This window comes from Genypterus blacodes, unplaced genomic scaffold (assembly GCF_046128005.1).
Source record: "Genypterus blacodes isolate CSIRO-AG114 ecotype Tasmania unplaced genomic scaffold, CSIRO-AGI_Gbla_v1 ptg000072l_1, whole genome shotgun sequence".
Lineage (NCBI taxonomy): Eukaryota > Metazoa > Chordata > Actinopteri > Ophidiiformes > Ophidiidae > Genypterus > Genypterus blacodes.
In genome coordinates, this window is record NW_027466882.1 from 3,845,824 (window position 1) to 3,983,509 (window position 137,686).

The 137,686-nt window shown below is 42.8% G+C and overlaps 64 non-coding genes and 19 pseudogenes across 64 annotated transcripts; all 83 read right to left on the reverse strand.

Annotated features, from left to right (window-relative positions):
- Positions 1-13,123: 13,123 nt before the first annotated feature.
- On the reverse strand, positions 13,124-13,242 carry LOC143005957 (5S ribosomal RNA). The gene has a single exon (XR_012964162.1). It is a non-coding gene; the product is annotated as a 5S ribosomal RNA (ribosomal RNA).
- Positions 13,243-13,687: 445 nt separating this feature from the next.
- Positions 13,688-13,806, reverse strand: LOC143005938 (5S ribosomal RNA). The gene has a single exon (XR_012964144.1). It is a non-coding gene; the product is annotated as a 5S ribosomal RNA (ribosomal RNA).
- Positions 13,807-14,051: 245 nt separating this feature from the next.
- LOC143005863 (5S ribosomal RNA) lies at positions 14,052-14,170 on the reverse strand. Its single transcript, XR_012964100.1, has one exon. It is a non-coding gene; the product is annotated as a 5S ribosomal RNA (ribosomal RNA).
- A 466-nt stretch (positions 14,171-14,636) lies between these two features.
- LOC143005891 (5S ribosomal RNA) lies at positions 14,637-14,755 on the reverse strand (annotated as a pseudogene).
- Positions 14,756-21,148: 6,393 nt separating this feature from the next.
- On the reverse strand, positions 21,149-21,257 carry LOC143005912 (5S ribosomal RNA; annotated as a pseudogene).
- Positions 21,258-21,720: 463 nt separating this feature from the next.
- Positions 21,721-21,839, reverse strand: LOC143005952 (5S ribosomal RNA). Its single transcript, XR_012964157.1, has one exon. It is a non-coding gene; the product is annotated as a 5S ribosomal RNA (ribosomal RNA).
- A 460-nt stretch (positions 21,840-22,299) lies between these two features.
- LOC143005924 (5S ribosomal RNA) lies at positions 22,300-22,418 on the reverse strand. The gene has a single exon (XR_012964131.1). It is a non-coding gene; the product is annotated as a 5S ribosomal RNA (ribosomal RNA).
- Positions 22,419-22,881: 463 nt separating this feature from the next.
- Positions 22,882-23,000, reverse strand: LOC143005871 (5S ribosomal RNA). The gene has a single exon (XR_012964108.1). It is a non-coding gene; the product is annotated as a 5S ribosomal RNA (ribosomal RNA).
- A 245-nt stretch (positions 23,001-23,245) lies between these two features.
- LOC143005896 (5S ribosomal RNA) lies at positions 23,246-23,364 on the reverse strand. The gene has a single exon (XR_012964120.1). It is a non-coding gene; the product is annotated as a 5S ribosomal RNA (ribosomal RNA).
- Positions 23,365-23,827: 463 nt separating this feature from the next.
- On the reverse strand, positions 23,828-23,946 carry LOC143005870 (5S ribosomal RNA). The gene has a single exon (XR_012964107.1). It is a non-coding gene; the product is annotated as a 5S ribosomal RNA (ribosomal RNA).
- A 245-nt stretch (positions 23,947-24,191) lies between these two features.
- On the reverse strand, positions 24,192-24,300 carry LOC143005913 (5S ribosomal RNA; annotated as a pseudogene).
- A 471-nt stretch (positions 24,301-24,771) lies between these two features.
- LOC143005966 (5S ribosomal RNA) lies at positions 24,772-24,890 on the reverse strand. Its single transcript, XR_012964170.1, has one exon. It is a non-coding gene; the product is annotated as a 5S ribosomal RNA (ribosomal RNA).
- A 448-nt stretch (positions 24,891-25,338) lies between these two features.
- On the reverse strand, positions 25,339-25,457 carry LOC143005878 (5S ribosomal RNA). Its single transcript, XR_012964114.1, has one exon. It is a non-coding gene; the product is annotated as a 5S ribosomal RNA (ribosomal RNA).
- A 245-nt stretch (positions 25,458-25,702) lies between these two features.
- LOC143005854 (5S ribosomal RNA) lies at positions 25,703-25,821 on the reverse strand. The gene has a single exon (XR_012964092.1). It is a non-coding gene; the product is annotated as a 5S ribosomal RNA (ribosomal RNA).
- Positions 25,822-26,066: 245 nt separating this feature from the next.
- On the reverse strand, positions 26,067-26,185 carry LOC143005950 (5S ribosomal RNA). The gene has a single exon (XR_012964155.1). It is a non-coding gene; the product is annotated as a 5S ribosomal RNA (ribosomal RNA).
- A 7,541-nt stretch (positions 26,186-33,726) lies between these two features.
- LOC143005941 (5S ribosomal RNA) lies at positions 33,727-33,845 on the reverse strand. The gene has a single exon (XR_012964147.1). It is a non-coding gene; the product is annotated as a 5S ribosomal RNA (ribosomal RNA).
- Positions 33,846-34,308: 463 nt separating this feature from the next.
- Positions 34,309-34,427, reverse strand: LOC143005866 (5S ribosomal RNA). The gene has a single exon (XR_012964103.1). It is a non-coding gene; the product is annotated as a 5S ribosomal RNA (ribosomal RNA).
- Positions 34,428-34,672: 245 nt separating this feature from the next.
- LOC143005953 (5S ribosomal RNA) lies at positions 34,673-34,791 on the reverse strand. Its single transcript, XR_012964158.1, has one exon. It is a non-coding gene; the product is annotated as a 5S ribosomal RNA (ribosomal RNA).
- Positions 34,792-35,236: 445 nt separating this feature from the next.
- On the reverse strand, positions 35,237-35,355 carry LOC143005895 (5S ribosomal RNA; annotated as a pseudogene).
- Positions 35,356-50,536: 15,181 nt separating this feature from the next.
- LOC143005959 (5S ribosomal RNA) lies at positions 50,537-50,655 on the reverse strand. The gene has a single exon (XR_012964164.1). It is a non-coding gene; the product is annotated as a 5S ribosomal RNA (ribosomal RNA).
- A 445-nt stretch (positions 50,656-51,100) lies between these two features.
- On the reverse strand, positions 51,101-51,219 carry LOC143005939 (5S ribosomal RNA). The gene has a single exon (XR_012964145.1). It is a non-coding gene; the product is annotated as a 5S ribosomal RNA (ribosomal RNA).
- A 245-nt stretch (positions 51,220-51,464) lies between these two features.
- On the reverse strand, positions 51,465-51,583 carry LOC143005864 (5S ribosomal RNA). Its single transcript, XR_012964101.1, has one exon. It is a non-coding gene; the product is annotated as a 5S ribosomal RNA (ribosomal RNA).
- Positions 51,584-52,049: 466 nt separating this feature from the next.
- Positions 52,050-52,168, reverse strand: LOC143005892 (5S ribosomal RNA; annotated as a pseudogene).
- A 7,188-nt stretch (positions 52,169-59,356) lies between these two features.
- On the reverse strand, positions 59,357-59,475 carry LOC143005955 (5S ribosomal RNA). The gene has a single exon (XR_012964160.1). It is a non-coding gene; the product is annotated as a 5S ribosomal RNA (ribosomal RNA).
- Positions 59,476-59,720: 245 nt separating this feature from the next.
- LOC143005968 (5S ribosomal RNA) lies at positions 59,721-59,839 on the reverse strand. Its single transcript, XR_012964172.1, has one exon. It is a non-coding gene; the product is annotated as a 5S ribosomal RNA (ribosomal RNA).
- A 239-nt stretch (positions 59,840-60,078) lies between these two features.
- LOC143005901 (5S ribosomal RNA) lies at positions 60,079-60,197 on the reverse strand (annotated as a pseudogene).
- A 462-nt stretch (positions 60,198-60,659) lies between these two features.
- Positions 60,660-60,778, reverse strand: LOC143005858 (5S ribosomal RNA). The gene has a single exon (XR_012964095.1). It is a non-coding gene; the product is annotated as a 5S ribosomal RNA (ribosomal RNA).
- A 245-nt stretch (positions 60,779-61,023) lies between these two features.
- LOC143005856 (5S ribosomal RNA) lies at positions 61,024-61,142 on the reverse strand. Its single transcript, XR_012964094.1, has one exon. It is a non-coding gene; the product is annotated as a 5S ribosomal RNA (ribosomal RNA).
- A 245-nt stretch (positions 61,143-61,387) lies between these two features.
- LOC143005865 (5S ribosomal RNA) lies at positions 61,388-61,506 on the reverse strand. The gene has a single exon (XR_012964102.1). It is a non-coding gene; the product is annotated as a 5S ribosomal RNA (ribosomal RNA).
- An 814-nt stretch (positions 61,507-62,320) lies between these two features.
- On the reverse strand, positions 62,321-62,439 carry LOC143005963 (5S ribosomal RNA). Its single transcript, XR_012964168.1, has one exon. It is a non-coding gene; the product is annotated as a 5S ribosomal RNA (ribosomal RNA).
- Positions 62,440-62,684: 245 nt separating this feature from the next.
- Positions 62,685-62,803, reverse strand: LOC143005946 (5S ribosomal RNA). Its single transcript, XR_012964152.1, has one exon. It is a non-coding gene; the product is annotated as a 5S ribosomal RNA (ribosomal RNA).
- Positions 62,804-63,260: 457 nt separating this feature from the next.
- On the reverse strand, positions 63,261-63,379 carry LOC143005884 (5S ribosomal RNA; annotated as a pseudogene).
- A 245-nt stretch (positions 63,380-63,624) lies between these two features.
- Positions 63,625-63,743, reverse strand: LOC143005933 (5S ribosomal RNA). The gene has a single exon (XR_012964139.1). It is a non-coding gene; the product is annotated as a 5S ribosomal RNA (ribosomal RNA).
- A 463-nt stretch (positions 63,744-64,206) lies between these two features.
- Positions 64,207-64,325, reverse strand: LOC143005931 (5S ribosomal RNA). The gene has a single exon (XR_012964138.1). It is a non-coding gene; the product is annotated as a 5S ribosomal RNA (ribosomal RNA).
- A 245-nt stretch (positions 64,326-64,570) lies between these two features.
- LOC143005862 (5S ribosomal RNA) lies at positions 64,571-64,689 on the reverse strand. Its single transcript, XR_012964099.1, has one exon. It is a non-coding gene; the product is annotated as a 5S ribosomal RNA (ribosomal RNA).
- A 5,763-nt stretch (positions 64,690-70,452) lies between these two features.
- LOC143005956 (5S ribosomal RNA) lies at positions 70,453-70,571 on the reverse strand. The gene has a single exon (XR_012964161.1). It is a non-coding gene; the product is annotated as a 5S ribosomal RNA (ribosomal RNA).
- A 245-nt stretch (positions 70,572-70,816) lies between these two features.
- On the reverse strand, positions 70,817-70,935 carry LOC143005925 (5S ribosomal RNA). The gene has a single exon (XR_012964132.1). It is a non-coding gene; the product is annotated as a 5S ribosomal RNA (ribosomal RNA).
- Positions 70,936-71,180: 245 nt separating this feature from the next.
- On the reverse strand, positions 71,181-71,299 carry LOC143005926 (5S ribosomal RNA). Its single transcript, XR_012964133.1, has one exon. It is a non-coding gene; the product is annotated as a 5S ribosomal RNA (ribosomal RNA).
- A 593-nt stretch (positions 71,300-71,892) lies between these two features.
- On the reverse strand, positions 71,893-72,011 carry LOC143005947 (5S ribosomal RNA). The gene has a single exon (XR_012964153.1). It is a non-coding gene; the product is annotated as a 5S ribosomal RNA (ribosomal RNA).
- Positions 72,012-72,471: 460 nt separating this feature from the next.
- Positions 72,472-72,590, reverse strand: LOC143005954 (5S ribosomal RNA). Its single transcript, XR_012964159.1, has one exon. It is a non-coding gene; the product is annotated as a 5S ribosomal RNA (ribosomal RNA).
- A 463-nt stretch (positions 72,591-73,053) lies between these two features.
- LOC143005886 (5S ribosomal RNA) lies at positions 73,054-73,172 on the reverse strand (annotated as a pseudogene).
- Positions 73,173-73,417: 245 nt separating this feature from the next.
- LOC143005934 (5S ribosomal RNA) lies at positions 73,418-73,536 on the reverse strand. The gene has a single exon (XR_012964140.1). It is a non-coding gene; the product is annotated as a 5S ribosomal RNA (ribosomal RNA).
- A 460-nt stretch (positions 73,537-73,996) lies between these two features.
- On the reverse strand, positions 73,997-74,115 carry LOC143005875 (5S ribosomal RNA). The gene has a single exon (XR_012964111.1). It is a non-coding gene; the product is annotated as a 5S ribosomal RNA (ribosomal RNA).
- Positions 74,116-74,360: 245 nt separating this feature from the next.
- Positions 74,361-74,479, reverse strand: LOC143005876 (5S ribosomal RNA). The gene has a single exon (XR_012964112.1). It is a non-coding gene; the product is annotated as a 5S ribosomal RNA (ribosomal RNA).
- Positions 74,480-74,724: 245 nt separating this feature from the next.
- On the reverse strand, positions 74,725-74,843 carry LOC143005902 (5S ribosomal RNA; annotated as a pseudogene).
- A 245-nt stretch (positions 74,844-75,088) lies between these two features.
- LOC143005949 (5S ribosomal RNA) lies at positions 75,089-75,207 on the reverse strand. Its single transcript, XR_012964154.1, has one exon. It is a non-coding gene; the product is annotated as a 5S ribosomal RNA (ribosomal RNA).
- A 463-nt stretch (positions 75,208-75,670) lies between these two features.
- LOC143005927 (5S ribosomal RNA) lies at positions 75,671-75,789 on the reverse strand. The gene has a single exon (XR_012964134.1). It is a non-coding gene; the product is annotated as a 5S ribosomal RNA (ribosomal RNA).
- A 245-nt stretch (positions 75,790-76,034) lies between these two features.
- Positions 76,035-76,153, reverse strand: LOC143005910 (5S ribosomal RNA; annotated as a pseudogene).
- Positions 76,154-76,398: 245 nt separating this feature from the next.
- Positions 76,399-76,517, reverse strand: LOC143005893 (5S ribosomal RNA; annotated as a pseudogene).
- Positions 76,518-76,762: 245 nt separating this feature from the next.
- LOC143005874 (5S ribosomal RNA) lies at positions 76,763-76,881 on the reverse strand. The gene has a single exon (XR_012964110.1). It is a non-coding gene; the product is annotated as a 5S ribosomal RNA (ribosomal RNA).
- A 460-nt stretch (positions 76,882-77,341) lies between these two features.
- LOC143005881 (5S ribosomal RNA) lies at positions 77,342-77,460 on the reverse strand. Its single transcript, XR_012964116.1, has one exon. It is a non-coding gene; the product is annotated as a 5S ribosomal RNA (ribosomal RNA).
- Positions 77,461-77,705: 245 nt separating this feature from the next.
- On the reverse strand, positions 77,706-77,824 carry LOC143005944 (5S ribosomal RNA). Its single transcript, XR_012964150.1, has one exon. It is a non-coding gene; the product is annotated as a 5S ribosomal RNA (ribosomal RNA).
- A 463-nt stretch (positions 77,825-78,287) lies between these two features.
- On the reverse strand, positions 78,288-78,406 carry LOC143005859 (5S ribosomal RNA). Its single transcript, XR_012964096.1, has one exon. It is a non-coding gene; the product is annotated as a 5S ribosomal RNA (ribosomal RNA).
- Positions 78,407-78,651: 245 nt separating this feature from the next.
- On the reverse strand, positions 78,652-78,770 carry LOC143005882 (5S ribosomal RNA). Its single transcript, XR_012964117.1, has one exon. It is a non-coding gene; the product is annotated as a 5S ribosomal RNA (ribosomal RNA).
- Positions 78,771-79,233: 463 nt separating this feature from the next.
- Positions 79,234-79,352, reverse strand: LOC143005860 (5S ribosomal RNA). Its single transcript, XR_012964097.1, has one exon. It is a non-coding gene; the product is annotated as a 5S ribosomal RNA (ribosomal RNA).
- Positions 79,353-79,597: 245 nt separating this feature from the next.
- Positions 79,598-79,716, reverse strand: LOC143005868 (5S ribosomal RNA). The gene has a single exon (XR_012964105.1). It is a non-coding gene; the product is annotated as a 5S ribosomal RNA (ribosomal RNA).
- A 245-nt stretch (positions 79,717-79,961) lies between these two features.
- Positions 79,962-80,080, reverse strand: LOC143005897 (5S ribosomal RNA; annotated as a pseudogene).
- A 463-nt stretch (positions 80,081-80,543) lies between these two features.
- On the reverse strand, positions 80,544-80,662 carry LOC143005929 (5S ribosomal RNA). Its single transcript, XR_012964136.1, has one exon. It is a non-coding gene; the product is annotated as a 5S ribosomal RNA (ribosomal RNA).
- Positions 80,663-80,907: 245 nt separating this feature from the next.
- Positions 80,908-81,026, reverse strand: LOC143005883 (5S ribosomal RNA). Its single transcript, XR_012964118.1, has one exon. It is a non-coding gene; the product is annotated as a 5S ribosomal RNA (ribosomal RNA).
- A 245-nt stretch (positions 81,027-81,271) lies between these two features.
- LOC143005935 (5S ribosomal RNA) lies at positions 81,272-81,390 on the reverse strand. The gene has a single exon (XR_012964141.1). It is a non-coding gene; the product is annotated as a 5S ribosomal RNA (ribosomal RNA).
- Positions 81,391-81,856: 466 nt separating this feature from the next.
- On the reverse strand, positions 81,857-81,975 carry LOC143005937 (5S ribosomal RNA). The gene has a single exon (XR_012964143.1). It is a non-coding gene; the product is annotated as a 5S ribosomal RNA (ribosomal RNA).
- Positions 81,976-82,220: 245 nt separating this feature from the next.
- On the reverse strand, positions 82,221-82,339 carry LOC143005936 (5S ribosomal RNA). Its single transcript, XR_012964142.1, has one exon. It is a non-coding gene; the product is annotated as a 5S ribosomal RNA (ribosomal RNA).
- A 463-nt stretch (positions 82,340-82,802) lies between these two features.
- On the reverse strand, positions 82,803-82,921 carry LOC143005880 (5S ribosomal RNA). Its single transcript, XR_012964115.1, has one exon. It is a non-coding gene; the product is annotated as a 5S ribosomal RNA (ribosomal RNA).
- A 245-nt stretch (positions 82,922-83,166) lies between these two features.
- On the reverse strand, positions 83,167-83,285 carry LOC143005961 (5S ribosomal RNA). Its single transcript, XR_012964166.1, has one exon. It is a non-coding gene; the product is annotated as a 5S ribosomal RNA (ribosomal RNA).
- A 457-nt stretch (positions 83,286-83,742) lies between these two features.
- On the reverse strand, positions 83,743-83,861 carry LOC143005861 (5S ribosomal RNA). Its single transcript, XR_012964098.1, has one exon. It is a non-coding gene; the product is annotated as a 5S ribosomal RNA (ribosomal RNA).
- A 3,056-nt stretch (positions 83,862-86,917) lies between these two features.
- Positions 86,918-87,036, reverse strand: LOC143005969 (5S ribosomal RNA). Its single transcript, XR_012964173.1, has one exon. It is a non-coding gene; the product is annotated as a 5S ribosomal RNA (ribosomal RNA).
- A 439-nt stretch (positions 87,037-87,475) lies between these two features.
- On the reverse strand, positions 87,476-87,594 carry LOC143005855 (5S ribosomal RNA). The gene has a single exon (XR_012964093.1). It is a non-coding gene; the product is annotated as a 5S ribosomal RNA (ribosomal RNA).
- A 457-nt stretch (positions 87,595-88,051) lies between these two features.
- On the reverse strand, positions 88,052-88,170 carry LOC143005928 (5S ribosomal RNA). Its single transcript, XR_012964135.1, has one exon. It is a non-coding gene; the product is annotated as a 5S ribosomal RNA (ribosomal RNA).
- Positions 88,171-88,414: 244 nt separating this feature from the next.
- Positions 88,415-88,533, reverse strand: LOC143005940 (5S ribosomal RNA). The gene has a single exon (XR_012964146.1). It is a non-coding gene; the product is annotated as a 5S ribosomal RNA (ribosomal RNA).
- A 445-nt stretch (positions 88,534-88,978) lies between these two features.
- Positions 88,979-89,097, reverse strand: LOC143005890 (5S ribosomal RNA; annotated as a pseudogene).
- Positions 89,098-89,342: 245 nt separating this feature from the next.
- LOC143005958 (5S ribosomal RNA) lies at positions 89,343-89,461 on the reverse strand. The gene has a single exon (XR_012964163.1). It is a non-coding gene; the product is annotated as a 5S ribosomal RNA (ribosomal RNA).
- A 463-nt stretch (positions 89,462-89,924) lies between these two features.
- LOC143005965 (5S ribosomal RNA) lies at positions 89,925-90,043 on the reverse strand. Its single transcript, XR_012964169.1, has one exon. It is a non-coding gene; the product is annotated as a 5S ribosomal RNA (ribosomal RNA).
- Positions 90,044-90,288: 245 nt separating this feature from the next.
- Positions 90,289-90,407, reverse strand: LOC143005869 (5S ribosomal RNA). The gene has a single exon (XR_012964106.1). It is a non-coding gene; the product is annotated as a 5S ribosomal RNA (ribosomal RNA).
- Positions 90,408-90,852: 445 nt separating this feature from the next.
- On the reverse strand, positions 90,853-90,971 carry LOC143005904 (5S ribosomal RNA; annotated as a pseudogene).
- Positions 90,972-98,404: 7,433 nt separating this feature from the next.
- LOC143005888 (5S ribosomal RNA) lies at positions 98,405-98,523 on the reverse strand (annotated as a pseudogene).
- Positions 98,524-98,986: 463 nt separating this feature from the next.
- LOC143005930 (5S ribosomal RNA) lies at positions 98,987-99,105 on the reverse strand. Its single transcript, XR_012964137.1, has one exon. It is a non-coding gene; the product is annotated as a 5S ribosomal RNA (ribosomal RNA).
- Positions 99,106-99,544: 439 nt separating this feature from the next.
- Positions 99,545-99,663, reverse strand: LOC143005898 (5S ribosomal RNA; annotated as a pseudogene).
- Positions 99,664-100,147: 484 nt separating this feature from the next.
- Positions 100,148-100,266, reverse strand: LOC143005951 (5S ribosomal RNA). Its single transcript, XR_012964156.1, has one exon. It is a non-coding gene; the product is annotated as a 5S ribosomal RNA (ribosomal RNA).
- A 245-nt stretch (positions 100,267-100,511) lies between these two features.
- Positions 100,512-100,620, reverse strand: LOC143005907 (5S ribosomal RNA; annotated as a pseudogene).
- A 445-nt stretch (positions 100,621-101,065) lies between these two features.
- On the reverse strand, positions 101,066-101,174 carry LOC143005905 (5S ribosomal RNA; annotated as a pseudogene).
- A 466-nt stretch (positions 101,175-101,640) lies between these two features.
- Positions 101,641-101,759, reverse strand: LOC143005885 (5S ribosomal RNA). Its single transcript, XR_012964119.1, has one exon. It is a non-coding gene; the product is annotated as a 5S ribosomal RNA (ribosomal RNA).
- Positions 101,760-102,004: 245 nt separating this feature from the next.
- Positions 102,005-102,123, reverse strand: LOC143005945 (5S ribosomal RNA). Its single transcript, XR_012964151.1, has one exon. It is a non-coding gene; the product is annotated as a 5S ribosomal RNA (ribosomal RNA).
- A 457-nt stretch (positions 102,124-102,580) lies between these two features.
- Positions 102,581-102,699, reverse strand: LOC143005906 (5S ribosomal RNA; annotated as a pseudogene).
- Positions 102,700-137,686: the final 34,987 nt, after the last annotated feature.

Below are 137,686 nucleotides of genomic sequence, written 5' to 3' on the forward strand. Positions count from 1 at the left end.
AGTTTCAAAAATCGATGACCCGGGGGTCAACTTTTTTCCAAAATTCTCAATATTCCCCAATTTGCCCCCAATTTACACACATTGATGGCATTTCTGCCTGGATGCTGCGTCTGAAATTTTAGCTCTCTGTCTCCTTCCTTGTCACAGATATGGGCTTTTATAGTTTTCTCCAGTTTCAAAAATTGATGACCCGGGGGTTGACTTTTTTCCAAAATTTTCAATATTCCCCAATTTGCCCCAAATTTACCCACATTGTTGGCATTTCTGCCTGGATGCTGCGTCTGAAATTGTAGCTCTCTATCTCCTTCCTTGTCACAGACATGGGCTTTTCAAGTTTTCTCTAGTTACAAGAATCGATGACCCGCGGGTCAACATTTTTTAGAAAATTTCCAACATTCCCCAATTTGCCCCAAATTTACACAAATTGATGGCATCTCTGTCTGGATGCTGCGTCTGAAATTTTAGCTCTCTATCTCCTTCCTTGTCACAGATATGGGCTTTTCAAGTTTTCTCCACTTTCAAAAATTGATGACCCGGGTCAACATTTTTCGAAAATTTTCAATATTCCCCAATTTGCCCCAAATTTACCCACATTGTTGGCATTTCTGCCTGGATGCTGCGTCTGAAATTGTAGCTCTCTATCTCCTTCCTTGTCACAGACATGGGCTTTTCAAGTTTTCTCTAGTTACAAGAATCGATGACCCGCGGGTCAACATTTTTAGAAAATGTTCAATATTCCCCAATTTGCCCCAAATTTACACACATTGATGGCATTTCTGCCTGGATGCTGCGTCTGAAATTTTAGCTCTCTATCTCCGTCCTTGTCACAGACATGGGCTTTTCAAGTTTTCTCTAGTTACAAGAATCGATGACCCGCGGGTCAACATTTTTAGAAAATTTTCAATATTCCCCAATTTGCCCCAAATTTACATACATTGATGGCATTTCTGCCTGGATGATTCGTCTGAAATTGTAGCTCTCTATCTCCTTCCTTGTCACAGATATGGGCTTTTAAAGTTTTCTCCAGTTTTAAAAATCGATGACCCGGGGGTCAACTTTTTTCCAAAATTTTCAATAGTCCCCAATTTGCCCCAAATTTACACACATTGATGGCATCTCTGTCTGGATGCTGCGTCTGAAATTGTAGCTCTCTATCTCCTTCCTTGTCACAGACATGGGCTTTTCAAGTTTTCTCTAGTTACAAGAATCGATGACCCGCGGGTCAACATTTTTAGAAAATTTCCAACATTCCCCAATTTGCCCCAAATTTACACAAATTGATGGCATCTCTGTCTGGATGCTGCGTCCGAAATTTTAGCTCTCTATCTCCTTCCTTGTCACAGATATGGGCTTTTCAAGTTTTCTCCAGTTACAAAAATTGATGACCCGGGTCAACATTTTTAGAAAATTTCCAACATTCCCCAATTTGCCCCAAATTTACACAAATTGATGGCATCTCTGTCTGGATGCTGCGTCTGAAATTTTAGCTCTCTATCTCCTTCCTTGTCACAGATATGGGCTTTTCAAGTCTTCTCCAGTTTCAAAAATTGATGACCCGGGTCAACATTTTTAGAAAATTTTCAATATTCCCCAATTTGCCCCAAATTTACACAAATTGATGGCATTTCTGTCTGGATGCTGCGTCTGAATTTTTAGCTCTCTATCTCCTTCCTTGTCACAGATATGGGCTTTTAAAGTTTTCTCCAGTTTCAAAAATCGATGACCCGGGGGTCAACTTTTTTCCAAAATTTTCAATATTCCCCAATTTGCCCCAAATTTACACACATTGATGGCATTTCTGCCTGGATGCTGCGTCTGAAATTGTAGCTCTCTATCTCCTTCCTTGTCACAGACATGGGCTTTTCAAGTTTTCTCTAGTTACAAGAATCGATGACCCGCGGGTTAACATTTTTAGAAAATTTTCAATATTCCCCAATTTGCCCCAAATTTACACACATTGATGGCATCTCTGTCTGGATGCTGCGTCTGAAATTTTAGCTCTCTATCTCCTTCCTTGTCACAGACATGGGCTTTTCAAGTTTTCTCTAGTTACAAGAATCGATGACCCGCGGGTCAACATTTTTAGAAAATTTCCAGCATTCCCCAATTTGCCCCAAATTTACACAAATTGATGGCATCTCTGTCTGGATGCTGCGTCTGAAATTTTAGCTCTCTATCTCCTTCCTTGTCACAGATATGGGCTTTTCAAGTTTTCTCCAGTTTCAAAAATTGATGACCCGGGTCAACATTTTTAGAAAATTTTCAATATTCCCCAATTTGCCCCAAATTTACACAAATTGATGGCATCTCTGTCTGCATGCTGCGTCTGAAATTTTAGCTCTCTATCTCCTTCCTTGTCACAGATATGGGCTTTTCAAGTCTTCTCCAGTTTCAAAAATTGATGACCCGGGTCAACATTTTTAGAAAATTTTCAATATTCCCCAATTTGCCCCAAATTTACACACATTGATGGCATTTCTGCCTGGATGCTGCGTCTGAAATTGTAGCTCTCTATCTCCTTCCTTGTCACAGACATGGGCTTTTCAAGTTTTCTCTAGTTACAAGAATCGATGACCCGCGGGTCAACATTTTTAGAAAATTTTCAATATTCCCCAATTTGTCCCAAATTTACACAAATTGATGGCATTTCTGTCTGGATGCTGCGTCTGAATTTTTAGCTCTCTATCTCCTTCCTTGTCACAGATATGGGCTTTTAAAGTTTTCTCCAGTTTCAAAAATCGATGACCCGGGGGTCAACTTTTTTCCAAAATTTTCAATATTCCCCAATTTGCCCCAAATTTACACACATTGATGGCATTTCTGCCTGGATGCTGCGTCTGAAATTGTAGCTCTCTATCTCCTTCCTTGTCACAGACATGGGCTTTTCAAGTTTTCTCTAGTTACAAAAATTGATGACCCGGGTCAACATTTTTAGAAAATTTTCAATATTCCCCAATTTGCCCCAAATTTACACACATTGATGGCATTTCTGTCTGGATGCTGCGTCTGAAATTTTAGCTCTCTATCTCCTTCCTTGTCACAGATATGGGCTTTTCAAGTTTTCTCCAGTTTCAAAAATTGATGACCCGGGTCAACATTTTTAGAAAATTTTCAATATTCCCCAATTTGCCCCAAATTTACACACATTGATGGCATTTCTGCCTGGATGCTGCGTCTGAAATTGTAGCTCTCTATCTCCTTCTTTGTCACAGACATGGGCTTTTCAAGTTTTCTCTAGTTAAAAGAATCGATGACCCGCGGGTCAACATTTTTAGAAAATTTTCAATATTCCCCAATTTGTCCCAAATTTACACAAATTGATGGCATTTCTGTCTGGATGCTGCGTCTGAATTTTTAGCTCTCTATCTCCTTCCTTGTCACAGATATGGGCTTTTAAAGTTTTCTCCAGTTTCAAAAATCGATGACCCGAGGGTCAACTTTTTTCCAACATTTTCAATATTCCCCAATTTGCCCCAAATTTACACACATTGATCGCATTTCTGCCTGGATGCTGCGCCTGAAATTTTAGCTCTCTATCTCCTTCCTTGTCACAGATATGGGCTTTTCAAGTTTTCTCCAGTTTCAAAAATTGATGACCCAGGGGTCAATATTTTTAGAAAATTTTCAATATTCCCCAATTTGCTCCAAATTTACACACATTGATGGCATTTCTGCCTGGATGCTGCGTCTGAAATTTTAGCTCTTTATCTCCTTCCTTGTCACAGATATTGGCTTTTAAAGTTTTCTCCAGTTTCAAAAATTGATTACCCGGGTCAACCTTTTTAGAAAATTTTCAATATTCCCCAATTTGTCCCAAATTTACAAACATTGATGGCATTTCTGCCTGGATGCTGCGTCTGAAATTGTAGCTCTCTATCTCCTTCCTTGTCACAGATATGGGCTTTTAAAGTTTTCTCCAGTTCCAAAAATAAATGACCCGCGGGTCAACATTTTTAGAAAATTTTCAATATTCCCCAATTTGCCACAAATTTACACACATTGATGGCATTTCTGCCTGAATGCTGCGTCTGAAATTTTAGCTCTCTATCTCCTTCCTTGTCACAGATATGGGCTTTTCAAGTTTTCTCCAGTTTCAAAAATTTATGACCCGGGTCAACATTTTTAGAAAATTTTCAATATTCCCCAATTTGTCCCAAATTTACACACATTGATGGCATTTCTGTCTGGATGCTGCGTCTGAAATTGTAGCTCTCTATCTCCATCCTTGTCACAGACATGGGCTTTTCAAGTTTTCTCTAGTTACAAGAATCGATGACCCGCGGGTCAACATTTTTAGAAAATTTTCAATATTCCCCAATTTGTCCTAAATTTACACAAATTGATGGCATTTCTGCCTGGATGATGCGCCTGAAATTTCAGCTCTTTATCTCCTTCCTTGTCACAGATATGGGCTTTTCAAGTTTTCTCCAGTTTCAAAAATTGATGACCCTGGTCAACATTTTTAGAAAATTTTCAATATTCCCCAATTTGCCCCAAATTTACACACATTGATGGCATTTCTGCCTGGATGCGGTGCCTGAAATTTAAGCTCTCTATCTCCTTCCTTGTCACAGATATGGGCTTTTAAAGTTCTCTCCAGTTTCAAAAATCGATGACCCGGGGGTCAACTTTTTTACAAAATTTTCAATATTCCCCAATTTGTCCCAAATTTACACACATTGATGGCATTTCTGCCTGGATGCGGTGCCTGAAATTTTAGCTCTCTATCTCCTTCCTTGTCACAGACATGGGCTTTTCAAGTTTTCTCTAGTTAAAAGAATCGATGACCCGGGGGTCAACTTTTTTAGAAAATTTTCAATATTCCCCAATTTGCCCCAAATTTACACACATTGATGGCATTTCTGCCTGGATGCTGCGTCTGAAATTGTAGCTTTCTATCTCCTTCCTTGTCACAGACATGGGCTTTTCAAGTTTTCTCTAGTTACAAGAATCGATGACCCGGGGGTCAACTTTTTTAGAAAATTTTCAATATTCCCCAATTTGCCCCAAATTTACACAAATTGATGGCATCTCTGTCTGGATGCTGCGTCTGAAATTTTAGCTCTCTATCTCCTTCCTTGTCACAGATATGGGCTTTTCAATTCTTCTCCAGTTTCAAAAATTGATGACCCGGGTCAACATTTTTAGAAAATTTTCAATATTCCCCAATTTGCCCCAAATTTACACACATTGATGGCATTTCTGCCTGGATGCTGCGTCTGAAATTGTAGCTCTCTATCTCCTTCTTTGTCACAGACATGGGCTTTTCAAGTTTTCTCTAGTTACAAGAATCGATGACCCGCGGGTCAACATTTTTAGAAAATTTTCAATATTCCCCAATTTGTCCCAAATTTACACAAATTGATGGCATTTCTGTCTGGATGCTGCGTCTGAAATTGTAGCTCTCTATCTCCTTCTTTGTCACAGACATGGGCTTTTCAAGTTTTCTCTAGTTAAAAGAATCGATGACCCGCGGGTCAACATTTTTAGAAAATTTTCAATATTCCCCAATTTGTCCCAAATTTACACAAATTGATGGCATTTCTGTCTGGATGCTGCGTCTGAATTTTTAGCTCTCTATCTCCTTCCTTGTCACAGATATGGGCTTTTAAAGTTTTCTCCAGTTTCAAAAATCGATGACCCGGGGGTCAACTTTTTTCCAACATTTTCAATATTCCCCAATTTGCCCCAAATTTACACACATTGATCGCATTTCTGCCTGGATGCTGCGCCTGAAATTTTAGCTCTCTATCTCCTTCCTTGTCACAGATATGGGCTTTTCAAGTTTTCTCCAGTTTCAAAAATTGATGACCCAGGGGTCAATATTTTTAGAAAATTTTCAATATTCCCCAATTTGCTCCAAATTTACACACATTGATGGCATTTCTGCCTGGATGCTGCGTCTGAAATTGTAGCTCTTTATCTCCTTCCTTGTCACAGATATTGGCTTTTAAAGTTTTCTCCAGTTTCAAAAATTGATGACCCGGGTCAACCTTTTTAGAAAATTTTCAATATTCCCCAATTTGTCCCAAATTTACAAACATTGATGGCATTTCTGCCTGGATGCTGCGTCTGAAATTGTAGCTCTCTATCTCCTTCCTTGTCACAGATATGGGCTTTTAAAGTTTTCTCCAGTTCCAAAAATAAATGACCCGCGGGTCAACATTTTTAGAAAATTTTCAATATTCCCCAATTTGCCACAAATTTACACACATTGATGGCATTTCTGCCTGAATGCTGCGTCTGAAATTTTAGCTCTCTATCTCCTTCCTTGTCACAGATATGGGCTTTTCAAGTTTTCTCCAGTTTCAAAAATTGATTACCCGGGTCAACATTTTTAGAAAATTTTCAATATTCCCCAATTTGTCCCAAATTTACACAAATTGATGGCATTTCTGTCTGGATGCTGCGTCTGAAATTGAAGCTCTCTATCTCCATCCTTGTCACAGACATGGGCTTTTCAAGTTTTCTCTAGTTACAAGAATCGATGACCCGGGGGTCAACTTTTTTAGAAAATTTGCAATATTCCCCAATTTGCCCCAAATTTACACACATTGATGGCATTTCTGCCTGGATGCTGCGTCTGAAATTGTAGATCTCTATCTCCTTCCTTGTCACAGATATGGGCTTTTAAAGTTTTCTCCAGTTTCAAAAATCGATGACCCGGGTCAACATTTTTAGAAAATTTTCAATATTCCCCAATTTGTCCCAAATTTACACAAATTGATGGCATTTCTGTCTGGATGCTGCGTCTGAAATTGTAGCTCTCTATCTCCATCCTTGTCACAGACATGGGCTTTTCAAGTTTTCTCTAGTTACAACAATCGATGACCCGGGGGTCAACATTTTTAGAAAATTTGCAATATTCCCCAATTTGCCCCAAATTTACACACATTGATGGCATTTCTGCCTGGATGCTGCGTCTGAAATTGTAGCTCTCTATCTCCATCCTTGTCACAGACATGGGCTTTTCAAGTTTTCTCTAGTTACAAGAATCGATGACCCGGGGGTCAACTTTTTTAGAAAATTTGCAATATTCCCCAATTTGCCCCAAATTTACACACATTGATGGCATTTCTGCCTGGATGCTGCGTCTGAAATTGTAGCTCTCTATCTCCTTCCTTGTCACAGATATGGGCTTTTCAAGTTTTCTCCAGTTTCAAAAATTGATGACCCGGGTCAACATTTTTAGAAAATTTTCAATATTCCCCAATTTGTCCCAAATTTACACAAATTGATGGCATTTCTGTCTGGATGCTGCGTCTGAAATTGTAGCTCTCTATCTCCATCCTTGTCACAGACATGGGCTTTTCAAGTTTTCTCTAGTTACAAGAATCGATGACCCGGGGGTCAACTTTTTTAGAAAATTTTCAATATTCCCCAATTTGCCCCAAATTTACACACATTGATGGCATTTCTGTCTGGATGCTGCGTCTGAAATTTTAGCTCTCTATCTCCTTCCTTGTCACTGATATGGGCTTTTAAAGTTTTCTCCAGTTTCAAAAATCGATGACCCGGGGGTCAACTTTTTTCCAAAATTTTCAATATTCCCCAATTTGCCCCAAATTTACACACATTGATGGCATTTCTGCCTGGATGCTGCGTCTGAAATTGTAGCTCTCTATCTCCTTCCTTGTCACAGATATGGGCTTTTCAAGTTTTCTCCAGTTTCAAAAATTTATGACCCGGGTCAACATTTTTAGAAAATTTTCAATATTCCCCAATTTGTCCCAAATTTACACACATTGATGGCATTTCTGTCTGGATGCTGCGTCTGAAATTGTAGCTCTCTATCTCCATCCTTGTCACAGACATGGGCTTTTCAAGTTTTCTCTAGTTACAAGAATCGATGACCCGCGGGTCAACATTTTTAGAAAATTTTCAATATTCCCCAATTTGTCCTAAATTTACACAAATTGATGGCATTTCTGCCTGGATGATGCGCCTGAAATTTCAGCTCTTTATCTCCTTCCTTGTCACAGATATGGGCTTTTCAAGTTTTCTCCAGTTTCAAAAATTGATGACCCTGGTCAACATTTTTAGAAAATTTTCAATATTCCCCAATTTGCCCCAAATTTACACACATTGATGGCATTTCTGCCTGGATGCGGTGCCTGAAATTTAAGCTCTCTATCTCCTTCCTTGTCACAGATATGGGCTTTTAAAGTTCTCTCCAGTTTCAAAAATCGATGACCCGGGGGTCAACTTTTTTACAAAATTTTCAATATTCCCCAATTTGTCCCAAATTTACACACATTGATGGCATTTCTGCCTGGATGCGGTGCCTGAAATTTTAGCTCTCTATCTCCTTCCTTGTCACAGACATGGGCTTTTCAAGTTTTCTCTAGTTAAAAGAATCGATGACCCGGGGGTCAACTTTTTTAGAAAATTTTCAATATTCCCCAATTTGCCCCAAATTTACACACATTGATGGCATTTCTGCCTGGATGCTGCGTCTGAAATTGTAGCTTTCTATCTCCTTCCTTGTCACAGACATGGGCTTTTCAAGTTTTCTCTAGTTACAAGAATCGATGACCCGGGGGTCAACTTTTTTAGAAAATTTTCAATATTCCCCAATTTGCCACAAATTTACACACATTGATGGCATTTCTGCCTGAATGCTGCGTCTGAAATTTTAGCTCTCTATCTCCTTCCTTGTCACAGATATGGGCTTTTCAAGTTTTCTCCAGTTTCAAAAATTGATGACCCGGGTCAACATTTTTAGAAAATTTTCAATATTCCCCAATTTGTCCCAAATTTACACACATTGATGGCATTTCTGCCTGGATGCTGCGCCTGAAATTTTAGCTCTCTATCTCCTTCCTTGTCACAGATATGGGCTTTTCAAGTTTTCTCCAGTTTCAAAAATTGATGACCCGGGTCAACATTTTTAGAAAATTTGCAATATTCCCCAATTTGTCCCAAATTTACACAAATTTTGGCATTTCTGCCTGGATACTGCGCCTGAAATTTCAGCTCTCTATCTCCTTCCTTGTCACAGATATGGGCTTTTCAAGTTTTCTCCAGTTTCAAAAATCGATGACCCGGGGGTCAACTTTTTTCCCAAATTTTCAATATTCCCCAATTTGCCCCAAATTTACACACATTGATGGCATTTCTGCCTGGATGCTGCGTCTGAAATTGTAGCTCTCTATCTCCTTCCTTGTCACAGATATGGGCTTTTCAAGTTTTCTCCAGGTTCAAAAATTGATGACCCGGGTCAACATTTTTAGAAAATTTTCAATATTCCCCAATTTGTCCCAAATTTACACAAATTGATGGCATTTCTGTCTGGATGCTGCGTCTGAAATTGTAGCTCTCTATCTCCTTCCTTGTCACTGATATGGGCTTTTAAAGTTTTCTCCAGTTTCAAAAATCGATGACCCGGGGGTCAACTTTTTTCCAAAATTTTCAATATTCCCCAATTTGCCCCAAATTTACACACATTGATGGCATTTCTGCCTGGATGCTGCGTCTGAAATTGTAGCTCTCTATCTCCTTCCTTGTCACAGACATGGGCTTTTCAAGTTTTCTCTAGTTACAAGAATCGATGACCCGCGGGTCAACATTTTTAGAAAATTTTCAATATTCCCCAATTTGCCCTAAATTTACACAAATTGATGGCATTTCTGCCTGGAAACTGCGCCTGAAATTTCAGCTCTCTATCTCCTTCCTTGTCACAGATATGGGCTTTTCAAGTTTTCTCCAGTTTCAAAAATCGATGACCCGGGGGTCAACTTTTTTCCAAAATTTTCAATATTCCCCAATTTGCCCAAAATTTACACACATTGATGGCATTTCTGCCTGGATGCTGCGTCTGAAATTGTAGCTCTCTATCTCCTTCCTTGTCACAGATATGGGCTTTTCAAGTTTTCTCCAGGTTCAAAAATTGATGACCCGGGTCAACATTTTTAGAAAATTTTCAATATTCCCCAATTTGTCCCAAATTTACACAAATTGATGGCATTTCTGTCTGGATGCTGCGTCTGAAATTGTAGCTCTCTATCTCCTTCCTTGTCACTGATATGGGCTTTTAAAGTTTTCTCCAGTTTCAAAAATTGATGACCCGGGGGTCAACTTTTTTCCAAAATTTTCAATATTCCCCAATTTGCCCCAAATTTACACACATTGATGGCATTTCTGCCTGGATGCTGCGTCTGAAATTGTAGCTCTCTATCTCCTTCCTTGTCACAGATATGGGCTTTTCAAGTTTTCTCCAGTTTCAAAAATTAATGACCCGGGTCAACATTTTTAGAAAATTTTCAATATTCCCCAATTTGTCCCAAATTTACACACATTGATGGCATTTCTGTCTGGATGCTGCGTCTGAAATTGTAGCTCTCTATCTCCATCCTTGTCACAGACATGGGCTTTTCAAGTTTTCTCTAGTTACAAGAATCGATGACCCGCGGGTCAACATTTTTAGAAAATTTTCAATATTCCCCAATTTGTCCTAAATTTACACAAATTGATGGCATTTCTGCCTGGATGCTGCGCCTGAAATTTCAGCTCTTTATCTCCTTCCTTGTCACAGATATGGGCTTTTAAAGTTTTCTCCAGTTTCAAAAATTGATGACCCTGGTCAACATTTTTAGAAAATTTTCAATATTCCCCAATTTGCCCCAAATTTACACACATTGATGGCATTTCTGCCTGGATGCGGTGCCTGAAATTTTAGCTCTCTATCTCCTTCCTTGTCACAGATATGGGCTTTTCAAGTTTTTTCCAGTTTCAAAAATTGATGACCCGCGGGTCAACATTTTTAGAAAATTTTCAATATTCCCCAATTTGCCCCAAATTTACACACATTGATGGCATTTCTGCCTGGATGCTGCGTCTAAAATTGTAGCTCTCTATCTCCTTCCTTGTCACAGATATTGGCTTTTAAAGTTTTCTCCAGTTTCAAAAATTGATGACCCGGGTCAACATTTTTAGAAAATTTTCAATATTCCCCAATTTGCCCCAAATTTACACACATTGATGGCATTTCTGCCTGGATGCTGCATCTGAAATTTTAGCTCTCTATCTCCTTCCTTGTCACAGATATGGGCTTTTCAAGTTTTCTCCAGTTTCAAAAATTGATGACCCGGGTCAACATTTTTAGAAAATTTCCAATATTCCCCAATTTGTCCCAAATTTACACAAATTGATGGCATTTCTGTCTGGATGCTGCGTCTGAAATTGTAGCTCTCTATCTCCTTCCTTGTCACAGATATGGGCTTTTCGAGTTTTCTCCAGTTTCAAAAATTGATGACCCGGGTCAACATTTTTAGAAAATTTTCAATATTCCCCAATTTGCCCCAAATTTACACACATTGATGGCATTTCTGCCTGGATGCTGCGTCTGAAATTGTAGCTCTCTATCTCCTTCCTTGTCACAGACATGGGCTTTTCAAGTTTTCTTTGGTTACAAGAATCGATGACCCGCGGGTCAACATTTTTAGAAAATTTTCAATATTCCCCAATTTGCCCCAAAGTTACAAACACTGATGGCATTTCTGCCTGGATGCTGCGCCTGAAATTTCAGCTCTCTATCTCCTTCCTTGTCACAGATATGGGCTTTTCAAGTTTTCTCCAGTTTCAAAAATTGATGACCCGGGGGTCAACATTTTTAGAAAATTTTCAATAATCCCCAATTTGTCCCAAATTTACACAAATTGATGGCATCTCTGTCTGGATGCTGCGTCTGAAATTTTAGCTCTCTATCTCCTTCCTTGTCACAGATATGGGCTTTTCAAGTTTTCTCTAGTTTCAAGAATCGATGACCCGCGGGTCAACATTTTTAGAAAATTTTCAATATTCCCCAATTCGCCCCAAATTTACACACATTGATGGCATTTCTGCCTGGATGCTGCGCCTGAAATTTCAGCTCTCTATCTCCTTCCTTGTCACAGATATGGGCTTTTCAAGTTTTCTCCAGTTTCAAAAATTGATGACCCGGGTCAACATTTTTAGAAAATTTTCAATATTCCCCAATCTGCCCCAAATTTACACACATTGATGGCATTTGTGCCTGGATGCTGCGTCTGAAATTGTAGCTCTCTATCTCCTTCCTTGTTACAGACATGGGCTTTTCAAGTTTTCTCTAGTTACAAGAATCGATGACCCGCGGGTCAACATTTTTAGAAAATTTTCAATATTCCCCAATCTGCCCCAAATTTACACACATTGATGGCATTTGTGCCTGGATGCTGCGTCTGAAATTGTAGCTCTCTATCTCCTTCCTTGTTACAGACATGGGCTTTTCAAGTTTTCTCTAGTTACAAGAATCGATGACCCGCGGGTCAACATTTTTAGAAAATTTTCAATATTCCCCAATTTGTCCCAAATTTACACACATTGATGGCATTTCTGTCTGGATGCTGCGTCTGAAATTTTAGCTCTCTATCTCCTTCCTTGTCACAGATATGGGCTTTTCAAGTTTTTTCCAGTTCCAGAAATCGATGACCCGCGGGTCAACATTTTTAGAAAATTTTCAATATTCCCCAATTTGCCCCAAATTTACACACATTGATGGCATTTCTGCCTGGATGCTGCGTCTGAAATTTTAGCTCTCTATCTCCTTCCTTGTCACAGATATGGGCTTTTCAAGTTTTCTCCAGTTTCAAAAATTGATGACCCGGGTCAACATTTTTAGAAAATTTTCAATATTCCCCAATTTGCCCCAAAGTTACAAACATTGATGGCATTTCTGCCTGGATGCTGCGCCTGAAATTTCAGCTCTCTATCTCCTTCCTTGTCACAGATATGGGCTTTTCAAGTTTTCTCCAGTTTCAAAAATTGATGACCCGGGTCAACATTTTTAGAAAATTTGCAATATTCCCCAATTTGCCCCAAGTTTACACACATTGATGGCATTTCTGCCTGGATGCTGCGCACTTTCATCATCATCATCATCATCATCATCATCATCGTCACACAGTGGCTCGTGTACTTCACTCCTCATGTGCATTCAATCATCTCATATTATGCCCATGTGCAATACTCATTTTCTGAATGTATGCTTTCATATAAGATAAGATAAGATACAACTTTATTCTCCCGAGGGACATTGGGTGTTGACACAGGGAGTGAAACATGAGGGAGGAGGACCAGGTGAGGCCTGCTGCTCAGAGGGCCAAAATGCTTACTGCACCGGGTATTCCAAGGCGGTCTCCCATCCAAGTACTAACCTGGCCCGACACTGCTTAGCTTCCGAGATCAGACGAGATCGGGCGTGTTCAGAGTGGTATGGCCGTAAACGAGGAGAGCAGCCACACAGAGGCTCTTTATAGGTGAGACAGACCCAGTTCAAGTCACCGTGTACACATGACTACACTCAAGTTCATATATATCACAATTTACATGATGCCTTCATCAGAAACACACATTTCTGGATAATGAAGTCTTACCTAAAGAAACTGGTAATCATCACATAGAACATACAGAGGGACCACTTACATCACTGACGCTCACTTTCATCCTCATCATCATCATTGTCACACAGTGGCTCGTGTACTTCACTCCTCATGTGCATTCAATCTTCTCATATTATGCCCATGTGCAATACTCATTTTCTGAATGTATGCTTTCATATAAGATAAGATAAGATACAACTTTATTCTCCCGAGGGAACTTGCGTGTTCACAGAGGGAGTTAAACATGAGGGAGGAGGACCAGGTGAGGCCTGCTGCTCAGAGGGCCAAAATGCTTACGGCACCGGGTATTCCTAGGCGGTCTCCCATCCAAGTACTAACCTGGCCCGACGCTGCTTAGCTTCCGAGATCAGACGAGATCAGGCGTGTTCAGAGTGGTATGGCCGTAAACGAGGAGAGCAGCCACACAGAGGCTCTTTATAGGTGAGACAGACCCAGTTCAAGTCACCGTGTACGCATGACTACACTCAAGTTCATGTATATCACAGTTTACATGATGCCTTCATCAGAAGAACACTAACATTTCAGATAAGATAAGATACAACTTTATTCTCCTCAGGGAAATTGCGTGTTGACAGAGGGAGTGAAACATGAGGGAGGAAGACCAGGTGAGGCCTGCTGCTCAGAGGGCCAAAATGCTTACGGCACCGGGTATTCCAAGGCGGTCTCCCATCCAAGCACAAACCTGGCCCGACGCTGCTTAGCTTCCGAGATCAGACGAGATCGGGCGTGTTCAGAGTGGTATGGCCGTAAACGAGGACAGCAGCCACACAGAGGCTCTTCATAGGTGAGACAGACCCAGTTCAAGTCACCGTGTACACATGACTACACTCAAGTTCATGTATATCACAATTTACATGATGCCTTCATCAGAAACACACATTTCTGGATAATGAAGTCTTACCTAATGAAACTGATAATCATCACATAGAACATAAAGAGGGACCACTAACATCTCTGACGCTCACTTTCATCATCATCATCATCATCATCATCATCATCATCATCATCGTCACACAGTGGCTCGTGTACTTCACTTCTCATGTGCATTCAATCTTCTCATATTATGCCCATGTGCAATACTCATTTTCTGAATGTATGCTTTCATATACGATAAGATAAGATACAACTTTATTCTCCCGAGGGGCATTGGGTGTTGACAGAGGGAGTGAAACATGAGGGAGGAGGACCAGGTGAGGCCTGCTGCTCAGAGGGCCAAAATGCTTACGGCACCGGGTTTTCCCAGGCGGTCTCCCATGCAAGTACTAACCTGGCCAGACTCTGCTTAGCTTCCGAGATCAGACGAGATCGGGCGTGTTCAGAGTGGTATGGCCGTACCGAGGAGAGCAGCCACACAGAGGCTCTTTATAGGTGAGACAGACCCAGTTCAAGTCACCGTGTACACATGACTACACTCAAGTTCATGTATATCACAATTTACATGATGCCTTCATCAGAAGAACACATTTCTGGATAATGAGGTCTAACCAAATGAAACTGATAATCATCACATAGAACATAACGAGGGACCACTAACATCTCTGACACTCACTTTCATCATCATCATCATCATCGTCACACAGTGTCTCTTGTACTTCACTTCTCATGTGCATTCAATCTTCTCATATTATGACCATGTGCAATACTCATTTTCTGAATGTATGCTTTCATATAAGATTGGATAAGATGCAACTTTATTCTCCCGAGGGAAACTGTGTGTTCACAGAGGGAGTGAAACATGAGGGAGGAGGACCAAGTGAGGCCTGCTGCTCAGAGGGCCAAAATGCTTACGGCACCGGGTATTCCTAGGCGGTCTCCCATCCAAGTACTAACCTGGCCGGACGCTGCTTAGCTTCTGAGATCAGATGAGATCGGGCGTGTTTTTTTTTTTCTCTTTTATTATCAAAAAATAAATATTTTTACAAATACATTTTACACAAGTAAATACAAGTCATTTCAAATCAAATCAAATTATTTCCAACAATCCATAACACCATTCATCACATCTTTTTTTTTTCTTTTTTTTTTTTTTTCCTTCACCCATCACCCCTCACCCTTGACCTATTGACATTTGCACCCCACCCTGATTTCCACACACAAATAGACAGTTATCTTCCAGCACCTTTTGTTTGAAATTCTTGTCCCCACCATCCCACAGCAGACTCACATTCCTTTTCATAAAGTTACAGAAAAATCTCCAGATGTTCACTTTTTTGTCCTCGAAATGTGAATAGTTTCTCCGAAGTCTGATGACATGTTTGGCATAACTCAGAATGTAATTGATAAGCCATTTGTTCACCCCTGCTTTCCTTTCCTTATACCCAAATAGAAAAAACCTCTCCCATTTTTCCTTTTCCGTGATTGTGACTCTACATTTTTGAAAGCATTGGTCCAGTTTCTCAAAAAACACTTTTAACTCCTTACATTCAAAAATAAAGTGCCTAAATGTCTCCACTTCCACCTCACATATATCACAAACCTTGCTGTTGAGTCTATTTATCTGGTTTAGCACCAAATTGACAAATATTCTATTGTGTCTGAGCCTGAAATTTGTATCAAAGCACTCTGATGAAATGAACTTCACATTTAGATCTGACCAAATGTGCTCCCTCTTAAGCCCATGGAACTGCCTTAGCCATACTTCCTCAGCTGCCGCTTTCTTCTTTTCCTTTCCCAAAAACACTCTATATAGTATCTTGGAGTTAACTGATCGTATGTCATGCTCTTTCCCTCCTTGGATGAGGGAGAAACTGACCAACTCCAGAGCCTTCTCTGCCCTCCTCCCCTTCACCAGCGCCACCCAGCTACGAGGTAACCCCTCTAAAATTCTCTGGCATAGTCTTTTGATCTCTATTGGTCTCACTTTCCCTAATCTTCCCCTGACCTCCTGGATTACTTCCTCCTGCAGAAATCCACCACCTCTTTGGATAAAGTGCTTCACCTGATTTAAACCTAGTTCCTCCAAGTACCTCCCTGAAAATACCTTCCCCTGACACCTTATTGCCGGCTTTCTGAAAACTGGTTGGTGTAACACCTGCTCCGCAGTCTCACATCTAAACTTTAAATCCCCCAGTAAAATATTCCACGCTTCAAGTATTTCCCCTGTAAATGCATTAACCTGTGCTCTTTCCCTTTGCTCCGTTTCCCTACATAGATTAAACACTCCTCTATTATCCCACCCCTGTAGGCAAGAGTCGAGGCACTTCTGCCACGCGTAAATCTTTGCGTTTCCCCTAAATTTCCCTAACAGTCGAATCCGTGCACTAAGCTTTTTACTTTTCAGGTCCACCAATTTCAAACCGCCCTCCTTCTGCCCATTGATGAGCACCTTCCTGGCTATCAAATGCTGTTTTTTATTCCAGATGAAAGCACTCATCATGTCATTCAGCTTTCCTATTACCCTGTCCGGCTTTTCACAGACTCTTAGCGCATACTGACACTTGGACAGGAGGAGGGCGTTAGTTACTATCACTTTACCCCTTAGATTCAATTTCCTCCCGGACCAGAAATCCAATCGCATTTTGATTTTTCCCTCTATTTCACCCCACGTTTGTTTTGTTGCTGCATCTCGATTCTTACCTACGTATACACCCAAAACCTTCACCATTTAATTTCTCTTTACAAAATTCCATTTATTTACACAATCGAAACCATCACCAAAGCCAATTAGCTCGGTTTTTTCCCCATTGATTTTGGCCCCAGATGCCCTCTCATAGCACTCTACATGCTGCAGCACCCTGTCTACACTCCTCTCATCCCTAACCGTAATACTTATGTCATCTGCGTACTGGTAGATTTTCGTGTCCGTTTTATCTTCCATTTCAATCCCCAAAATCCCTGGGTCCCTCCTAATGAGGGCAGACAAGGGTTCTGCCGCTATGGAGTATAACATAGCTGAAAGCGGGCATCCTTGCCTGATTGACCTCTCCAGAGCGAAGCTCTCAGTTAACCTCCCGTTTATTTTCACCCTACTGATGGCATTCCTATATATTAACCTAATCCATTTAGTGAAACCTTCCCCGAAACCCATCTTTTCCAGTGTTTTAAACAAAAAATCATGATCCACCCTATCAAACGCCTTCTCTAAATCAACCCCTATGTACAGCCCTCCCTTCTGATTCATTTTGTCAAAGATGTCCTGGATCGATAAGATGATGTCACTAATGACTCTCCCTACCACACCATAACACTGACAGGGATTCACCACTGTGCCTATCACCTCCTTCAATCTGTTTGCCAGGATTTTAGCCAGTATTTTATAATCTGTATTTAGCAGACTAATTGGCCGATAATTCCCCAAATCACCTTTGTCACCCTTATTCTTATACACCACTCGGATTAGCCCCGTGAAGAAGTCCCCAGATGCTTTCCCCTCCCGCTCCATGCATTGAAAGATTCTCAGGAGAATTGGCTTCATCACCTGTTTAAAGGTGATGTAAAATTCCCCCGATAACCCATCCAGCCCTGGACTTTTGTTCTTATTCAAACCATTTATTGCTCTTTCCAATTCTTCCTCTGTTATGTTTTTATCACAGTCTGCTCTGTCATCTTCCCCTAATTTTTTTTCTATCCCTTCAAAAACACTGTGGTCTGTAGAGTTTACCTCCATCTTTGAAAAAAGTGTTTTAAAATGTTTATGAGCCACCTCCAGCATTTCCTCTGTCTTCTCCATTGTCTTACCCTCTTCATTTTTCAGGTTTTGCAGATGAGCTTTCTTTTGCTGTCTTTTTTCAAGCCCTAAAAAGAAACTTGTATTCTTTTCCCCTTCTAAAATATCCTTCATCCTCGATCTGATAGCTGCCCCTCTGCTCCGTTTCTTCTCAAGCTCATCTAATTGTTTTCTCAGCATGAGATATTTTAGATTGTTGAAGTTTTCCTCTGCAATCGACCTTTCCAGCTCTTTATTAATCTGGTCTCTTAAACTATACTCAGTTCTTCTTTCCTTCTCCATTTTATTTTTACAATAGTTTATTGTCACTTTTTTGATGTGCAATTTCACCTCCTCCCACCACTCCCCCATATTTATACAACCCTCACCCTGCAGTTCTCTTTTTCTTTCTTTCAGTAGATTTTCAACTTTCTCCCTATATTTTCCATCCAGCAAAACACTGTTATTTAAACACCATAACCCTCCACCTTTGTGCTCTTTCTCCCCCAGCTCCACCCATAACCTTGCATGATCGCTAAACCCTGTGAACTCATACCAGCATTTTGAAATCTTTTTTTCCAGCCCAGATGCTAATAGACATAAGTCAATCCTGGACTGTTTAAGTTTCCCCAGAACCGTCTGTCGTCTGGAAAAGCCCCTTTCTCCCATATTGCGCACCCTCCACAGATCTACCAGGTTGAAATAGTCAAAAAGCTCATTTAGCGATTTCCTACTTATATCACTTTTGTATGTATTGTTGCTTGATATATCCAATCTCGTAAGTGCACAGTTAAAATCCCCCACTACACAAATGTTCCCTCCCAAATGCGGTTTTAGTTGATCAAAGAAAATTCCACGCTTGTTGTCCTCATTCGGTGCATAAATATTCAAAAGTTTGTAAAGCACATTCCTGTAAATAAATTCAATACCGATCACCCTTCCCTCATCATCCTTCACTATTTCCTTAACATTTTTGATCTTATCTCCTTTAGCAAAAATAGCGACTCCGGCTCGTCCATTTACACCGTTGTTTGCCCACACTTTTCCAGCCCATGTATCCCTCAGATAGCTTCTCCACTCCCTTGTCCACTTAGTCTCTTGTACACAGAGGATGTCAAAAGTATCCACCCTTAAAACATCTCGCATCTTGTTAATACATCTTAAGCCGTTTGTGTTTTGCGATAGTATTTTTAACATTGTAAATACATAGAGATAAATCAGGCCCATCATCTTTATGCTACAGTTCACGTCTTACTTTTTCCTCTTTTTGATCCCCTTGTCTTCAGCATCCATTGCAGTCTTCTCTTCCCCAGCTCCTGGCTGTTTCCGAGGTCCATATCAGACTCCGAGTTCCCCGACTCTTGAGACCCCGTCAAGCATATCTCTGAGTCTGATTCTGGGGGCCGCTGAAGTTGAACAATTTTCACCTTCCTCTCCTTTCTCTCCGATGTATTCACACTCTGCCCCTCTGCTGCGTCTCCATGTCCCGGCACCTCAGCTGTCGATCCTCTCACCTCCATTCCTTGCTCTCCGTCCGACTCCAATATGTCTCTTCCTTTCTCCGCTTCCCCCTCCGCACGATCCTTCTCGGTCTCCTCCCTCTCAGAGATATTCTCTCTCGATTCTTCCTGCTCCTCACGTTGCTTTCCTCCCGTCCCTGGAGCATGATCAACGTCCTCACAAACACATCTGCTGCTCTCCTTTTTGCAGCTCTGGCATTTGTTCCCTCTGCCCATGCACTCCCTTGCATAGTGCCCCTGCTCTCCACATTTTCTACAAAGGAAATCTGGACAGTCCCTCAGGATATGACCAGTCTGTATGCACTGTCTGCACACTTTCACCTGTTTGTCGTGCAAAACTCTGAAGAACTCTGCTCCAAAAGCCGTCTCAAACTTGGTCGAATATGGAAGTGATTGGACCGTCTCCGTGAATTTAACTTTCACGTATCTTGTTCCGTCAGCAATTCTAGTTCCCGGCCACATTCTCCTGATGATCGGGGATACTGCACTCACTCCCCAGCTGTTCAGCTTGCCCAGAATGACGCTGTCCGTGATATACGCCGGCAGCCCCAGAAACGAGACCACCAGCTCATCATTACATAACTCCTTGGACATGATCGCGGTCTGTCCAATTTTTATGCCGTCCAATAGTCTTTCTTTCCCCTTCGGGTGATTCATTGTGATCTCATATTTATTTCTGCCCGTGTACCGGCAGGCGATGATTTTCCCACAAGTGTCTTGTATTGCCTGGATCAGCTCCATTGCGGTCACTTTATCTTCTCCAATCAGCTCCAGGGCGAGCGTTAAATTTTGCTGAAACTCTTCAGCTTTATCCTTAATAATCCGTATCTCTTCCTCTCTGATGATTTCTCTCTCCTGCCCTCTTCCTCCTTCCGCATTTTCAGCTACGTCAGGAGCTGTCACCGCACGTGTGTCCTCCATTTCTCCCGTCATATTCTGACCGTCCACGGTCCTGTACGCCCGATCGTCTTTCACCATCGGCTCGCTTGCCTCGGCCGTCCGGTCCGGGCCCGGTGCAGCAACTCTGGCTCCCTTTCCTCTGGTTCTCACCATACTTGGAGCACAGTATAAACTATTTTCCATCAGGAAAACACAAACCAAACAAACAAATAACTTAAAGTGTCCCCCAGACAGTCAAAACTGCTGGGGGTGGCTCCAAAAACCGAGCTATCAAAGAAACGAAAAATCTGGGCTTAAAGAAACGCCACAGTTCAAACTCAAAATCAAAATTGCCGCACAGGATCAGTCAAAATACACGCACGCCTGGAGCTCACACACACCTCCTCTGACTTCCGTGTTCAGAGTGGTATGGCCGTAAACAAGAAGAGCAGCCACACAGAGGCTCTTTATAGGTCAGACAGACCCAGTTCAAGTCACCGTGTACACATGACTACACTCAAGTTCATGTATATCACAATTTACATGATGCCTTCATCAGAAGAACACTAACATTTCAAATAAGATAAGACAAAACTTTATTCTCCCGAGGGAAATTGCGTGTTGACAGAGGGAGTGAAACATGAGGGAGGAGGACCAGGTGAGGCCTGCTGCTCAGAGGGCCAAAATGCTTACGGCACCGGGTATTCCCAGGCGGTCTCCCATCCAAGTACTAACCTGGCCCGACGCTGCTTAGCTTCCGAGATTGTGCGTGTTCAGAGTGGTACGGCCTTAAACTAGGAGAGCAGCCACACAGAGGCTCTTTATAGGTGAGACAGACGCAGTTCAAGTCACCGTGTACACATGACTACACTCAAGTTCATGTATATCACAATTTACATGATGCCTTCATCAGAAACACACATTTCTGGATAATGAAGTCTTACCTAATGAAACTGATAATCATCACATAGAACATTAAGAGGGACCACTAACATCTCTGACGCTCACTTTCATCATCATCATCATCATCATCATCATCATCATCATCGTCACACAGTGGCTCGTGTACTTCACTTCTCATGTGCATTCAATCTTCTCATATTATGCCCATGTGCAATACTCATGTTCTGAATGTATGCTTTCATATAAGATAAGATAAGATACAACTTTATTCTCCCGAGGGAACTTGCGTGTTCACAGAGGGAGTGAAACATGAGGGAGGAGGACCAGGTGAGGCCTGCTGCTCAGAGGGCCAAAATGCTTACGGCACCGGGTATTCCCAGGCGGTCTCCCATCCAAGTACTAACCTGGCCCGACGCTGCTTAGCTTCCGAGATCAGACGAGATCAGGCGTGTTCAGAGTGGTATGGCCGTAAACGAGGAGAGCAGCCACACAGAGGCTCTTTATAGGTGAGACAGACCCAGTTCAAGTCACCGTGTACACATGACTACACTCAAGTTCATGTATATCACAATTTTAATGATGCCTTCATCAGAAACACACATTTCTGGATAATGAAGTCTTACCTAATGAAACTGATAATCATCACATAGAACATAAAGAGGGACCACTAACATCTCTGACGCTCACTTTCATCATCATCATCATCATCATCATCATCATCATCGTCACACAGTGGCTGGTGTACTTCACTTCTCATGTGCATTCAATCTTCTCATATTATGCCCATGTGCAATACTCATTTTCTGAATGTATGCTTTCATATAAGATAAGATAAGATACAACTTTATTCTCCCGAGGGACATTGGGTGTTGACAGAGGGAGTGAAACATGAGGGGGGAGGACCAGGTGAGGCCTGCTGCTCAGAGGGCCAAAATGCTTACGGCACCGGGTATTCCCAGGCGGTCTCCCATCCAAGTACTAACCTGGCCCGACGCTGATTAGCTTCCGAGATCAGACGAGATCGGGCGTGTTCAGAGTGGTATGGCCGTAAACGAGGAGAGCAGCCACACAGAGGCTCTTTATAGGTGAGACAGACCCAGTTCAAGTCACCGTGTACACATGACTACACTCAAGTTCATGTATATCACAATTTACATGATGCCTTCATCAGAAACACACATTTCTGGATAATGAAGTCTTACCTAATGAAACTGATAATCATCACATAGAACATACAGAGGGACCACTTACATCTCTGACGCTCACTTTCATCATCATCATCATCATCATCATCATCATCATCATTGTCACACAGTGGCTCGTGTACTTCACTTCTCATGTGCATTCAATCTTCTCATATTATGCCCATGTGCAATACTCATTTTCTGAATGTATGCTTTGATATAAGATAAGATAAGATACAACTTTATTCCTCCAAGGGAACTTGCGTGTTCACAGAGTGAGTGAAACATGAGGGAGGAGGACCAGGTGAGGCCTGCTGCTCAGAGGGCCAAAATGCTTACGGCACCGGGTATTCCCATGCGGTCTCCCATCCAAGTGCTAACCTGGCCCGACGCTGCTTAGCTTCTGAGATCAGACGAGATCGGGCGTGTTCAGAGTGGTATGGCCGTAAACTAGGAGAGCAGCCACACAGAGGCTCTTTATAGGTGAGACAGACCCAGTTCAAGTCACCGTGTACGCATGACTACACTCAAGTTCATGTATATCACAATTTACATGATGCCTTCATCAGAAGAACACTAACATTTCAGATAAGGTAAGATAAAACTTTATTCTCCCGAGGGAAATTGCGTGTTGACAGAGGGAGTGAAACATGAGGGAGGAGGACCAGGTGAGGCCTGCTACTCAGAGGGCCAAAATGCTAACGGCACCGGGTATTCCCAGGCGGTCTCCCATCCAAGTACTAACCTGGCCCGACGCTGCTTAGCTTCCGAGATCAGACGAGATCGGGCGTGTTCAGAGTGGTATGGCCGTAAACAAGGAGAGCAGCCACACAGAGGCTCTTTATAGGTGAGACAGACCCAGTTCAAGTCCCCTTGTACGCATGACTACACTCAAGTTCATGTATACCACAATTTACATGATGCCTTCATCAGAAACACACATTTCTGGATAATGAAGTCTTACCTAATGAAACTGATAATCATCACATAGAACATACAGAGGGACCACTTACATCTCTGACGCTCACTTTTATCCTCATCATCATCATCATTATCATCATCATCATCGTCACACAGTGGCTCCTGTACTTCACTCCTCATGTGCATTCAATCATCTCATATTATGCCCATGTGCAATACTCATTTTCTGAATGTATGCTTTCATATAAGATAAGATAAGATACAACTTTATTCTCCCGAGGGACATTGGTTGTTGACAAAGGGAGTGAAACATGAGGGAGGAGGACCAGGTGAGGCCTGCTGCTCAGACGGCCAAAATGCTTACTGCACCGGGTATTCCCAGGCGGTCTCCCATCCAAGTGCTAACCTGGCCCGACGCTGCTTAGCTTCCGAGATCAGACGAGATCGGGCGTGTTCAGAGTGGTATGGCCGTAAACGAGGAGAGCAGCCACACAGAGGCTCTTTATAGGTGAGACGGACCCAGTTCAAGTCACCGTGTACACATGACTACACTCAAGTTCATGTATATCACGATTTACATGATGCCTTCATCAGAAGAACACTAACATTTCAGAAAAGATAAGATACAACTTTATTCTTCCGAGGGAAATTGCGTGTTGACAGAGGGAGTGAAACATGAGGGAGGAGGACCAGGTGAGGCCTGCTGCTCAGAGGGCCAAAATGCTTACGGCACCGGGTATTCCCAGGCGGTCTCCCATCCAAGTACTAACCTGGCCCGACGCTGCTTAGCTTCCGAGATTGTGCGTGTTCAGAGTGGTACGGCCTTAAACTAGGAGAGCAGCCACACAGAGGCTCTTTATAGGTGAGACAGACGCAGTTCAAGTCACCGTGTACACATGACTACACTCAAGTTCATGTATATCACAATTTACATGATGCCTTCATCAGAAACACACATTTCTGGATAATGAAGTCTTACCTAATGAAACTGATAATCATCACATAGAACATAAAGAGGGACCACTAACATCTCTGACGCTCACTTTCATCATCATTATCATCATCATCATCATCATCATCATCATCATCATCTCACACAGTGGCTCGTGTACTTCACTTCTCATGTGCATTCAATCTTCTCATATTATGATCATGTGCAATACTCATTTTCTGAATGTATGCTTTCATATAAGATAAGATAAGATACAACTTTATTCTCCCGAGGGGAATTGCGTGTTCACAGAGGGAGTGAAACATGAGGAAGGAGGACCAGGTGAGGCCTGCTGCTCAGAGGGCCAAAATGCTTACGGCACCGGGTATTCCCAGGCGGTCTCCCATCCAAGTACTAACCTGGCCAGACGCTGCTTAGCTTCCGAGATCAGACGAGATCAGGCGTGTTCAGAGTGGTATGGCCGTAAACGAGGAGAGCAGCCACACAGAGGCTCTTTATAGGTGAGACAGACCCAGTTCAAGTCACCGTGTACACATGACTACACTCAAGTTCATGTATATCACAATTTACATGATGCCTTCATCAGAAACACACATTTCTGGATAATGAAGTCTTACCTAATGAAACTGATAATCATCATATAGAACATAAAGAGGGACCACTAACATCTCTGACGCTCACTTTCATCATCATCATCATCATCATTGTCACACGGTGGCTCGTGTACTTCACTTCTCATGTGCATTCAATCTTCTCATATTATGCCCATGTGCAATACTCATTTTCTGAATGTATGCTTTGATATAAGATAAGATAAGATACAACTTTATTCTCCCGAGGGACATTGGGTGTTGACAGAGGGAGTGAAACATGAGGGAGGAGGACCAGGTGAGGCCTGCTGCTCAGAGGGCCAAAATGCTAACGGCACCGGGTATTCCCAGGCGGTCTCCCATCCAAGTACTTACCTGGCCCGACGCTGCTTAGCTTCTGAGATCAGAAGAGATCGGGCGTGTTCAGAGAGGTATGGCCGTGAACGAGGAGAGCAGCCACACAGAGGCTCTTTATAGGTGAGACACACCCAGTTCAAGTCACCGTGTACACATGACTACACTCAAGTTCATGTATATCACAATTTACATGATGCCTTCATCAGAAGAACACTAACATTTCAGATAAGATAAGATACAACTTTATTCTCCCGAGGGAAATTGCGTGTTGACAGAGGGAGTGAAACATGAGGGAGGAGGATTAGGTGAGGCCTGCTGCTCAGAGGGCCAAAATGCTTACGGCACCGGGTATTCCCAGGCGGTCTCCCATCCAAGTACTAACCTGGCCCGACGCTGCTTAGCTTCCGAGATCAGACGAGATCGGGCGTGTTCAGAGTGGTATGGCCGTAAACGAGGAGAGCAGCCACACAGAGGCTCTTTATAGGTGAGACAGACCCAGTTCAAGTCACCGTGTACACATGACTACACTCAAGTTCATGTTTATCACAATTTACATGATGCCTTCATCAGAAGAACACTAACATTTCAGATAAGATAAGATACAACTTTATACTCCCGAGGGAAATTGCGTGTTCACAGAGGGAGTGAAATATGAGGGAGGAGGACCAGGTGAGGCCTGCTGCTCAGAGGGCCAAAATGCTTACTGCACCGGGTATTCCCAGGCAGTCTCCCATCCAAGTACTAACCTGGCCCGACGCTGCTTAGCTTCCGAGATCAGACGAGATCGGGTGTGTTCAGAGTGGTATGGCCGTAAACGAGGAGAGCAGCCACCAAGAGGCTCTTTATCGGTGAGACAGACCCAGTTCAAGTCACCGTGTACACATGACTACACTCAAGTTCATGTATATCACAATTTACATGATGCCTTTGTGACATACCCCCCATTTAGTCTTTTCTTTGGTCCCTTTTCCATTAAGTTGTGGCCTTTTATTTTCTTTTGTTACGATGTTGTTGCATGTTTTGGCCAGAAGTGGCGCTGTAGTACTGGGATATAATGCAGTTGCATAACGGTGAGAGAGAGAAGAAGTAGCCACTGAGAACGGAAGGCGGGAGATGTAAATGGTGAAGTGAGCTGTATTGTGGAAACTTTGGATTAAACGAAAAACTTTTTCCCAGCACGCCGTTGAGAGTATTACTTTCTTCAAGTGTGCAACAAAATTGGCGCCCGAACAGGGACTCAACGTGATACAAAAAAGAAGTCTGAAGAAAAAAAAAAAGAACGAACGTTGGAACACGCAAAATGGAGCTGGAGCAGTTACAGGATCAGCTAACGGAGCTACTGTGTCGGCTAAACGTGGAACAGCTAAAAGAAGTGTGTATCCGAGCTAAAGTTTCATCAGACAAGGAGAAGAAACACACGTTGATCCGAGCAATTAATGAGTCAGTAGAGAATGCTTTTGAAGAGGAGGAACAAGATGTAGCAGAGACATTTGGGCAAGAGTTGTTAGCTACAGCTAAGCGATTGAGAGAAAACGCGCCCAAACCAGAGAGGTATGATAAAAATGAAGAGGAGCTACAAAAGCTACAAAAACAGTATGCTGAAATGCAGTTGACATTCCAGACGTCGACCAAAATGCTCGAGGAGGAAATGAGTCGGCTTCGGGAAAAAATGAACAGGACGGCTAGCCCGCCAGAACTCCCATTCTCCAGAGCCCCTGAAGTGGTTATCAGACGCGAGTTTCGGATTAATGGCCAGATAGGTGAATTGGGGCAGAAAGACAAGTTATCATACACTAACCTCATGTACCAAATAGACTCTGAAAAACGTAAAGGCCACAGCGATGTAGAAATTGTTGAAGCCGTAGTAAAAGCTGCTACACCAGGGCTCAGTTTACGTGATATGCTGGAAGCCAAAAATAATTTGACACTCGTGCAGTTGAAGACGATTCTTAAAGCCCATTTCAAAGAAAACAACACTACAGATATGTTCCACAGACTCATTAACATAACTCAAGATGCAAAAGAATCCCCTCAGAATTTTCTTTTTCGTGCAATTGAACTCAAAGAGAAGCTACTGGCGGCTGCAGAAGATGCCAGCTCAGATGTACAGTATAGCCAGACCTCATTCAGAAAAAGTTTCTTAGGTCAGTCAGTACAGGACTACTGAGTGATAATGTTAAAATGCAGCTGAAACCTCACCTAGATGATCTAGGAGTGACTGACGAGATATTGATAGAGAAAATGAATGATGCTGCTGCTGTTGATTGGGAGACACAGCAGAAATTGAAGAAAAGTATCCCAAATAAGCCAGCCAGAATAAATGAGCTAAAAACAGAAACAACTACTTACCAGCTGTATAGTGACAGGGAAACAGACAATGACCAGCCATCTGAACACAGCACTTCAGTCAAGGCCAGTGTTAAAAGTCAGAAGATAAAAACTCCAAAAAGCTCTTCAGAAACTGAACTGATGGATGCAGTGAAACAGCTGAGAGAGGAAGTGGCTGAGCTGAGGAAGAATGTTCAGTACTCAGCACGACCATCTCACCAGTTCCAAAACAGAGGGAAGAGGGCATGCAGAGGATGTCAAGACCGGGGTGAAGAGGAACAGTGTGACCACTGCTTCAAATGTGGCCTGAGTGGACACCTCTCAAGAGGATGCAGAGGCCAAAGGAACTCAAGAGGCAACACTGATTCAGCTAATATCAAAGGACAGACTGTAGAATGTACCTCCCCTGACACTCAAGAACAGCATAGCAGGTCACTCAACACCCCTACTATTCTTAGAGAAAGCATTGTACAATTAGAAGAGAGACTGCGAGCAGAAAGGTGTTCCCCAGGTGGAAGATTGGCAGGTTCTGCTTATATTAGCCACATCTCCCCTCGTCACCATTCACAGCTGCTGAGACTTATTGGAAAGAAGTGCATGGTGAGTTGCTACCTAGATGGGGTGAAGACTCAAGCCTTATGGGACACTGGATCGCAAGTCTGCCTTATCAATGAGACCTGGAGGAAGAACTGCATCCCAGAGGTGAAGGTACGGAGCACTGAAGAACTCCTCGGCCCTGGTCCTTTTGTGGGGAAAGCTGTCAACCAGACCGACATCCCTTTCCTAGGCTGGGTGGAGGTCACGTTCCACCTAGACCCATCACATGCTCCAGAGTTCACGCTTCAGGTGCCCATGCTCGTGACGGGTGAGAAAGGAGCAGCAGAAGAGCCAATCATTGGTTACAATGTAATTGAACTGTTGTTAAAGAATGGTGTGGAGGGTCCACATGAAGTAATAACACAGGCTGTGAGCACAGCTTTCTCTTTTAGCTGTAAAAAGACTGAAATGTTAGTGAAAATTATTCAAAACAGTGACCCTGAGTGCAGTGACGGCCTAGTGAGAGTGGGCAGGCAGAAGGAAGTGATCCCAGCAGGTCAGGTGAGAACTATAAAATGTGCTGTGAGAACAGGTCCTCTACTGTCCAGTCAAGAAGCCCTTTTTCTGCCTGATGAACATGCCCCCTGGCCAGATGGCCTGAGTATGTCAGAGAGCATGATGACTCTTAGCGAAGGGACATATTCTCGCATAGCATTGCCCATCACCAATTACACCTGTCATGATGTCACCCTGAGCCCACGCACAGTGTTGGGGCAGGTTCAACTGGTCAAAGCTGTCTATCCAGTGGACGCCAAGCCAGTCACTCCCCGACCAGCTTCTCCAGTCGAACGTCCAGAGGTCAGCAGGGAGGATGAGCCTGAGCCTGATGGAAGGACAGCGGTGGACGAGGAAAGGTGGGACCCACCAATCACACTGATTCACCTCCCCCTTGCTCAGCAGCGACAAGTGAAGCAGATGTTGAGGGAGGAATGCAGAGCGTTCGCCAGAGACGATGATGATGTGGGATACATCCCTTCCCTACAACTGAAAATCAGACTCACAGATACAACACCGGTAAGACGTACCTATGTGTCTGTGCCTAAGCCACTTCACAAAGAAGTAAAACAGTACTTAGAAGACTTGTTAAATAGGGGCTGGATCCAAAAATCTAGGTCACATTACTCATCTCCCATTGTCTGTGTGCGGAAAAAAGATGGGAACCTCCGTCTGTGCTGTGACTACAGAGAACTCAACCGTAAGTCTCTGCCAGATCGCCACCCTATTCCCTGCATTCAAGATATGCTAGATAGTTTACATGGGAGTGCATGGTTTTCAGTGTTAGATCAAGGCAAGGCCTACCATCAGGGGTTCGTGGAAGAAAGTAGTAGACCACTCACAGCTTTTATAACACCCTGGGGCCTATATGAGTGGATCTGAATCCCTTTTGGCTTGTCTACAGCACCCTCCGAATTCCAGCGCAGCATGGAGGAGTGTCTATCTGGACTCAGAGATGAAATTTGCGAGCCATATCTAGACGATAATCTGGTTCATAGCCAAACATTTGATAATCACCTGAAAGATGTGAGAAAAGTGCTTCAGCGCTACCAACAGCACGGGATGAAATTGACTGCAAAGAAATGTGAGCTCTTTAAGAACCAGGTCAGATTTCTGGGAAAGATCGTATCGAAGGAAGGCTACACAATGGATCCTGCAGAAGTAGCCCCAGTGCAAGAGATGAAGCAGAGGAAGCCAGCGACAGTGGGTGAGGTGCGGAAAGTGCTAGGATTCATCTCATACTACCGAGCCTATATCCCAAACTTCTCTCGCATAGCTAAGCCTCTCTATGCACTGCTGTGCGCTGAGATACCAGGCAGTGAGACCCCTAAAGGCACAAAGAAGCAGAAGGCTGGGGTGAGAAAGACAAAGCAAAGCCAGGTACCCTCACATCAACGTATCAGGTGGACAGAAGAACACAGTACAGTTCTCAGTCAGCTGATAGATTACCTCTCCAGTCCTCCTGTGCTGGGCTACCCAAACTTTGAAGAACCGTTCATTATGCATTGTGATGCGTCCCAGGATGGACTTGGAGCGGTGCTCTATCAAAAACAGGAGGGAAGGTTAAAGGTCATTGCGTATGGCTCCCGCACACTCTCTGCTCCAGAGAAGAATTACCATCTACATTCTGGTAAGCTAGAGTTTTTAGCAATGAAATGGGCTATATGCGAGAGGTTTAGGGATTATTTGTATTACACTCCATCGTTTGTAGTATATACAGATAATAACCCTCTGACATATGTGCTGACAACAGCTAAATTGAATGCCACGTTGCTGAGATGGGTGGCTGAATTGGCAGACTTCCGATTTTCAATTAAGTACAGGCCAGGGAAGTCTAACTCTGACGCAGACGGGCTATCGAGAATGCCCCTTGACATAGAGAAGTATATGCTAACCTGTTCACAAAAGATACAGTCTGAGATCTTGGCCAGTGTCTCCAAAGGGTTGTCAGTTCACCAGGTGGAGAGAGAGCAGTTGCTGTGTCCAGTGACCATCACCACAGCCATCGCAGAGCTGAGCAGTGAGCCGCGGATGAACGCAGCAAAGCAGATCGCCCCTCAAGCACTGAGAGCCGCTCAAGACGAGGATCTACTGCTGAAGCAGGTGAAACAGCAGGTCGCACAACAGCAGTGGCCGAGGGTGAAAGACACTCACAGTGAGTTGGCAGTGTTTGCAAGGGAGAAAGCGAAGTTGGTGATTGATGCTGAGGATGTTCTCCGGCGACAGACAGCAACACGCACACAACTGGTTGTGCCTCCAAAGTTCCGTCCCCTCATCCTGAGAGAGCTGCATGTAGAGATGGGACACTTGGGCGTTGAACGGACACTCCATCTGATCCGTGAGCGTTTCTTTTGGCCTCATATGCAGAGAGACGTTGAGCATCACATCAACAAGGTCTGTAGCTGTGTGAAACGGAAAAGACCACAGAAAGCAGTAAGAGCACCACTTACCAGTATTGTGACAACATACCCCTTTGAGCTGGTCTCAATTGACTTCATGCACCTAGAGAAGTGTAAAGGAGGATATGAGTACATTCTGGTGGTGATGGACCATTTTACACGATTCGCTCAGGCGTATGCATGTACTAACAACAGTGCTCGAACTGCAGCTGAGAAGATATTCGGTGACTTTGTCCTCAAATTCGGCTTCCCCACGAAATTACACCATGATCAGGGTAGAGAATTTGAGAATAAGTTGTTTGCAGAGCTCCAAAAATACTCTGGCATCCAAGGTTCTCGCACCACCCCGTACCACCCCCAGGGGAACGGTCAAGTGGAACGCTTCAACCGCACCCTGCTGGCCATGTTGCGTAACCTAGATGACCAAGCTAAAGCAGATTGGAAGAATTCTCTTGCCAAAGTAATACACGCCTACAATTGCACGCGCAATGAGTCCACTGGATACGCACCATATTACCTGCTCTTTGGTCGTAACCCCAGATTGCCTATTGACATCATGTTCAGTATCCCCCACAGTGATGGCAGTGCATCTCATGATGACTATGCCAAGAAATGGAAACAGAGGATGGAGGAGGCGTACCAGTTAGCCTCCAAGGCTGCGAAGGCAAGCGGAGAGAGGGGGAAAAACCTGTATGACCGGAAGGTTCAAGGTGCAGAGCTGTATCCTGGCTGCAGAGTTCTCATTAGGAACTTGACTGAAAGAGGTGGACCCGGAAAACTCAGGTCATTCTGGGAAGACAAAGTCCATGTAGTGGTCAAGAGAAAACACCCAGAAAGTCCAGTTTATGAAGTACAACCAGAGGATGGCCAGGGCCGCACCAGAGTGCTTCATCGAAATCTGCTGCTCCCCTGTGACTTCCTGCCAGTTGAGTCACACAAGCCTGAAAAGAAAAGAGGTGAGAGACCACACAAAGAGAAAAAGACACCGACAAAACAGAATGCAGAACCCGAGTGTTCATCTGACTCTGAAGAGGATGACTGGCGATGCATGTCCAGATGGCCCCAAGGAGACTCCGCAGCACAAACCAGAAGGAACCTCAGACCAGAGGCTACAGAGTTTCAGCCACGGGCTGCAACACCAGCACCTGAGGGAGACGATGTGATGGGAGAACAGACCCTGTGGACATCAGACACGGACAGAGAGCAAGAAGAACAGATCGAGACTGGACTGGAAAATGAAGTGACTGTGACAGCAGGCCTGAGTGAGGATATAGAAGAGGCTGAGCTGGAGACCGCAAGCAATGAGGGAGAAGAGTATCCATCATCTTCACCACCTGCGAGACGATATCCTTTCAGAAATAGACCTGCACCCAAAACACTCGCATATGATAGGTTGGGGCAGCCCACAGTTAATTGAATTAAAGTTATGAGATTATATGATGCACTTTAAAGTTGTAAGTTCAAGCCATCCAGTTTTAAGATGAATACAATTTGTTAGTTCATGTCAAAGTCATATGATGGATGGAAAATGTTAATGTGTTGTTTAAAAGAAAAAAAATACTTTTAGTTTATATAGGCCCACACAAAGTCAGTTCTCACATTTAGAATCGCACAAATATAACTGAAGAGGAAATGGTGGTTGTAAGATATTGTATTTACAGGAGTATGGTTGAAAAGACTAAATGTAAAGAGACTCTTATAACGAAATGATATGAAGAAAAGAGTTATTAGAATATATGAAGTGTGAGATTCTATGTGATTTCGCTACAGGTCAAAGGTCACGCCTATTCCAGTCAAGACAAGCTGCCCGTGAACACAGCGGAGTAAATAGATAGTTGTCATAGTGCACAATGACTTCCTCTGTTTAACACATGACATTAAGGAGAGATAAGTGTGATGTGAAATCTGTCATTAGATATGTGTCTTGAATAATGGACTCTAACCTGGAAGTGATCAAATTGTCTTAAACAGGATGAACTGAGACGGGAAATGTCGGGACGACATTTAGTTAAGCAGGGGAGAGTGTGACAGCTGATTAGCTTCCGAGATCAGACGAGATCGGGCGTGTTCAGAGTGGTATGGCCGTAAACGAGGAGAGCAGCCACACAGAGGCTCTTTATAGGTGAGACAGACCCAGTTCAAGTCACCGTGTACACATGACTACACTCACGTTCATGTATATCACAATTTACATGATGCCTTCATCAGAAACACACATTTCTGGATAATGAAGTCTTACCTAATGAAACTGATAATCATCACATAGAACATTAAGAGGGACCACTAACATCTCTGACGCTCACTTTCATCATCATCATCATCATCATCGTCACACAGTGGCTCGTGTACTTCACTTCTCATGTGCATGCAATCTTCTCATATTATGCCCATGTGCAATACTCATTTTCTGAATGTATGCTTTCATATAAGATAAGATAAGATACAACTTTATTCTCCCGAGGGACATTGGGTGTTGACAGAGGGAGTGAAACATGAGGGAGGAGGACCAGGTGAGGCCTGCTACTCAGAAGGCCAAAATGCTTACGGTACCGGGTATTCCCAGGCGGTCTCCCATCCAAGTACTAACCTGGCCCGACGCTGATTAGCTTCCGAGATCAGACGAGATCGGGCGCGTTCAGAGTGGTATGGCCGTAAACGAGGAGAGCAGCCACACAGAGGCTCTTTATAGGTGAGACAGACCCAGTTCAAGTCACCGTGTACACATGACTACACTCAAGTTCATGTATATCACAATTTACATGATGCCTTCATCAGAAACACACGTTTCTGGATAATGAAGTCTTACCTAATGAAACTGATAATCATCACATAGAACATAAAGAGGGACCACTAACATCTCTGACGCTCACTTTCATCATCATCATCATCATCATCATCATCATCATCATCGTCACACAGTGGCTCGTGTACTTCACTTCTCATGTGCATTCAATCTTCTCATATTATGCCCATGTGCAATACTCATTTTCTGACTGTACGCTTTCATATAAGATAAGATAAGATACAACTTTATTCCTCCAAGGGAACTTGCGTGTTCACAGAGTGAGTGAAACATGAGGGAGGAGGACCAGGTGAGGCCTGCTGCTCAGAGGGCCAAAATGCTTACGGCACCGGGTATTCCCATGCGGTCTCCCATCCAAGTACTAACCTGGCCCGACGCTGCTTAGCTTCTGAGATCAGACGAGATTGGGCGTGTTCAGAGTGGTATGGCCGTAAACTAGGAGAGCAGCCACACAGAGGCTCTTTATAGGTGAGACAGACCCAGTTCAAGTCACCGTGTATGCATGACTACACTCAAGTTCATGTATATCAAAATTTACATGATGCCTTCATCAGAAGAACACTAACATTTCAGATAAGGTAGGATACAACTTTATTCTCCTGAGGGAAATTGCGTGTTGACAGAGGGAGTGAAACATGAGGGAGGAGGACCATGAGAGGCCTGCTGCTCAGAGGGCCAAAATGCTTACGGCACCGGGTATTCCCAGGCGGTCTCCCATCGAAGTACTAACCTGGCCCGACGCTGATTAGCTTCCGAGATCAGAGGAGATCGGGCGTGTTCAGAGTGGTATGGCCGTAAACGAGGAGAGCAGCCACACAGAGGCTCTTTATAGGTGAGACAGACCCAGTTCAAGTCACCGTGTACACATGACTACACTCAAGTTCATGTATATCACAATTTACATGATGCCTTCATCAGAAACACACATTTCTGGATAATGAAGTCTTACCTAATGAAACTGATAATCATCACATAGAACATACAGAGGGACCACTTACATCTCTGACGCTCACTTTCATCCTCATCATCATCATTGTCACACAGTGGCTCGTGTTCTTCACTTCTCATGTGCATTCAATCTTCTCATATTATGACCATGTGCAATACTCATTTTCTGAATGTATGCTTTCATATAAGATAAGATAAGATACAACTTTATTCTCCCGAGGGAACTTGCGTATTAGCAGAGGGAGTGAAAAATGAGGGAGGAGGACCAGGTGAGGCCTGCTGCTCAGAGGGCCAAAATGCTAACGGCACCGGGTATTCCCAGGCGGTCTCCCATCCAAGTACAAACCTGGCCCAACGCTGCTTAGCTTCTGAGATCAGACGAGATCGGCCGTGTTCAGAGTGGTATGGCCGTAAAATAGGAGAGCAGCCACACAGAGGGTCTTTATAGGTGAGACAGACCCAGTTCAAGACACCGTGTACACATGACGACACTCAAGTTCATGTTTATCACAATTTACATGATGCCTTCATCAGAAGAACACAGAAGCCTCTATCTCCTTCCTTGTCACAGATATGGGCTTTTAAAGTTTTCTCCAGTTTCAAAAATCGATGACCCGCGGGTCAACATTTTTAGAAAATTTTCAATATTCCCCAATTTGCCCCAAATTTACACAAATTGATGGCATTTCTGTCTGGATGCTGCGTCTGAAATTTTAGCTCTCTATCTCTTTCCTTGTCACAGATATGGGCTTTTCAAGTTTTCTCCAGTTTCAAAAATCGATGACCCGGGTCAACATTTTTAGAAAATTTTCAATATTCCCCAATTTGCCCCAAATTTACACACATTGATGGCATTTCTGCCTGGATGCTGCGTCTGAAATTTTAGCTCTCTATCTCCTTCCTTGTCACAGATATTGGCTTTTAAAGTTTTCTCTAGTTTCAAGAATCGATGACCCGCGGGTCAACATTTTTAGAAAATTTTCAATATTCACCAATTTGTCTCAAATTTACACAAATTGATGGCATTTCTGTCTGGATGCTGCGTCTGAAATTTTAGCTCTCTATCTCCTTCCTTGTCACAGATATGGGCTTTTTAAGTTTTCTCCAGTTTCAAAAATCGATGACCCGGGGGTCAACTTTTTTCCAAAATTTTCAATATTCCCCAATTTGTCCCAAATTTACACAATTTGATGGCATTTCTGTCTGGATGCTGCATCTGAAATTTTAGCTCTCTATCTCCTTCCTTGTCACAGATATGGGCTTTTAAATTTTTCTCCAGTTTCAAAAATCGATGACCCGGGGGTCAACTTTTTTCCAAAATTTTCAATATTCCCCAATTTGTCCCAAATTTACACAAATTGATGTCATCTCTGTCTGGATGCTGCGTCTGAAATTTTAGCTCTCTATCTCCTTCCTTGTCACAGACATGGGCTTTTCAAGTTTTCTCCAGTTTCAAAAATCGATGACCCAGGTCAACATTTTTAGAAAATTTTCAATATTCCCCAATTTGCCCCAAATTTACACACATTGATGGCATTTCTGCCTGGATGCTGCGTCTGAAATTTGAGCTCTCTATCTCCTTCCTTGTCACAGATATGGGCTTTTCAAGTTTTCTCTAGTTTCAAGAGTCGATGACCCGCGTCAACATTTTTAGAAAATGTTCAATATTCCCCAATTTGCCCCAAATTTACACACATTGATGGCATTTCTGTCTGGATGCTGCGTCTGAAATTTTAGCTCTCTATCTCCTTCCTTCTCACAGATATGGGCTTTTTAAGTTTTCTCCAGTTTCAAAAATCGATGACCCGGGGGTCAACTTTTTTCCAAAATTTTCAATATTCCCCAATTTGTCCCAAATTTACACAAATTGATGGCATTTCTGTCTGGATGCTGCGTCTGAAATGTTAGCTCTCTATCTCCTTCCTTGTAACAGATATGGGCTTTTTAAGTTTTCTCCAGGTTCAAAAATCGATGACCCGGGTCAACATTTTTACAAAATTTTCAATATTCCCCAATTTGCCCCAAATTTACACAAATTGATGGCATTTCTGTCTGGATGCTGCGTCTGAAATTTTAGCTCTTTATCTCCTTCCTTGTCACAGATATGGGCTTTTAAAGTTTTCTCCAGTTTCAAAAATCGATGACCCGGGGGTCAACATTTTTCCAAAATTTTCAATATCCCCCAATTTGCCCCAAATTTACACACATTGATGGCATTTCTGCCTGGATGCTGCGTCTGAAATTCTAGCTCTCTATCTCCTTCCTTGTCACAGATATGGGCTTTTCAAGTTTTCTCTAGTTTCAAGAATCGATGACCCTGGGGTCAACATTTTTCCAAAATTTTCAATATTCCCCAATTTGCCCCAAATTTACACACATTGATGGCATTTCTGCCTGGATGCTGCGTCTGAAATTGTAGCTCTCTATCTCCTTCCTTGTCACAGATATGGGCTTTTCAAGTTCTCTCCAGTTTCAAAAATTGATGACCCGGGTCAACATTTTTCGAAAATTTCCAATATTCCCCAATTTGCCCCATATTTACACAAATTGATGGCATCTCTGTCTGGATGCTGCGTCTGAAATTTTAGCTCTCTATCTCCTTCCTTGTCACAGATATGGGCTTTTCAAGTTTTATTAAAATTCAAGAATCGATGACCCGCGGGTCAACATTTTTAGAAAATTTTCAATATTCCCAAATAAGTCCCAAATTTACACAAATTGATGGCATTTCTGTCTGGATGCTGCGTCTGAAATTTTAGCTCTCTATCTCCTTCCTTGTCACAGATATGGGCTTTTCAAGTTTTCTCTAGTTTCAAGAATCGATGACCCGTGGGTCAACATTTTTAGAAAATTTTCAATATTCCCCAATTCGTCTCAAATTTACACAAATTGATGGCATTTCTGTCTGGATGCTGCGTCTGAAATTTTAGCTCTCTATCTCCTTCCTTGTCACAGATATGGGCTTTTAAAGTTTTCTCCAGTTTCAAAAATCGATGACCCGGGGGTCAACATTTTTCCAAAATTTTCAATATTCCCCAATTTGCCCCAAATTTACACACATTGATGGCATTTCTGCCTGGATGCTGCGTCTGAAATTGTAGCTCTCTATCTCCTTCCTTGTCACAGATATGGGCTTTTCAAGTTCTCTCCAGTTTCAAAAATTGATGACCCGGGTCAACATTTTTCGAAAATTTCCAATATTCCCCAATTTGCCCCAAATTTACACAAATTGATGGCATCTCTGTCTGGATGCTGCGTCTGAAATTTTAGCTCTCTATCTCCTTCCTTGTCACAGATATGGGCTTTTCAAGTTTTATTAAAATTCAAGAATCGATAACCCGCGGGTCAACATTTTTGGAAAATTTTCAATATTCCCCAATTTGCCCCAAATTTACACACATTGATGGCATTTCTGCCTGGATGCTGCGTCTGAAATTTTAGCTCTCTATCTCCTTCCTTGTCACAGATATGGGCTTTTCAAGTTTTCTCCAGTTTCAAAAATTGATGACCCATGGGTCAACATTTTTAGAAGATTTTCAATATTCCCCAATTTGCCCCAAATTTACACACATTGATGGCATTTCTGCCTGGATGCTGCGTCTGAAATTGTAGCTCTCTATCTCCTTCCTTGTCACAGATATGGGCTTTTCAAGTTTTCTCTAGTTTCAAGAATCGATGACCCGCGGGTCAACATTTTTAGAAAATTTTCAATATTCCCCAATTTGCCCCAAATTTACACACATTGATGGCATTTCTGCCTGGATGCTGCGTCTGAAATTGTAGATCTCTATCTCCTTCCTTGTCACAGATATGGGCTTTTCAAGTTCTCTCCAGTTTCAAAAATTGATGACCCGGGTCAACATTTTTAGAAAATTTTCAATATTCCCCAATTTGCCCCAAATTTACACAAATTGATGGCATCTCTGTCTGGATGCTGCGTCTGAAATTGTAGCTCTCTATCTCCTTCCTTGTAACAGATATGGGCTTTTTAAGTTTTCTCCAGGTTCAAAAATCGATGACCCGGGTCAACATTTTTACAAAATTTTCAATATTCCCCAATTTGCCCCAAATTTACACAAATTGATGGCATTTCTGTCTGGATGCTGCGTCTGAAATTTTAGCTCTTTATCTCCTTCCTTGTCACAGATATGGGCTTTTAAAGTTTTCTCCAGTTTCAAAAATCGATGACCCGGGGGTCAACATTTTTCCAAAATTTTCAATATCCCCCAATTTGCCCCAAATTTACACACATTGATGGCATTTCTGCCTGGATGCTGCGTCTGAAATTTTAGCTCTCTATCTCCTTCCTTGTCACAGATATGGGCTTTTAAAGTTTTCTCCAGTTTCAAAAATCAATGACCCGCGGGTCAACGTTTTTAGAAAATTTTCAATATTCCCCAATTTGTCCCAAATTTACACAAATTGATGGCATTTCTGTCTTGATGCTGCGTCTGAAATTTTAGCTCTCTATCTCCTTCCTTGTCACAGACATGGGCTTTTCAAGTTTTCTCTAGTTACAAGAATCGATGACCCGCGGGTCAACATTTTTAGAAAATTTTCAATATTCCCAAATAAGTCCCAAATTTACACAAATTGATGGCATTTCTGTCTGGATGCTGCGTCTGAAATTTTAGCTCTCTATCTCCTGCCTTGTCACAGATATGGGCTTTTCAAGTGTTCTCCAGTTTCAAATATCGATGACCCGGGTCAACATTTGTAGAAAATTTTCAATATTCCCCAATTTGCCCCAAATTTACACACATTGATGGCATTTCTGCCTGGATGCTGCGTCTGAAATTTTAGCTCTCTATCTCCTTCCTTGTCACAGATATGGGCTTTTCAAGTTTTCTCTAGTTTCAAGAATCGATGACCCGCGGGTCAACATTTTTAGAAAATGTTCAAAATTCCCCAATTTGTCTAAAATTTACACAAATTGATGGCATTTCTGTCTGGATGCTGTGTCTGAAATTTTAGCTCTCTATCTCCTTCCTTGTCACAGACATGGGCTTTTCAAGTTTTCTCTAGTTACAAGAATCGATGACCCGCGGGTCAACATTTTTAGAAAATTTTCAATATTCCCAAATAAGTCCCAAATTTACACAAATTGATGGCATTTCTGTCTGGATGCTGCGTCTGAAATTTTAGCTCTCTATCTCCTTCCTTGTCACAGATATGGGCTTTTCAAGTTTTCTCTAGTTTCAAGAATCGATGACCCGTGGGTCAACATTTTTAGAAAATTTTCAATATTCCCCAATTTGTCTCAAATTTACACAAATTGATGGCATTTCTGTCTGGATGCTGCGTCTGAAATTTGAGCTCTCTATCTCCTTCCTTGTCACAGATATGGGCTTTTAAAGTTTTCTCCAGTTTCAAAAATCGATGACCCGGGGGTCAACATTTTTCCAAAATTTTCAATATTCCCCAATTTGCCCCAAATTTACACACATTGATGGCATTTCTGCCTGGATGCTGCGTCTGAAATTGTAGCTCTCTATCTCCTTCCTTGTCACAGATATGGGCTTTTCAAGTTCTCTCCAGTTTCAAAAATTGATGACCCGGGTCAACATTTTTCGAAAATTTCCAATATTCCCCAATTTGCCCCATATTTACACAAATTGATGGCATCTCTGTCTGGATGCTGCGTCTGAAATTTTAGCTCTCTATCTCCTTCCTTGTCACAGATATGGGCTTTTCAAGTTTTATTAAAATTCAAGAATCGATGACCCGCGGGTCAACATTTTTAGAAAATTTTCAATATTCCCAAATAAGTCCCAAATTTACACAAATTGATGGCATTTCTGTCTGGATGCTGCGTCTGAAATTTTAGCTCTCTATCTCCTTCCTTGTCACAGATATGGGCTTTTCAAGTTTTCTCTAGTTTCAAGAATCGATGACCCGTGGGTCAACATTTTTAGAAAATTTTCAATATTCCCCAATTCGTCTCAAATTTACACAAATTGATGGCATTTCTGTCTGGATGCTGCGTCTGAAATTTTAGCTCTCTATCTCCTTCCTTGTCACAGATATGGGCTTTTAAAGTTTTCTCCAGTTTCAAAAATCGATTACCCGGGGGTCAACATTTTTCCAAAATTTTCAATATTCCCCAATTTGCCCCAAATTTACACACATTGATGGCATTTCTGCCTGGATGCTGCGTCTGAAATTTTAGCTCTCTATCTCCTTCCTTGTCACAGATATGGGCTTTTCAAGTTCTCTCCAGTTTCAAAAATTGATGACCCGGGTCAACATTTTTCGAAAATTTCCAATATTCCCCAATTTGCCCCAAATTTACACAAATTGATGGCATCTCTGTCTGGATGCTGCGTCTGAAATTTTAGCTCTCTATCTCCTTCCTTGTCACAGATATGGGCTTTTCAAGTTTTATTAAAATTCAAGAATCGATGACCCGCGGGTCAACATCTTTGGAAAATTTTCAATATTCCCCAATTTGCCCCAAATTTACACACATTGATGGCATTTCTGCCTGGATGCTGCGTCTGAAATTTTAGCTCTCTATCTCCTTCCTTGTCACAGATATGGGCTTTTCAAGTTTTCTCCAGTTTCAAAAATTGATGACCCGGGTCAACATTTTTAGAAAATTTTCAATATTCCCCAATTTGCCCCAAATTTACACACATTGATGGCATTTCTGCCTGGATGCTGCGTCTGAAATTGTAGCTCTCTATCTCCTTCCTTGTCACAGATATGGGCTTTTCAAGTTTTCTCTAGTTTCAAGAATCGATGACCCGCGGGTCAACATTTTTAGAAAATTTTCAATATTCCCCAATTTGCCCCAAATTTACACACATTGATGGCATTTCTGCCTGGATGCTGCGTCTGAAATTGTAGATCTCTATCTCCTTCCTTGTCACAGATATGGGCTTTTAAAGTTTTCTCCAGTTTCAAAAATCGATGACCCGGGGGTCAACATTTTTCCAAAATTTTCAATATTCCCCAATTTGCCCCAAATTTACACACATTGATGGCATTTCTGCCTGGATGCTGCGTCTGAAATTGTAGCTCTCTATCTCCTTCCTTGTCACAGATATGGGCTTTTCAAGTTCTCTCCAGTTTCAAAAATTGATGACCCGGGTCAACATTTTTCGAAAATTTCCAATATTCCCCAATTTGCCCCATATTTACACAAATTGATGGCATCTCTGTCTGGATGCTGCGTCTGAAATTTTAGCTCTCTATCTCCTTCCTTGTCACAGATATGGGCTTTTCAAGTTTTATTAAAATTCAAGAATCGATGACCCGCGGGTCAACATTTTTAGAAAATTTTCAATATTCCCAAATAAGTCCCAAATTTACACAAATTGATGGCATTTCTGTCTGGATGCTGCGTCTGAAATTTTAGCTCTCTATCTCCTTCCTTGTCACAGATATGGGCTTTTCAAGTTTTCTCTAGTTTCAAGAATCGATGACCCGTGGGTCAACTTTTTTAGAAAATTTTCAATATTCCCCAATTTGTCTCAAATTTACACAAATTGATGGCATTTCTGTCTGGATGCTGCGTCTGAAATTTTAGCTCTCTATCTCCTTCCTTGTCACAGATATGGGCTTTTAAAGTTTTCTCCAGTTTCAAAAATCGATGACCCGGGGGTCAACATTTTTCCAAAATTTTCAATATTCCCCAATTTGCCCCAAATTTACACACATTGATGGCATTTCTGCCTGGATGCTGCGTCTGAAATTGTAGCTCTCTATCTCCTTCCTTGTCACAGATATGGGCTTTTCAAGTTTTCTCTAGTTTCAAGAATCGATGACCCGCGGGTCAACATTTTTAGAAAATTTTCAATATTCCCCAATTTGCCCCAAATTTACACACATTGATGGCATTTCTGCCTGGATGCTGCGTCTGAAATTGTAGATCTCTATCTCCTTCCTTGTCACAGATATGGGCTTTTCAAGTTCTCTCCAGTTTCAAAAATTGATGACCCGGGTCAACATTTTTAGAAAATTTTCAATATTCCCCAATTTGCCCCAAATTTACACAAATTGATGGCATCTCTGTCTGGATGCTGCGTCTGAAATTGTAGCTCTCTATCTCCTTCCTTGTCACAGACATGGGCTTTTCAAGTTTTCTCTAGTTACAAGAATCGATGACCCGCGGGTCAACATTTTTAGAAAATTTTCAATATTCCCCAAATTTGCCCCAAATTTACACACATTGATGGCATTTCTGTCTGGATGCTGCGTCTGAAATTTTAGCTCTCTATCTCCTTCCTTGTCACAGACATGGGCTTTTCAAGTTTTCTCTAGTTACAAGAATCGATGACCCGCGGGTCAACATTTTTAGAAAATTTTCAATATTCCCCAATTTGTCCCAAATTCACTAAAATTGATGGCATTTCTGTCTGGATGCTGCGTCTGAAATTTTAGCTCTCTATCTCCTTCCTTGTCACAGATATGGGCTTTTATATTTTTCTCCAGTTTCAAAAATTGATGACCCGGGTCAACATTTTTAGAAAATTTTCAATATTCCCCAATTTGCCCCAAATTTACACACATTGATGGCATCTCTGTCTGGATGCTGCGTCTGAAATTTTAGCTCTCTATCTCCTTCCTTGTCACAGATATGGGCTTTTAAAGTTTTCTCCAGTTTCAAAATTCGATGACCCGGGGGTCAACTTTTTTCCAAAATTTTCAATATTCCCCAATTTGCCCCAAATTTACACACATTGATGGCATTTCTGTCTGGATGCTGCGTCTGAAATTTTAGCTCTCTATCTCCTTCCTTGTCACAGATATTGGCTTTTAAAGTTTTCTCCAGTTTCAAAATTCGATGACCCGTGGGTCAACATTTTTAGAAAATTTTCAATATTCCCCAATTTGCCCCAAATTTACACACATTGATGGCATTTCTGCCTGGATGCTGCGTCTGAAATTTTAGCTCTCTATCTCCTTCCTTGTTACAGATATGGGCTTTTCAAGTTTTCTCCAGTTTCAAAAATTGATGACCTGGGTTAACATTTTTAGAAAATTTTCAATATTCCCCAATTCGTCCCAAATTTACACAAATTGATGGCATTTCTGTCTGGATGCTGCGTCTGAAATTGTAGCTCTCTATCTCCTTCCTTGTCACAGACATGGGCTTTTCAAGTTTTCTCCAGTTTGAAAAATTGATGACCCGGGTCAACATTTTTAGAAAATTTTCAATATTCCCCAATTTGCCCCAAATTTACACACATTGATGGCATTTCTGCCTGGATGCTGCGTCTGAAATTTTAGCTCTCTATCTCCTTCCTTGTCACAGATATGGGCTTTTCAAGTTTTCTCTAGTTTCAAGAATCGATGACCCGTGGGTCAACATTTTTAGAAAATTTTCAATATTCCCCAATTTGTCCCAAATTTACACAAATTGATGGCATTTCTGTCTGGATGCTGCGTCTGAAATTTTAGCTCTCTATCTCCTTCCTTGTCACAGACATGGGCTTTTCAAGTTTTCTCCAGTTTCAAAAATCGATGACCCGGGGGTCAACTTTTTCCCAAATTTTCAATATTCCCCAATTTGTCCCAAATTTACACACATTGATGGCATTTCTGCCTGGATGCTGCGTCTGAAATTGTATTTCTCTATCTCCTTCCTTGTCACAGTTAATGGCTTTTAAAGTTTTCTCCAGTTTCAAAAATCGATGACCCGGGGGTCAACTTTTTTCCAAAATTTTCAATATTCCCCAATTTGTCCCAAATTTACACACATTGATGGCATTTCTGTCTGGATGCTGCGTCTGAAATTTTAGCACTCTATCTCCTTCCTTGTCACAGATATGGGCTTTTTAAGTTTTCTCCAGTTTCAAAAATTGATGACCCGGGTCAACATTTTTAGAAAATTTCCAATATTCCCCAATTTGCCCCAAATTTACAAACATTGATGGCATTTCTGCCTGGATGCTGCGTCTGAAATTGTATTTCTCTATCTCCTTCCTTGTCAGAGATATGGGCTTTTTAATTTTTCTCCAGTTTCAAAATTCGATGACCCGGGGGTCAAGTTTTTTCCAAAATTTTCAATATTCCCCAATTTGTCCCAAATTTACACACATTGATGGCATTTCTGTCTGGATGCTGCGTCTGAAATTTTAGCTCTCTATCTCCTTCCTTGTCACAGATATGGGCTTTTAAAGTTTTCTCCAGTTCCAAAAATTGATGACCCGGGTCAACATTTTTAGAACATTTTCAATATTCCCCAATTTGCCCCAAATTTAGACACATTGATGGTATTTCTGCCTGGATGCTGCGTCTGAAATTTTAGCACTCTATCTCCTTCCTTGTCACAGATATGGGCTTTTAAAGTTTTCTCCAGTTTCAAAAAATTGATGACCCGGGTCAACATTTTTTGAAAATTTCCAATATTCCCAAATTTGCCCCAAATTTACACACATTGATTGCATTTCTGCCTGGATGCTGCGTCTGAAATTGTAGCTCTCTATCTCCTTCCTTGTCACAGATATGGGCTTTTAAAGTTTTCTCCAGTTTCAAAAAATTGATGACCCGGGTCAACATTTTTTGAAAATTTCCAATATTCCCAAATTTGCCCCAAATTTACACACATTGATTGCATTTCTGCCTGGATGCTGCGTCTGAAAATGTAGCTCTCTATCTCCTTCCTTGTCACAGATATGGGCTTTTCAAGTTTTCTCTAGTTTCAAGAATCGATGACCCGTGGGTCAACATTTTTAGAAAATTTTCAATATTCCCAAATGTGTCCCAAATTTACACAAATTGATGGCATTTCTGCCTGGATGCTGCGTCTGAAATTGTAGCTCTCTATCTCCTTCCTTGTCACAGATATGGGCTTTTCAAGTTTTCTCCAGTTTCAAAAATTGATGCCCCGGGTCAACATTTTTAGAAAATTTTCAATATTCCCCAATTCGTCCCAAATTTACACAAATTGATGGCATTTCTGTCTGGATGCTGCGTCTGAAATTTTAGCTCTCTATCTCCTTCCTTGTCACAGATATGGGCTTTTCAAGTTTTCTCCAGTTTCAAAAATCGATGACCCGCGGGTCAACATTTTTAGAAAATGTTCAATATTCCCCAATTTGCCCCAAATTTACACACATTGATAGCATTTCTGCCTGGATGCTGCGTCTGAAATTGTAGCTCTCTATCTCCTTCCTTGTCACAGATATGGGCTTTTCAAGTTTTCTCCAGTTTCAAAAATTGATGCCCCGGGTCAACATTTTTAGAAAATTTTCAATATTCCCCAATTCGTCCCAAATTTACACAAATTGATGGCATTTCTGTCTGGATGCTGCGTCTGAAATTTTAGCTCTCTATCTCCTTCCTTGTCACAGATATGGGCTTTTCAAGTTTTCTCTAGTTTCAAGAATCGATGACCCGTGGGTCAACATTTTTAGAAAATTTTCAATATTCCCCAATTCGTCTCAAATTTACACAAATTGATGGCATTTCTGTCTGGATGCTGCGTCTGAAATTTTAGCTCTCTATCTCCTTCCTTGTCACAGATATGGGCTTTTAAAGTTTTCTCCAGTTTCAAAAATCGATGACCCGGGGGTCAACATTTTTCCAAAAATTTTCAATATTCCCCAATTTGCCCCAAATTTACACACATTGATGGCATTTCTGCCTGGATGCTGCGTCTGAAATTGTAGCTCTCTATCTCCTTCCTTGTCACAGATATGGGCTTTTCAAGTTTTCTCTAGTTTCAAGAATCGATGACCCGCGGGTCAACATTTTTAGAAAATTTTCAATATTCCCAAATTTGTCCCAAATTTACACAAATTGATGGCATTTCTGCCTGGATGCTGCGTCTGAAATTGTAGCTCTCTATCTCCTTCCTTGTCACAGATATGGGCTTTTCAAGTTTTCTCCAGTTTCAAAAATTGATGCCCCGGGTCAACATTTTTAGAAAATTTTCAATATTCCCCAATTCGTCCCAAATTTACACAAATTGATGGCATTTCTGTCTGGATGCTGCGTCTGAAATTTTAGCTCTCTATCTCCTTCCTTGTCACAGATATGGGCTTTTCAAGTTTTCTCCAGTTTCAAAAATCGATGACCCGCGGGTCAACATTTTTAGAAAATGTTCAATATTCCCCAATTTGCCCCAAATTTACACACATTGATAGCATTTCTGCCTGGATGCTGCGTCTGAAATTGTAGCTCTCTATCTCCTTCCTTGTCACAGATATGGGCTTTTCAAGTTTTCTCCAGTTTCAAAAATTGATGCCCCGGGTCAACATTTTTAGAAAATTTTCAATATTCCCCAATTCGTCCCAAATTTACACAAATTGATGGCATTTCTGTCTGGATGCTGCGTCTGAAATTTTAGCTCTCTATCTCCTTCCTTGTCACAGATATGGGCTTTTCAAGTTTTCTCTAGTTTCAAGAATCGATGACCCGTGGGTCAACATTTTTAGAAAATTTTCAATATTCCCCAATTCGTCTCAAATTTACACAAATTGATGGCATTTCTGTCTGGATGCTGCGTCTGAAATTTTAGCTCTCTATCTCCTTCCTTGTCACAGATATGGGCTTTTAAAGTTTTCTCCAGTTTCAAAAATCGATGACCCGGGGGTCAACATTTTTCCAAAATTTTCAATATTCCCCAATTTGCCCCAAATTTACACACATTGATGGCATTTCTGCCTGGATGCTGCGTCTGAAATTGTAGCTCTCTATCTCCTTCCTTGTCACAGATATGGGCTTTTCAAGTTTTCTCTAGTTTCAAGAATCGATGACCCGCGGGTCAACATTTTTAGAAAATTTTCAATATTCCCCAATTTGCCCCAAATTTACACACATTGATGGCATTTCTGCCTGGATGCTGCGTCTGAAATTGTAGATCTCTATCTCCTTCCTTGTCACAGATATGGGCTTTTCAAGCTCTCTCCAGTTTCAAAAATTGATGACCCGGGTCAACATTTTTAGAAAATTTTCAATATTCCCCAATTTGCCCCAAATTTACACAAATTGATGGCATCTCTGTCTGGATGCTGCGTCTGAAATTGTAGCTCTCTATCTCCTTCCTTGTCACAGACATGGGCTTTTCAAGTTTTCTCTAGTTACAAGAATCGATGACCCGCGGGTCAACATTTTTAGAAAATTTTCAATATTCCCCAAATTTGCCCCAAATTTACACACATTGATGGCATTTCTGTCTGGATGCTGCGTCAGAAATTTTAGCTCTCTATCTCCTTCCTTGTCACAGACATGGGCTTTTCAAGTTTTCTCTAGTTACAAGAATCGATGACCCGCGGGTCAACATTTTTAGAAAATTTTCAATATTCCCCAATTTGTCCCAAATTCACTAAAATTGATGGCATTTCTGTCTGGATGCTGCGTCTGAAATTTTAGCTCTCTATCTCCTTCCTTGTCACAGATATGGGCTTTTAAAGTTTTCTCCAGTTTCAAAAATTGATGACCCGGGTCAACATTTTTAGAAAATTTTCAATATTCCCCAATTTGCCCCAAATTTACACACATTGATGGCATCTCTGTCTGGATGCTGCGTCTGAAATTTTAGCTCTCTATCTCCTTCCTTGTCACAGATATGGGCTTTTAAAGTTTTCTCCAGTTTCAAAATTCGATGACCCGGGGGTCAACTTTTTTCCAAAATTTTCAATATTCCCCAATTTGCCCCAAATTTACACACATTGATGGCATTTCTGTCTGGATGCTGCGTCTGAAATTGTAGCTCTCTATCTCCTTCCTTGTCACAGATATTGGCTTTTAAAGTTTTCTCCAGTTTCAAAATTCGATGACCCGTGGGTCAACATTTTTAGAAAATTTTCAATATTCCCCAATTTGCCCCAAATTTACACACATTGATGGCATTTCTGCCTGGATGCTGCGTCTGAAATTTTAGCTCTCTATCTCCTTCCTTGTTACAGATATGGGCTTTTCAAGTTTTCTCCAGTTTCAAAAATTGATGACCTGGGTTAACATTTTTAGAAAATTTTCAATATTCCCCAATTCGTCCCAAATTTACACAAATTGATGGCATTTCTGTCTGGATGCTGCGTCTGAAATTGTAGCTCTCTATCTCCTTCCTTGTCACAGACATGGGCTTTTCAAGTTTTCTCCAGTTTGAAAAATTGATGACCCGGGTCAACATTTTTAGAAAATTTTCAATATTCCCCAATTTGCCCCAAATTTACACACATTGATGGCATTTCTGCCTGGATGCTGCGTCCGAAATTTTAGCTCTCTATCTCCTTCCTTGTTACAGATATGGGCTTTTCAAGTTTTCTCTAGTTTCAAGAATCGATGACCCGTGGGTCAACATTTTTAGAAAATTTTCAATATTCCCCAATTTGTCCCAAATTTACACAAATTGATGGCATTTCTGTCTGGATGCTGCGTCTGAAATTTTAGCTCTCTATCTCCTTCCTTGTCACAGACATGGGCTTTTCAAGTTTTCTCCAGTTTCAAAAATTGATGACCCGGGTCAACATTTTTAGGAAATTTTCAATATTCCCCAATTTGCCCCAAATTTACACACATTGATGGCATTTGTGCCTGGATGCTGCGTCTGAAATTGTAGCTCTCTATCTCCTTCCTTGTTACAGACATGGGCTTTTCAAGTTTTCTCTAGTTACAAGAATCGATGACCCGCGGGTCAACATTTTTAGAAAATTTTCAATATTCCCCAATCTGCCCCAAATTTACACACATTGATGGCATTTGTGCCTGGATGCTGCGTCTGAAATTGTAGCTCTCTATCTCCTTCCTTGTTACAGACATGGGCTTTTCAAGTTTTCTCTAGTTACAAGAATCGATGACCCCCGGGTCAACATTTTTAGAAAATTTTCAATATTCCCCAATTTGTCCCAAATTTACACACATTGATGGCATTTCTGTCTGGATGCTGCGTCTGAAATTTTAGCTCTCTATCTCCTTCCTTGTCACAGATATGGGCTTTTCAAGTTTTTTCCAGTTCCAGAAATCGATGACCCGCGGGTCAACATTTTTAGAAAATTTTCAATATTCCCCAATTTGCCCCAAATTTACACATATTGATGGCATTTCTGCCTGGATGCTGCGTCTGAAATTTTAGCTCTCTATCTCCTTCCTTGTCACAGATATGGGCTTTTCAAGTTTTCTCCAGTTTCAAAAATTGATGACCCGGGTCAACATTTTTAGAAAATTTTCAATATTCCCCAATTTGCCCCAAAGTTACAAACATTGATGGCATTTCTGCCTGGATGCTGCGCCTGAAATTTCAGCTCTCTATCTCCTTCCTTGTCACAGATATGGGCTTTTCAAGTTTTCTCCAGTTTCAAAAATTGATGACCCGGGTCAACATTTTTAGAAAATTTGCAATATTCCCCAATTTGCCCCAAGTTTACACACATTGATGGCATTTCTGCCTGGATGCTGCGCACTTTCATCATCATCATCATCATCATCATCATCATCGTCACACAGTGGCTCGTGTACTTCACTCCTCATGTGCATTCAATCATCTCATATTATGCCCATGTGCAATACTCATTTTCTGAATGTATGCTTTCATATAAGATAAGATAAGATACAACTTTATTCTCCCGAGGGACATTGGGTGTTGACACAGGGAGTGAAACATGAGGGAGGAGGACCAGGTGAGGCCTGCTGCTCAGAGGGCCAAAATGCTTACTGCACCGGGTATTCCAAGGCGGTCTCCCATCCAAGTACTAACCTGGCCCGACACTGCTTAGCTTCCGAGATCAGACGAGATCGGGCGTGTTCAGAGTGGTATGGCTGTAAACGAGGAGAGCAGCCACACAGAGGCTCTTTATAGGTGAGACAGACCCAGTTCAAGTCACCGTGTACACATGACTACACTCAAGTTCATATATATCACAATTTACATGATGCCTTCATCAGAAACACACATTTCTGGATAATGAAGTCTTACCTAAAGAAACTGGTAATCATCACATAGAACATACAGAGGGACCACTTACATCACTGACGCTCACTTTCATCCTCATCATCATCATTGTCACACAGTGGCTCGTGTACTTCACTCCTCATGTGCATTCAATCTTCTCATATTATGCCCATGTGCAATACTCATTTTCTGAATGTATGCTTTCATATAAGATAAGATAAGATACAACTTTATTCTCCCGAGGGAACTTGCGTGTTCACAGAGGGAGTTAAACATGAGGGAGGAGGACCAGGTGAGGCCTGCTGCTCAGAGGGCCAAAATGCTTACGGCACCGGGTATTCCTAGGCGGTCTCCCATCCAAGTACTAACCTGGCCCGACGCTGCTTAGCTTCCGAGATCAGACGAGATCAGGCGTGTTCAGAGTGGTATGGCCGTAAACGAGGAGAGCAGCCACACAGAGGCTCTTTATAGGTGAGACAGACCCAGTTCAAGTCACCGTGTACGCATGACTACACTCAAGTTCATGTATATCACAGTTTACATGATGCCTTCATCAGAAGAACACTAACATTTCAGATAAGATAAGATACAACTTTATTCTCCCTAGGGAAATTGCGTGTTGACAGAGGGAGTGAAACATGAGGGAGGAAGACCAGGTGAGGCCTGCTGCTCAGAGGGCCAAAATGCTTACGGCACCGGGTATTCCAAGGCGGTCTCCCATCCAAGCACAAACCTGGCCCGACGCTGCTTAGCTTCCGAGATCAGACGAGATCGGGCGTGTTCAGAGTGGTATGGCCGTAAACGAGGACAGCAGCCACACAGAGGCTCTTCATAGGTGAGACAGACCCAGTTCAAGTCACCGTGTACACATGACTACACTCAAGTTCATGTATATCACAATTTACATGATGCCTTCATCAGAAACACACATTTCTGGATAATGAAGTCTTACCTAATGAAACTGATAATCATCACATAGAACATAAAGAGGGACCACTAACATCTCTGACGCTCACTTTCATCATCATCATCATCATCATCATCATCATCATCATCATCGTCACACAGTGGCTCGTGTACTTCACTTCTCATGTGCATTCAATCTTCTCATATTATGCCCATGTGCAATACTCATTTTCTGAATGTATGCTTTCATATACGATAAGATAAGATACAACTTTATTCTCCCGAGGGGCATTGGGTGTTGACAGAGGGAGTGAAACATGAGGGAGGAGGACCAGGTGAGGCCTGCTGCTCAGAGGGCCAAAATGCTTACGGCACCGGGTTTTCCCAGGCGGTCTCCCATGCAAGTACTAACCTGGCCAGACTCTGCTTAGCTTCCGAGATCAGACGAGATCGGGCGTGTTCAGAGTGGTATGGCCGTACCGAGGAGAGCAGCCACACAGAGGCTCTTTATAGGTGAGACAGACCCAGTTCAAGTCACCGTGTACACATGACTACACTCAAGTTCATGTATATCACAATTTACATGATGCCTTCATCAGAAGAACACATTTCTGGATAATGAGGTCTAACCAAATGAAACTGATAATCATCACATAGAACATAACGAGGGACCACTAACATCTCTGACACTCACTTTCATCATCATCATCATCATCGTCACACAGTGTCTCTTGTACTTCACTTCTCATGTGCATTCAATCTTCTCATATTATGACCATGTGCAATACTCATTTTCTGAATGTATGCTTTCATATAAGATTGGATAAGATGCAACTTTATTCTCCCGAGGGAAACTGTGTGTTCACAGAGGGAGTGAAACATGAGGGAGGAGGACCAAGTGAGGCCTGCTGCTCAGAGGGCCAAAATGCTTACGGCACCGGGTATTCCTAGGCGGTCTCCCATCCAAGTACTAACCTGGCCGGACGCTGCTTAGCTTCTGAGATCAGATGAGATCGGGCGTGTTTTTTTTTTTCTCTTTTATTATCAAAAAATAAATATTTTTACAAATACATTTTACACAAGTAAATACAAGTCATTTCAAATCAAATCAAATTATTTCCAACAATCCATAACACCATTCATCACATCTTTTTTTTTTCTTTTTTTTTTTTTTTCCTTCACCCATCACTCCTCACCCTTGACCTATTGACATTTGCACCCCACCCTGATTTCCACACACAAATAGACAGTTATCTTCCAGCACCTTTTGTTTGAAATTCTTGTCCCCACCATCCCACAGCAGACTCACATTCCTTTTCATAAAGTTACAGAAAAATCTCCAGATGTTCACTTTTTTGTCCTCGAAATGTGAATAGTTTCTCCGAAGTCTGATGACATGTTTGGCATAACTCAGAATGTAATTGATAAGCCATTTGTTCACCCCTGCTTTCCTTTCCTTATACCCAAATAGAAAAAACCTCTCCCATTTTTCCTTTTCCGTGATTGTGACTCTACATTTTTGAAAGCATTGGTCCAGTTTCTCAAAAAACACTTTTAACTCCTTACATTCAAAAATAAAGTGCCTAAATGTCTCCACTTCCACCTCACATATATCACAAACCTTGCTGTTGAGTCTATTTATCTGGTTTAGCACCAAATTGACAAATATTCTATTGTGTCTGAGCCTGAAATTTGTATCAAAGCACTCTGATGAAATGAACTTCACATTTAGATCTGACCAAATGTGCTCCCTCTTAAGCCCATGGAACTGCCTTAGCCATACTTCCTCAGCTGCCGCTTTCTTCTTTTCCTTTCCCAAAAACACTCTATATAGTATCTTGGAGTTAACTGATCGTATGTCATGCTCTTTCCCTCCTTGGATGAGGGAGAAACTGACCAACTCCAGAGCCTTCTCTGCCCTCCTCCCCTTCACCAGCGCCACCCAGCTACGAGGTAACCCCTCTAAAATTCTCTGGCATAGTCTTTTGATCTCTATTGGTCTCACTTTCCCTAATCTTCCCCTGACCTCCTGGATTACTTCCTCCTGCAGAAATCCACCACCTCTTTGGATAAAGTGCTTCACCTGATTTAAACCTAGTTCCTCCAAGTACCTCCCTGAAAATACCTTCCCCTGACACCTTATTGCCGGCTTTCTGAAAACTGGTTGGTGTAACACCTGCTCCGCAGTCTCACATCTAAACTTTAAATCCCCCAGTAAAATATTCCACGCTTCAAGTATTTCCCCTGTAAATGCATTAACCTGTGCTCTTTCCCTTTGCTCCGTTTCCCTACATAGATTAAACACTCCTCTATTATCCCACCCCTGTAGGCAAGAGTCGAGGCACTTCTGCCACGCGTAAATCTTTGCGTTTCCCCTAAATTTCCCTAACAGTCGAATCCGTGCACTAAGCTTTTTACTTTTCAGGTCCACCAATTTCAAACCGCCCTCCTTCTGCCCATTGATGAGCACCTTCCTGGCTATCAAATGCTGTTTTTTATTCCAGATGAAAGCACTCATCATGTCATTCAGCTTTCCTATTACCCTGTCCGGCTTTTCACAGACTCTTAGCGCATACTGACACTTGGACAGGAGGAGGGCGTTAGTTACTATCACTTTACCCCTTAGATTCAATTTCCTCCCGGACCAGAAATCCAATCGCATTTTGATTTTTCCCTCTATTTCACCCCACGTTTGTTTTGTTGCTGCATCTCGATTCTTACCTACGTATACACCCAAAACCTTCACCATTTAATTTCTCTTTACAAAATTCCATTTATTTACACAATCGAAACCATCACCAAAGCCAATTAGCTCGGTTTTTTCCCCATTGATTTTGGCCCCAGATGCCCTCTCATAGCACTCTACATGCTGCAGCACCCTGTCTACACTCCTCTCATCCCTAACCGTAATACTTATGTCATCTGCGTACTGGTAGATTTTCGTGTCCGTTTTATCTTCCATTTCAATCCCCAAAATCCCTGGGTCCCTCCTAATGAGGGCAGACAAGGGTTCTGCCGCTATGGAGTATAACATAGCTGAAAGCGGGCATCCTTGCCTGATTGACCTCTCCAGAGCGAAGCTCTCAGTTAACCTCCCGTTTATTTTCACCCTACTGATGGCATTCCTATATATTAACCTAATCCATTTAGTGAAACCTTCCCCGAAACCCATCTTTTCCAGTGTTTTAAACAAAAAATCATGATCCACCCTATCAAACGCCTTCTCTAAATCAACCCCTATGTACAGCCCTCCCTTCTGATTCATTTTGTCAAAGATGTCCTGGATCGATAAGATGATGTCACTAATGACTCTCCCTACCACACCATAACACTGACAGGGATTCACCACTGTGCCTATCACCTCCTTCAATCTGTTTGCCAGGATTTTAGCCAGTATTTTATAATCTGTATTTAGCAGACTAATTGGCCGATAATTCCCCAAATCACCTTTGTCACCCTTATTCTTATACACCACTCGGATAAGCCCCGTGAAGAAGTCCCCAGATGCTTTCCCCTCCCGCTCCATGCATTGAAAGATTCTCAGGAGAATTGGCTTCATCACCTGTTTAAAGGTGATGTAAAATTCCCCCGATAACCCATCCAGCCCTGGACTTTTGTTCTTATTCAAACCATTTATTGCTCTTTCCAATTCTTCCTCTGTTATGTTTTTATCACAGTCTGCTCTGTCATCTTCCCCTAATTTTTTTTCTATCCCTTCAAAAACACTGTGGTCTGTAGAGTTTACCTCCATCTTTGAAAAAAGTGTTTTAAAATGTTTATGAGCCACCTCCAGCATTTCCTCTGTCTTCTCCATTGTCTTACCCTCTTCATTTTTCAGGTTTTGCAGATGAGCTTTCTTTTGCTGTCTTTTTTCAAGCCCTAAAAAGAAACTTGTATTCTTTTCCCCTTCTAAAATATCCTTCATCCTCGATCTGATAGCTGCCCCTCTGCTCCGTTTCTTCTCAAGCTCATCTAATTGTTTTCTCAGCATGAGATATTTTAGATTGTTGAAGTTTTCCTCTGCAATCGACCTTTCCAGCTCTTTATTAATCTGGTCTCTTAAACTATACTCAGTCCTTCTTTCCTTCTCCATTTTATTTTTACAATAGTTTATTGTCACTTTTTTGATGTGCAATTTCACCTCCTCCCACCACTCCCCCATATTTATGCAACCCCCCCCGAGTTCTCTTTTTCTTTCTTTCAGTAGATTTTCAACTTTCTCCCTATATTTTCCATCCAGCAAAACACTGTTATTTAAACACCATAACCCTCCACCTTTGTGCTCTTTCTCCCCCAGCTCCACCCATAACCTTGCATGATCGCTAAACCCTGTGAACTCATACCAGCATTTTGAAATCTTTTTTTCCAGCCCAGATGCTAATAGACATAAGTCAATCCTGGACTGTTTAAGTGCCCCAGAACCGTCTGTCGTCTGGAAAAGCCCCTTTCTCCCATATTGCGCACCCTCCACAGATCTACCAGGTTGAAATAGTCAAAAAGCTCATTTAGCGATTTCCTACTTATATCACTTTTGTATGTATTGTTGCTTGATATATCCAACCTCGTAAGTGCACAGTTAAAATCCCCCACTACACAAATGTTCCCTCCCAAATGCGGTTTTAGTTGATCAAAGAAAATTCCACGCTTGTTGTCCTCATTCGGTGCATAAATATTCAAAAGTTTGTAAAGCACATTCCTGTAAATAAATTCAATACCGATCACCCTTCCCTCATCATCCTTCACTATTTCCTTAACATTTTGGATCTTATCTCCTTTCGCAAAAATAGCGACTCCGGCTCGTCCATTTACACCGTTGTTTGCCCACACTTTTCCAGCCCATGTATCCCTCAGATAGCTTCTCCACTCCCTTGTCCACCTAGTCTCTTGTACACAGAGGATGTCAAAAGTATCCACCCTTAAAACATCTCTCATCTTGTTAATACATCTTAAGCCGTTTGTGTTTTGCGATAGTATTTTTAACATTGTAAATACATAGAGATAAATCAGGCCCATCATCTTTATGCTACAGTTCACGTCTTACTTTTTCCTCTTTTTGATCCCCTTGTCTTCAGCATCCATTGCAGTCTTCTCTTCCCCAGCTCCTGGCTGTTTCCGAGGTCCATATCAGACTCCGAGTTCCCCGACTCTTGAGACCCCGTCAAGCATATCTCTGAGTCTGATTCTGGGGGCCGCTGAAGTTGAACAATTTTCACCTTCCTCTCCTTTCTCTCCGATGTATCCACACTCTGCCCCTCTGCTGCGTCTCCATGTCCCGGCACCTCAGCTGTCGATCCTCTCACCTCCATTCCTTGCTCTCCGTCCGACTCCAGTATGTCTCTTCCTTTCTCCGCTTCCCCCTCCGCACGATCCTTCTCGGTCTCCTCCCTCTCAGAGATATTCTCTCTCGATTCTTCCTGCTCCTCACGTTGCTTTCCTCCCGTCCCTGGAGCATGATCAACGTCCTCACAAACACATCTGCTGCTCTCCTTTTTGCAGCTCTGGCATTTGTTCCCTCTGCCCATGCACTCCCTTGCATAGTGCCCCTGCTCTCCACATTTTCTACAAAGGAAATCTGGACAGTCCCTCAGGATATGACCAGTCTGTATGCACTGTCTGCACACTTTCACCTGTTTGTCGTGCAAAACTCTGAAGAACTCTGCTCCAAAAGCCGTCTCAAACTTGGTCGAATATGGAAGTGATTGGACCGTCTCCGTGAATTTAACTTTCACGTATCTTGTTCCGTCAGCAATTCTAGTTCCCGGCCACATTCTCCTGATGATCGGGGATACTGCACTCACTCCCCAGCTGTTCAGCTTGCCCAGAATGACGCTGTCCGTGATATACGCCGGCAGCCCCAGAAACGAGACCACCAGCTCATCATTACATAACTCCTTGGACATGATCGCGGTCTGTCCAATTTTTATGCCGTCCAATAGTCTTTCTTTCCCCTTCGGGTGATTCATTGTGATCTCATATTTATTTCTGCCCGTGTACCGGCAGGCGATGATTTTCCCACAAGTGTCTTGTATTGCCTGGATCAGCTCCATTGCGGTCACTTTATCTTCTCCAATCAGCTCCAGCGCGAGCGTTAAATTTTGCTGAAACTCTTCAGCTTTATCCTTAATAATCCGTATCTCTTCCTCTCTGATGATTTCTCTCTCCTGCCCTCTTCCTCCTTCCGCATTTTCGGCTACGTCAGGAGCTGTCACCGCACGTGTGTCCTCCATTTCTCCCGTCATATTCTGACCGTCCACGGTCCTGTACGCCCGATCGTCTTTCACCATCGGCTCGTTTGCCTCGGCCGTCCGGTCCGGGCCCGGTGCAGCGACTCTGGCTCCCTTTCCTCTGGTTCTCACCATACTTGGAGCACAGTATAAACTATTTTCCATCAGGAAAACACAAACCAAACAAACAAATAACTTAAAGTGTCCCCCAGACAGTCAAAACTGCTGGGGGTGGCTCCAAAAACCGAGCTATCAAAGAAACGAAAAATCTGGGCTTAAAGAAACGCCACAGTTTAAACTCAAAATCAAAAGTGCCGCACAGGATCAGTCAAAATACACGCACGCCTGGAGCTCACACACACCTCCTCTTACTTCCGTGTTCAGAGTGGTATGGCCGTAAACGAGGAGCGCAGCCACACAGAGGCTCTTTATAGGTGAGACAGACCCAGTTCAAGTCACCGTGTACACATGACTACACTCAAGTTCATGTATATCACAATTTACATGATGCCTTCATCAGAAGAACACAGAAGCCTCTATCTCCTTCCTTTTCACAGATATGGGCTTTTCAAGTTTTCTCTAGTTTCAAGAATCGATGACCCGCGGGTCAACATTTTTAGAAAATTTTCAATATTCCCCAATTTGCCCCAAATTTACACAAATTGATGGCATTTCTGTCTGGATGCTGCGTCTGAAATTTTAGCTCTCTATCTCCTTCCTTGTCACAGATATGGGCTTTTAAAGTTTTCTCCAGTTTCAAAAATCGATGACCCGGGTGTCAACATTTTTCCAAAATTTTCAATATTCCCCAATTTGCCCCAATTTACACACATTGATGGCATTTCTGCCTGGATGCTGCGTCTGAAATTTTAGCTCTCTATCTCCTTCCTTGTCACAGATATGGGCTTTTCAAGTATCTCCAGTTTCAAAAATCGATGACCACATTTTTAGAAAATTTTCAATATTCCCCAATTTGCCCCAAATTTACACACATTGATGGCATTTCTGCCTGGATGCTGCGTCTGCAATTTTAGCTCTCTATCTCCTTCCTTGTCACAGATATTGGCTTTTAAAGTTTTCTCCAGTTTCAAAAATTGATGACCCGGGTCAACATTTTTAGAAAATTTTCAATATTCCCCAATTTGCCCCAAATTTACACACATTGATGGCATTTCTGCCTGGATGCTGCGCACTTTCATCATCATCATCATCATCATCATCATCATCATCATCATCGTCACACAGTGGCTCTTGTACTTCACTTCTCATGTGCATTCAATCTTCTCATATTATGCCCATGTGCAATACTCATTTTCTGAATGTATGCTTTCATATAAGATAAGATAAGATACAACTTTATTCTCCCGAGGGAAATTGCGTGTTGACAGAGGGAGTGTAACATGAGGGAGGAGGACCAGGTGAGGCCTGCTGCTCAGAGGGCCAAAATGCTTACGGCACCGGGTATTCCCAAGCGGTCTCCCATCTAAGTACTAACCTGGCCCGACGCTGATTAGCTTCCGAGATCAGAAGAGATCGGGCGTGTTCAGAGTGGTATGGCCGTAAACGAGGAGAGCAGCCACACAGAGGCTCTTTATAGGTGAGACAGACCCAGTTCAAGTCACCGTGTACGCATGACTACACTCAAGTTCATGTATATCCCAATTTATATGATGCCTTCATCAGAAACACACTAACATTTCAGATAAGATAAGATACAACTTTATTCTCCCGAGGGAAATTGCGTGTTCACAGAGGGAGTGAAACATGAGGGAGGAGGACCAGGTGAGGCCTGCTGCTCAGAGGGCCAAAATGCTTACGGCACCGGGTATTCCCAGGCGGTCTCCCATCCAAGTACTAACCTGGCCCGACGCTGATAAGCTTCCGAGATCAGACGAGATCGGGCGTGTTCAGAGTGGTATGGCCGTAAACGAGGAGAGCAGCCACACAGAGGCTCTTTATAGGTGAGACAGACCCAGTTCAAGTCACCGTGTACACATGACTACACTCAAGTTCATGTATATCACAATTTACATGATGCCTTCATCAGAAGAACACTAACATTTCTGATAAGATAAGATACAACTTTATTCTCCCGAGGGAAATTGCGTGTTCACAGAGGGAGTGAAACGAGGAGGACCAGGTGAGGCCTGCGGCTCAGAGGGCCAAAATGCTTACTGCACCGGGTATTCCCAGGCTGTCTCCCATCCAAGTACTAACCTGGCCCGACGCTGATTAGCTTCCGAGATCAGACGAGATCGGGCGTGTTCAGAGTGGTATGTCCGTAAACGAGGAGAGCAGCCACACAGAGGCTCTTTATAGGTGAGACAGACCCAGTTCAAGTCACCGTGTACACATGACTACACTCAAGTTCATGTATATCACAATTTACATGATGCCTTCATCAGAAACACACATTTCTGGATAATAAAGTCTTACCTAATGAAACTGATAATCATCACATAGAACATACAGAGGGACCACTTACATCTCTGACGCTCACTTTTATCCTCATCATCATCATCATCATCATCATCATCATCGTCACACAGTGGCTCCTGTACTTTACTCCCCATGTGCATTCAATCATCTCATATTATGCCCATGTGCAATACTCATTTTCTGAATGTATGCTTTTATATAAGATAAGATAAGTACAACTTTATTCTCCCGAGGGACATTGGTTGTTGACAAAGGGAGTGAAACATGAGGGAGGAGGACCAGGTGAGGCCTGCTGCTCAGAGGGCCAAAATGCTTACGGCAGCGGGTATTCCCAGGCGGTCTCCCATCCAAGTACTAACCTGGCCCGACGCTGCTTAGCTTCCGAGATCAGACGAGATCAGGCGTGTTCAGAGTGGTATGGCCGTAAACGATGAGAGCAGCCACACAGAGGCTCTTTATAGGTGAGACAGACCCAGTTCAAGTCACCGTGTACGCATGACTACACTCAAGTTCATGTATATCACAATTTACATGATGCCTTCATCAGAAGAACACTAACATTTCAGATAAGATAAGATACAACTTTATTCTCCCGAGGGAAATTGCGTGTTGACAGAGGGAGTGAAACATGAGGGAGGAGGACCAGGTGAGGCCTGCTGCTCAGAGGGCCAAAATGCTTACGGCACCGGGTATTCCCAGGCAGTCTCCCATCCAAGTACTAACCTGGCCCGACGCTGATTAGCTTCCGAGATCAGACGAGACCGGGCGTGTTCAGAGTGGTATGGCCGTAAACGAGGAGAGCAGCCACACAGAGGCTCTTTATAGGTGAGACAGACCCAGTTCAAGTCACCGTGTACACATGACTACACTCAAGTTCATGTATATCACAATTTACATGATGCCTTCATCAGAAGAACACTAACATTTCTGATAAGATAAGATACAACTTTATTCTCCCGAGGGAAATTGCGTGTTCTCAGAGGGAGTGAAACATGAGGGAGGAGGACCAGGTGAGGCCTGCTGCTCAGAGGGCCAAAATGCTTACTGCACCAGGTATTCCCAGGCGGTCTCCCATCCAAGTGCTAACCTGGCCCGACGCTGCTTAGCTTCCGAGATCAGACGAGATCGGGCGTGTTCAGAGTGGTATGGCCGTAAACGAGGAGAGCAGCCACACAGAGGCTCTTTATAGGTGAGACAGACCCAGTTCAAGTCACCGTGTACACATGACTACACTCAAGTTCATGTATATCACGATTTACATGATGCCTTCATCAGAAGAACACTAACATTTCAGAAAAGATAAGATACAACTTTATTCTCCCGAGGGAAATTGCGTGTTAACAGAGGGAGTGAAACATGAGGGAGGAGGACCAGGTGAGGCCTGCTGCTCAGAGGGCCAAAATGCTTACGGCACCGGGTATTCCCAGGCGGTCTCCCATCCAAGTACTATCCTGGCCCGACGCTGCTTAGCATCCGAGATTGTGCGTGTTCAGAGTGGTACGGCCTTAAACGAGGAGAGCAGCCACACAGAGGCTCTTTATAGGTGAGACAGACCCAGTTCAAGTCACCGTGTACACATGACTACACTCAAGTTCATGTATATCACAATTTACATGATGCCTTCATCAGAAACACACATTTCTGGATAATGAAGTCTTACCTAATGAAACTGATAATCATCACATAGAACATAAAGAGGGACCACTAACATCTCTGACGCTCACTTTCATCATCATCATCATCATCATCATCATCATCATCGTCACACAGTGGCTCCTGTACTTCACTCCCCATGTGCATTCAATCATCTCATATTATGCCCATATGCAATACTCATTTTCTGAATGTATGCTTTCATATAAGATAAGATAAGATACCACTTTATTCTCCCGAGGGACATTGGTTGTTCACAGAGGGAGTGAAACATGAGGGAGGAGGACCAGGTGAGGCCTGCTGCTCAGAGAGCCAAAATGCTTACGGCACCGGGTATTCCCAGGCGGTCTCCCATCCAAGTACTAACCTGGCCCGACGCTGCTTAGCTTCCGAGATCAGACGAGATCAGGCGTGTTCAGAGTGGTATGGCCGTAAACGATGAGAGCAGCCACACAGAGGCTCTTTATAGGTGAGACAGACCCAGTTCAAGTCACCGTGTACACATGACTACACTCAAGTTCATGTATATCACAATTTACATGATGCCTTCATCAGAAGAACACTAACATTTCAGATAAGATAAGATACAACTTTATTCTCCCGAGGGAAATTGCGTGTTGACAGAGGGAGTGAAACATGAGGGAGGAAGACCAGGTGAGGCCTGCTGCTCAGAGGGCCAAAATGCTTACGGCACCGGGTATTCCCAGGCGGTCTCCCATCCAAGTACTAACCTGGCCCGACACTGCTTAGCTTCCCAGATCAGACGAGATCGGGCGTGTTCAGAGTGGTATGGCCGTAAACGAGGAGAGCAGCCACACAGAGGCTCTTTATAGGTGAGACAGACCCAGTTCAAGTCACCGTGTACACATGACTACACTCAAGTTCATGTATATCACAATTTACATGATGCCTTCATCAGAAACACACATTTCTGGATAATGAAGTCTTACCTAATGAAACTGATAATCATCACATAGAACATAAAGAGGGACCACTAACATCTCTGACGCTCACTTTCATCATCATCATCATCATCATCATCATCATCGTCACACAGTGGCTCGTGTACTTCACTTCTCATGTGCATTCAATCATCTCATATTATGCCCATGTGCCATACTCATTTTCTGAATGTATGCTTTCATATAAGATAAGATAAGATACAACTTTATTCTCCCGAGGGACATTGGGTGTTGACAGAGGGAGTGAAACATGAGGGAGGAGGACCAGGTGAGGCCTGCTGCTCAGAGGGCCAAAATGCTTACGGCACCTGGTATTCCTAGGCGGTCTCTCATCCAAGTACGAACCTGGCCCGACGCTGCTTAGCTTCCGAGATCAGACGAGATCAGGCATGTTCAGAGTGGTATGGCCGTAAACGAGGAGAGCAGCCACACAGAGGCTCTTTATAGGTGAGACAGACCCAGTTCAAGTCACCGTGTACGCATGACTACACTCAAGTTCATGTATATCCCAATTTACATGATGCCTTCATCAGAAAAACACTAACATTTCAGATAAGATAAGATACAACTTTATTCTCCCGAGGGAAATTGCGTGTTCACAGAGGGAGTGAAACATGAGGGAGGAGGACCAGGTGAGGCCTGCTGCTCAGGGGGCCAAAATGCTTACTGCACCGGGTATTCCCAGGCGGTCTCCCATCCAAGTACTAACCTGGCCCGACGCTGCTTAGCTTCCGAGATCAGACGAGATCGGGCGTGTTCAGAGTGGTATGGCCGTAAACGAGGAGAGCAGCCACACAGAGGCTCTTTATAGGTGAGACAGACCCAGTTCAAGTCACCGTGTACGCATGACTACACTCAAGTTCATGTATATCACAATTTACATGATGCCTTCATCAGAAACACACATTTCTGGATAATAAAGTCTTACCTAATGAAACTGATAATCATCACATAGAACATACAGAGGGACCACTTACATCTCTGACGCTCACTTTTATCCTCATCATCATCATCATCATCATCATCATCATCGTCACACAGTGGCTCCTGTACTTCACTCCCCATGTGCATTCAATCATCTCATATTATGCCCATGTGCAATACTCATTTTCTGAATGTATGCTTTCATATAAGATAAGATAAGATACCACTTTATTCTCCCGAGGGACATTGGTTGTTCACAGAGGGAGTGAAACATGAGGGAGGAGGACCAGGTGAGGCCTGCTGCTCAGAGGGCCAAAATGCTTACGGCACCGGGTATTCCCAGGCGGTCTCCCATCCAAGTACTAACCTGGCCCGACGCTGCTTAGCTTCCGAGATCAGAAGAGATCAGGCGTGTTCAGAGTGGTATGGCCGTAAACGATGAGAGCAGCCACACAGAGGCTCTTTATAGGTGAGACAGACCCAGTTCAAGTCACCGTGTACACATGACTACACTCAAGTTCATGTATATCACAATTTACATGATGCCTTCATCAGAAGAACACTAACATTTCAGATAAGATAAGATACAACTTTATTCTCCCGAGGGAAATTGCGTGTTGACAGAGGGAGTGAAACATGAGGGAGGAAGACCAGGTGAGGCCTGCTGCTCAGAGGGCCAAAATGCTGACGGCACCGGGTATTCCCAGGCGGTCTCCCATCCAAGTACTAACCTGGCCCGACACTGCTTAGCTTCCCAGATCAGACGAGATCGGGCGTGTTCAGAGTGGTATGGCCGTAAACGAGGAGAGCAGCCACACAGAGGCTCTTTATAGGTGAGACAGACCCAGTTCAAGTCACCGTGTACACATGACTACACTCAAGTTCATGTATATCAAGGGAGGCAGTGGCTCAGTGGGTAGTGCTTCCGCTTGGGAACCGCAGGGTTGCCGGTTCGAGCCCCTGCCGAGGTGCCCCTGAGCAAGGCACCGAACCCTCAATTGCTCCCCCCTCTGCGTAGGGTGGTAATGTAATGTAAGTCGCTTTGGATAAAAGCGTCTGCCAAATGCTCGTAATGTAATGTAATGTAATGTAATATCACAATTTACATGATGCCTTCATCAGAAACACACATTTCTGGATAATGAAGTCTTACCTAATGAAACTGATAATCATCACATAGAACATAAAGAGGGACCACTAACATCTCTGACGCTCACTTTCATCATCATCATCATCATCCTCATCATCATCATCGTCACACAGTGGCTCGTGTACTTCACTTCTCATGTGCATTCAATCATCTCATATTATGCCCATGTGCCATACTCATTTTCTGAATGTATGCTTTCATATAAGATAAGATAAGATACAACTTTATTCTCCCGAGGGACATTGGTTGTTGACAAAGGGAGTGAAACATGAGGGAGGAGGACCAGGTGACCAGGTTTCCTCCCGGACCAGAAATCCAATCGCATTTTGATTTTTCCCTCTATTTCACCCCACGTTTGTTTTGTTGCTGCATCTCGATTCTTACCTACGTATACACCCAAAACCTTCACCATTTCATTTCTCTTTACAAAATTCCATTTATTTACACAATCGAAACCATCACCAAAGCCCATTAGCTCGGTTTTTTCCGCATTGATTTTGGCCCCAGATGCCCTCTCATAGCACTCTACATGCTGCAGCACCCTGTCTACACTCCTCTCATCCCTAACCGTAATACTTATGTCATCTGCGTACTGGTAGATTTTCGTGTCCGTTTTATCTTCCATTTCAATCCCCAAAATCCCTGGGTCCCTCCTAATGAGGGCAGACAAGGGTTCTGCCGCTATGGAGTATAACATAGCTGAAAGCGGGCATCCTTGCCTGATTGACCTCTCCAGAGCGAAGCTCTCAGTTAACCTCCCGTTTATTTTCACCCTACTGATGGCATTCCTATATATTAACCTAATCCATTTAGTGAAACCTTCCCCGAAACCCATCTTTCCCAGTGTTTTAAACAAAAAATCATGATCCACCCTATCAAACGCCTTCTCTAAATCAACCCCTATGTACAGCCCTCCCTTCTGATTCATTTTGTCAAAGATGTCCTGGATCGATAAGATGATGTCACTAATGTCTCTCCCTACCACACCATAACACTGACAGGGATTCACCACTGTGCCTATCACCTCCTTCAATCTGTTTGCCAGGATTTTAGCCAGTATTTTATAATCTGTATTTAGCAGACTAATTGGCCTATAATTCCCCAAATCACCTTTGTCACCCTTATTCTTATACACCACTCGGATTAGCCCCGTGAAGAAGTCCCCAGATGCTTTCCCCTCCCGCTCCATGCATTGAAAGATTCTCAGGAGAATTGGCTTTATCACCTGTTTAAAGGTGATGTAAAATTCCCCCGATAACCCATCCAGCCCTGGACTTTTGTTCTTATTCAAACCATTTATTGCTCTTTCCAATTCTTCCTCTGTTATGTTTTTATCACAGTCTGCTCTGTCCTCTTCCCCTAATTTTTTTTCTATCCCTTCAAAAACACTGTGGTCTGTAGAGTTTACCTCCATCTTTGAAAAAAGTTTTTTAAAATGTTTATGAGCCACCTCCAGCATTTCCCCTGTCTTCTCCATTGTCTTACCCTCTTCATTTTTCAGGTTTTGCAGATGAGCTTTCTTTTGCTGTCTTTTTTCAAGCCCTAAAAAGAAACTTGTATTCTTTTCCCCTTCTAAAATATCCTTCATCCTTGATCTGATAGCTGCCCCTCTGCTCCGTTTCTTCTCAAGCTCATCTAATTGTTTTCTCAGCATGAGATATTTTAGATTGTTGAAGTTTTCCTCTGCAATCGACCTTTCCAGCTCTTTATTAATCTGGTCTCTTAAACTATACTCAGTCCTTCTTTCCTTCTCCATTTTATTTTTACAATAGTTTATTGTCACTTTTTTGATGTGCAATTTCACCTCCTCCCACCACTCCCCCATATTTATGCAACCCCCCCCGAGTTCTCTTTTTCTTTCTTTCAGTAGATTTTCAACTTTCTCCCTATATTTTCCATCCAGCAAAACACTGTTATTTAAACACCATAACCCTCCACCTTTGTGCTCTTTCTCCCCCAGCTCCACCCATAACCTTGCATGATCGCTAAACCCTGTGAACTCATACCAGCATTTTGAAATCTTTTTTTCCAGCCCAGATGCTAATAGACATAAGTCAATCCTGGACTGTTTAAGTGCCCCAGAACCGTCTGTCGTCTGGAAAAGCCCCTTTCTCCCATATTGCGCACCCTCCACAGATCTACCAGGTTGAAATAGTCAAAAAGCTCATTTAGCGATTTCCTACTTATATCACTTTTGTATGTATTGTTGCTTGATATATCCAACCTCGTAAGTGCACAGTTAAAATCCCCCACTACACAAATGTTCCCTCCCAAATGCGGTTTTAGTTGATCAAAGAAAATTCCACGCTTGTTGTCCTCATTCGATGCATAAATATTCAAAAATTTGTAAAGCACATTCCTGTAAATAAATTCAATACCGATCACCCTTCCCTCATCATCCTTCACTATTTCCTTAACATTTTGGATCTTATCTCCTTTCGCAAAAATAGCGACTCCGGCTCGTCCATTTACACCGTTGTTTGCCCACACTTTTCCAGCCCATGTATCCCTCAGATAGCTTCTCCACTCCCTTGTCCACCTAGTCTCTTGTACACAGAGGATGTCAAAAGTATCCACCCTTAAAACATCTCTCATCTTGTTAATACATCTTAAGCCGTTTGTGTTTTGCGATAGTATTTTTAACATTGTAAATACATAGAGATAAATCAGGCCCATCATCTTTATGCTACAGTTCACGTCTTACTTTTTCCTCTTTTTGATCCCCTTGTCTTCAGCATCCATTGCAGTCTTCTCTTCCCCAGCTCCTGGCTGTTTCCGAGGTCCATATCAGACTCCGAGTTCCCCGACTCTTGAGACCCCGTCAAGCATATCTCTGAGTCTGATTCTGGGGGCCGCTGAAGTTGAACAATTTTCACCTTCCTCTCCTTTCTCTCCGATGTATCCACACTCTGCCCCTCTGCTGCGTCTCCATGTCCCGGCACCTCAGCTGTCGATCCTCTCACCTCCATTCCTTGCTCTCCGTCCGACTCCAGTATGTCTCTTCCTTTCTCCGCTTCCCCCTCCGCACGATCCTTCTCGGTCTCCTCCCTCTCAGAGATATTCTCTCTCGATTCTTCCTGCTCCTCACGTTGCTTTCCTCCCGTCCCTGGAGCATGATCAACGTCCTCACAAACACATCTGCTGCTCTCCTTTTTGCAGCTCTGGCATTTGTTCCCTCTGCCCATGCACTCCCTTGCATAGTGCCCCTGCTCTCCACATTTTCTACAAAGGAAATCTGGACAGTCCCTCAGGATATGACCAGTCTGTATGCACTGTCTGCACACTTTCACCTGTTTGTCGTGCAAAACTCTGAAGAACTCTGCTCCAAAAGCCGTCTCAAACTTGATGATGATCGGGGATACTGCACTCACTCCCCAGCTGTTCAGCTTGCCCAGAATGACGCTGTCCGTGATATACGCCGGCAGCCCCAGAAACGAGACCACCAGCTCATCATTACATAACTCCTTGGACATGATCGCGGTCTGTCCAATTTTTATGCCGTCCAATAGTCTTTCTTTCCCCTTCGGGTGATTCATTGTGATCTCATATTTATTTCTGCCCGTGTACCGGCAGGCGATGATTTTCCCACAAGTGTCTTGTATTGCCTGGATCAGCTCCATTGCGGTCACTTTATCTTCTCCAATCAGCTCCAGCGCGAGCGTTAAATTTTGCTGAAACTCTTCAGCTTTATCCTTAATAATCCGTATCTCTTCCTCTCTGATGATTTCTCTCTCCTGCCCTCTTCCTCCTTCCGCATTTTCGGCTACGTCAGGAGCTGTCACCGCACGTGTGTCCTCCATTTCTCCCGTCATATTCTGACCGTCCAAGGTCCTGTACGCCCGATCGTCTTTCACCATCGGCTCGTTTGCCTCGGCCGTCCGGTCCGGGCCCGGTGCAGCGACTCTGGCTCCCTTTCCTCTGGTTCTCACCATACTTGGAGCACAGTATAAACTATTTTCCATCAGGAAAACACAAACCAAACAAACAAATAACTTAAAGTGTCCCCCAGACAGTCAAAACTGCTGGGGGTGGCTCCAAAAACCGAGCTATCAAAGAAACGAAAAATCTGGGCTTAAAGAAACGCCACAGTTTAAACTCAAAATCAAAATTGCCGCACAGGATCAGTCAAAATACACGCACGCCTGGAGCTCACACACACCTCCTCTTACTTCCGTGTTCAGAGTGGTATGGCCGTAAACGAGGAGCGCAGCCACACAGAGGCTCTTTATAGGTGAGACAGACCCAGTTCAAGTCACCGTGTACACATGACTACACTCAAGTTCATGTATATCACAATTTACATGATGCCTTCATCAGAAGAACACAGAAGCCTCTATCTCCTTCCTTTTCACAGATATGGGCTTTTCAAGTTTTCTCTAGTTTCAAGAATCGATGACCCGCGGGTCAACATTTTTAGAAAATTTTCAATATTCCCCAATTTGCCCCAAATTTACACAAATTGATGGCATTTCTGTCTGGATGCTGCGTCTGAAATTTTAGCTCTCTATCTCCTTCCTTGTCACAGATATGGGCTTTTAAAGTTTTCTCCAGTTTCAAAAATCGATGACCCGGGTGTCAACTTTTTTCCAAAATTTTCAATATTCCCCAATTTGCCCCAATTTACACACAATGATGGCATTTCTGCCTGGATGCTGCGTCTGAAATTGTAGCTCTCTATCTCCTTCCTTGTCACAGATATGGGCTTTTCAAGTTTTCTCCAGTTTCAAAAATTGATGACCCGGGTCAACATTTTTTTTGAAAATTTTCAATATTCCCCAATTTGCCCCAAATTTACACACATTGATGGCATTTCTGCCTGGATGCTGCGTCTGAAATTGTAGCTCTCTATCTCCTTCCTTGTCACAGATATGGGCTTTTCAAGTATCTCCAGTTTCAAAAATCGATGACCACATTTTTAGAAAATTTTCAATATTCCCCAATTTGCCCCAAATTTACACACATTGATGGCATTTCTGCCTGGATACTGCGTCTGCAATTTTAGCTCTCTATCTCCTTCCTTGTCACAGATATTGGCTTTTAAAGTTTTCTCCAGTTTCAAAAATCGATGACCCGGGTCAACATTTTTAGAAAATTTTCAATATTCCCCAATTTACCCCAAATTTACACACATTGATGGCATTTCTGCCTGGATGCTGCGCACTTTCATCATCATCATCATCATCATCATCATCATCATCATCATCGTCACACAGTGGCTCGTGTACTTCACTTCTCATGTGCATTCAATCTTCTCATATTATGCCCATGTGCAATACTCATTTTCTGAATGTATGCTTTCATATAAGATAAGATAAGATACAACTTTATTCTCCCGAGGGAAATTGCGTGTTGACAGAGGGAGTGTAACATGAGGGAGGAGGACCAGGTGAGGCCTGCTGCTCAGAGGGCCAAAATGCTTACGGCACCGGGTATTCCCAAGCGGTCTCCCATCTAAGTACTAACCTGGCCCGACGCTGATTAGCTTCCGAGATCAGAAGAGATCGGGCGTGTTCAGAGTGGTATGGCCGTAAACGAGGAGAGCAGCCACACAGAGGCTCTTTATAGGTGAGACAGACCCAGTTCAAGTCACCGTGTACGCATGACTACACTCAAGTTCATGTATATCCCAATTTACATGATGCCTTCATCAGAAAAACACTAACATTTCAGATAAGATAAGATACAACTTTATTCTCCCGAGGGAAATTGCGTGTTCACAGAGGGAGTGAAACATGAGGGAGGAGGACCAGGTGAGGCCTGCTGCTCAGAGGGCCAAAATGCTTACGGCACCGGGTATTCCCAGGCGGTCTCCCATCCAAGTACTAACCTGGCCCGACGCTGATTAGCTTCCGAGATCAGACGAGATCGGGCGTGTTCAGAGTGGTATGGCCGTAAACGAGGAGAGCAGCCACACAGAGGCTCTTTATAGGTGAGACAGACCCAGTTCAAGTCACCGTGTACACATGACTACACTCAAGTTCATGTATATCACAATTTACATGATGCCTTCATCAGAAGAACACTAACATTTCTGATAAGATAATATACAACTTTATTCTCCCGAGGGAAATTGCGTGTTGACAGAGGGAGTGAAACATGAGGGAGGAGGACCAGGTGAGGCCTGCTGCTCAGAGGGCCAAAATGCTTACGGCACCGGGTATTCCCAGGCGGTCTCCCATCCAAGTACTAACCTGGCCCGACGCTGATTAGCTTCCGAGATCAGACGAGATCGGGCGTGTTCAGAGTGGTATGGCCGTAAACGAGGAGAGCAGCCACACAGAGGCTCTTTATAGGTGAGACAGACCCAGTTCAAGTCACCGTGTACACATGACTACACTCAAGTTCATGTATATCACAATTTACATGATGCCTTCATCAGAAGAACACTAACATTTCTGATAAGATAAGATACAACTTTATTCTCCCGAGGGAAATTGCGTGTTCACAGAGGGAGTGAAACGAGGAGGACCAGGTGAGGCCTGCGGCTCAGAGGGCCAAAATGCTTACTGCACCGGGTATTCCCAGGCTGTCTCCCATCCAAGTACTAACCTGGCCCGACGCTGCTTAGCATCCGAGATTGTGCGTGTTCAGAGTGGTACGGCCTTAAACGAGGAGAGCAGCCACACAGAGGCTCTTTATAGGTGAGACAGACCCAGTTCAAGTCACCGTGTACACATGACTACACTCAAGTTCATGTATATCACAATTTACATGATGCCTTCATCAGAAGAACACTAACATTTCAGATAAGATAAGATACAACTTTATTCTCCCGAGGGAAATTGCGTGTTGACAGAGGGAGTGAAACATGAGGGAGGAAGACCAGGTGAGGCCTGCTGCTCAGAGGGCCAAAATGCTTACGGCACCGGGTATTCCCAGGCGGTCTCCCATCCAAGTACTAACCTGGCCCGACACTGCTTAGCTTCCCAGATCAGACGAGATCGGGCGTGTTCAGAGTGGTATGGCCGTAAACGAGGAGAGCAGCCACACAGAGGCTCTTTATAGGTGAGACAGACCCAGTTCAAGTCACCGTGTACACATGACTACACTCAAGTTCATGTATATCACAATTTACATGATGCCTTCATCAGAAACACACATTTCTGGATAATGAAGTCTTACCTAATGAAACTGATAATCATCACATAGAACATAAAGAGGGACCACTTACATCTCTGACGCTCACTTTTATCCTCATCATCATCATCATCATCATCATCATCGTCACACAGTGGCTCGTGTACTTCACTTCTCATGTGCATTCAATCATCTCATATTATGCCCATGTGCCATACTCATTTTCTGAATGTATGCTTTCATATAAGATAAGATAAGATACAACTTTATTCTCCCGAGGGAAATTGCGTGTTCACAGAGGGAGTGAAACATGAGGGAGGAGGACCAGGTGAGGCCTGCTGGGCAGAGGGCCAAAATGCTTACGGCACCGGGTATTCCCAGGCGGTCTCCCATCCAAGTACTAACCTGGCCCGACGCTGATTAGCTTCCAAGATCAGACGAGATCGGGCGTGTTCAGAGTGGTATGGCCGTAAACGAGGAGAGCAGCCACACAGAGGCTCTTTATAGGTGAGACAGACCCAGTTCAAGTCACCGTGTACACATGACTACACTCAAGTTCATGTATATCACAATTTACATGATGCCTTCATCAGAAACACACATTTCTGGATAATAAAGTCTTACCTAATGAAACTGATAATCATCACATAGAACATACAGAGGGACCACTTACATCTCTGACGCTCACTTTTATCCTCATCATCATCATCATCATCATCATCATCATCGTCACACAGTGGCTCCTGTACTTCACTTCTCATGTGCATTCAATCATCTCATATTATGCCCATGTGCCATACTCATTTTCTGAATGTATGCTTTCATATAAGATAAGATAAGATACAACTTTATTCTCCCGAGGGACATTGGGTGTTGACAGAGGGAGTGAAACATGAGGGAGGAGGACCAGGTGAGGCCTGCTGCTCAGTGGGCCAAAATGCTTACGGCACCTGGTATTCCTAGGCGGTCTCTCATCCAAGTACGAACCTGGCCCGACGCTGCTTAGCTTCCGAGATCAGACGAGATCAGGCATGTTCAGAGTGGTATGGCCGTAAACGAGGAGAGCAGCCACACAGAGGCTCTTTATAGGTGAGACAGACCCAGTTCAAGTCACCGTGTACGCATGACTACACTCAAGTTCATGTATATCCCAATTTACATGATGCCTTCATCAGAAAAACACTAACATTTCAGATAAGATAAGATACAACTTTATTCTCCCGAGGGAAATTGCGTGTTCACAGAGGGAGTGAAACATGAGGGAGGAGGACCAGGTGAGGCCTGCTGCTCAGGGGGCCAAAATGCTTACTGCACCGGGTATTCCCAGGCGGTCTCCCATCCAAGTACTAACCTGGCCCGACGCTGCTTAGCTTCCGAGATCAGACGAGATCGGGCGTGTTCAGAGTGGTATGGCCGTAAACGAGGAGAGCAGCCACACAGAGGCTCTTTATAGGTGAGACAGACCCAGTTCAAGTCACCGTGTACACATGACTACACTCAAGTTCATGTATATCACAATTTACATGATGCCTTCATCAGAAACACACATTTCTGGATAATGAAGTCTTACCTAATGAAACTGATAATCATCACATAGAACATAAAGAGGGACCACTAACATCTCTGACGCTCACTTTCATCATCATCATCATCATCATCATCATCATCATCGTCACACAGTGGCTCGTGTACTTCACTTCTCATGTGCATTCAATCATCTCATATTATGCCCATGTGCCATACTCATTTTCTGAATGTATGCTTTCATATAAGATAAGATAAGATACAACTTTATTCTCCCGAGGGACATTGGGTGTTGACAGAGGGAGTGAAACATGAGGGAGGAGGACCAGGTGAGGCCTGCTGCTCAGAGGGCCAAAATGCTTACGGCACCTGGTATTCCTAGGCGGTCCCCTATCCAAGTACGAACCTGGCCCGACGCTGCTTAGCTTCCGAGATCAGACGAGATCAGGCGTGTTCAGAGTGGTATGGCCGTAAACGAGGAGAGCAGCCACACAGAGGCTCTTTATAGGTGAGACAGACCCAGTTCAAGTCACCGTGTACGCATGACTACACTCAAGTTCATGTATATCCCAATTTACATGATGCCTTCATCAGAAAAACACTAACATTTCAGATAAGATAAGATACAACTTTATTCTCCCGAGGGAAATTGCGTGTTCACAGAGGGAGTGAAACATGAGGGAGGAGGACCAGGTGAGGCCTGCTGGTCAGAGGGCCAAAATGCTTACGGCACCTGGTATTCCTAGGCGGTCTCTCATCCAAGTACGAACCTGGCCCGACGCTGCTTAGCTTCCGAGATCAGACGAGATCAGGCGTGTTCAGAGTGGTATGGCCGTAAACAAGGAGAGCAGCCACACAGAGGCTCTTTATAGGTGAGACAGACCCAGTTCAAGTCACCGTGTACGCATGACTACACTCAAGTTCATGTATATCCCAATTTACATGATGCCTTCATCAGAAAAACACTAACATTTCAGATAAGATAAGATAATACTTTATTCTCCCGAGGGAAATTGCGTGTTGACAGAGGGAGTGAAACATGAGGGAGGAGGACCAGGTGAGGCCTGCTGCTCAGAGGGCCAAAATGCTTACTGCACCGGGTATTCCCAGGCGCTCTCCCATCCAAGTACTAACCTGGCCAGACGCTGATTAGCTTCCGAGATCAGACGAGATCGGGCGTGTTCAGAGTGGTATGGCCGTAAACGAGGAGAGCAGCCACACAGAGGCTCTTTATAGGTGAGACAGACCCAGTTCAAGTCACCGTGTACACATGACTACACTCAAGTTCATGTATATCACAATTTACATGATGCCTTCATCAGAAGAACACTAACATTTCTGATAAGATAAGATACAACTTTATTCTCCCGAGGGAAATTGCGTGTTGACAGAGGGAGTGAAACATGAGGGAGGAAGACCAGGTGAGGCCTGCTGCTCAGAGGGCCAAAATGCTTACGGCACCGGGTATTCCCAGGCGGTCTCCCATCCAAGTACTAACCTGGCCCGACACTGCTTAGCTTCCCAGATCAGACGAGATCGGGCGTGTTCAGAGTGGTATGGCCGTAAACGAGGAGAGCAGCCACACAGAGGCTCTTTATAGGTGAGACAGACCCAGTTCAAGTCACCGTGTACACATGACTACACTCAAGTTCATGTATATCACAATTTACATGATGCCTTCATCAGAAACACACATTTCTGGATAATGAAGTCTTACCTAATGAAACTGATAATCATCACATAGAACATACAGAGGGACCACTTACATCTCTGACGCTCACTTTCATCCTCATCATTATCATCATCATCATCATCATCATCGTCACACAGTGGCTCCTGTACTTCACTCCCCATGTGCATTCAATCATCTCATATTATGCCCATGTGCAATACTCATTTTCTGAATGTATGCTTTCATATAAGATAAGATAAGATACCACTTTATTCTCCCGAGGGACATTGGTTGTTGACAGAGGGAGTGAAACATGAGGGAGGAGGACCAGGTGAGGCCTGCTGCTCAGAGGGCCAAAATGCTTACGGCACCGGGTATTCCCAGGCGGTCTCCCACCCAAGTACTAACCTGGCCCGACGCTGCTTAGCTTCCGAGATCAGACGAGATCAGGCGTGTTCAGAGTGGTATGGCCGTAAACGAGGAGAGCAGCCACACAGAGGCTCTTTATAGGTGAGACAGACCCAGTTCAAGTCACCGTGTACGCATGACTACACTCAAGTTCATGTATATCACAATTTACATGATGCCTTCATCAGAAGAACACTAACATTTCAGATAAGATAAGATACAACTTTATTCTCCCGAGGGAAATTGCGTGTTGACAGAGGGAGTGAAACATGAGGGAGGAGGACCAGGTGAGGCCTGCTGCTCAGAGGGCCAAAATGCTTACTGCACCGGGTATTCCAAGGGGGCCTCCCATCCAAGTACTAACCTGGCCAGACGCTGATTAGCTTCCGAGATCAGACGAGATTGGGCGTGTTCAGAGTGGTATGGCCGTAAACGAGGAGAGCAGCCACACAGAGGCTCTTTATAGGTGAGACAGACCCAGTTCAAGTCACCGTGTACACATGACTACACTCAAGTTCATGTATATCACAATTTACATGATGCCTTCATTAGAAGAACACTAACATTTCTGATAAGATAAGATACATTTTTATTCTCCCGAGGGAAATTGCGTGTTCACAGAGGGAGTGAAACATGAGGGAGGAGGACCAGGTGAGGCCTGCTGCTCAGGGGGCCAAAATGCTTACTGCACCGGGTAGTCCCAGGCGGTCTCCCACCCAAGTGCTAACCTGGCCCGACGCTGCTTAGCTTCCGAGATCAGACGAGATCGGGCGTGTTCAGAGTAGTATGGCCGTAAACGAGGAGAGCAGCCACACAGAGGCTCTTTATAGGTGAGACAGACCCAGTTCAAGTCACCGTGTACACATGACTACACTCAAGTTCATGTATATCACAATTTACATGATGCCTTCATTAGAAGAACACTAACATTTCAGATAAGATAAGATACAACTTTATTCTCCCGAGGGAAATTGCGTGTTGACAGAGGGAGTGAAACATGAGGGAGGAAGACCAGGTGAGGCCTGCTGCTCAGAGGGCCAAAATGCTTACGGCACCGGGTATTCCCAGGCGGTCTCCCATCCAAGTACTAACCTGGCCCGACACTGCTTAGCTTCCCAGATCAGACGAGATCGGGCGTGTTCAGAGTGGTATGGTCATAAACGAGGAGAGCAGCCACACAGAGGCTCTTTATAGGTGAGACAGACCCAGTTCAAGTCACCGTGTACACATGACTACACTCAAGTTCATGTATATCACAATTTACATGATGCCTTCATCAGAAACACACATTTCTGGATAATGAAGTCTTACCTAATGAAACTGATAATCATCACATAGAACATAAAGAGGGACCACTAACATCTCTGACGCTCACTTTCATCATCATCATCATCATCATCATCATCATCATCGTCACACAGTGGCTCGTGTACTTCACTTCTCATGTGCATTCAATCATCTCATATTATGCCCATGTGCCATACTCATTTTCTGAATGTATGCTTTCATATAAGATAAGATAAGATACAACTTTATTCTCCCGAGGGACATTGGGTGTTGACAGAGGGAGTGAAACATGAGGGAGGAGGACCAGGTGAGGCCTGCTGCTCAGAGGGCAGAAATGCTTACGGCACCGGGTATTCCTAGGCGGTCTCTCATCCAAGTACGAACCTGGCCCGACGCTGCTTAGCTTCCGAGATCAGACGAGATCAGGCGTGTTCAGAGTGGTATGGCCGTAAACGAGGAGAGCAGCCACACAGAGGCTCTTTATAGGTGAGACAGACCCAGTTCAAGTCACCGTGTACGCATGACTACACTCAAGTTCATGTATATCCCAATTTACATGATGCCTTCATCAGAAAAACACTAACATTTCAGATAAGATAAGATACAACTTTATTCTCCCGAGGGAAATTGCGTGTTCACAGAGGGAGTGAAACATGAGGGAGGAGGACCAGGTGAGGCCTGCTGGTCAGAGGGCCAAAATGCTTACGGCACCGGGTATTCCCAGGCGGTCTCCCATCCAAGTACTAACCTGGCCCGACGCTGATTAGCTTCCGAGATCAGACGAGATCAGGCGTGTTCAGAGTGGTATGGCCGTAAACGAGGAGAGCAGCCACACAGAGGCTCTTTATAGGTGAGACAGACCCAGTTCAAGTCACCGTGTACACATGACTACACTCAAGTTCATGTATATCACAATTTACATGATGCCTTCATCAGAAACACACATTTCTGGATAATAAAGTCTTACCTAATGAAACTGATAATCATCACATAGAACATACAGAGGGACCACTTACATCTCTGACGCTCACTTTTATCCTCATCATCATCATCATCATCATCATCATCATCGTCACACAGTGGCTCCTGTACTTCACTCCTCATGTGCATTCAATCATCTCATATTATGCCCATGTGCAATACTCATTTTCTGAATGTATGCTTTCATATAAGATAAGATAAGATACAACTTTATTCTCCCGAGGGACATTGGTTGTTGACAAAGGGAGTGAAACATGAGGGAGGAGGACCAGGTGAGGCCTGCTGCTCAGAGGGCCGAAATGCTTACGGCAGCGGGTATTCCCAGGCGGTCTCCCATCCAAGTACTAACCTGGCCCGACGCTGCTTAGCTTCCGAGATCAGACGAGATCAGGCGTGTTCAGAGTGGTATGGCCGTAAACGAGGAGAGCAGCCACACAGAGGCTCTTTATAGGTGAGACAGACCCAGTTCAAGTCACCGTGTACGCATGACTACACTCAAGTTCATGTATATCACAATTTACATGATGCCTTCATCAGAAGAACACTAACATTTCAGATAAGATAAGATACAACTTTATTCTCCCGAGCGAAATTGCGTGTTGACAGAGGGAGTGAAACATGAGGGAGGAGGACTAGGTGAGGCCTGCTGCTCAGAGGGCCAAAATGCTTACTGCACCGGGTATTCCCAGGCGGTCTCCCATCCAAGTACTAACCTGGCCAGACGCTGATTAGCTTCCGAGATCAGACGAGATCGGGCGTGTTCAGAGTGGTATGGCCGTAAACGAGGAGAGCAGCCACACAGAGGCTCTTTATAGGTGAGACAGACCCAGTTCAAGTCACCGTGTACACATGACTACACTCAAGTTCATGTATATCACAATTTACATGATGCCTTCATCAGAAACACACATTTCTGGATAATGAAGTCTTACCTAATGAAACTGATAATCATCACATAGAACATACAGAGGGACCACTTACATCTCTGACGCTCACTTTCATCCTCATCATCATCATCATCATCATCATCATCATCGTCACACAGTGGCTCCTGTACTTCACTCCTCATGTGCATTCAATCATCTCATATTATGCCCATGTGCAATACTCATTTTCTGAATGTATGCTTTCATATAAGATAAGATAAGATACAACTTTATTCTCCCGAGGGACATTGGTTGTTGACAAAGGGAGTGAAACATGAGGGAGGAGGACCAGGTGAGGCCTGCTGCTCAGAGGGCCAAAATGCTTACGGCAGCGGGTATTCCCAGGCGGTCTCCCATCCAAGTACTAACCTGGCCCGACGCTGCTTAGCTTCCGAGATCAGACGAGATCAGGCGTGTTCAGAGTGGTATGGCCGTAAACGAGGAGAGCAGCCACACAGAGGCTCTTTATAGGTGAGACAGACCCAGAGTAAGTCACCGTGTACGCATGACTACACTCAAGTTCATGTATATCACAATTTACATGATGCCTTCATCAGAAGAACACTAACATTTCAGATAAGATAAGATACAACTTTATTCTCCCGAGGGAAATTGCGTGTTGACAGAGGGAGTGAAAGTTGAGGGAGGAGGACCAGGTGAGGCCTGCTGCTCAGAGGGCCAAAATGCTTACGGCACCGGGTATTCCCAGGCGGTCTCCCATCCAAGTACTAACCTGGCCCGACGCTGATTAGCTTCAGAGATCAGACGAGACCGGGCGTGTTCAGAGTGGTATGGCCGTAAACGAGGAGAGCAGCCACACAGAGGCTCTTTATAGGTGAGACAGACCCAATTCAAGTCACCGTGTACACATGACTACACTCAAGTTCATGTATATCACAATTTACATGATGCCTTCATCAGAAGAACACTAACATTTCTGATAAGATAAGATACAACTTTATTCTCCCGAGGGAAATTGCGTGTTCTCAGAGGGAGTGAAACATGAGGGAGGAGGACCAGGTGAGGCCTGCTGCTCAGAGGGCCAAAATGCTTACTGCACCGGGTATTCCCAGGCGGTCTCCCATCCAAGTGCTAACCTGGCCCGACGCTGCTTAGCTTCCGAGATCAGACGAGATCGGGCGTGTTCAGAGTGCTATGGCCGTAAACGAGGAGAGCAGCCACACAGAGGCTCTTTATAGGTGAGACAGACCCAGTTCAAGTCACCGTGTACACATGACTACACTCAAGTTCATGTATATCACAATTTACATGATGCCTTCATCAGAAACACACATTTCTGGATAATAAAGTCTTACCTAATGAAACTGATAATCATCACATAGAACATACAGAGGGACCACTTACATCTCTGACGCTCACTTTTATCCTCATCATCATCATCATCATCATCATCATCATCGTCACACAGTGGCTCCTGTACTTCACTCCTCATGTGCATTCAATCATCTCATATTATGCCCATGTGCAATACTCATTTTCTGAATGTATGCTTTCATATAAGATAAGATAAGATACCACTTTATTCTCCCAAGGGACATTGGTTGTTGACAGAGGGAGTGAAACATGAGGGAGGAGGACCAGGTGAGGCCTGCTGCTCAGAGGGCCAAAATGCTTACGGCACCGGGTATTCCCAGGCGGTCTCCCACCCAAGTACTAACCTGGCCCGACGCTGCTTAGCTTCCGAGATCAGACGAGATCAGGCGTGTTCAGAGTGGTATGGCCGTAAACGAGGAGAGCAGCCACACAGAGGCTCTTTATAGGTGAGACAGACCCAGTTCAAGTCACCGTGTACGCATGACTACACTCAAGTTCATGTATATCACAATTTACATGATGCCTTCATCAGAAGAACACTAACATTTCAGATAAGATAAGATACAACTTTATTCTCCCGAGGGAAATTGCGTGTTGACAGAGGGAGTGAAACATGAGGGAGGAGGACCAGGTGAGGCCTGCTGCTCAGAGGGCCAAAATGCTTACTGCACCGGGTATTCCCAGGCGGTCTCCCATCCAAGTACTAACCTGGCCAGACGCTGATTAGCTTCCGAGATCAGACGAGATCGGGCGTGTTCAGAGTGGTATGGCCGTAAACGAGGAGAGCAGCCACACAGAGGCTCTTTATAGGTGAGACAGACCCAGTTCAAGTCACCGTGTACACATGACTACACTCAAGTTCATGTATATCACAATTTACATGATGCCTTCATCAGAAGAACACTAACATTTCTGATAAGATAAGATACAACTTTATTCTCCCGAGGGAAATTGCGTGTTCACAGAGGGAGTGAAACATGAGGGAGGAGGACCAGGTGAGGCCTGCTGCTCAGGGGGCCAAAATGCTTACTGCACCGGGTATTCCCAGGCGGTCTCCCATCCAAGTACTAACCTGGCCCGACGCTGCTTAGCTTCCGAGATCAGACGAGATCGGGCGTGTTCAGAGTGGTATGGCCGTAAACGAGGAGAGCGGCCACACAGAGGCTCTTTATAGGTGAGACAGACCCAGTTCAAGTCACCGTGTACACATGACTACACTCAAGTTCATGTATATCACAATTTACATGATGCCTTCATCAGAAACACACATTTCTGGATAATGAAGTCTTACCTAATGAAACTGATAATCATCACATAGAACATAAAGAGGGACCACTAACATCTCTGACGCTCACTTTCATCATCATCATCATCATCATCATCATCATCATCATCATCGTCACACAATGGCTCGTGTACTTCACTCCTCATGTGCATTCAATCATCTCATATTATGCCCATGTGCAATACTCATTTTCAGAATGTATGCTTTCATATAAGATAAGATAAGATACAACTTTATTCTCCCGAGGGACATTGGGTGTTGACAGATGGAGTGAAACATGAGGGAGGAGGACCAGGTGAGGTCTGCTGCTCAGAGGGCCAAAATGCTTACGGCACAGGGTATTCCCAGGCGGTCTCCCATCCAAGTACTAACCTGGCCCGACGCTGCTTAGCTTCCGAGATCAGACGAGATCGGGCGTGTTCAGAGTGGTATGGCCGTAAACGAGGAGAGCAGCCACACAGAGGCTCTTTATAGGTGAGACAGACCCAGTTCAAGTCACCGTGTACACATGACTACACTCAAGTTCATGTATATCACAATTTACATGATGCCTTCATCAGAAGAACACTAACATTTCAGATAAGATAAGATACAACTTTATTCTCCCGAGGGAAATTGCGTGTTCACAGAGGGAGTGAAACATGAGGGAGGAGGACCAGGTGAGGCCTGCTGCTCAGAGGGCCACAATGCTTACTGCACCGGGTATTCCCAGGCGGTCTCCCATCCAAGTACTAACCTGGCCCGACGCTGCTTAGCTTCCGAGATCAGACGAGATCGGGCGTGTTCAGAGTGGTATGGCCGTAAACGAGGAGAGCAGCCACACAGAGGCTCTTTATAGGTGAGACAGACCCAGTTCAAGTCACCGTGTACACATGACTACACTCAAGTTCATGTATATCACAATTTACATGATGCCTTCATCAGAAACACACATTTCTGGATAATAAAGTCTTACCTAATGAAACTGATAATCATCACATAGAACATACAGAGGGACCACTTACATCTCTGACGCTCACTTTTATCCTCATCATCATCATCATCATCATCATCATCATCGTCACACAGTGGCTCCTGTACTTCACTCCTCATGTGCATTCAATCATCTCATATTATGCCCATGTGCAATACTCATTTTCTGAATGTATGCTTTCATATAAGATAAGATAAGATACAACTTTATTCTCCCGAGGGAAATTGGGTGTTGACAGAGGAAGTGAAACATGAGGGAGGAGGACCAGGTGAGGCCTGCTGCTCAGAGGGCCAAAATGCTTACGGCACCGGGTATTCCTAGGCGGTCTCCCATCCAAGTATTAACCTGGCTCGACGCTGCTTAGCTTCCGAGATCAGATGAGATCAGGCGTGTTCAGAGTGGTATGGCCGTAAACGAGGAGAGTAGCCACACAGAGGCTCTTTATAGGTGAGACAGACCAAGTTCAAGTAACCGTGTACGCATGACTACACTCAAGTTCATGTATATCACAATTTACATGATGCCTTCATCAGAAGAACACTAACATTTCAGATAAGATAAGATACAACTTTATTCTCCCGAGGGAAATTGCGTGTTGACAGAGGGAGTGAAACATGAGGAAGGAAGACCAGGTGAGGCATGCTGCTCAGAGGGCCAAAATGCTTACGGCATCGGGTATTCCCAGGCGGTCTCCCATCCAAGTACTAACCTGGCCCGACGCTGCTTAGCTTCCGAGATCAGACGAGATCGGGCATGTTCAGAGTGGTATGGCCGTAAACGAGGAGAGCAGCCACACAGAGGCTCTTCATAGGTGAGACGGACCCAGTTCAAGTCACCGTGTACACATGACTACACTCAAGTTCATGTATATCACAATTTACATGATGCCTTCATCAGAAACACACATTTCTGGATAATGAAGTCTTACCTAATGAAACTGATAATCATCACATAGAACATAAAGAGGGACCACTAACATCTCTGACGCTCACTTTCATCATCATCATCATCGTCATCATCATCATCGTCACACAGTGGCTCGTGTACTTCACTTCTCATGTGCATTCAATCTTCTCATATTATGCCCATGTGCAATACTCATTTTCTGAATGTATGCTTTCATATAAGATAAGATAAGATACAACTTTATTCTCCCGAGGGAAATTGCGTGTTGACAGAGGGAGTGAAACATGAGGGAGGAGGACCAGGTGAGGCCTGCTGCTCAGAGGGCCAAAATGCTTACGGCACCGGGTATTCCCAGGCGGTCTCCCATCCAAGTACTAACCTGGCCCGCCGCTGCTTAGCTTCCGAGATCAGACGAGATCGGGCGTGTTCAGAGTGGTATGGCCGTAAACGAGGAGAGCAGCCACACAGAACACCACGTTGTCCTTTCCGGCGACGTGTCGGATGTCCGTGGTGTATTCCGATATGAAGGAGAACTGACGCTGCTGGCGGGCCGACCACGGCTCGGCCACCTTGGACATGCAGAACGTGAGCGGCTTATGATCCACGAATGCCGTAAACTCTCGACCTTCCAGCAGGAACCTGAAATGGCGGACTGCCAACCAGAGGCCGAGGAGCTCTCTGTCAAACGCACTGTACTTGCGCTCCCTGGGGGTCAACTGGCGGCTGAAAAAGGCGAGTGGCTGCCAGGCGCCGTCGACCCATTGCTCGTGCACCGCTCCCACAGCATAATCAGACGCGTCCGTGGTGATAGCGATGGGGGCCTTGTGCGACGGGTGGGCCAGCATGGTGGCTTGGCTCAGGGCGGCTTTGGTGGCATCGAACGCGGCATCCCTCTCAGCCGTCCAGTCGACGGCCTGACCGGGGGACTTACCCTTAAGAGCCTCGTATAGCGGGCGCATAGTGTGGGCGGCCCGGCGGATGAACCGGTGATAAAAGGTCACCATCCCCAGAAACTCCCGGAGTGCACGAGCTGTGTGCGGTCTTGGAAAGGCGGACACGGCCTCCACCTTTGCAGGGAGGGGGGCAGCCCCCTCTTTGCTCACCATATGTCCGAGGAATTGGATGGAGGGCAACCCGAACACGCACTTCGCAGGGTTGATAATCAAGCCGTGCTGGTCGAGCCTTTTGAAGAGATCCCGGAGGTGTACTTGGTGCTCTCCCTCCGAGGAGCTGGCAACGAGAATATCGTCTAGGTAAACGAAAATTAACGGCATGTCTCTTAGCGTCGAATCCATCAACCGCTGGAAAGACTGTGCAGCGTTCTTAAGTCCAAACGGCATCCGCAGGAACTCAAACAGTCCGAACGGCGTGACCACCGCCGTTTTGGGGATGTCTGCAGGGTGCACCGGGACTTGGTGGTAGCCCCGCACCAGATCCACTTTGGAGAAAACCAGTTTGCCAGCCAGATGTGCGGAGAAATCCTGGATGTGGGGGACCGGGTAGCGGTCCGGTGTGGTAGCGTCGTTAAGGCGGCGGTAGTCTCCGAACGGACGACAACCGCCATCTGGTTTAGGGACGATGTGGAGGGGTGAGGCCCATGGGCTGTCAGAGCAGTGGATAATGCCCAGGCACTCCATGTTGGCAAACTCTGACCTGGCGACTGCCAGCCTGACAGGATTGAGCCGCCGGGCCCTAGCGTAGACCGGGGGGCCCTTAGTGTCAATGTGGTGTTCAACCCCGTGCTTGATGGTAGTGGCGGAAAAGGTGGGCTTCGTCAGGCTGGGAAACTCACCAAGTAGGCGTTGATATCTGTCCCCCTCAGCAAGAGAGCTGGAGAGTCCGCCGTATGTTGCCTCACCGCGGACACAAGCAAGCGAGGAGAATGTCAATGCGTCTACCAAGCGGCTGTTCTTGACGTCCACTAGTAGTCCGTGAGCGCACAGGAAATCCGCACCGAGGATGGGGAAGGAAATGTCGGCCGTAACAAAATCCCACGTAAACTGCCGGCCCTCGAGACACAGGTTCACAGTCTTTGTGCCATAGGTGCGGATAGGGGTGTCGTTAGCAGACGTCAATGGGGGGCCGTAGCCTCCGCTGGCGGTGTCACTCCTCGTGGCCGGCAAAACGCTCCTGTTAGCTCCGGTGTCGCAGAGAAAGTTACGCCTGGAGAGGGTGTCCTTAATGAATAGTAGTCTGCTTGTTGCACCCACGCTCACGGCTACAACTGAACGTGGGCCCTGTCGTTTCCCGCCGGTCCATAGTTGCAAGGGGGCCGGCATCTCTTAGCTTTAGCGCCGAAACGCGCATGGAAGTAGCACATGCCTGAATTTGTGCGGCCGTCAGCAGTCACAGGGTCTCCTGTAGTTAGCATTCCTCTGCTGGGGGGCATGTAGCTGCGCGTCGGGGCTAGCACCTCAGGGGCGAAACGCTGGGTAGCCAGGAAAAAGCGATCAGCCTCCTCGGCGAAAGCTCGTGGCTCCGTGATAGTTGTATTAGTTAAGGCTGTTTGCACGTGTGGCGGCATGTGCCGAAGGAACAGTTCCATGAACAGGAAATTTGGCTCTTCTTTACCTAGCAGGTTCAGCATCATCTCCATGTGCTCTGAGGGCTTACTGTCTCTGAGGCCGTGAATAGCGAACAGGCGTCGGGCTCGTTCCGGCCGTGACAGCTCGAAGGTTTTGAGCAGGAGAGTCTTGAATGCTGCATATTTCTCCAGGGCAGGAAGACAAGTAATACCCCCCACTGTCCGGGCCGCTGTAGAGCTCCCCAGTGCGGAGACGACGTGGAAATAGCGTGTGTCGTCATCCGTTATCCCGCGGAGGGCGAATTGAGCTTCCGTCTGTGCGAACCATGCCGCCGCGGACGTCTCCCAAAACTCCGGCAATTTGAGAAAAACGGCCATGTTCAGTCCAGTCTCAGATACTTCATCGAGACTCGCGTCAGGGTCACCAGTGTAGTGCCGAAGGACGGGAGTCGGAGGCTGCGTATTGAGTTTTAACGTCCACTTTATAGACATGCGGATTCACTCGTCTCGTACAATCAATACAGCAGAACAACAACACCTACGGACCGGAAGTTCTCGCCCTTTTAACCAGCGTGGGGAACACACCTACCCACACCATAGTCCGAGGGGGAATTATGTATAATCACCACAATATCACAATTTACATGATGCCTTCATCAGAAACACACATTTCTGGATAATGAAGTCTTACCTAATGAAACTGATAATCATCACATAGAACATACAGAGGGACCACTTACATCTCTGACGCTCACTTTCATCATCATCATCGTCAAACAGTGGCTCGTGTACTTCACTTCTCATGTGCATTCAATCTTCTCATATTATGCCCATGTGCAAAACTCATTTTCTGAATGTATGCTTTCATATAAGATAAGATAAGATACAACTTTATTCTCCCGAGGGAACTTGCGTGTTCACAGAGTGAGTGAAACATGAGGGAGGAGGACCAGGTGAGGCCTGCTGCTGACAGGGCCAAAATGCTTACAGCACCGGGTATTCCTAGGCGGTCTTCCATCCAAGTACTAACCTGGCCCGACGCTGCTTAGCTTCCGAGATCAGACGAGATCAGGCGTGTTCAGAGTGGTATGGCCGTAAACGAGGAGAGCAGCCACACAGAGGCTCTTTATAGGTGAGACAGACCCAGTTCAAGTCACCGTGTACGCATGACTACACTCAAGTTCATGTATATCACAATTTACATGATGCCTTCATCAGAAACACAAATTTCTGGATAATGAAGTCTTACCTAATGAAACTGATAATCATCACATAGAACATACAGAGGGACCACTTACATCTCTGACGCTCACTTTCATCATCATCATCGTCACACAGTGGCTCGTGTACTTCACTTCTCATGTGCATTCAATCTTCTCATATTATGACCATGTGCAATACTCATTTTCTGAATGTATGCTTTCATATATGATAAGATAAGATACAACTTTATTCTCCCGAGGGAAATTGCGTGTTGACAGAGGGAGTGAAACATGAGGGAGGAAGACCAGGTGAGGCCTGCTGCTCAGAGGGCCAAAATGCTTACGGCACCGGGTATTCCCAGGCGGTCTCCCATCCAAGTACTAACCTGGCCTGACGCTGCTTAGCTTCTGAGATCAGACGAGATCGGGCGTGTTCAGAGTGGTATGGCCGTAAACGAGGAGAGCAGCCACACAGAGGCTCTTCATAGGTGAGACAGACCCAGTTCAAGTCACCGTGTACACATGACTACACTCAAGTTCATGTATATCACAATTTACATGATGCCTTCATCAGAAACACACATTTCTGGATAATGAAGTCTTACCTAATGAAACTGATAATCATCATATAGAACATAAAGAGGGACCACTAACATCTCTGGCGCTCACTTTCATCATCATCATCATCGTCATCATCATCATCGTCACACAGTGGCTCGTGTACTTCAATTCTCATGTGCATTCAATCATCTCATATTATGCCCATGTGCAATACTCATTTACTGAATGTATGCTTTCATATAAGATAAGATAAGATACAACTTTATTCTCCCGAGGGACATTGGGTGTTGACAGAGGGAGTGAAACATGAGGGAGGAGGACCAGGTGAGGCCTGCTGCTCAGAGGGCCAAAATGCTTACGGCACCGGGTATTCCCAGGCGGTCTCCCATCCAAGTACTAACCTGGCCCGACGCTGCTTAGCTTCCGAGATCAGACGAGATCGGGCGTGTTCAGAGTGGTATGGCCGTAAACGAGGGGAGCAGCCACACAGAGACTCTTTATAGGTGAGACAGACCCAGTTCAAGTCACCGTGTACACATGACTACACTCAAGTTCATGTATATCACAATTTACATGATGCCTTCATCAGAAGAACACTAACATTTCAGATAAGATAAGACACAACTTTATTCTCCCGAGGGAAATTGCGTGTTGACATGGGAGTGAAACATGAGGGAGGAGGACCAGGTGAGGCCTGCTGCTCAGAGGGCCAAAATGCTTACGGCACCGGGTATTCCCAGGCGGTCTCCCATCCAAGTACTAACCTGGCCCGACCCTGATTAGCTTCCGAGATCAGACGAGATCGGGCGTGTTCAGAGTGGTATGGCCGTAAACGAGGAGAGCAGCCACACAGAGGCTCTTTATAGGTGAGACAGACCCAGTTCAAGTCACCGTGTACCCATGACTACACTCAAGTTCATGTATATCACAATTTACATGATGCCTTCATCAGAAACACACATTTCTGGATAATGAAGTCTTACCTTATGAAACTGATAATCATCACATAGAAGATACAGAGGGACCACTTACATCTCTGACGCTCACTTTCATCATCATCATCATCATCGTCACAAAGTGGCTCGTGTACTTCACTTCTCATGTGCATTCAATCTTCTCATATTATGCCCATGTGCAATACTCATTTTCTGAATGTATGCTTTCATATAAGATAAGATAAGATACAACTTTATTCTCCCGAGGGAACTTGCGTGTTCACAGAGTGAGTGAAACATGAGGGAGGAGGACCAGGTGAGGCCTGCTGCTCAGAGGGCCAAAATGCTAACGGCACCGGGTATTCCCAGGCGGTCTCCCATCCAAGTACTAACCTGGCCCAACGCTGATTAGCTTCCGAGATCAGACGAGATCGGGCGTGTTCAGAGTGTTATGGACGTAAACGAGGAGAGCAGCCACACAGAGGCTCTTTATAGGTGAGACAGACCCAGTTCATGTCACCGTGTACACATGACTACACTCAAGTTCATGTATATCACAATTTACATGATGCCTTCATCAGAAGAACACTAACATTTCAGATAAGATAAGATACAACTTTATTCTCCAGATGGAAATTGCGTGTTGACAGAGGGAGTGAAACATGAGGGAGGAGGACCAGGTGAGGCCTGCTGCTCAGAGGGCCAAAATGCTTACGGCACCGGGTATTCCCATGTGGTCTCCCAACCAAGTACTAACCTGGCCCGACGCTGATTAGCTTCCGAGATCAGACGAGATCGGGCGTGTTCAGAGTGGTATAGCCGTAAACGAGGAGAGCAGCCACACAGAGGCTCTTTATAGGTGAGACAGACCCAGTTCAAGTCACCGTGTACACATGACTACACTCAAGTTCATGTATATCACAATTTACATGATGCCTTCATCAGAAACACACATTTCTGGATAATGAAGTCTTACCTAATGAAACTGATAATCATCACATAGAACATAAAGAGGGACCACTAACATCTCTGACGCTCACTTTCATCATCATTATCATCATCATCATCATCATCATCATCGTCACACAGTGGCTCGTGTACTTCACTCCTCATGTGCATTCAATCATCTCATATTATGCCCATGTGCAATACTCATTTTCTGAATGTATGCTTTCATATAAGATAAGATAAGATACAACTTTATTCTCCCGAGGGACATTGGGTGTTGACAGAGGGAGTGAAACACGAGGGAGGAGGACCAGGTGAGGCCTGCTGCTCAGAGGGCCAAAATGCTTAAGGCACCGGGTATTCCCAGGCGGTCTCCCATCCAAGTACTAACCTGGCCCGACGCTGCTTAGCTTCCGAGATCAGACGAGATCAGGCGTGTTCAGAGTGGTATGGCCGTAAACGAGGAGAACAGCCACACAGAGGCTCTTTATAGGTGAGACAGACCCAGTTCAAGTCACCGTGTACACATGACTACACTCAAGTTCATGTATATCACAATTTACATGATGCCTTCATCAGAAGAACACTAACATTTCAGATAAGATAAGATACAACTTTATTTTCCCGAGGGAAATTGCGTGTTCACAGAGGGAGTGAAAGATGAGGGAGGAGGACCAGGTGAGGCCTGCTGCTCAGAGGGCCAAAATGCTTACTGCACCGGGTATTCCCAGGCGGTCTCCCATCCAAGTACTCACCTGGCCCGACGCTGCTTAGCTTCCGAGATTAGACGAGATCGGGTGTGTTCAGAGTGGTATGGCCGTAAACGAGGAGAGCAGCCACCAAGAGGCTGTTTATAGGTGAGACAGACCCAGTTCAAGTCACCGTGTACACTTGACTACACTCAAGTTCATGTATATCACAATTTACATGATGCCTTCATCAGAAACACACATTTCTGGATAATGAAGTCTTACCTAATGAAACTGATAATCATCACATAGAACATACAGAGGGACCACTTACATCTCTGACGCTCACTTTCATCCTCATCATCATCATTGTCACACAGTGGCTCGTGTTCTTCACTTCTCATGTGCATTCAATCTTCTCATATTATGACCATGTGCAATACTCATTTTCTGAATGTATGCTTTCATATAAGATAAGATAAGATACAACTTTATTCTCCCGAGGGAAATTGCGTGTTTACAGAGGGAGTGAAACATGAGGAAGGAGGACCAGGTGAGGCCTGCTGCTCAGAGGGCCAAAATGCTAACGGCACCTGGTATTCCCAGACTGTCTCCCATCCAAGTACTAACCTGGCCGGACGCTGCTTAGCTTCTGAGATCAGAAGAGATCGGGCGTGTTCAGAGTGGTATGGCCGTAAACGAGGAGAGAAGCCACACAGAGGCTCTTTATAGGTGAGACAGACCCAGTTCAAGTCACCGTGTACACATGACTACACTCAAGTTCATGTATATCACAATTTACATGATGCCTTTGTGACATACCCCCCATTTAGTCTTTTCTTTGGTCCCTTTTCCATTAAGTTGTGGCCTTTTATTTTCTTTTGTTACGATGTTGTTGCATGTTTTGGCCAGAAGTGGCGCTGTAGTACTGGGATATAATGCAGTTGCATAACGGTGAGAGAGAGAAGAAGTAGCCACTGAGAACGGAAGGCGGGAGATGTAAATGGTGAAGTGAGCTGTATTGTGGAAACTTTGGATTAAACGAAAAACTTTTCCCAGCACGCCGTTGAGAGTATTACTTTCTTCAAGTGTGCAACAAAATTGGCGCCCGAACAGGGACTCAACGTGATACAAAAAAGAAGTCTGAAGAAAAAAAAAAAGAACGAACGTTGGAACACGCAAAATGGAGCTGGAGCAGTTACAGGATCAGCTAACGGAGCTACTGTGTCGGCTAAACGTGGAACAGCTTAAAGAAGTGTGTATCCGAGCTAAAGTTTCATCAGACAAGGAGAAGAAACACACGTTGATCCGAGCAATTAATGAGTCAGTAGAGAATGCTTTTGAAGTGGAGGAACAAGATGTAGCAGAGACATTTGGGCAAGAGTTGTTAGCTACAGCTAAGCGATTGAGAGAAAACGCGCCCAAACCAGAGAGGTATGATAAAAATGAAGAGGAGCTACAAAAGCTACAAAAACAGTATGCTGAAATGCAGTTGACATTCCAGACGTCGACCAAAATGCTCGAGGAGGAAATGAGTCGGCTTCGGGAAAAAATGAACAGGACGGCTAGCCCGCCAGAACTCCCATTCTCCAGAGCCCCTGAAGTGGTTATCAGACGCGAGTTTCGGATTAATGGCCAGATAGGTGAATTGGGGCAGAAAGACAAGTTATCATACACTAACCTCATGTACCAAATAGACTCGTAAAGGCCACAGTGATGTAGAAATTGTTGAAGCCGTAGTAAAAGCTGCTACACCAGGGCTCAGTTTACGTGATATGCTGGAAGCCAAAAATAATTTGACACTCGTGCAGTTGAAGACGATTCTTAAAGCCCATTTCAAAGAAAACAACACTACAGATATGTTCCACAGACTCATTAACATAACTCAAGATGCAAAAGAATCCCCTCAGAATTTTCTTTTTCGTGCAGTTGAACTCAAAGAGAGGCTACTGGCGGCTGCAGAAGATGCCAGCTCAGATGTACAGTATAGCCCAGACCTCATTCAGAAGAAGTTTCTTAGGTCAGTCAGTACAGGACTACTGAGTGATAATGTTAAAATGCAGCTGAAACCTCACCTAGATGATCTAGGAGTGACTGACGAGATATTGATAGAGAAAATGAATGATGCTGCTGCTGTTGATTGGGAGACACAGCAGAAATTGAAGAAAAGTATCCCAAATAAGCCAGCCAGAATAAATGAGCTAAAAACAGAAACAACTACTTACCAGCTGTATAGTGACAGGGAAACAGACAATGACCAGCCATCTGAACACAGCACTTCAGTCAAGGCCAGTGTTAAAAGTCAGAAGATAAAAACTCCAAAAAGCTCTTCAGAAACTGAACTGATGGATGCAGTGAAACAGCTGAGAGAGGAAGTGGCTGAGCTGAGGAAGAATGTTCAGTACTCAGCACGACCATCTCACCAGTTCCAAAACAGAGGGTAGAGGGCATGCAGAGGATGTCAAGACCGGGGTGAAGAGGAACAGTGTGACCACTGCTTCAAATGTGGCCTGAGTGGACACCTCTCAAGAGGATGCAGAGGCCAAAGGAACTCAAGAGGCAACACTGATTCAGCTAATATCAAAGGACAGACTGTAGAATGTACCTCCCCTGACACTCAAGAACAGCATAGCAGGTCACTCAACACCCCTACTATTCTTAGAGAAAGCATTGTACAATTAGAAGAGAGACTGCGAGCAGAAAGGTGTTCCCCAGGTGGAAGATTGGCAGGTTCTGCTTATATTAGCCACATCTCCCCTCGTCACCATTCACAGCTGCTGAGACTTATTGGAAAGAAGTGCATGGTGAGTTGCTACCTAGATGGGGTGAAGACTCAAGCCTCTTGGGACACTGGATCGCAAGTCTGCCTTATCAATGAGACCCGGAGGAAGAACTGCATCCCAGAGGTGAAGGTACGGAGCACTGAAGAACTCCTCGGCCCTGGTCCTTTTGTGGGGAAAGCTGTCAACCAGACCGACATCCCTTTCCTAGGCTGGGTGGAGGTCACGTTCCACCTAGACCCATCACATGCTCCAGAGTTCACGCTTCAGGTGCCCATGCTCGTGACAGGTGAGAAAGGAGCAGCAGAAGAGCCAATCGTTGGTTACAATGTAATTGAACTGTTGTTAAAGAATGGTGTGGAGGGTCCACATGAAGTAATAACACAGGCTGTGAGCACAGCTTTCTCTTTTAGCTGTAAAAAGACTGAAATGTTAGTGAAAATTATTCAAAACAGTGACCCTGAGTGCAGTGACGGCCTAGTGAGAGTGGGTAGGCAGAAGGAAGTGATCCCAGCAGGTCAGGTGAGAACTATAAAATGTGCTGTGAGAACAGGTCCTCTACTGTCCAGTCAAGAAGCCCTTTTTCTGCCTGATGAACATGCCCCCTGGCCAGATGGCCTGAGAATGTCAGAGAGCATGATGACTCTTAGCGAAGGGACATATTCTCGCATAGCACTGCCCATCACCAATAACACCTGTCATGATGTCACCCTGAGCCCACGCACAGTGTTGGGGCAGGTTCAACTGGTCAAAGCTGTCTATCCAGTGGACGCCAAGCCAGTCACTCCCCGACCAGCTTCTCCAGTCGAACGTCCAGAGGTCAGCAGGGAGGATGAGCCTGAGCCTGATGGAAGGACAGCGGTGGACGAGGAAAGGTGGGACCCACCAATCACACTGATTCACCTCCCCCTTGCTCAGCAGCGACAAGTGAAGCAGATGTTGAGGGAGGAATGCAGAGCGTTCGCCAGAGACGATGATGATGTGGGATACATCCCTTCCCTACAACTGAAAATCAGACTCACAGATACAACACCGGTAAGACGTACCTATGTGTCTGTGCCTAAGCCACTTCACAAAGAAGTAAAACAGTACTTAGAAGACTTGTTAAATAGGGGCTGGATCCAAAAATCTAGGTCACATTACTCATCTCCCATTGTCTGTGTGCGGAAAAAAGATGGGAACCTCCGTCTGTGCTGTGACTACAGAGAACTCAACCGTAAGTCTCTGCCAGATCGCCACCCTATTCCCCGCATTCAAGATATGCTAGATAGTTTACATGGGAGTGCATGGTTTTCAGTGTTAGATCAAGGCAAGGCCTACCATCAGGGGTTCGTGGAAGAAAGTAGTAGACCACTCACAGCTTTTATAACACCCTGGGGCCTATATGAGTGGATCCGAATCCCTTTTGGCTTGTCTACAGCACCCTCCGAATTCCAGCGCAGCATGGAGGAGTGTCTATCTGGACTCAGAGATGAAATTTGCGAGCCATATCTAGACGATAATCTGGTTCATAGCCAAACATTTGATAATCACCTGAAAGATGTGAGAAAAGTGCTTCAGCGCTACCAACAGCACGGGGTGAAATTGACTGCAAAGAAATGTGAGCTCTTTAAGAACCAGGTCAGATTTCTGGGAAAGATCGTATCGAAGGAAGGCTACACAATGGATCCTGCAGAAGTAGCCCCAGTGCAAGAGATGAAGCAGAGGAAGCCAGCGACAGTGGGTGAGGTGCAGAAAGTGCTAGGATTCATCTCATACTACCGAGCCTATATCCCAAACTTCTCTCGCATAGCTAAGCCTCTCTATGCACTGCTGTGCGCTGAGATACCAGGCAGTGAGACCCCTAAAGGCACAAAGAAGCAGAAGGCTGGGGTGAGAAAGACAAAGCAAAGCCAGGTACCCTCACATCAACGTATCAGGTGGACAGAAGAACACAGTACAGTTCTCAGTCAGCTGATAGATTACCTCTCCAGTCCTCCTGTGCTGGGCTACCCAAACTTTGAAGAACCGTTCATTATGCATTGTGATGCGTCCCAGGATGGACTTGGAGCGGTGCTCTATCAAAAACAGGAGGGAAGGTTAAAGGTCATTGCGTATGGCTCCCGCACACTCTCTGCTCCAGAGAAGAATTACCATCTACATTCTGGTAAGCTAGAGTTTTTAGCAATGAAATGGGCTATATGCGAGAGGTTTAGGGATTATTTGTATTACACTCCATCGTTTGTAGTATATACAGATAATAACCCTCTGACATATGTGCTGACAACAGCTAAATTGAATGCCACGTTGCTGAGATGGGTGGCTGAATTGGCAGACTTCAATTAAGTACAGGCCAGGGAAGTCTAACTCTGACGCAGACGGGCTATCGAGAATGCCCCTTGACATAGAGAAGTATATGCTAACCTGTTCACAAAAGATACAGTCTGAGATCTTGGCCAGTGTCTCCAAAGGGTTGTCAGTTCACCAGGTGGAGAGAGAGCCGTTGCTGTGTCCAGTGACCATCACCACAGCCATCGCAGAGCTGAGCAGTGAGCCGCGGATGAACGCAGCAAAGCAGATCGCCCCTCAAGCACTGAGAGCCGCTCAAGACGAGGATCTACTGCTGAAGCAGGTGAAACAGCAGGTCGCACAACAGCAGTGGCCGAGGGTGAAAGACACTCACAGTGAGTTGGCAGTGTTTGCAAGGGAGAAAGCGAAGTTGGTGATTGATGCTGAGGATGTTCTCCGGCGACAGACAGCAACACGCACACAACTGGTTGTGCCTCCAAAGTTCCGTCCCCTCATCCTGAGAGAGCTGCATGAAGAGATGGGACACTTGGGCGTTGAACGGACACTCCATCTGATCCGTGAGCGTTTCTTTTGGCCTCATATGCAGAGAGACGTTGAGCATCACATCAACAAGGTCTGTAGCTGTGTGAAACGGAAAAGACCACAGAAAGCAGTAAGAGCACCACTTACCAGTATTGTGACAACATACCCCTTTGAGCTGGTCTCAATTGACTTCATGCACCTAGAGAAGTGTAAAGGAGGATATGAGTACATTCTGGTGGTCATGGACCATTTTACACGATTCGCTCAGGCGTATGCATGTACTAACAACAGTGCTCGAACTGCAGCTGAGAAGATATTCGGTGACTTTGTCCTCAAATTCGGCTTCCCCACGAAATTACACCATGATCAGGGTAGAGAATTTGAGAATAAGTTGTTTGCAGAGCTCCAAAAATACTCTGGCATCCAAGGTTCTCGCACCACCCCGTACCACCCCCAGGGAAACGGTCAAGTGGAACGCTTCAACCGCACCCTGCTGGCCATGTTGCGTAACCTAGATGACCAAGCTAAAGCAGATTGGAAGAATTCTCTTGCCAAAGTAATACACGCCTACAATTGCACGCGCAATGAGTCCACTGGATACGCACCATATTACCTGCTCTTTGGTCGTAACCCCAGATTGCCTATTGACATCATGTTCAGTATCCCCCACAGTGATGGCAGTGCATCTCATGATGACTATGCCAAGAAATGGAAACAGAGGATGGAGGAGGCGTACCAGTTAGCCTCCAAGGCTGCGAAGGCAAGCGGAGAGAGGGGGAAAAACCTGTATGACCGGAAGGTTCAAGGTGCAGAGCTGTATCCTGGCTGCAGAGTTCTCATTAGGAACTTGACTGAAAGAGGTGGACCCGGAAAACTCAGGTCATTCTGGGAAGACAAAGTCCATGTAGTGGTCAAGAGAAAACACCCAGAAAGTCCAGTTTATGAAGTACAACCAGAGGATGGCCAGGGCCGCACCAGAGTGCTTCATCGAAATCTGCTGCTCCCGTGTGACTTCCTGCCAGTTGAGTCACACAAGCCTGAAAAGAAAAGAGGTGAGAGACCACACAAAGAGAAAAAGACACCGACAAAACAGAATGCAGAACCCGAGTGTTCATCTGACTCTGAAGAGGATGACTGGCGATGCATGTCCAGATGGCCCCAAGGAGACTCCGCAGCACAAACCAGAAGGAACCTCAGACCAGAGGCTACAGAGTTTCAGCCACGGGCTGCAACACCAGCACCTGAGGGAGACGATGTGATGGGAGAACAGACCCTGTGGACATCAGACACGGACAGAGAGCAAGAAGAACAGATCGGGACTGGACTGGAAAATGAAGTGACTGTGACAGCAGGCCTGAGTGAGGATATAGAAGAGGCTGAGCTGGAGACCGCAAGCAATGAGGGAGAAGAGTATCCATCATCTTCACCACCTGCGAGACGATATCCTTTCAGAAATAGACCTGCACCCAAAACACTCGCATATGATAGGTTGGGGCAGCCCACAGTTAATTGAATTAAAGTTATGAGATTATATGATGCACTTTAAAGTTGTAAGTTCAAGCCATCCAGTTTTAAGATGAATACAATTTGTTAGTTCATGTCAAAGTCATATGATGGATGGAAAATGTTAATGTGTTGTTTAAAAGAAAAAAAATACTTTTAGTTTATATAGGCCCACACAAAGTCAGTTCTCACATTTAGAATCGCACAAATATAACTGAAGAGGAAATGGTGGTTGTAAGACATTGTATTTACAGGAGTATGGTTGAAAAGACTAACTGTAAAGAGACTCTTATAACGAAATGATATGAAGAAAAGAGTTATTAGAATATATGAAGTGTGAGATTCTATGTGATTTCGCTACAGGTCAAAGATCACGCCTATTCCAGTCAAGACAAGCTGCCCGTGAACACAGCGGAGTAAATAGATAGTTGTCATAGTGCACAATGACTTCCTCTGTTTAACACATGACATTAAGGGGAGATAAGTGTGATGTGAAATCTGTCATTAGATATGTGTCTTGAATAATGGACTCTAACCTGGAAGTGATCAAATTGTCTTAAACAGGATGAACTGAGACGGGAAATGTCGGGACGACATTTAGTTAAGCAGGGGAGAGTGTGACATACCCCCCATTTAGTCTTTTCTTTGGTCCCTTTTCCATTAAGTTGTGGCCTTTTATTTTCTTTTGTTACGATGTTGTTGCATGTTTTGGCCAGAAGTGGCGCTGTAGTACTGGGATATAATGCAGTTGCATAACGGTGAGAGAGAGAAGAAGTAGCCACTGAGAACGGAAGGCGGGAGATGTAAATGGTGAAGTGAGCTGTATTGTGGAAACTTTGGATTAAACGAAAAACTTTTCCCAGCACGCCGTTGAGAGTATTACTTTCTTCAAGTGTGCAACACCTTCATCAGAAGAAGACTAACATTTCAGAAAAGATAAGATACAACTTTATTCTCCCGAGAGAAATTGCGTGTTGACAGAGGGAGTGAAACATGAGGGAGGAGGACCAGGTGAGGCCTGCTGCTCAGAGGGCCAAAATGCTTACGGCACCGGGTATTCCCAGGCGGTCTCCCATCCAAGTACTTACCTGGCCCGACGCTGATTAGCTTCCGAGATCAGACGAGATCGGGCGTGTTCAGAGTGTTATGGACGTAAACGAGGAGAGCAGCCACACAGAGGCTCTTTATAGGTGAGACAGACCCAGTTCATGTCACCGTGTACACATGACTACACTCAAGTTCATGTATATCACAATTTACATGATGCCTTCATCAGAAACACACATTTCTGGATAATGAAGTCTTACCTAATGAAACTGATGATCATCACATAGAACATAAAGAGGGACCACTAACATCTCTGACGCTCACTTTCATCATCATCATCTTCATCATCATCATCATCATCATCGTCACACAGTGGCTCGTGTACTTCACTTCTCATGTGCATTCAATCTTCTCATATTATGCCCATGTGCAATACTCATTTTCTGAATGTATGCTTTCATATAAGATAAGATAAGATACAACTTTATTCTCCCGAGGGACATTGGGTGTTGACAGAGGGAGTGAAACATGAGGGAGGAGGACCAGGTGAGGCCTGCTGCTCAGAGGGCAAAAATGCTTACGGCACCGGGTATTCCCAAGCGGTCTCCCATCCAAGTACTAAACTGGCCCGACGCTGCTTAGCTTCCGAGATCAGACGAGATCGGGCGTGTTCAGAGTGGTATGGCCGTAAACAAGGAGAGCAGCCACACAGAGGCTCTTTATAGGTGAGACAGACCCAGTTCAAGTCACCGTGTACACATGACTACACTCAAGTTCATGTATATCACAATTTACATGATGCCTTCATCAGAAACACACATTTCTGGATAATGAAGTCTTACCTAATGAAACTGATAATCATCACATAGAACATAAAGAGGGACCACTTACATCTCTGACGCTCACCTTCATCATCATCATCGTCACACAGTGGCTCGTGTACTTCACTTCTCATGTGCATTCAATCTTCTCATATTATGACCATATGCAATACTCATTTTCTGAATGTATGCTTTCATATACGATAAGATAAGATACAACTTTATTCTCCCGAGGGAAATTGCGTGTTGACAGAGGGAGTGAAACATGAGGGAGGAGGACCAGGTGGGGCCTTCTGCTCAGAGGGCCAAAATGCTTACGGCACCGGGTATTCCCAGGCGATTTCCCATCCAAGTACTAACCTGGCCCGACGCTGCTTAGCTTCTGAGATCAGACGAGATCGGGCATGTTCAGAGTGGTATGGCCGAAAAAGAGGAGAACAGCCACACAGAGGCTCTTCATAGGTGAGACAGACCCAGTTCAAGTCACCGTGTACACATGACTACACTCAAGTTCATGTATATCACAATTTACATGATGCCTTAATCAGAAACACACATTTCTGGATAATGAAGTCTTACCTAATGAAACTGATAATCATCACATAGAACATAAAGAGGGACCACTAACATCTCCGACGCTCACTTTCATCATCATCATCATCATCATCATCATCATCATCATCATCATCATCATCATCATCATCGTCACACAGTGGCTCGTGTACTTCACTCCTCATGTGCATTCAATAATCTCATATTATGCCCATGTGCAATACTCATTTTCTGAATGTATGCTTTCATATAAGATAAGATAAGATACAACTTTATTCTCCCGAGGGACATTGGGTGTTGACAGAGGGAGTGAAACATGAGGGAGGAGGACCAGGTGAGGCCTGCTGCTCAGAGGGCCAAAACGCTTACGGCACCGGGTATTCCCAGGCAGTCTCCCATCCAAGTACTAACCTGGCCCGACGCTGCTTAGCTTCCGAGATCAGACGAGATCAGGCGTGTTCAGAGTGGTATGGCCGTAAACGAGGAGAGCAGCCACACAGAGGCTCTTTATAGGTGAGACAGACCCAGTTCAAGTCACCGTGTACGCATGACTACACTCAAGTTCATGTATATCACAATTTACATGATGCCTTCATCAGAAGAACACTAACATTTCAGATAAGATAAGATACAACTTTATTCTCCCGAGGAAAATTGCGTGTTGACAGAGGGAGTGAAACATGAGGGAGGAGGACCAGGTGTGGCCTGCTGCTCAAGGGGCCAAAATGCTTACGGCACCGGGTATTCCCAGGCGGTCTCCCATTCAAGTACTAACCTGGCCCGACGCTGCTTAGCTTCCGAGATCAGACGTGTTCAGAGTGGTATGGCCGTAAACAAGGAGAGCACCCACACAGAGGCTCTTTATAGGTGAGACAGACCCAGTTCAAGTCACCGTGTACACATGACTACACTCAAGTTCATGTATATCACAATTTACATGATGCCTTCATCAGAAACACACATTTCTGGATAATGAAGTCTTACCTAATGAAACTGATAATCATCACATAGAACATACAGAGGGACCACTTACATGTCTGACGCTCACTTTCATCATCATCATCATCATCGTCACACAGTGGCTCGTGTACTTCACTTCTCATGTGCATTCAATCTTCTCATATTATGCACATGTGCAATACTCATTTTCTGAATGTATGCTTTCATATAAGATAAGATAAGATACAACTTTATTCTCCCGAGGAAAATTGCGTGTTGACAGAGGGAGTGAAACATGAGGGAGGAGGACCAGGTGAGGCCTGCTGCTCAGAGGGCCAAAATGCTTACGGCACCGGGTATTCCCAGGCGGTCTCCCATCTAAGTACTAACCTGGCCCGACGCTGATTAGCTTCCGAGATCAGGCGTGTTCAGAGTGGTATGGCCGTAAACGAGGAGAGCAGCCACACAGAGGCTCTTTATAGGTGAGACAGACCCAGTTCAAGTCACCGTGTACACATGACTACACTCAAGTTCATGTATATCACAATTTACATGATGCCTTCATCAGAAGAACACATTTCTGGATAATGAGGTCTCACCAAATGAAACTGATAATCATCACATAGAACATAAAGAGGGACCACTAACATCTCTGACGCTCACTTTCATCATCATCATCATCATCATCATCATCATCATCATCATCGTCACACAGTGGCTCTTGTACTTCACTCCTCATGTGCATTCAATCATCTCATATTATGCCCATGTGCAATACTCATTTTCTGAATGTATGCTTTCATATAAGATAAGATAAGATACCACTTTATTCTCCCGAGGGACATTGGGTGTTGACAGAGGGAGTGAAACATGAGGGAGGAGGACCAGGTGAGGCCTGCTGCTCAGAGGGCCAAAATGCTTACGGCACCAGGTATTCCCAGGCGGTCTCCCATCCAAGTACTAACCTGGCCCGACACTGCTTAGCTTCCGAGATCAGACGAGATCAGGCGTGTTCAGAGTGGCATGGCCGTAAACGAGAAGAGCAGCCCCACAGAGGCTCTTTATAGGTGAGACAGACCCAGTTCAAGTCACCGTGTACGCATGACTACACTCAAGTTCATGTATATCACAATTTACATGATGCCTTCATCAGAAGAACACTAACATTTCAGATAAGATAAGATACAACTTTATTCTCCCGAGGGAAATTGCGTGTTGACAGAGTGAGTGAAACATGAGGGAGGAGGACCAGGTGAGGCCTGCTGCTCAGAGGGCCAAAATGCTTACGGCACCGGGTTTTCCCAGGCGGTCTCCCATCCAAGTACTAACCTGGCCCGACGCTGATTAGCTTCCGAGATCAGACGAGATCGGGTGTGTTCAGAGTGGTATGGCTGTAAACGAGGAGAGCAGCCACACAGAGGCTCTTTATAGGTGAGACAGACCCAGTTCAAGTCACCGTGTACACATGACTACACTCAAGTTCATGTATATCACAATTTACATGATGCCTTCATCAGAAACATACATTTCTGGATAATGAAGTCTTACCTAATGAAACTGATAATCATCACATAGAACATAAAGAGGGACCACTAACATCTCTGACGCTCACTTTCATCATCATCATCATCATCATCATCATCATCGTCACACAGTGGCTCGTGTACTTCACTTCTGATGTGCATTCAATCTTCTCATATTATGCCCATGTGCAATACTCATTTTCTGAATGTATGCTTTCATATAAGATAAGATAAGATACAACTTTATTCTCCCGAGGGAAATTGCGTGTTTACAGAGGGAGTGAAAAATGAGGAAGGAGGACCAGGTGAGGCCTGCTGCTCAGAGGGCCAAAATGCTAACGGCACCGGGTATTCCCAGGCAGTCTCCCATCCAAGTACTAACCTGGCCGGACGCTGCTTAGCTTCTGAAGTCAGAAGAGATCGGGCGTGTTCAGAGTGGTATGGCCGTAAACGAGGAGCGCAACCACACAGAGGCTCTTTATAGGTGAGACAGACCCAGTTCAAGTACATGTACTACACTCAAGTTCATGTATATCACAATTTACATGATGCCTTCATCAGAAGAACACAGAAGCCTCTATCTCCTTCCTTTTCACAGATATGGGCTTTTCAAGTTTTCTCTAGTTTCAAGAATCGATGACCCGCGGGTCAACATTTTTAGAAAATTTTCAATATTCCCCAATTTGCCCCAAATTTACACAAATTGATGGCATTTCTGTCTGGATGCTGCGTCTGAAATTTTAGCTCTCTATCTCCTTCCTTGTCACAGATATGGGCTTTTCAAGTTTTCTCCAGTTTCAAAAATCGATGACCCGGGGGTCAACTTTTTCCCAAAATTTTCAATTTTCCCCAATTTGCCCCAAATTTACACACATTGATGGCATTTGTGCCTGGATGCTGCGTTTGAAATTTTAGCTCTCTATCTCCTTCCTTGTCACAGATATGGGCTTTTCAAGTTTTCTCCAGTTTCAAAAATTGATGACGCGGGTCAACATTTTTAGAAAATTTTCAATATTCCCCAATTTGCCCCAAATTTACACACATTGATGGCATTTCTGCCTGGATGCTGTGTCTGAAATTGTAGCTCTCTATCTCCTTCCTTGTCACAGACATGGGCTTTTCAAGTTTTCTCTAGTTACAAGAATCGATGACCCGCGGTTCAACATTTTTAGAAAATTTTCAATATTCCCCAATTTGTCCCAAATTTACACAAATTGATGGCATCTCTGTCTGGATGCTGCGTCTGAAATTTTAGCTCTCTATCTCCTTCCTTGTCACAGATATGGGCTTTTAAAGTTTTCTCCAGTTTCAAAAATTGATGACCCGGGTCAACATTTTAAGAAAATTTTCAATATTCCCCAATTTGCCCCAAATTTACACACATTGATGGCATTTCTGCCTGGATGCTGCGTCTGAAATTTTAGCTCTCTATCTCCTTCCTTGTCACAGACATGGGCTTTTCAAGTTTTCTCTAGTTACAAGAATCGATGACCCGCGGGTCAACATTTTTAGAAAATTTTCAATATTCCCCAATTTATACCCCAAATTTACACACATTGATGGCATTTCTGCCTGGATGCTGCGTCTGAAATTTTAGCTCTCTATCTCCTTCCTTGTCAGAGATATGGGCATTTCAAGTTTTCTCCAGTTTCAAAAATCGATGACCCGGGGGTCAACTTTTTTCCAAAATTTTCAATATTCCCCAATTTGTCCCAAATTTACACAAATTGATGGCATTTCTGTCTGGGTGCTGCGTCTGAAATTTTAGCTCTCTATCTCCTTCCTTGTCACAGAAATGGGCTTTTCAAGTTTTCTCCAGTTTCAAAAATTGATGACCCGGGTCAACATTTTTAGAAAATTTTCAATATTCCCCAATTTGCCCCAAATTCACACACATTGATGGCATTTCTGCCTGGATGCTGCGTCTGAAATTTTAGCTCTCTATCTCCTTCCTTGTCACAGATATGGGCTTTTAAAGTTTTCTCCAGTTTCAAAAATTGATGACCCGGGTCAACATTTTTAGAAAATGTTCAATAATCCCCAATTTGTCCCAAATTTACACAAATTGATGGGATTTCTGTCTGGATGCTGCGTCTGAAATTTTAGCTCTCTATCTCCTTCCTTGTCACAGATATGGGCTTTTCAAGTTTTCTCCAGTTTCAAAAATTGATGACCCGGGTCAACATTTTTAGAAAATTTTCAATATTCCCCAATTTGTCCCAAATTTACACACATTGATGGCATTTCTGTCTGGATGCTGCGTCTGAAATTTTAGCTCTCTATCTCCTTCCTTGTCACAGATATGGGCTTTTCAATTTTTCTCCAGTTTCAAAAATTGATGACCCGGGGTTCAACTTTTTTCCAAAATTTTCAATATTCCCCAATTTGCCCCAAATTTACACACATTGATGACATTTCTGTCTGGATGCTGTGTCTGCAATTTTAGCTCTCTATCTCCTTCCTTGTCACAGATATGGGCTTTTCAAGTTTTCTCCAGTTTCAAAAATCGATGACCCGCGGGTCAACATTTTTAGAAAATTTTCAATATTCCCCAATTTGCTCCAAATTTACACACATTGATGGCATTTCTGTCTGGATGCTGCGTCTGAAATTGTAGCTCTCTATCTCCTTCCTTGTCAGAGATATGGGCTTTTAAAGTTTTCTCCAGTTTCAAAAATTGATGACCCGGGTCAACATTTTTAGAAAATTTTCAATATTCCCCAATTTGCCCCAAATTAACACACATTGATGGCATTTCTGCCTGGATGCTGCGTCTAAAATTTTAGCTCTCTATCTCCTTCCTTGTCACAGATATGGGCTTTTAAAGTTTTCTCTAGTTTCAAACATCGATGACCCGCGGGTCAACATTTTTAGAAAATTTTCAATATTCCCCAATTTGCCCCAAATTTACACACATTGATGGCATTTCTGCCTGGATGCTGCGTCTGAAAATTTAGCTCTCTATCTCCTTCCTTGTCACAGATATGGGCTTTTCAATTTTTCTCCAGTTTCAAAAATTGATGACCCGGGGTCAACTTTTTTCCCGAATTTTCAATATTCCCCAATTTGTCCCAAATTTACACAAATTGATGGCATTTCTGTCTGGATGCTGCGTCTGAAATTGTAGCTCTCTATCTCCTTCCTTGTCACAGATATGGGCTTTTAAAGTTTTCTCCAGTTTCAAAAATTGATGACCCGGGTCAAAATTTTTAGAAAATTTTCAATATTCCCCAATTTGCCCCAAATTTACACACATTGATGGCATGTCTGTCTGGATGCTGCGTCTGAAATTGTAGCTCTCTATCTCCTTCCTTGTCACAGATATGGGCTTTTCAAGTTTTCTCTAGTTTCAAGAATCGATGACCCGCGGGTCAACATTTTTAGAAAATTTTCAATATTCCCCAATTTGCCCCAAATTTACACACATTGATGGCATTTCTGTCTGGATGCTGCGTCTGAAATTTTAGCTCTCTATCTCCTTCCTTGTCAGAGATATGGGCTTTTAAAGTTTTCTCCAGTTTCAAGAATCGATGACCCGCGGGTCAACATTTTTAGAAAATTTTCAATATTCCCCAATTTGTCCCAAATTTACACAAATTGATGGCATCTCTGTCTGGATGCTGCGTCTGAAATTTTAGCTCTCTATCTCCTTCCTTGTCACAGATATGGGCTTTTAAAGTTTTCTCCAGTTTCAAAAATTGATGACCCGGGTCAACATTTTAAGAAAATTTTCAATATTCCCCAATTTGCCCCAAATTTACACACATTGATGGCATTTCTGCCTGGATGCTGCGTCTGAAATTGTAGCTCTCTATCTCCTTCCTTGTCACAGACATGGGCTTTTCAAGTTTTCTCTAGTTACAAGAATCGATGACCCGCGGGTCAACATTTTTAGAAAATTTTCAATATTCCCCAATTTGCCCCAAATTTACACACATTGATGGCATTTCTGTCTGGGTGCTGCGTCTGAAATTTTAGCTCTCTATCTCCTTCCTTGTCACAGAAATGGGCTTTTCAAGTTTTCTCCAGTTTCAAAAATTGATGACCCGGGTCAACATTTTTAGAAAATTTTCAATATTCCCCAATTTGCCCCAAATTCACACACATTGATGGCATTTCTGCCTGGATGCTGCGTCTGAAATTTTAGCTCTCTATCTCCTTCCTTGTCACAGATATGGGCTTTTAAAGTTTTCTCCAGTTTCAAAAATTGATGACCCGGGTCAACATTTTTAGAAAATGTTCAATAATCCCCAATTTGTCCCAAATTTACACAAATTGATGGGATTTCTGTCTGGATGCTGCGTCTGAAATTTTAGCTCTCTATCTCCTTCCTTGTCACAGATATGGGCTTTTCAAGTTTTCTCCAGTTTCAAAAATTGATGACCCGGGTCAACATTTTTAGAAAATTTTCAATATTCCCCAATTTGTCCCAAATTTACACACATTGATGGCATTTCTGTCTGGATGCTGCGTCTGAAATTTTAGCTCTCTATCTCCTTCCTTGTCACAGATATGGGCTTTTAAAGTTTTCTCCAGTTTCAAAAATTGATGACCCGGGTCAACATTTTTAGAAAATGTTCAATAATCCCCAATTTGTCCCAAATTTACACAAATTGATGGGATTTCTGTCTGGATGCTGCGTCTGAAATTTTAGCTCTCTATCTCCTTCCTTGTCACAGATATGGGCTTTTCAAGTTTTCTCCAGTTTCAAAAATTGATGACCCGGGTCAACATTTTTAGAAAATTTTCAATATTCCCCAATTTGTCCCAAATTTACACACATTGATGGCATTTCTGTCTGGATGCTGCGTCTGAAATTTTAGCTCTCTATCTCCTTCCTTGTCACAGATATGGGCTTTTCAATTTTTCTCCAGTTTCAAAAATTGATGACCCGGGGTTCAACTTTTTTCCAAAATTTTCAATATTCCCCAATTTGCCCCAAATTTACACACATTGATGACATTTCTGTCTGGATGCTGTGTCTGCAATTTTAGCTCTCTATCTCCTTCCTTGTCACAGATATGGGCTTTTCAAGTTTTCTCCAGTTTCAAAAATCGATGACCCGCGGGTCAACATTTTTAGAAAATTTTCAATTTTCCCCAATTTGCCCCAAATTTACACACATTGATGGCATTTCTGCCTGGATGCTGCGTCTGAAATTGTAGCTCTCTATCTCCTTCCTTGTCACAGATATGGGCTTTTCAAGTTTTCTCCAGTTTCAAAAATTGATGACCCGGGTCAACATTTTTAGAAAATTTTCAATATTCCCCAATTTGCTCCAAATTTACACACATTGATGGCATTTCTGTCTGGATGCTGCGTCTGAAATTGTAGCTCTCTATCTCCTTCCTTGTCAGAGATATGGGCTTTTAAAGTTTTCTCCAGTTTCAAAAATTGATGACCCGGGTCAACATTTTTAGAAAATTTTCAATATTCCCCAATTTGCCCCAAATTAACACACATTGATGGCATTTCTGCCTGGATGCTGCGTCTAAAATTTTAGCTCTCTATCTCCTTCCTTGTCACAGATATGGGCTTTTAAAGTTTTCTCTAGTTTCAAACATCGATGACCCGCGGGTCAACATTTTTAGAAAATTTTCAATATTCCCCAATTTGCCCCAAATTTACACACATTGATGGCATTTCTGCCTGGATGCTGCGTCTGAAAATTTAGCTCTCTATCTCCCTCCTTGTCACAGATATGGGCTTTTCAATTTTTCTCCAGTTTCAAAAATTGATGACCCGGGGTCAACTTTTTTCCCGAATTTTCAATATTCCCCAATTTGTCCCAAATTTACACAAATTGATGGCATTTCTGTCTGGATGCTGCGTCTGAAATTGTAGCTCTCTATCTCCTTCCTTGTCACAGATATGGGCTTTTAAAGTTTTCTCCAGTTTCAAAAATTGATGACCCGGGTCAAAATTTTTAGAAAATTTTCAATATTCCCCAATTTGCCCCAAATTTACACACATTGATGGCATGTCTGTCTGGATGCTGCGTCTGAAATTGTAGCTCTCTATCTCCTTCCTTGTCACAGATATGGGCTTTTCAAGTTTTCTCTAGTTTCAAGAATCGATGACCCGCGGGTCAACATTTTTAGAAAATTTTCAATATTCCCCAATTTGCCCCAAATTTACACACATTGATGGCATTTCTGTCTGGATGCTGCGTCTGAAATTTTAGCTCTCTATCTCCTTCCTTGTCAGAGATATGGGCTTTTAAAGTTTTCTCCAGTTTCAAGAATCGATGACCCGCGGGTCAACATTTTTAGAAAATTTTCAATATTCCCCAATTTGTCCCAAATTTACACAAATTGATGGCATCTCTGTCTGGATGCTGCGTCTGAAATTTTAGCTCTCTATCTCCTTCCTTGTCACAGATATGGGCTTTTAAAGTTTTCTCCAGTTTCAAAAATTGATGACCCGGGTCAACATTTTAAGAAAATTTTCAATATTCCCCAATTTGCCCCAAATTTACACACATTGATGGCATTTCTGCCTGGATGCTGCGTCTGAAATTGTAGCTCTCTATCTCCTTCCTTGTCACAGACATGGGCTTTTCAAGTTTTCTCTAGTTACAAGAATCGATGACCCGCGGGTCAACATTTTTAGAAAATTTTCAATATTCCCCAATTTGCCCCAAATTTACACACATTGATGGCATTTCTGTCTGGGTGCTGCGTCTGAAATTTTAGCTCTCTATCTCCTTCCTTGTCACAGAAATGGGCTTTTCAAGTTTTCTCCAGTTTCAAAAATTGATGACCCGGGTCAACATTTTTAGAAAATTTTCAATATTCCCCAATTTTCCCCAAATTCACACACATTGATGGCATTTCTGCCTGGATGCTGCGTCTAAAATTTTAGCTCTCTATCTCCTTCCTTGTCAGAGATATGGGCTTTTCAAGTTTTCTCCAGTTTCAAAAATTGATGACCCGGGTCAACTTTTTTCCAAAATTTTCAATATTCCCCAATTTGCCCCAAATTTACACACATTGATGACATTTCTGTCTGGATGCTGCGTCTGAAATTTTAGCTTTCTATCTCCTTTCCTTGTCACAGATATGGGCTTTTCAAGTTTTCTCCAGTTTCAAAAATCGATGACCCGCGGGTCAACATTTTTAGAAAATGTTCAATATTCCCCAATTTGTCTCAAATTTACACAAATTGATGGCATTTCTGTCTGGATGCTGCGTCTGAAATTTTAGCTCTCTATCTCCTTCCTTGTCACAGATATGGGCTTTTCAAGTTTTCTCCAGTTTCAAAAATTGATGACCCGGGTCAACATTTTTAGAAAATTTTCAATATTCCAATATTCCCCAATTTGCTCCAAATTTACACACATTGATGGCATTTCTGTCTGGATGCTGCGTCTGAAATTGTAGCTCTCTATCTCCTTCCTTGTCACAGATATGGGCTTTTCAAGTTTTCTCTAGTTTCAAGAATCGATGACCCGCGGGTCAACATTTTTAGAAAATGTTCAATATTCCCCAATTTGTTTTAAATTTACACAAATTGATGGCATTTCTGTCTGGATGCTGCGTCTGAAATTTTAGCTCTCTATCTCCTTCCTTGTCACAGATATGGGCTTTTCAAGTTTTCTCTAGTTTCAAGAATCGATGACCCGCGGGTCAACATTTTTAGAAAATGTTCAATATTCCCCAATTTGTTTTAAATTTACACAAATTGATGGCATTTCTGTCTGGATGCTGCGTCTGAAATTTTAGCTCTCTATCTCCTTCCTTGTCACAGATATGGGCTTTTCAAGTTTTCTCTAGTTTCAAGAATCGATGACTCGCGGGTCAACATTTTTAGAAAATGTTCAATATTCCCCAATTTGTCCCAAATTTACACAAATTGATGGCATTTCTGCCTGGATGCTGCGTCTAAAATTTTAGCTCTCTATCTCCTTCCTTGTCACAGAAATGGGCTTTTCAAGTTTTCTCCAGTTTCAAAAATTGATGACCCGGGTCAACATTTTTAGAAAATTTTCAATATTCCCCAATTTTCCCCAAATTCACACACATTGATGGCATTTCTGCCTGGATGCTGCGTCTAAAATTTTAGCTCTCTATCTCCTTCCTTGTCAGAGATATGGGCTTTTCAAGTTTTCTCCAGTTTCAAAAATTGATGACCCGGGTCAACTTTTTTCCAAAATTTTCAATATTCCCCAATTTGCCCCAAATTTACACACATTGATGACATTTCTGTCTGGATGCTGCGTCTGAAATTTTAGCTTTCTATCTCCTTTCCTTGTCACAGATATGGGCTTTTCAAGTTTTCTCCAGTTTCAAAAATCGATGACCCGCGGGTCAACATTTTTAGAAAATGTTCAATATTCCCCAATTTGTCTCAAATTTACACAAATTGATGGCATTTCTGTCTGGATGCTGCGTCTGAAATTTTAGCTCTCTATCTCCTTCCTTGTCACAGATATGGGCTTTTCAAGTTTTCTCCAGTTTCAAAAATTGATGACCCGGGTCAACATTTTTAGAAAATTTTCAATATTCCAATATTCCCCAATTTGCTCCAAATTTACACACATTGATGGCATTTCTGTCTGGATGCTGCGTCTGAAATTGTAGCTCTCTATCTCCTTCCTTGTCACAGATATGGGCTTTTCAAGTTTTCTCTAGTTTCAAGAATCGATGACCCGCGGGTCAACATTTTTAGAAAATGTTCAATATTCCCCAATTTGTTTTAAATTTACACAAATTGATGGCATTTCTGTCTGGATGCTGCGTCTGAAATTTTAGCTCTCTATCTCCTTCCTTGTCACAGATATGGGCTTTTCAAGTTTTCTCTAGTTTCAAGAATCGATGACCCGCGGGTCAACATTTTTAGAAAATGTTCAATATTCCCCAATTTGTTTTAAATTTACACAAATTGATGGCATTTCTGTCTGGATGCTGCGTCTGAAATTTTAGCTCTCTATCTCCTTCCTTGTCACAGATATGGGCTTTTCAAGTTTTCTCTAGTTTCAAGAATCGATGACTCGCGGGTCAACATTTTTAGAAAATGTTCAATATTCCCCAATTTGTCCCAAATTTACACAAATTGATGGCATTTCTGTCTGGATGCCGCGTCTGAAATTTTAGCTCTCTATCTCCTTCCTTGTCACAGATATGGGCTTTTCAAGTTTTCTCTAGTTTCAAGAATCGATGACTCGCGGGTCAACATTTTTAGAAAATTTTCAATATTCCCCAATTTGTCCCAAATTTACACACATTGATGGCATTTCTGCCTGGATGCTGCGTCTGAAATTTTAGCTCTCTATCTCCTTCCTTGTCACAGATATCGGCTTTTCAAGTTTTCTCCAGTTTCAAAAATCGATCACCCGGGGGTCAACTTTTCTCCAAAATTTTCAATATTCCCCAATTTGCCCCAAATTTACACACATTGATGGCATTTCTGCCTGGATGCTGCATCTGAAATTGTAGCTCTCTATCTCCTTCCTTGTCACAGATATGGGCTTTTCAAGTTTTCTCCAGTTTCAAAAATCGATGACCCGGGTCAACTTTTTTCCAAAATTTTCAATATTCCCCAATTTGCCCCAAATTTACACACATTGATGGCATTTCTGCCTGGATGCTGCGTCTGAAATTTTAGCTCTCTATCTCCTTCCTTGTCAGAGATATGGGCTTTTAAAGTAATCTCCAGTTTCAAAAATTGATGACCCGGGTAAACATTTTTAGAAAATTTTCAATATTCCCCAATTTGCCCCAAATTTACACACATTGATGGCATTTCTGCCTGGATGCTGCGTCTGAAATTGTAGCTCTCTATCTCCTTCCTTGTCACAGATATGGGCTTTTCAAGTTTTCTCCAGTTTCAAAAATTGATGACCCGGGTCAACATTTTTAGAAAATTTTCAATATTCCCCAATTTGCTCCAAATTTACACACATTGATGGCATTTCTGTCTGGATGCTGCGTCTGAAATTGTAGCTCTCTATCTCCTTCCTTGTCAGAGATATGGGCTTTTAAAGTTTTCTCCAGTTTCAAAAATTGATGACCCGGGTCAACATTTTTAGAAAATTTTCAATATTCCCCAATTTGCCCCAAATTAACACACATTGATGGCATTTCTGCCTGGATGCTGCGTCTAAAATTTTAGCTCTCTATCTCCTTCCTTGTCACAGATATGGGCTTTTAAAGTTTTCTCTAGTTTCAAACATCGATGACCCGCGGGTCAACATTTTTAGAAAATTTTCAATATTCCCCAATTTGCCCCAAATTTACACACATTGATGGCATTTCTGCCTGGATGCTGCGTCTGAAAATTTAGCTCTCTATCTCCCTCCTTGTCACAGATATGGGCTTTTCAATTTTTCTCCAGTTTCAAAAATTGATGACCCGGGGTCAACTTTTTTCCCGAATTTTCAATATTCCCCAATTTGTCCCAAATTTACACAAATTGATGGCATTTCTGTCTGGATGCTGCGTCTGAAATTGTAGCTCTCTATCTCCTTCCTTGTCACAGATATGGGCTTTTAAAGTTTTCTCCAGTTTCAAAAATTGATGACCCGGGTCAAAATTTTTAGAAAATTTTCAATATTCCCCAATTTGCCCCAAATTTACACACATTGATGGCATGTCTGTCTGGATGCTGCGTCTGAAATTGTAGCTCTCTATCTCCTTCCTTGTCACAGATATGGGCTTTTCAAGTTTTCTCTAGTTTCAAGAATCGATGACCCGCGGGTCAACATTTTTAGAAAATTTTCAATATTCCCCAATTTGCCCCAAATTTACACACATTGATGGCATTTCTGTCTGGATGCTGCGTCTGAAATTTTAGCTCTCTATCTCCTTCCTTGTCAGAGATATGGGCTTTTAAAGTTTTCTCCAGTTTCAAGAATCGATGACCCGCGGGTCAACATTTTTAGAAAATTTTCAATATTCCCCAATTTGTCCCAAATTTACACAAATTGATGGCATCTCTGTCTGGATGCTGCGTCTGAAATTTTAGCTCTCTATCTCCTTCCTTGTCACAGATATGGGCTTTTAAAGTTATCTCCAGTTTCAAAAATTGATGACCCGGGTCAACATTTTAAGAAAATTTTCAATATTCCCCAATTTGCCCCAAATTTACACACATTGATGGCATTTCTGCCTGGATGCTGCGTCTGAAATTGTAGCTCTCTATCTCCTTCCTTGTCACAGACATGGGCTTTTCAAGTTTTCTCTAGTTACAAGAATCGATGACCCGCGGGTCAACATTCCATTTGCCCCAAATTTACACACATTGATGGCATTTCTGTCTGGGTGCTGCGTCTGAAATTTTAGCTCTCTATCTCCTTCCTTGTCACAGAAATGGGCTTTTCAAGTTTTCTCCAGTTTCAAAAATTGATGACCCGGGTCAACATTTTTAGAAAATTTTCAATATTCCCCAATTTTCCCCAAATTCACACACATTGATGGCATTTCTGCCTGGATGCTGCGTCTAAAATTTTAGCTCTCTATCTCCTTCCTTGTCAGAGATATGGGCTTTTCAAGTTTTCTCCAGTTTCAAAAATTGATGACCCGGGTCAACTTTTTTCCAAAATTTTCAATATTCCCCAATTTGCCCCAAATTTACACACATTGATGACATTTCTGTCTGGATGCTGCGTCTGAAATTTTAGCTTTCTATCTCCTTTCCTTGTCACAGATATGGGCTTTTCAAGTTTTCTCCAGTTTCAAAAATCGATGACCCGCGGGTCAACATTTTTAGAAAATGTTCAATATTCCCCAATTTGTCTCAAATTTACACAAATTGATGGCATTTCTGTCTGGATGCTGCGTCTGAAATTTTAGCTCTCTATCTCCTTCCTTGTCACAGATATGGGCTTTTCAAGTTTTCTCCAGTTTCAAAAATTGATGACCCGGGTCAACATTTTTAGAAAATTTTCAATATTCCAATATTCCCCAATTTGCTCCAAATTTACACACATTGATGGCATTTCTGTCTGGATGCTGCGTCTGAAATTGTAGCTCTCTATCTCCTTCCTTGTCACAGATATGGGCTTTTCAAGTTTTCTCTAGTTTCAAGAATCGATGACCCGCGGGTCAACATTTTTAGAAAATGTTCAATATTCCCCAATTTGTTTTAAATTTACACAAATTGATGGCATTTCTGTCTGGATGCTGCGTCTGAAATTTTAGCTCTCTATCTCCTTCCTTGTCACAGATATGGGCTTTTCAAGTTTTCTCCAGTTTCAAAAATTGATGACCCGGGGTCAACTTTTTTCCCAAATTTTCAATATTCCCCAATTTGCCCCAAATTTACACACATTGATGGCATTTCTGTCTGGATGCTGCGTCTGAAATTGTAGCTCTCTATCTCCTTCCTTGTCAGAGATATGGGCTTTTAAAGTTTTCTCCAGTTTCAAAAATTGATGACCCGGGTCAACATTTTTAGAAAATTTTCAATATTCCCCAATTTGCCCCAAATTAACACACATTGATGGCATTTCTGCCTGGATGCTGCGTCTGAAATTGTAGCTCTCTATCTCCTTCCTTGTCACAGTTATGGGCTTTTAAAGTTTTCTCCAGTTTCAAAAATTGATGACCCGGGTCAAAATTTTTAGAAAATTTTCAATATTCCCCAATTTGCCCCAAATTAACACACATTGATGGCATTTCTGTCTGGATGCTGCGTCTGAAATTTTAGCTCTCTATCTCCTTCCTTGTCAGAGATATGGGCTTTTAAAGTTTTCTCCAGTTTCAAAAATTGATGACCCGGGTCAACATTTTTAGAAAATTTTCAATATTCCCCAATTTGCCCCAAATTAACACACATTGATGGCATTTCTGCCTGGATGCTGCGTCTGAAATTGTAGCTCTCTATCTCCTTCCTTGTCACAGTTATGGGCTTTTCAAGTTTTCTCTAGTTTCAAGAATCGATGACCCGCGGGTCAACATTTTTAGAAAATTTTCAATATTCCCCAATTTGCCCCAAATTTACACACATTGATGGCATTTCTGCCTGGATGCTGCGTCTGAAAATTTAGCTCTCTATCTCCTTCCTTGTCACAGATATGGGCTTTTCAATTTTTCTCCAGTTTCAAAAATTGATGACCCGGGGTCAACTTTTTTCCCAAATTTTCAATATTCCCCAATTTGTCCCAAATTTACACACATTGATGGCATTTCTGTCTGGATGCTGCGTCTGAAATTTCAGCTCTCTATCTCCTTCCTTGTCACAGATATGGGCTTTTAAAGTTTTCTCCAGTTTCAAAAATTGATGACCCGGGTCAACATTTTTAGAAAATTTTCAATATTCCCCAATTTGCCCCAAATTTACACACATTGATGGCATTTCTGCCTGGATGCTGCGTCTGAAATTTTAGCTCTCTATCTCCTTCCTTGTCACAGTTATGGGCTTTTAAAGTTTTCTCCAGTTTCAAAAATTGATGACCCGGGTCAACATTTTTAGAAAATTTTCAATATTCCCCAATTTGCCCCAAATTAACACACATTGATGGCATGTCTGTCTGGATGCTGCGTCTGAAATTGTAGCTCTCTATCTCCTTCCTTGTCAGAGATATGGGCTTTTCAAGTTTTCTCTAGTTTCAAGAATCGATGACCGCGGGTCAACATTTTTAGAAAATTTTCAATATTCCCCAATTTGCCCCAAATTTACACACATTGATGGCATTTCTGCCTGGATGCTGCGTCTGAAATTTTAGCTCTCTATCTCCTTCCTTGTCACAGTTATGGGCTTTTAAAGTTTTCTCCAGTTTCAAAAATTGATGACCCGGGTCAACATTTTTAGAAAATTTTCAATATTCCCCAATTTACCCCAAATTTACACACATTGATGGCATTTCTGCCTGGATGCTGCGTCTGAAATTTTAGCTCTCTATCTCCTTCCTTGTCACAGTTATGGGCTTTTAAAGTTTTCTCCAGTTTCAAAAATTGATGACCCGGGTCAACATTTTTAGAAAATTTTCAATATTCCCCAATTTGCCCCAAATTTACACACATTGATGGCATTTCTGCCTGGATGCTGCGTCTGAAATTTTAGCTCTCTATCTCCTTCCTTGTCACAGTTATGGGCTTTTAAAGTTTTCTCCAGTTTCAAAAATTGATGACCCGGGTCAACATTTTTAGAAAATTTTCAATATTCCCCAATTTGCCCCAAATTTACACACATTGATGGCATTTCTGTCTGGATGCTGCGTCTGAAATTTTAGCTCTCTATCTCCTTCCTTGTCACAGATATGGGCTTTTCAAGTTTTCTCCAGTTTCAAACATCGATGACCCGGGGGTCAACTTTTTTCCAAAATTTTCAATATTCCCCAATTTGCCCCAAATTTACACACATTGATGGCATTTCTGCCTGGATGCTGCGTCTGAAATTGTAGCTCTCTATCTCCTTCCTTGTCACAGATATGGGCTTTTCAAGTTTTCTCCAGTTTCAAAAATTTATGACCCGGGTCAACATTTTTAGAAAATATTCAATATTCCCCAATTTGCCCCAAATTTACACATATTGATGGCATTTCTGCCTGGATGCTGCGTCTGAAATTTTAGCTCTCTATCTCCTTCCTTGTCACAGATATGGGCTTTTCAAGTTTTCTCTAGTTTCAAGAATCGATGACTCGCGGGTCAACATTTTTAGAAAATGTTCAATATTCCCCAATTTGTCCCAAATTTACACAAATTGATGGCATTTCTGTCTGGATGCTGCGTCTGAAATTTTAGCTCTCTATCTCCTTCCTTGTCACAGATATGGGCTTGTCAAGTTTTCTCTAGTTTCAAGAATCGATGACTCGCGGGTCAACATTTTTAGAAAATTTTCAATATTCCCCAATTTGTCCCAAATTTACACAAATTGATGGCATTTCTGTCTGGATGCTGCGTCTGAAATTGTAGCTCTCTATCTCCTTCCTTGTCACAGATATGGGCTTTTCAAGTTTTCTCCAGTTTCAAAAATATATGCCCCGGGTCAACATTTTCAGAAAATGTTCAATATTCCCCAATTTGCCCCAAATTTACACACATTGATGGCATTTCTGCCTGGATGCTGCGTCTGAAATTGTAGCTCTCTATCTCCTTCCTTGTCACAGACATGGGCTTTTCAAGTTTTCTCTAGTTTCAAGAATCGATGACTCGCAGGTCAACATTTTTAGAACATTTTCAATATTCCCCAATTTGTCCCAAATTTACACAAATTGATGGCATTTCTGTCTGGATGCTGCGTCTGAAATGTTAGCTCTCTTTCTCCTTCCTTGTCACAGATATGGGCTTTTCAAGTTTTCTCTAGTTTCAAAAATCGATTACCCGCGGGTCAACATTTTTAGAAAATTTTCAATATTCCCCAATTTGCCCCAAATTTACACACATTGATGGCATTTCTGCCTGGATGCTGCGTCTGAAATTGTAGCTCTCTATCTCCTTCCTTGTCACAGATATGGGCTTTTCAAGTTTTCTCCAGTTTCAAAAATTGATGACCCGGGTCAACATTTTTAGAAAATTTTCAATATTCCCCAATTTGCCCCAAATTTACACACATTGATGGCATTTCTGTCTGGATGCTGCGTCTGAAATTTTAGCTCTCTATCTCCTTCCTTGTCACAGATATGGGCTTTTCAAGTTTTCTCTAGTTTCAAGAATCGATGACTCGCGGGTCAACATTTTTAGAAAATGTTCAATATTCCCCAATTTGTCCCAAATTTACACAAATTGATGGCATTTCTGTCTGGATGCCGCGTCTGAAATTTTAGCTCTCTATCTCCTTCCTTGTCACAGATATGGGCTTTTCAAGTTTTCTCTAGTTTCAAGAATCGATGACTCGCGGGTCAACATTTTTAGAAAATTTTCAATATTCCCCAATTTGTCCCAAATTTACACACATTGATGGCATTTCTGCCTGGATGCTGCGTCTGAAATTTTAGCTCTCTATCTCCTTCCTTGTCACAGATATCGGCTTTTCAAGTTTTCTCCAGTTTCAAAAATCGATCACCCGGGGGTCAACTTTTCTCCAAAATTTTCAATATTCCCCAATTTGCCCTAAATTTACACACATTGATGGCATTTCTGTCTGGATGCTGCGTCTGAAATTTTAGCTCTCTATCTCCTTCCTTGTCACAGACATGGGCTTGTCAAGTTTTCTCTAGTTTCAAGAATCGATGACCCCCGGTCAACAGTTTTAGAAAATTTTCAATATTCCCCAATTTGCCCCAAATTTACACACATTGATGGCATTTCTGCCTGGATGCTGCGTCTGAAATTGTAGCTCTCTATCTCCTTCCTTGTCACAGATATGGGCTTTTCAAGTTTTCTCCAGTTTCAAAAATCGATGACCCGGGGGTCACCATTTTTCCAAAATTTTCAATATTCCCCAATTTGCCCCAAATTTACACACATTGATGGCATTTCTGCCTGGATGCTGCGTCTGAAATTTTAGCTCTCTATCTCCTTCCTTGTCACAGATATGGGCTTTTCAAGTTTTCTCCAGTTTCAAAAATTGATGACCCGGGTCAACATTTTTAGTAAATTTTCAATATTCCCCAATTTGCCCCAAATTTACACACATTGATGGCATTTCTGTCTGGATGCTGCGTCTGAAATTTTAGCTCTCTATCTCCTTCCTTGTCACAGATATGGGCTTTTCAAGTTTTCTCCAGTTTCAAAAATTGATGACCCGGGTCAACTTTTTTCCAAAATTTTCAATATTCCCCAATTTGCCCCAAATTTACACACATTGATGGCATTTCTGCCTGGATGCTGCGTCTGAAATTTTAGCTCTCTATCTCCTTCCTTGTCAGAGATATGGGCTTTTAAAGTTTTCTCCAGTTTCAAAAATTGATGACCCGGGTCAACATTTTTAGAAAATTTTCAATATTCCCCAATTTGCCCCAAATTTACACACATTGATGGCATTTCTGCCTGGATGCTGCGTCTGAAATTGTAGCTCTCTATCTCCTTCCTTGTCACAGATATGGGCTTTTCAAGTTTTCTCTAGTTTCAAGAATCGATGACCCGCGGGTCAACATTTTTAGAAAATTTTCAATATTCCCCAATTTGCCCCAAATTTACACACATTGATGGCATTTCTGTCTGGATGCTGCTTCTGAAATTTTAGCTCTCTATCTCCTTCCTTGTCAGAGATATGGGCTTTTAAAGTTTTCTCCAGTTTCAAAAATTGATGACCCGGGTCAACATTTTTAGAAAATATTCAATATTCCCCAATTTGCCCCATATTTACACATATTGATGGCATTTCTGCCTGGATGCTGCGTCTGAAATTTTAGCTCTCTATCTCCTTCCTTGTCACAGATATGGGCTTTTAAAGTTTTCTCCAGTTTCAAACATCGATGACCCGGGGGTCAACTTTTTTCCAAAATTTTCAATATTCCCCAATTTGCCCCAAATTTACACACATTGATGGCATTTCTGTCTGGATGCTGCGTCTGAAATTTTAGCTCTCTATCTCCTTCCTTGTCACAGATATGGGCTTTTCAAGTTTTCTCTAGTTTCAAGAATCGATGACTCACGGGTCAACATTTTTAGAAAATGTTCAATATTCCCCAATTTGTCCCAAATTTACACAAATTGATGGCATTTCTGTCTGGATGCTGCGTCTGAAATGTTAGCTCTCTATCTCCTTCCTTGTCACAGATATGGGCTTTTCAAGTTTTCTCCAGTTTCAAAAATATATGCCCCGGGTCAACATTTTCAGAAAATTTTCAATATTCCCCAATTTGCCCCAAATTTACACACATTGATGGCATTTCTGCCTGGATGCTGCGTCTGAAATTGTAGCTCTCTATCTCCTTCCTTGTCACAGACATGGGCTTTTCAAGTTTTCTCTAGTTTCAAGAATCGTTGACTCGCAGGTCAACATTTTTAGAACATTTTCAATATTCCCCAATTTGCCCCAAATTTACACACATTGATGGCATTTCTGCCTGGATGCTGCGTCTGAAATTTTAGCTCTCTATCTCCTTCCTTGTCGGAGATATGGGCTTTTAAAGTTTTCTCCAGTTTCAAAAATTGATGACCCGGGTCAACATTTTTAGAAAATTTTCAATATTCCCCAATTTGCCCCAAATTTACACACATTGATGGCATTTCTGCCTGGATGCTGCGTCTGAAATTGTAGCTCTCTATCTCCTTCCTTGTCACAGATATGGGCTTTTCAAGTTTTCTCTAGTTTCAAGAATCAATGACCCGCGGGTCAACATTTTTAGAAAATTTTCAATATTCCCCAATTTGCCCCAAATTTACACACATTGATGGCATTTCTGTCTGGATGCTGCTTCTGAAATGTTAGCTCTCTATCTCCTTCCTTGTCAGAGATATGGGCTTTTAAAGTTTTCTCCAGTTTCAAAAATTTATGACCCGGGTCAACATTTTTAGAAAATATTCAATATTCCCCAATTTGCCCCAAATTTACACATATTGATGGCATTTCTGCCTGGATGCTGCGTCTGAAATTTTAGCTCTCTATCTCCTTCCTTGTCACAGATATGGGCTTTTAAAGTTTTCTCCAGTTTCAAACATCGATGACCCGGGGGTCAACTTTTTTCCAAAATTTTCAATATTCCCCAATTTGCCCCAAATTTACACACATTGATGGCATTTCTGTCTGGATGCTGCGTCTGAAATTTTAGCTCTCTATCTCCTTCCTTGTCACAGATATGGGCTTTTCAAGTTTTCTCTAGTTTCAAGAATCGATGACTCACGGGTCAACATTTTTAGAAAATGTTCAATATTCCCCAATTTGTCCCAAATTTACACAAATTGATGGCATTTCTGTCTGGATGCTGCGTCTGAAATTGTAGCTCTCTATCTCCTTCCTTGTCACAGATATGGGCTTTTCAAGTTTTCTCTAGTTTCAAGAATCGATGACTCGCGGGTCAACATTTTTAGAAAATTTTCAATATTCCCCAATTTGTCCCAAATTTACACACATTGATGGCATTTCTGCCTGGATGCTGCATCTGAAATTTTAGCTCTCTATCTCCTTCCTTGTCACAGATATCGGCTTTTCAAGTTTTCTCCAGTTTCAAAAATCGATGACCCGGGGGTCAACTTTTCTCCAAAATTTTCAATATTCCCCAATTTGCCCTAAATTTACACACATTGATGGCATTTCTGTCTGGATGCTGCGTCTGAAATTTTAGCTCTCTATCTCCTTCCTTGTCTCAGACATGGGCTTGTCAAGTTTTCTCTAGTTTCAAGAATCGATGACTCGCGGGTCAACATTTTTAGAAAATTTTCAATATTCCCCAATTTGTCCCAAATTTACACAAATTGATGGCATTTCTGTCTGGATGCTGCGTCTGAAATTGTAGCTCTCTATCTCCTTCCTTGTCACAGATATGGGCTTTTCAAGTTTTCTCCAGTTTCAAAAATATATGCCCCGGGTCAACATTTTCAGAAAATTTTCAATATTCCCCAATTTGCCCCAAATTTACACACATTGATGGCATTTCTGCCTGGATGCTGTGTCTGAAATTGTAGCTCTCTATCTCCTTCCTTGTCACAGACATGGGCTTGTCAAGTTTTCTCTAGTTTCAAGAATCGATGACCCCCGGTCAACAGTTTTAGAAAATTTTCAATATTCCCCAATTTGCCCCAAATTTACACACATTGATGGCATTTCTGCCTGGATGCTGCGTCTGAAATTGTAGCTCTCTATCTCCTTCCTTGTCACAGATATGGGCTTTTCAAGTTTTCTCCAGTTTCAAAAATCGATGACCCGGGGGTCACCATTTTTCCAAAATTTTCAATATTCCCCAATTTGCCCCAAATTTACACACATTGATGGCATTTCTGTCTGGATGCTGCGTCTGAAATTTTAGCTCTCTATCTCCTTCCTTGTCACAGATATGGGCTTTTCAAGTTTTCTCCAGTTTCAAAAATTGATGACCCGGGGGTCAACTTTTTTCCAAAATTTTCAATATTCCCCAATTTGCCCCAAATTTACACACATTGATGGCATTTCTGCCTGGATGCTGCGTCTGAAATTTTAGCTCTCTATCTCCTTCCTTGTCAGAGATATGGGCTTTTAAAGTTTTCTCCAGTTTTAAAAATTGATGACCCGGGTCAACATTTTTAGAAAATTTTCAATGATCCCCAATTTGCCCCAAATTTACACACATTGATGGCATTTCTGCCTGGATGCTGCGTCTGAAATTGTAGCTCTCTATCTCCTTCCTTGTCACAGATATCGGCTTTTCAAGTTTTCTCCAGTTTCAAAAATCGATGACCCGGGGGTCAACTTTTCTCCAAAATTTTCAATATTCCCCAATTTGCCCTAAATTTACACACATTGATGGCATTTCTGTCTGGATGCTGCGTCTGAAATTTTAGCTCTCTATCTCCTTCCTTGTCACAGACATGGGCTTGTCAAGTTTTCTCTAGTTTCAAGAATCGATGACTCGCGGGTCAACATTTTTAGAAAATGTTCAATATTCCCCAATTTGTCCCAAATTTACACAAATTGATGGCATTTCTGTCTGGATGCTGCGTCTGAAATTGTAGCTCTCTATCTCCTTCCTTGTCACAGATATGGGCTTTTCAAGTTTTCTCCAGTTTCAAAAATATATGCCCCGGGTCAACATTTTCAGAAAATTTTCAATATTCCCCAATTTGCCCCAAATTTACACACATTGATGGCATTTCTGCCTGGATGCTGCGTCTGAAATTTTAGCTCTCTATCTCCTTCCTTGTCACAGATATGGGCTTTTCAAGTTTTCTCCAGTTTCAAAAATCGATGACCCGGGTCAACATTTTTAGTAAATTTTCAATATTCCCCAATTTGCCCCAAATTTACACACATTGATGGCATTTCTGTCTGGATGCTGCGTCTGAAATTTTAGCTCTCTTTCTCCTTCCTTGTCACAGATATGGGCTTTTCAAGTTTTCTCCAGTTTCAAAAATCGATGACCCGGGGGTCAACTTTTCTCCAAAATTTTCAATATTCCCCAATTTGCCCCAAATTTACACACATTGATGGCATTTCTGCCTGGATGCTGCGTCTGAAATTTTAGCTCTCTATCTCCTTCCTTGTCACAGATATGGGCTTTTCAAGTTTTCTCCAGTTTCAAAAATCGATGACCCGGGGGTCAACTTTTTTCCAAAATTTTCAATATTCCCCAATTTGCCCCAAATTTACACACATTGATGGCATTTCTGCCTGGATGCTGCGTCTGAAATTTTAGCTCTCTATCTCCTTCCTTGTCAGAGATATGGGCTTTTAAAGTTTTCTCCAGTTTCAAAAATTGATGACCCGGGTCAACATTTTTAGAAAATTTTCAATATTCCCCAATTTGCCCCAAATTTACACACATTGATGGCATTTCTGCCTGGATGCTGCGTCTGAAATTGTAGCTCTCTATCTCCTTCCTTGTCACAGATATGGGCTTTTCAAGTTTTCTCTAGTTTCAAGAATCGATGACCCGCGGGTCAACATTTTTAGAAAATTTTCAATATTCCCCAATTTGCCCCAAATTTACACACATTGATGGCATTTCTGTCTGGATGCTGCTTCTGAAATGTTAGCTCTCTATCTCCTTCCTTGTCAGAGATATGGGCTTTTAAAGTTTTCTCCAGTTTCAAAAATTTATGACCCGGGTCAACATTTTTAGAAAATATTCAATATTCCCCAATTTGCCCCAAATTTACACACATTGATGGCATTTCTGCCTGGATGCTGCATCTGAAATTTTAGCTCTCTATCTCCTTCCTTGTCACAGATATCGGCTTTTCAAGTTTTCTCCAGTTTCAAAAATCGATGACCCGGGGGTCAACTTTTCTCCAAAATTTTCAATATTCCCCAATTTGCCCTAAATTTACACACATTGATGGCATTTCTGTCTGGATGCTGCGTCTGAAATTTTAGCTCTCTATCTCCTTCCTTGTCACAGATATGGGCTTTTCAAGTTTTCTCTAGTTTCAAGAATCGATGACTCGCGGGTCAACATTTTTAGAAAATGTTCAATATTCCCCAATTTGTCCCAAATTTACACAAATTGATGGCATTTCTGTCTGGATGCTGCGTCTGAAATTTTAGCTCTCTATCTCCTTCCTTGTCACAGATATGGGCTTTTCAAGTTTTCTCTAGTTTCAAGAATCGATGACTCGCGGGTCAACATTTTTAGAAAATTTTCAATATTCCCCAATTTGCCCCAAATTTACACACATTGATGGCATTTCTGCCTGGATGCTGCGTCTGAAATTGTAGCTCTCTATCTCCTTCCTTGTCACAGATATGGGCTTTTCAAGTTTTCTCTAGTTTCAAGAATCGATGACTGGCGGGTCAACATTTTTAGAAAATTTTCAATATTCCCCAATTTGTCCCAAATTTACACACATTGAAGGCATTTCTGTCTGGATGCTGCGTCTGAAATTTTAGCTCTCTATCTCCTTCCTTGTCACAGATATGGGCTTTTCAAGTTTTCTCCAGTTTCAAAAATTGATGACCCAGGTCAACTTTTTTCCAAAATTTTCAATATTCCCCAATTTGCCCCAAATTTACACACATTGATGGCATTTCTGCCTGGATGCTGCGTCTGAAATTTTAGCTCTCTATCTCCTTCCTTGTCACAGATGTGGGCTTTTCAAGTTTTCTCCAGTTTCAAAAATCGATGACCCGGGGGTCAACTTTTTTCCAAAATTTTCAATATTCCCCAATTTGCCCCAAATTTACACACATTGATGGCATTTCTGCCTGGATGCTGCGTCTGAAATTTTAGCTCTCTATCTCCTTCCTTGTCACAGATATGGGCTTTTCAAGTTTTCTCAAGTTTCAAAAATTGATGACCCGGGTCAACATTTTTAGAAAATTTTCAATATTCCCCAATTTGCCCCAAATTTACACACATTGATGGCATTTCTGTCTGGATGCTGCGTCTGAAATTGTAGCTCTCTATCTCCTTCCTTGTCACAGATATGGGCTTTTCAAGTTTTCTCTAGTTTCAAGAATCGATGACTCGCGGGTCAACATTTTTAGAAAATTTTCAATATTCCCCAATTTGTCCCAAATTTACACACATTGATGGCATTTCTGCCTGGATGCTGCGTCTGAAATTTTAGCTCTCTATCTCCTTCCTTGTCACAGATATGGGCTTTTCAAGTTTTCTCCAGTTTCAAAAATTGATGACCCAGGTCAACATTTTTTTTGAAAATTTTCAATATTTCCAAATTTGCCCCAAATTTACACACATTGATGGCATTTCTGCCTGGATGCTGCGTCTGAAATTGTAGCTCTCTATCTCCTTCCTTGTCACAGATATGGGCTTTTCAAGTTTTCTCCAGTTTCAAAAATTGATGACCCGGGTCAACATTTTTTTTGAAAATTTTCAATATTCCCAAATTTGCCCCAAATTTACACACATTGATGGCATTTCTGCCTGGATGCTGCGTCTGAAATTTTAGCTCTCTATCTCCTTCCTTGTCACAGACATGGGCTTTTCAAGTTTTCTCTAGTTTCAAAAATCGATGACCCGCGGGTCAACAATTTTAGAAAATCTTCAATATTCCCCAATTCGTCCCAAATTTACACACATTGATGGCATTTCTGTCTGGATGCTGCGTCTGAAATTTTAGCTCTCTATCTCCTTCCTTGTCACAGACATGGGCTTTTCAAGTTTTCTCTAGTTTCAAGAATCGTTGACTCGCAGGTCAACATTTTTAGAAAATTTTCAATATTCCCCAATTTGTCCCAAATTTACACAAATTGATGGCATTTCTGCCTGGATGCTGCGTCTGAAATTTTAGCTCTCTTTCTCCTTCCTTGTCACAGATATGGGCTTTTCAAGTTTTCTCCAGTTTCAAAAATCGATGACCCGGGGGTCAACTTTTCTCCAAAATTTTCAATATTCCCCAATTTGCCCCAAATTTACACACATTGATGGCATTTCTGTCTGGATGCTGCGTCTGAAATTTTAGCTCTCTATCTCCTTCCTTGTCACAGATATGGGCTTTTCATGTTTTCTCCAGTTTCAAAAATTGATGACCCGGGTCAACATTTTTAGAAAATTTTCAATATTCCCCAATTTGCCCCAAATTTACACACATTGATGGCATTTCTGTCTGGATGCTGCGTCTGAAATTTTAGCTCTCTATCTCCTTCCTTGTCACAGATATGGGCTTTTCAAGTTTTCTCTAGTTTCAAGAATCGATGACTCGCGGGTCAACATTTTTAGAAAATGTTCAATATTCCCCAATTTGTCCCAAATTTACACAAATTGATGGCATTTCTGTCTGGATGCTGCGTCTGAAATTTTAGCTCTCTATCTCCTTCCTTGTCACAGATATGGGCTTTTCAAGTTTTCTCTAGTTTCAAGAATCGATGACTCGCGGGTCAACATTTTTAGAAAATTTTCAATATTCCCCAATTTGCCCCAAATTTACACACATTGATGGCATTTCTGCCTGGATGCTGCGTCTGAAATTGTAGCTCTCTATCTCCTTCCTTGTCACAGATATGGGCTTTTCAAGTTTTCTCTAGTTTCAAGAATCGATGACTGGCGGGTCAACATTTTTAGAAAATTTTCAATATTCCCCAATTTGTCCCAAATTTACACACATTGAAGGCATTTCTGTCTGGATGCTGCGTCTGAAATTTTAGCTCTCTATCTCCTTCCTTGTCACAGATATGGGCTTTTCAAGTTTTCTCCAGTTTCAAAAATTGATGACCCGGGTCAACCTTTTTAGAAAATTTTCAATATTCCCCAATTTGTCCCAAATTTACACAAATTGATGGCATTTCTGCCTGGATGCTGCGTCTGAAATTGTAGCTCTCTATCTCCTTCCTTGTCACAGATATGGGCTTTTCAAGTTTTCTCAAGTTTCAAAAATTGATGACCCGGGTCAACATTTTTAGAAAATTTTCAATATTCCCCAATTTGTCCCAAATTTACACAAATTGATGGCATTTCTGCCTGGATGCTGCGTCTGAAATTGTAGCTCTCTATCTCCTTCCTTGTCACAGACATGGGCTTTTCAAGTTTTCTCTAGTTACAAAAATCGATGACCCGCAGGTCAACATTTTTAGAAAATGTTCAATATTCCCCAATTTGTCCCAAATTTACACAAATTGATGGCATTTCTGTCTGGATGCTGCGTCTGAAATTTTAGCTCTCTATCTCCTTCCTTGTCACAGATATGGGCTTTTAAAGTTTTCTCCAGTTTCAAAAATCGATGACCCGGGGGTCAACTTTTTTCCAAAATTTTCAATATTCCCCAATTTGCCCCAAATTTACACACATTGATGGCATTTCTGCCTGGATGCTGCGTCTGAAATTTTAGCTCTCTATCTCCTTCCTTGTCACAGATATGGGCTTTTCAAGTTTTCTCCAGTTTCAAAAATTGATGACCCAGGTCAACATTTTTTGAAAATTTTCAATATTTCCCAATTTGTCCCAAATTTACACAAATTGATGGCATTTCTGTCTGGATGCTGCGTCTGAAATTTTAGCTCTCTATCTCCTTCCTTGTCACAGATATGGGCTTTTCAAGTTTTCTCCAGTTTCAAAAATTGATGACCCTGGTCAAAATTTTTAGAAAATTTTCAATATTCCCCAATTTGCCCCAAATTTACACACATTGATGGCAATTCTGCCTGGATGCTGCGTCTGAAATTGTAGCTCTCTATCTCCTTCCTTGTCACAGATATGGGCTTTTCAAGTTTTCTCTAGTTACAAAAATCGATGACCCGCAGGTCAACATTTTTAGAAAATGTTCAATATTCCCCAATTTGTCCCAAATTTACACAAATTGATGGCATTTCTGTCTGGATGCTGCGTCTGAAATTTTAGCTCTCTATCTCCTTCCTTGTCACAGATATGGGCTTTTAAAGTTTTCTCCAGTTTCAAAAATCGATGACCCGGGGGTCAACTTTTTTCCAAAATTTTCAATATTCCCCAATTTGCCCCAAATTTACACACATTGATGGCATTTCTGCCTGGATGCTGCGTCTGAAATTGTAGCTCTCTATCTCCTTCCTTGTCACAGATATGGGCTTTTCAAGTTTTCTCTAGTTTCAAGAATCGATGACTGGCGGGTCAACATTTTTAGAAAATTTTCAATATTCCCCAATTTGTCCCAAATTTACACACATTGAAGGCATTTCTGTCTGGATGCTGCGTCTGAAATTTTAGCTCTCTATCTCCTTCCTTGTCACAGATATGGGCTTTTCAAGTTTTCTCCAGTTTCAAAAATTGATGACCCGGGTCAACCTTTTTAGAAAATTTTCAATATTCCCCAATTTGTCCCAAATTTACACAAATTGATGGCATTTCTGCCTGGATGCTGCGTCTGAAATTGTAGCTCTCTATCTCCTTCCTTGTCACAGACATGGGCTTTTCAAGTTTTCTCTAGTTACAAAAATCGATGACCCGCAGGTCAACATTTTTAGAAAATGTTCAATATTCCCCAATTTGTCCCAAATTTACACAAATTGATGGCATTTCTGTCTGGATGCTGCGTCTGAAATTTTAGCTCTCTATCTCCTTCCTTGTCACAGATATGGGCTTTTAAAGTTTTCTCCAGTTTCAAAAATTGATGACCCGGGTCAACATTTTTCCAAAATTTTCAATATTCCCCAATTTGTCCCAAATTTACACAAATTGATGGCATTTCTGCCTGGATGCTGCGTCTGAAATTGTAGCTCTCTATCTCCTTCCTTGTCACAGACATGGGCTTTTCAAGTTTTCTCTAGTTACAAAAATCGATGACCCGCAGGTCAACATTTTTAGAAAATGTTCAATATTCCCCAATTTGTCCCAAATTTACACAAATTGATGGCATTTCTGTCTGGATGCTGCGTCTGAAATTTTAGCTCTCTATCTCCTTCCTTGTCACAGATATGGGCTTTTAAAGTTTTCTCCAGTTTCAAAAATCGATGACCCGGGGGTCAACTTTTTTCCAAAATTTTCAATATTCCCCAATTTGCCCCAAATTTACACACATTGATGGCATTTCTGCCTGGATGCTGCGTCTGAAATTTTAGCTCTCTATCTCCTTCCTTGTCACAGATATGGGCTTTTCAAGTTTTCTCCAGTTTCAAAAATTGATGACCCAGGTCAACATTTTTTGAAAATTTTCAATATTTCCCAATTTGTCCCAAATTTACACAAATTGATGGCATTTCTGTCTGGATGCTGCGTCTGAAATTTTAGCTCTCTATCTCCTTCCTTGTCACAGATATGGGCTTTTAAAGTTTTCTCCAGTTTCAAAAATCGATGACCCGGGGGTCAACTTTTTTCCAAAATTTTCAATATTCCCCAATTTGCCCCAAATTTACACACATTGATGGCATTTCTGCCTGGATGCTGCGTCTGAAATTTTAGCTCTCTATCTCCTTCCTTGTCACAGATATGGGCTTTTCAAGTTTTCTCCAGTTTCAAAAATTGATGACCCAGGTCAACATTTTTTGAAAATTTTCAATATTTCCCAATTTGTCCCAAATTTACACAAATTGATGGCATTTCTGTCTGGATGCTGCGTCTGAAATTTTAGCTCTCTATCTCCTTCCTTGTCACAGATATGGGCTTTTCAAGTTTTCTCTAGTTTCAAGAATCGATGACTCGCGGGTCAACATTTTTAGAAAATTTTCAATATTCCCCAATTTGCCCCAAATTTACACACATTGATGGCATTTCTGCCTGGATGCTGCGTCTGAAATTGTAGCTCTCTATCTCCTTCCTTGTCACAGATATGGGCTTTTCAAGTTTTCTCTAGTTTCAAGAATCGATGACTGGCGGGTCAACATTTTTAGAAAATTTTCAATATTCCCCAATTTGTCCCAAATTTACACACATTGAAGGCATTTCTGTCTGGATGCTGCGTCTGAAATTTTAGCTCTCTATCTCCTTCCTTGTCACAGATATGGGCTTTTCAAGTTTTCTCCAGTTTCAAAAATTGATGACCCGGGTCAACCTTTTTAGAAAATTTTCAATATTCCCCAATTTGTCCCAAATTTACACAAATTGATGGCATTTCTGCCTGGATGCTGCGTCTGAAATTGTAGCTCTCTATCTCCTTCCTTGTCACAGATATGGGCTTTTCAAGTTTTCTCAAGTTTCAAAAATTGATGACCCGGGTCAACATTTTTAGAAAATTTTCAATATTCCCCAATTTGTCCCAAATTTACACAAATTGATGGCATTTCTGCCTGGATGCTGCGTCTGAAATTGTAGCTCTCTATCTCCTTCCTTGTCACAGACATGGGCTTTTCAAGTTTTCTCTAGTTACAAAAATCGATGACCCGCAGGTCAACATTTTTAGAAAATGTTCAATATTCCCCAATTTGTCCCAAATTTACACAAATTGATGGCATTTCTGTCTGGATGCTGCGTCTGAAATTTTAGCTCTCTATCTCCTTCCTTGTCACAGATATGGGCTTTTAAAGTTTTCTCCAGTTTCAAAAATTGATGACCCGGGTCAACATTTTTCCAAAATTTTCAATATTCCCCAATTTGTCCCAAATTTACACAAATTGATGGCATTTCTGCCTGGATGCTGCGTCTGAAATTGTAGCTCTCTATCTCCTTCCTTGTCACAGACATGGGCTTTTCAAGTTTTCTCTAGTTACAAAAATCGATGACCCGCAGGTCAACATTTTTAGAAAATGTTCAATATTCCCCAATTTGTCCCAAATTTACACAAATTGATGGCATTTCTGTCTGGATGCTGCGTCTGAAATTTTAGCTCTCTATCTCCTTCCTTGTCACAGATATGGGCTTTTAAAGTTTTCTCCAGTTTCAAAAATCGATGACCCGGGGGTCAACTTTTTTCCAAAATTTTCAATATTCCCCAATTTGCCCCAAATTTACACACATTGATGGCATTTCTGCCTGGATGCTGCGTCTGAAATTTTAGCTCTCTATCTCCTTCCTTGTCACAGATATGGGCTTTTCAAGTTTTCTCCAGTTTCAAAAATTGATGACCCAGGTCAACATTTTTTGAAAATTTTCAATATTTCCCAATTTGTCCCAAATTTACACAAATTGATGGCATTTCTGTCTGGATGCTGCGTCTGAAATTTTAGCTCTCTATCTCCTTCCTTGTCACAGATATGGGCTTTTCAAGTTTTCTCCAGTTTCAAAAATTGATGACCCTGGTCAAAATTTTTAGAAAATTTTCAATATTCCCCAATTTGCCCCAAATTTACACACATTGATGGCAATTCTGCCTGGATGCTGCGTCTGAAATTGTAGCTCTCTATCTCCTTCCTTGTCACAGATATGGGCTTTTCAAGTTTTCTCTAGTTACAAAAATCGATGACCCGCAGGTCAACATTTTTAGAAAATGTTCAATATTCCCCAATTTGTCCCAAATTTACACAAATTGATGGCATTTCTGTCTGGATGCTGCGTCTGAAATTTTAGCTCTCTATCTCCTTCCTTGTCACAGATATGGGCTTTTAAAGTTTTCTCCAGTTTCAAAAATCGATGACCCGGGGGTCAACTTTTTTCCAAAATTTTCAATATTCCCCAATTTGCCCCAAATTTACACACATTGATGGCATTTCTGCCTGGATGCTGCGTCTGAAATTGTAGCTCTCTATCTCCTTCCTTGTCACAGATATGGGCTTTTCAAGTTTTCTCTAGTTTCAAGAATCGATGACTGGCGGGTCAACATTTTTAGAAAATTTTCAATATTCCCCAATTTGTCCCAAATTTACACACATTGAAGGCATTTCTGTCTGGATGCTGCGTCTGAAATTTTAGCTCTCTATCTCCTTCCTTGTCACAGATATGGGCTTTTCAAGTTTTCTCCAGTTTCAAAAATTGATGACCCGGGTCAACCTTTTTAGAAAATTTTCAATATTCCCCAATTTGTCCCAAATTTACACAAATTGATGGCATTTCTGCCTGGATGCTGCGTCTGAAATTGTAGCTCTCTATCTCCTTCCTTGTCACAGACATGGGCTTTTCAAGTTTTCTCTAGTTACAAAAATCGATGACCCGCAGGTCAACATTTTTAGAAAATGTTCAATATTCCCCAATTTGTCCCAAATTTACACAAATTGATGGCATTTCTGTCTGGATGCTGCGTCTGAAATTTTAGCTCTCTATCTCCTTCCTTGTCACAGATATGGGCTTTTAAAGTTTTCTCCAGTTTCAAAAATTGATGACCCGGGTCAACATTTTTCCAAAATTTTCAATATTCCCCAATTTGTCCCAAATTTACACAAATTGATGGCATTTCTGCCTGGATGCTGCGTCTGAAATTGTAGCTCTCTATCTCCTTCCTTGTCACAGACATGGGCTTTTCAAGTTTTCTCTAGTTACAAAAATCGATGACCCGCAGGTCAACATTTTTAGAAAATGTTCAATATTCCCCAATTTGTCCCAAATTTACACAAATTGATGGCATTTCTGTCTGGATGCTGCGTCTGAAATTTTAGCTCTCTATCTCCTTCCTTGTCACAGATATGGGCTTTTAAAGTTTTCTCCAGTTTCAAAAATCGATGACCCGGGGGTCAACTTTTTTCCAAAATTTTCAATATTCCCCAATTTGCCCCAAATTTACACACATTGATGGCATTTCTGCCTGGATGCTGCGTCTGAAATTTTAGCTCTCTATCTCCTTCCTTGTCACAGATATGGGCTTTTCAAGTTTTCTCCAGTTTCAAAAATTGATGACCCAGGTCAACATTTTTTGAAAATTTTCAATATTTCCCAATTTGTCCCAAATTTACACAAATTGATGGCATTTCTGTCTGGATGCTGCGTCTGAAATTTTAGCTCTCTATCTCCTTCCTTGTCACAGATATGGGCTTTTCAAGTTTTCTCCAGTTTCAAAAATTGATGACCCTGGTCAAAATTTTTAGAAAATTTTCAATATTCCCCAATTTGCCCCAAATTTACACACATTGATGGCAATTCTGCCTGGATGCTGCGTCTGAAATTGTAGCTCTCTATCTCCTTCCTTGTCACAGATATGGGCTTTTCAAGTTTTCTCTAGTTACAAAAATCGATGACCCGCAGGTCAACATTTTTAGAAAATGTTCAATATTCCCCAATTTGTCCCAAATTTACACAAATTGATGGCATTTCTGTCTGGATGCTGCGTCTGAAATTTTAGCTCTCTATCTCCTTCCTTGTCACAGATATGGGCTTTTAAAGTTTTCTCCAGTTTCAAAAATCGATGACCCGGGGGTCAACTTTTTTCCAAAATTTTCAATATTCCCCAATTTGCCCCAAATTTACACACATTGATGGCATTTCTGCCTGGATGCTGCGTCTGAAATTTTAGCTCTCTATCTCCTTCCTTGTCACAGATATGGGCTTTTCAAGTTTTCTCCAGTTTCAAAAATTGATGACCCAGGTCAACATTTTTTGAAAATTTTCAATATTCCCCAATTTGTCCCAAATTTACACAAATTGATGGCATTTCTGTCTGGATGCTGCGTCTGAAATTTTAGCTCTCTATCTCCTTCCTTGTCACAGATATGGGCTTTTCAAGTTTTCTCCAGTTTCAAAAATTGATGACCTGGGTAAAATTTTTTAGAAAATTTTCAATATTCCCCAATTTGCCCCAAATTTTCACACATTGATGGCATTTCTGCCTGGATGCTGCGTCTGAAATTGTACCTCTCTATCTCCTTCCTTGTCACAGATATGGGCTTTTAAAGTTTTCTCCATTTTCCAAAATTGATGACCCGGGTCAACTTTTTTAGAAAATTTTCAATATTCCCCAATTTGCCCCAAATTTACACACATTGATGGCATTTCTGCCTGGATGCTGCGTCTGAAATTGTAGCTCTCTATCTCCTTCCTTGTCAGAGACATGGGCTTTTCAAGTTTTCTCAAGTTACAAGAATCGATGACCCGGGGGTCAACTTTTTTCCCAAATTTTCAATATTCCCCAATTTGCCCCAAATTTACACACATTGATGGCATTTCTGCCTGGATGCTGCGTCTGAAATTTTAGCTCTCTATCTCCTTCCTTGTCACAGATATGGGCTTTTCAAGTTTTCTCAAGTTTCAAAAATTGATGACCCAGGTCAACATTTTTAGAAAATTTTCAATATTCCCCAATTTGTCCCAAATTTACACAAATTGATGGCATTTCTGCCTGGATGCTGCGTCTGAAATTTTAGCTCTCTATCTCCTTCCTTGTCACAGATATGGGCTTTTAAAGTTTTCTCCAGTTTCAAAAATCGATGACCCGGGGGTCAACTTTTTTCCAAAATTTTCAATATTCCCCAATTTGTCCCAAATTTACACAAATTGATGGCATTTCTGTCTGGATGCTGCGTCTGAAATTGTAGCTCTCTATCTCCTTCCTTGTCACAGATATGGGCTTTTAAAGTTTTCTCCAGTTTCAAAAATCGATGACCCGCGGGTCAACATTTTTAGAAAATTTTCAATATTCCCCAATTTGCCCGAAATTTACACAAATTGATGGCATTTCTGTCTGGATGCTGCGTCTGAAATTTTAGCTCTCTATCTCCTTCCTTGTCACAGATATGGGCTTTTCAAGTTTTCTCCAGTTTCAAAAATCGATGACCCGGGGGTCAACGTTTTTCCAAAATTTTCAATATTCCCCAATTTGCCCCAAATTTACACACATTGATGGCATTTCTGCCTGGATGCTGCGTCTGAAATTGTAGCTCTCTATCTCCTTCCTTGTCAGAGACATGGGCTTTTCAAGTTTTCTCTAGTTACAAGAATCGATGACCCGGGGGTCAACTTTTTTCCAAAATTTTCAATATTCCCCAATTTGTCCCAAATTTACACACATTGATGGCATTTCTGCCTGGATGCTGCATCTGAAATTTTAGCTCTCTATCTCCTTCCTTGTCACAGATATGGGCTTTTCAAGTTTTCTCAAGTTTCAAAAATCGATGACCCGGGGCTCAACATTTTTAGAAAATTTTCAATATTCCCCAATTTGCCCCAAATTTACACACATTGATGGCATTTCTGCCTGGATGCTGCGTCTGAAATTTTAGCTCTCTATCTCCTTCCTTGTCACAGATATGGGCTTTTCAAGTTTTCTCAAGTTTCAAAAATTGATGACCCAGGTCAACATTTTTAGAAAATTTTCAATATTCCCCAATTTGTCCCAAATTTACACAAATTGATGGCATTTCTGCCTGGATGCTGCGTCTGAAATTTTAGCTCTCTATCTCCTTCCTTGTCACAGATATGGGCTTTTAAAGTTTTCTCCAGTTTCAAAAATCGATGACCCGGGGGTCAACTTTTTTCCAAAATTTTCAATATTCCCCAATTTGTCCCAAATTTACACAAATTGATGGCATTTCTGTCTGGATGCTGCGTCTGAAATTGTAGCTCTCTATCTCCTTCCTTGTCACAGATATGGGCTTTTAAAGTTTTCTCCAGTTTCAAAAATCGATGACCCGCGGGTCAACATTTTTAGAAAATTTTCAATATTCCCCAATTCGTCCCAAATTTACACACATTGATGGCATTTCTGTCTGGATGCTGCGTCTGAAATTTTAGCTCTCTATCTCCTTCCTTGTCACAGATATGGGCTTTTCAAGTTTTCTCTAGTTTCAAGAATCGATGACTGGCGGGTCAACATTTTTAGAAAATTTTCAATATTCCCCAATTTGTCCCAAATTTACACACATTGATGGCATTTCTGCCTGGATGCTGCTTCTGAAATTGTAGCTCTCTATCTCCTTCCTTGTCACAGATATGCGCTTTGAAAATTTTCTCCAGTTTCAAAAATTGATGACCCTGGTCAACATTTTTAGAAAATTTTCAATATTCCCCAATTTGCCCCAAATTTACACACATTGATGGCATTTCTGCCTGGATGCTGCGCCTGAAATTTTAGCTCTCTATCTACTTCCTTGTCACAGATATGGGCTTTTCAAGTTTTCTCCAGTTTCAAAAATTGATGACCCGGGTCAACATTTTTAGAAAATGTTCAATATTCCCCAATTTGCCCCAAATTTACACAAATTGATGGCATTTCTGCCTGGATGCTGCGTCTGAAATGTTAGCTCTCTATCTCCTTCCTTGTCACAGATATGGGCTTTTCAAGTTTTCTCCAGTTTCAAAAATTGATGACCCTGGTCAACATTTTTAGAAAATTTTTAATATTCCCCAATTTGCCGCGAATTTACACACATTGATGGCATTTCTGTCTGGATGCTGCGTCTGAAATTTTAGCTCTCTATCTCCTTCCTTGTCACAGATATGGGCTTTTCAAGTTTTCTCAAGTTTCAAAAATTGATGACCCGGGTCAACATTTTTAGAAAATTTTCAATATTCCCCAATTTGTCCCAAATTTACACAAATTGATGGCATTTCTGCCTGGATGCTGCGTCTGAAATTGTAGCTCTCTATCTCCTTCCTTGTCACAGACATGGGCTCTTCAAGTTTTCTCTAGTTACAAAAATTGATAACCCGGGTCAACATTTTTAGAAAATTTTCAATATTCCCCAATTTGCCCCAAATTTACACACATTGATGGCATTTCTGCCTGGATTCTGCGTCTGAAATTGTAGCTATCTATCTCCTTCCTTGTCACAGATATGGGCTTTTCAAGTTTTCTCCAGTTTCAAAAATCGATGACCCGGGGTCAACTTTTTTCCAAAATTTTCAATATTCCCCAATTTGCCCCAAATGTACACACATTGATGGCATTTCTGCCTGGATGCTGCGTCTGAAATTGTAGCTCTCTATCTCCTTCCTTGTCACAGATATGGGCTTTTCAAGTTTTCTCCAGTTTCAAAAATCGATGACCCGGGTCAACATTTTTAGAAAATTTTCAATATTCCCCAATTTGCCCCAAATTTACACACATTGATGGCATTTCTGCCTGGATGCTGCGTCTGAAATTGTAGCTCTCTATCTCCTTCCTTGTCACAGATATGGGCTTTTCAAGTTTTCTCCAGTTTCAAAAATCGATCACCCGGGTCAACATTTTTAGAAAATTTTCAATATTCCCCAATTTGTCCCAAATTTACACAAATTGATGGCATTTCTGTCTGGATGCTGCGTCTGAAATTTTAGCTCTCTATCTCCTTCCTTGTCACAGATATGGGCTTTTCAAGTTTTCTCCAGTTTCAAAAATCGATGACCCGGGGGTCAACTTTTTTCCAAAATTTTCAATATTCCCCAATTTGCCCCAAATTTACACACATTGATGGCATTTCTGCCTGGATGCTGCGTCTGAAATTTTAGCTCTCTATCTCCTTCCTTGTCACAGATATGGGCTTTTCAAGTTTTCTCCAGTTTCAAAAATTGATGACCCTGGTCAAAATTTTTAGAAAATTTTCAATATTCCCCAATTTGCCCCAAATTTACACACATTGATGGCAATTCTGCCTGGATGCTGCGTCTGAAATTTTAGCTCTCTATCTCCTTCCTTGTCACAGATATGGGCTTTTCAAGTTTTCTCCAGTTTCAAAAATTGATGACCTGGGTAAAATTTTTTAGAAAATTTTCAATATTCCCCAATTTGCCCCAAATTTTCACACATTGATGGCATTTCTGCCTGGATGCTGCGTCTGAAA